This window comes from Marmota flaviventris, chromosome 7 (assembly GCF_047511675.1).
Source record: "Marmota flaviventris isolate mMarFla1 chromosome 7, mMarFla1.hap1, whole genome shotgun sequence".
Lineage (NCBI taxonomy): Eukaryota > Metazoa > Chordata > Mammalia > Rodentia > Sciuridae > Marmota > Marmota flaviventris.
In genome coordinates, this window is record NC_092504.1 from 70,960,383 (window position 1) to 71,104,561 (window position 144,179).

At 37.4% G+C, this 144,179-nt stretch overlaps 1 protein-coding gene across 1 annotated transcript; it reads left to right on the forward strand.

Annotated features, from left to right (window-relative positions):
* Positions 1-18,768: 18,768 nt before the first annotated feature.
* Positions 18,769-116,116, forward strand: Ibsp (integrin binding sialoprotein). The gene is made up of 7 exons (XM_027939859.2): positions 18,769-18,837; positions 108,704-108,771; positions 108,864-108,914; positions 109,006-109,083; positions 112,679-112,744; positions 114,485-114,649; positions 115,208-116,116. Exons 1-7 carry the CDS (start codon positions 18,783-18,785, stop codon positions 115,742-115,744), a joined length of 1,020 nt encoding a protein of 339 aa, XP_027795660.2. The 5' UTR covers positions 18,769-18,782; the 3' UTR covers positions 115,745-116,116.
* The last annotated feature ends 28,063 nt before the right edge of the window (positions 116,117-144,179 follow it).

Consider the following 144,179-nt stretch of genomic DNA (forward strand, 5'->3'; position numbering starts at 1 on the left):
ACCAAAAATATTATCTCACAGTCCCATGAGTCAGGAACCCGGGCATAGTTTAGCTGGGTCCTCTGTTTTAGGGGCGTGTGTAGGCTGCATTCAGTTTGTCTGTTGGGATTATGGTCATCTCAAGTCTTAGCTGGGGAAAGATCTGCTTTGGAGATCACTCATGTGGTTGTTGGTGGAAATTAGTACCTGCTGGCTGGAGGCCATCTCTGTTCCTTGTCATATTGGTCTCTCCATGAACAAGCAAGAGAGGAAAAGCAAGATGAAAGTCACAGACTTTTGTAATCAAATCTCAGACATGGCATCTCATCTCTTCTGCTGCATTCTGTTTTTTGTAAGGAAGTCTCCAGAGCCAGCTCATACTCAGGGTTACACAAGGTCATGAATATCATAAGGACAGGACTATGGAATATCTTAGAATTCTGCACCATCTGGAGCATATGCAACAAGATAAATAAAATAAAGAATGTTATACTTCTAAGCGGTATTTAAGAAATTATATCCAGCTTCATTTTTCTTACTTCAATATTGATATTTGTTTGTGACTGTGTGAATAGGTTTGTGTGCCTCGGTAGAGAAAAGGGGGTAGTACTCAGTGAGCAGTAGAGGGCATATAACAGCCATCTAAATCTGATGCCCTCTCATTTGTTTCCCTCTTGTATTTCCAACATCACTCTATCAACTCATAGGAGATGACTCTTCCCTCTATTTTGCAAAGAAAATAAAAATATCAGAAAACAAAATCTCCTTATTAATTCAATCCCTGCTTCTACAATCATCTCCACCTGCCTTCATCTTTCTCCTTACTGCCTTCCCCTATGTTAGAACTGCTCAGGGTCTGTATGGGCTGAGCATCTACCTGTGCTCTGGGCTCTTTACTATTCTACCTTCTCAGGGAACACGTGCCATTATTCTTTTCTTTAAAAGATAGGAAACCAACAATTCCTTTGCTCAGAATAATCCTTTGGTTCATGCCTTCTTTCACTCCCTCCATTTCTAGCCAACTTTTCTAGAATAATAACTTATTTTCTTTGACTTGAGTTTTTTCAACTTACATTCAGGCTTCAGCCCACTGCAAACTGATTCGTGTCCCCTCCCCATCTTTAGCATACAATTTCTTTTCCTGCCTCCACTCTTTGGACAGCTAATCTCCCTTTCTTGACTATTCTTGGCAACAAAACTCCTTGCTATTTCAAATCTGTCTTAAACTCAGTTTGCTTAGGGTGTTGCCTCTACCATTGGATTAAATGTTATTGTCAAAGTTACTAATGATGTCAGTTCTCAGCCTGCTTGATTTAATGGCAGGATTTGACAGAGTTGATCATTAGTTCCCCTTTGCTATGGTTTCTCCACCTAATTTCAAAGATTCCACACCCTTGATTTTTCCTTTACCTCTTGGCCACTCACTCAGTGACTTTGCTGATTCTTCCTCTCCTTCCAGATCTCTTAATGTTGGAAGACCCCAGGGTTCAGGACTTAGTTCTCTTCTCTTCGACATTGACACTCACTCCCTTGATGAGATAAGCCTGTCTCATGGCTTGAAAGACCAAGAGTGTGCCCACCATTTCCACAGTTATTTCTGTGACCCAATCTCCCCCCATGAAATCTATATTTACCATCCCCTCCAGGCTGTCTGTTATGGTTTGGATCTGAAACGTCCCCTAAAGGCTTATGTGTTGAAGGTTTAATCACCAATGCAGCAATATTCAGAGGTGGGAAGTGAAGGGATCATGAGAGCTCTGACCTCACCAGTTGATTGACAGGTTGATGAGATCACAGCTAAATGACTATTAGGAGGTGGTGCCAGTTAGAGGAGGTAGGTCACTGGGGAATGGCTTTGAAGGGTTGTTTCCACGCCTTCTCTCTCCCTTTCAGCTCCCTGAATGCCACAAGGTGAGTAACTCTCCTCTACCATCCCCATCCACCATTGTATTTCCATGTCACCATTGGCCTGAAAGGAACAGAGCCAGCCTACCATGCAATGTAACCTCTGAAACCCTGATCTAAAAATAAATCTTCCCTCCTCAAGTTGATTTTCCTCAGGTACTTCATCCAATCAATGGAAAATTGACTAACAAATTATTTAACAGTCTATCAAATTTAATATGAACTGATCTCAACTCCTGTTTTCTGTCCCTCCCAAACTTGTTCTACCCACAGTCTCCCCAACTCAGCCTATGTCATCTTTTTTTCCAGGCTAAAATTATTGACTTCTCTTTCCCTCTCACCTTCTATTGTTCCATCAGAAAATTCTGCTGGCATTATCTTGAAAAAAATATCTAGAAGTCATTCTCTTCTCACCACCTTTGCCACCTGGTGTAATAATCAGTATCTCTTATCTGAAGGATTATTGTCAGGAGCTGCCACATAGGGGTTGAGCACCCTTAGCCTTGAGCAATGGGGGTTGAGACTGGTTTCTGCTGCAGGTGGAGGCAGGTGGATCTCACCTATGCTTGGTAGGGGAGTAATGCTCTGGGAGTGGGCTGCCTTCTTGTTTCTTTGTAAAACTACTCTTTTCCATTTTTGGATGGAATGTTCTATCAAATGGCTCTCTTCAATAAAAACCAGGGTTCAGAGTGTGCGTGCTCTCTCTCGCCAGCCTCCTGTGTTTTTCCCTTGCCCTCCTTGTGGGTGCTTACAACTGGAGGTGAAGGGGCTGTCCTGAAGTGCCCCAAGAAAAAGGTATTTTCTGTGTCCTGTGTGATTTGCTTGTGCCAGTCCAATTCACCTGAGTGACGCTGGTTCTGTAGCCCACGTGGCAGTGGGCTACAGTGGTGCCCATAACAGGTGCACTTGGTGTGAATTTGGTGGGTTTGGCTTAGGTTAAGTACGCTTAGAATTTAGAATATCATGGATTGGTTTGTAAAAGAAAGAAAATTGCAGACAGAAAGTGAGTGGGACACTAATAACATGGGGAATTCTCTGTCTTTGGAGAAAGCACTCTATTTTGCGATTCTAAGGATCATAATAAAAAGTAAAGGGAAAGAAATTAGGAAAGCCCAGCTTACTCAGTTTTTAAAAGTACTCCAGAAGATTAACATTTAACGGGGATGAGAGGTGGGAGGGAAAGGGAGAGAGAAGGGAAATTGCATGGAAATGGAAGGAGACCCTCAGGGTTATACAGTGGAGGGGGTAGAGAGAGAGGAGGGGAGGGGAGAGGTGGGGAGGGGGGAGGGTGGAGGATGGGAAAGGCAGCAGAGCACAACAGACACTAGTATGGCAATATGTAAATCAATGGATGTGTAACTGATGTGATTCTGCAATCTGTGTATGGGGTGAAGGTGGGAGTTCATAACCCACTTGAATCAAAGTGTGGAATATGATATGTCAAGAAATTTGTAATGTTTTGAACAACCAACAATAAAAAATTAAAAAAAAAAAAAAAAGTACTCCAGCATGTCTGTCCGTGGTTTTGTGAGGAAGAATCGGCCGATTTGCATACCTAGGAGAGGCTCAGTAGGAGGCTATTTGAAGGTTGCTTTTCAGCTAACTTGCCTAGAAGTACAATTGAAAATGTTCAGAAAGTTTAGACTGCTCTAGAAATATGTCTTACTCAGATGGAGACAATGACCAGTGGTCATCAGAGAACTTACTTATAGGACTTAGGGATGCAGTTAGGAGACTTGAACCTGGCAGAGGACCCTGCCCAGCTCCTAGATGGATTTCTTTATCTGTGGCTGGACTAAGGGTGGAGTCAAGTCACGCCCAGTCTGTAACTCCTAAACCTCAGACAGAATGCCTCCAGGCAAAACCTAAATCTGACCCAATTTCAGCAGATGGGGCCAAGAAAGTGAGTGGCAAACCCAGGAGCAAAATTTGCTGATTGAGGAAAGTAGCCCAGATCTGATTTCACCAGGAAAAGAATCAGAGATCTAAGGGGAGAAACCCTTTAGATCTCATGCTGGGGGATTCCAAGGAGTCCTATTCAGAGGGAAAAAAAATCTCAGCAATCTACATTTAAGTGATCCATCTTCAGCTATTCGAATACGCCCACTCCCCTCGCTACCAAGAGATTTAGCTTCTGGGTCATGGCTGTTGTGAAACTTTCTCTGCTCCAACATGGTCTCAGGACCATGTTGAGGGAGAGGATATTACAGGTTTCCAGATATTTCCAATTTTTGAGCAGATAGATGAACAAAACCAGTGTGTGTGGGGGTTCATGCTGCAGTTCCTTTTAAAACAATGAAGGAATTAAAATCTGCTTGCTCTATGTATGGCCCACATTCTCCCTTTGTTCAAAGCTTGATTGAATTGGTCTGTAATGAGGATTTGCCACCTCTTGACTGGATCACATTAGCCAAAGCATGTCTGTCTGGAGGTGATTACTTATTGTGGAGATCTAACTAGATAGATTTTTGCACTAAGCAAGCTGAAAGAAAACCGGAGACACAGGATTGATGTTCCAGTAGAAATGATAACAGGGACAGGGCAATTTGCTGACTTGGAGCAACAGTTGAACTGATTTACAGGTTTATAATCAAATTAGTATATGTGCTAGAAGGACACGAGGGAGCTATCTAATAAGGGTGAGAAAATTTTAGATTTCAGTCAAATCCTGCAGGGACCAGAGGAGAAATTCTCAGATTTTGTAGCACGTCTGAACTAGTCACTAGTAGGATGGTTGGTGATTCAAATGCTTTTGAGATGTTGGTTAAACAGCTAGTCTTTGAAAATGCTAATAAAGTCTGCCAAGAAATTATTCGCCCACATCACAAAAAAGAAACTATTTCTGAATTTATTCGCCTTTGCTGAAATGCAAATTTTAACCATAGCTGCAAATTTGAAACAGGCTTTGCAACCGCCATCAAAAAGACGCAACTCTAAGTGACAGTGTTTTAATCGTGGAAAAATTGGATATATGACGAGAGATTGTGAGATGCTGCAGAGTCAGGGAGGCTCACCGGATTCTCGGTGGTGCGGTGCCATTACAGAGACAATCACTGGCATGGGGAGGCCATAACCAAGCATGTGGAATGGCCAGTCTCTACTTATGAGGCCACTTCCGTTTCCCGGGCCAAAGGGAAACTGGAGTTGGGGCCTACCCTGCCCGCCAAACAGTAGGGGCCTTGCAGTATACTCAAGAGAGGAGCCAATGGTTCCCAGTCAGAGGCTCACTCCTGGCCCAACTTCCTTATGCCCTGGCCCATCCAATTCAAACTTATGATCCCTCAGGAATGTTTTTGGCCCAGAGGCAGGAAGCCTGGGGCTCCAACCAGCCATGGAACTGATTTTAACTCCCGAGGTGGGCCCAAAACTTATTTCTACAGGGATTCCCTGGCCACCGCCACCAGGTATGATAGGTTTAGTGCTGGGGTGGAGCAATTTGACTCGGAAAGGAATTCAGGTATTAGAAGGTGCTATTGATGCAAAATTTGAAGGAGAAATTAAAGTTATAGTTCAAACAAATTGCATTACCCAGCTTTCTCCAAAAGGTGTGATTGCTCAGATAATTTTCTTGCCTTGCTACTCTGCAGAAAATAATCTAGCTGATGGTCTGGGCAGAATTCCAACTTCCGGTCCCCTGACCGGATCTATTAGGCTCAATTGCTTAGGCAAGACCGCCCTCCATTGGATTTTAAAATCAACCATAAAATTTTCAGAAGCATTCTAGATACAGGAGCAGATAAATCAGTTATTTCTAGCAGGTGCTGGCCAAAGAAATGGTCTTCATATATCACATCTGTCAGTTTAGAAGGGATTGGTCAAATTTCCCAACCTGCTCACAGTGCTCAATACCTTTGATGGGACGATAAAGTCGGCAGTACAGGACTTTTCAAACTTTATGTCCTGGATACATTGCCAGTAAATTCATGAGGTCGAGATATTCTAAGCAGCCTGGGTGTATTATTAACTCCAAATTCCATGGTGACACCTCAGATACTTAATCAAGGATTTATTTCTCCTAGGGGATTTGAAGGGAATCAACAAGAAGGGTATTTACCTATGATCCAGGCTTCTCAGTGAAAACAAGTTAATTCATCCAATCAAATTTTTTGGCAGGGGCACTGACTTCCTTGCTAACCCAAAGAACAGCAGAAAAAATTAACTGGCTTGCAGAAGAGCCAATTTGGGTTTGTCAGTAGCCCTTAACAAGGGAGAAACTTAAAATAACCAATATTTTAGTCCAGTAACAACTTCATGCTGGCCATATAGAGCCTACTTTTAGTCCATGGAATATACCAAATTTTGTGATTAAGGAAAAAAATCTGGCAAGTGGATATTATTACAAAATCTTAGGGCAATTAATCGCATTATTGACCCCATGGAAGCCCTACAATCAGGGCTTCCTTCTCCTACAGCCATTCCTATTGATTATCTTTTGATGGTAATAGATTTAAAAGATTGTTTTTCTCATTATACCTTACATCCAGATGACTGTTAAAATAATTCCTTTTAGGGTTCCAGCTATAAATTTTAAATAACCAGTTAAGAGATATTGCTGGAAAGTTTTACCTCAAGATATGTGTAATAATCCAACCCTTTGTCAAAACTTTGTAGCAAGGCTATACTCCTGGGAGGGAAAAATTCCCTGATGCATATATTGTCCATTACATGGATGACATACTTTTGGCTCATGCTAGTCCAGATGTACTTTTAAAAGTTTTTGCTCAATTAGAAACTTCACATACTGCAATGGGCTTATGTATAGCATCTGAAAAGGTGCAAAAGACCTATCCTTTTCAATATCTAGGGAACGTAATTGAAGGACATGTAGTCTGACCTCAAAGCCTACAAATAAGAGTTGATGGGTTACATACTCTTAATGACTTTCAAAAGTTACTAGGTGATATTAATTGGCTGAGACTGACTTTAAAACTAACGACTGCAGATTTCAGTCCTCTGTTTCAGATATTATAGGGGGACCCTTCTCCAGCTTCTCCTCGTCAGCTCACAACAGAAGCAAGGATGGCCTTAAGGAAAGTTGATTTTGCTATTAAAAATGCTCAGTTTACTAAAATTAACCCATAGGAGCTTATATATCCGTTACCATTTCCCACTGTTCATACTCCTACAGGAGTGATATGGCAATCGTTGGGAATTATTGAATGGTTCCACTTAGCTCATTCTCCTCAAAATTCATTAACTCCTTTCCATGATTCTATTGTTCAGTTAATTATTAAAGGGAGAACATGAGTTTTTCAGAAGGTTGGATCTGTCAGTGTTGTTCCTTTTTCTACTCAACAGAATGATTGGCTTTTTCAAACTTCTAATACTTGGCAAGTAGCTTTTGCTAATTTCCCTGGTCAGATAGAAAGCCATTAGCCTTGTGATAAACTTATTCAATTTGCTTTAGTAGCTACATTTATTTTCCCCCAAATTGTGCATGCTCAACTAATAGTTGGAGCACTAACAGTATTTATTGATCTTTCAAGCTCAGGTAAAGCAGGTTTTATAGCCATGTTCATATAGACATAATACATACATCATATGCTTCTGCACAATGAGCAGACTTCAAGCTCTCATTTGTGCTTTAAGTCATTTTGCAAATGAGCCAATTAATATTTATTCTGAAAGTTTATATGCAGTTGGAGTTACAAAAAATATTGAAACATTGACTATTGGGTACACACCATCACAAGAGTTATTTAACTTGTTTCCTGCCTTACAAAAGACAATTCAAATGCGTCATCATCTATGTTTCATAGAAATATAACAGGCCCATTCTAACCTCCCAGGGCCCTTAACGTTAGATAATGATAAGATTGATAAACTTGTTGCTGTTTGTCAACAAATGTCTTTGTATAACTATGCACAAGTTTCACATTTGCATCATCAAAATGCTTCTACTTTACATAAAAATTTTAATATTACTAGAGAGTAAGCTCATCAAATTGTACGTCAATGCTCACAATATGTTAGACACATTCCATCTTTACACACTGGGGTTAATCCCCATGGTTTACAACCAAATCATTTATGGCAAATGGATGTAACTCACATCCCTCAATTTGGCAAACAATCTTATGTCATTGTTGACACTTATTCCAGATTTATTTTTGCTACAGCCCGTATAAAAGAAAATACTAAACACATTATTTCTCATTGCTTAGCTGCTTTTGCAACATTAGGATGTCCTTTGCAGATTAAAACTGAGAATGCACCAGCTTATACTAGTTTTTCTTATTAGTAGTTTTGCCATCAGTTTCGTGTTGAACATAAAACAGGTATTCCTTATAACTCTCAAGGTCAAGCCATTGTAGAATTAGCTCATTTATCTATTAATCTCATTTATAAAAACAGAAAGCGTGGTAGTAGGAGCAAATGTGACTCCATTTTGTTTTGTGACTTCATCCTGTAAAACAACCATGCCAAGTAGAAGAGTCATGACTGGAGCAAGATGTTCTTTTCCTTTTGCTATAGAAACCCTTAAGAACACGGAACTACCTAATGGGGCATTGTTTCTGTAACTAGGGTAACGGGGCTCTGTTTCTGTAACTGGGGTGACTGGGCTAACTGTGATTGGTTAGGCTTCCCTCCACTTGACTGCACTGTCCCGCTTCTGTAACCTGGCTTGCTTGCATTGGCTAGACCCCCCCGAACATCCCTTTTGTGGTTTTCAGGCTTATAAGGAGTGCCCTTGCAATTGTTCGGGGCTGATCAGGGGAACAGCTTTATGTTCTGGTCAGCCGCCACCAGTGTGCTTCAATAAAGGCTTGATTCAATTATACATGAGTGGTCTGGAAGTCAGTTTATGAAACCCTGGGACAAAGCTTTAACTATAACAAAAGGAGGAAATAAGATCCCCCCCCCCCACAAATAAACTTAATCAAGCTTTGTTTGTTTTACATTTTCTAAATTGTGACTCTGAAGGTTGCACTGCAGCTGAGTGACATGTTCCTTCCACTGCAACAGGTCCTTTAGGCTGAGTTTGGTGGAAAGATTTATAAACAGCTCAATGGAAAGGACCAGATCCAGTGATTATGTGGGGTAGAGGTCATGCTTGTATTTTTCCAGAAGGTGAATTTTGTCCTACCTGGGTACCTGAACATGCCATTAAACATGGAGGACCTAGAGCCAAGATTCAAATGGCAAAAGATTGATCCAGAGATGTCAGCCCTGACTCCCAGCAAGAAGAGCAAGCTACAAAGGAAGAGGGGGATGAAAAGGGCCCAGAGAGACCACACAGTGAAGCTATCATCATGGAAGCAGTTGAAGAATCTGATGCTGCAGGCTGAATAGATGGTTTGGCAGCAAGAAAGAACTAAGTCTCCAGCTATGATGCTTGTAGCTCTGCTAGCTCTGTTGAGCTGTCAGGTAAATGGGGTACAGGGAGAAACTTATTGGACATATTTTATACACCCAGTGGTGTGAACTGAAGAATCCATCCCAGTATTTACAAATGACTCACATGAGAGGTTTTACAGACACTCATATTATTCCCATCCATGTGACTGAATTTAATTATTCTGACTATAGTGCTCAGTTGCCCATATGTTGGTCCGATAATAAACATGCTTGTGGTCTAAAGGTGTTCTTTGAGGAAAAGACAGCTGTTGGGGAGCCTAGACCAGCCAATCACACTGGCCCCAGGGACTCAAAGCCATATGTTAAGTCTCCAGGTGTTGGAGTAATTTTTAATTTTTATTTTTTTATTGATTTCTAATTTCATTCCATTATGATCTGATACAATTTAGGGTAGTATCTCTACTTTTTTGTGGTATATTATATGGTCTATTTTAGAGAAGGACACATGTACTACTGAGAAGAAAGTGTATTTGCTTGATGAAGAATGAAATATTCTATATATGTCAGTTATTAATTGTATTATTGAGATCTATAGTTTCTTTATTCAATTTTTTTTTTTTATTGTTGGCTGTTCAAAACATTACATAGTTCTTGATATATCATATTTCACAATTTGATTCAAGTGGGTTATGCGCTCCCATTTTTACCCCATATACAGATTGCAGAATCACATCAGTTATACATCCATTGATTTACATATTGCCATACTAGTGTCTGTTGTATTCTGCTGTCTTTCCTATCCTCTACTATCCCCCCTCCCCTCCCCTCCCCTCCCCTCCCCTCCCCTCCCCTCTTCTCTCTCTGCCCCCTTTACTGACATTCGTTTGTCCCCCTTGTATTATTTTTCCCCTTCCCCTCACTTCCTCTTGTATGTACTTTTGTATACCTCTGAGGGTCTCCTTCCATTTCCATGCATTTTCCCTTCTCTCTCCCTTTCCCTCCCACCTCTCATCCCTGTTTAATGTTAATCTTCTTCTCATGCTCTTCGACCCTACTCTGTTCTTAGCTACTCTCCTTATATCAAAGAAGACATTTGACATTTGTTTGTTAGGGATTGGCTAGCTTCACTTAGCATAATCTGCTCTAATGCCATCCATTTCCCTGTAAATTCTATGATTTTGTCATTTTTTAATGCAGAGTAATACTCCATTGTGTATAAATGCCACATTTTTTTTATCCATTCATCCATTGAAGGGCATCTAGGTTGGTTCCACAGTCTAGCTATTGTGAATTGTGCTGCTATGAACATCGATGTAGCAGTGTTCCTGTAGCATGCTCTTTTTAGGTCTTTAGGGAATAGACCGAGAAGGGGAATAGCTGGGTCAAATGGTGGCTCCATTCCCAGCTTTCCAAGAAATCTCCATACTGCTTTCCAAATTGGCTGCACCAATTTGCAGTCCCACCAGCAATGTACAAGTGTACCCTTTTCCCCACATCCTCGCCAGCACTTGTTGTTGTTTGACTTCATAATGGCTGCCAATCTAACTGGAGTGAGATGGTATCTTAGGGTGGTTTTGATTTGCATTTCTCTGACTGCTAGAGATGGTGAGCATTTTTTCATGTAATTGTTGATTGACTGTATGTCCTCCTCTGAGAAGTGTCTGTTCAGGTCCTTGGCCCATTTGTTGATTGGGTTGTTTGTTCTCTTATTGTCTAATTTTTTGAGCTCTTTGTATACTCTGGATATTAGGGCTCTATCTGAAGTGTGAGGAGTAAAGATTTGTTCCCAGGTTGTAGGCTCTCTATTTACCTCTCTTATTGTATCTTTTGCTGAGAAAAAACTTTTTAGTTTGAGTAAGTCCCATTTGTTGATTCTAGTTATTAACTTTTGTGCTATGGGTGTCCTATTGAGGAATTTGGAGCCCGACCCCACCGACTGTAGATCGTAGCCAACTTTTTCTTCTATCAGACGGCGCGTCTCTGATTTGATATCAAGCTCCTTGATCCATTTTGAATTCACTTTTGTGCATGGCGAGAGAAAGGGATTCAGTTTCATTTTGTTGCATATGGATTTCCAGTTTTCCCAGCACCATTTGTTGAAGATGCTATCCTTCCTCCATTGCATGCTTTTAGACCCTTTATCAAATATAAGATAGTTGTAGTTTTGTGGATTGGTTTCTGTGTCCTCTATTCTGTACCATTGGTCCACCCGCCTGTTTTGGTACCAGTACCATGCTGTTTTTGTTACTATTGCTCTGTAATATAGTTTGAAGTCTGGTATCGCTATACCGCCTGATTCACACTTCCTGCTTAGCATTGTTTTTGCTATTCTGGGTCTTTTATTTTTCCATATGAATTTCATGATTGCTTTCTCTATTTCTACAAGAAATGCCGTTGGGATTTTGATTGGCATTGCATTAAACCTATAGAGAACTTTTGGTAATATCGCCATTTTGATGATGTTAGTTCTGCCTATCCATGAACAGGGTATATTTTTCCATCTTCTAAGATCTTCTTCTATTTCTCTCTTTAGGGTTCTGGAGTTTTCATTGTATAAGTCTTTCACCTCTTTTGTTAGGTTGATTCCTAAGTATTTTATTTTTTTTGAAGATATTGTGAATGGAGTGGTTGTCCTCATTTCCATTTCAGAGGATTTGTCGCTGATATACAGGAATGCCTTTGATTTATGCGTGTTGATTTTATATCCTGCCACTTTGCTGAATTCATTTATTAGCTCTAATAGTTTCTTTGTAGACCCTTTTGGGTCTGCTAGGTATAGAATCATGTCATCTGCAAATAGTGATAATTTAAGTTCTTCTTTTCCTATTTTGATGCCTTTAATTTCTTTTGTCTGTCTAATTGCTCTGGCCAGTGTTTCGAGAACTATGTTGAACAGAAGTGGTGAGAGAGGGCATCCCTGTCTTGTTCCAGATTTTAGAGGGAATGCCTTCAATTTTTCTCCATTCAGAATGATGCTAGCCTGAGGCTTAGCATAGATTGCTTTTACAATATTGAGGTATGTTCCTGTTATCCCTAGTTTTTCTAGAGTTTTGAACATAAAGGGATGCTGTACTTTGTCGAATGCTTTTTCCGCATCTATCGAGATGATCATATGGTTCTTATTTTTAAGTCTATTGATGTGGTGAATAACATTTATTGATTTCCTTATATTGAACCAGCCTTGCATCCCAGGGATGAATCCTACTTGATCATGGTGCACAATTTTTTTGATGTGCCTTTGTATCCGAGTGGCCAGAATTTTATTGAGGATTTTTGCATCCAAGTTCATTAGAGATATTGGTCTGTAGTTTTCTTTCTTTGAAGTGTCTTTGTCTGGTTTAGGTATCAGGGTGATGTTGGCCTCGTAGAATGAATTTGGAAGTTCTCCCTCTTTTTCTATTTCCCGAAGTAGCTTGAAAAGTATTGGTATTAGTTCCTCTTTAAAGGTTTTGTAAAACTCTGCTGTATACCCATCCGGTCCTGGGCTTTTCTTAGTTGGTAGTCTTTTGATGGTTTCTTCTATTTCCTCAATTGATATTGGTCTGTTTAGGTTGTCTATATCCTCCTGACTCAATCTGGGCAGATCATATGACTTAAGAAATTTATCTATGCCTTCACTATCTTCTAATTTATTGGAGTATAAGGATTCAAAATAATTTTTGATTATCTTCTGTATTTCTGAAGTGTCTGTTGTGATATTGCCTCTTTCATCCCGTATGTTAGTGATTTGAGTTCTCTCTCTTCTTCTCTTCGCTAGCATGGCTAAGGGTCTGTCGATTTTGTTTATTTTTTCAAAGAACCAACTTTTAGTTTTGTCAATTTTTTCAATTGTTTCTTTTGTTTCGATTTCATTGATTTCAGCTCTGATTTTAATTATTTCTTGCCTTCTACTTCTTTTGCTGTTGTTTTGCTCTTCTTTTTCTAGGATTTTGAGATGAAGTATGAGATCATTTATTTGTTGGTTTTTTCTTTTTTTAAGGAATGAACTCCAAGCAATGAATTTTCCTCTTAGAACTGCTTTCAATGTGTCCCATAGATTCCGATATGTTGTGTCTGTGTTTTCATTAATCTCTAAGAATTTTTTAATTTCCTCCTTGATGTCTTCTATAACCCATTGATCATTCAGTAACCTATTGTTCATTCTCCAAGTGATATATTCTTTTTCCTTCCTTCTTTTATCGTTGATTTTCAGTTCCATTCCATTATGATCAGATAGGATGCATGGTATTATCTCTACTCCTTTGTATTGTCTAAGAGTTTCCCTGTGACATAATATATGATCTATTTTTGAGAAGGATCCATGTGCTGCTGAGAAAAAAGTGTAACTGTTTGATGTTGGGTGGTATATTCTATATATGTCAATTAAGTCTAGGTTATTAATTGTGTTATTGAGTTCTATAGTTTCCTTATTCAACTTTTGTTTGGAAGATCTGTCCAGTGGTGAGAGAGGTGTGTTGAAGTCTCCCATGATTATTGTATGGTGGTCTATTAGACTCTTGAACTTGAGAAGAGTTTGTTTGATGAACATAGCTGCACCATTGTTTGGGGCATATATATTTATGATTGTTATGTCTTGTTGGTGTATGGTTCCCTTGAGCAGTATGTAGTGTCCCTCTTTATCCCTTTTGATTAACTTTGGCTTAAAATCTATTTTATTTGATATGAGTATGGATACTCCTGCTTGTTTCCGAAGTCCATATGAGTGATATGATTTTTCCCAACCTTTCACCTTCAGCCTATGTATGTCTTTTCCTATCAAATGCGTCTCCTGTAGGCAGCATATTGTTGGGTCTTGTTTTGTGATCCATTCTACTAGCCTGTGTCTCTTGATTGGTGAGTTTAAGCCATTAACATTTAGGGTTATTATTGAGATATGGGTTGTTCTTCCAGCCATATTTGTTTATTTATGTTACTAAACATGGTTTGTTTTCCACTTTGATTATTTCCCCCCCCTTTAGTGTCCTACCTCCCACTGTTGGTTTTCATTGTTATTTTCCATTTCCTCTTCCTGTAATGTTTTGCCAAGGATGTTTTGAAGAAATGGTTTTCTAGCTGCAAATTCTTTTAACTTTTGTTTATCGTGGAAGGTTTTAATTTCATCTTCCATCCTGAAGCTTAATTTCGCTGGAAACACAATTCTTGGTTGGAACCCATTTTCTTTCAGTGTTTGAAATATGTTATTCCAGGATCTTCTACCTTTCAGAGTCTGTGTTGAAAGATCAGCTGTTATCCTGATTGGCTTACCCCTAAATGAGATCTGCTTCCTTTCTCTTGTAGCTTTTAAAATTCTCTCCTTGTTCTGTATGTTGGGCATCTTCATTATAATGTGTCTAGGTGTGGGTCTCTTATGATTTTGCACATTCGGCGTCCTGTAGGCTTCTAGGATTTGGGGTTCTGTCTCATTCTTCAAGTCTGGGAAGTTTTCTCGAATTATTTCATTGAATAGATTGCTCATTCCTTTGGTTTGAAACTCTGTTTCTTCCTGTATCCCAATGACTCTTAAATTTGGTCTCTTGATGTTATCCCATATTTCTTGGATGTTCTGCTCATGGTTTCTTAACAGTCTTGCTGAGCTGTCTATGTTCTTTTCAAGTTGAAATACTTTATCTTCATTGTCTGATGTTCTGTCTTCTAAGTGTTCTACTCTGCTGGTAGTATTCTCAATTGAGTTTTTAAGTTGGCTTATTGCTTCCTGCATTTCTAGGATTTCTGTTTGTTTGTTTTTTATAACCTCTATTTCCCTGTATAGTTGATCTTTTGCTTCTTGGATTTGTTTATGTAATTCATTGTTGAAGTGATCTTTCATTGTCTGATTTTGCTGTCTGATGTCTTCCTTGAGACTCCAGATCATCTGAAGCATGTATATCCTGAATTCTTTATCTGACATTCCATCTGCTGCAGCTATTACCTCTTCTAAAGTTGAGTTGACCTGCAATGTTTGTGGTCCTTTCTTTCCTTGTCTCTTCATACTGTTCGCGTTCCTTTCTTCTTGGTGAAACTGTTGTGCTATTGAATTTTCCCCCTATATATTTATATTGGTCTTGTATAGTTGCAAAGTCTCCCTCGCAGGCACGGGCGGCGGCTCTGCCCCTCCGCCAATTGGGGCAATGTGCCTACCACGCCGGCAGGCCGCTGGGCCTGCTCTGCCAGTCGGTAGCAGGTCCGCCGTCCTTGCAGGCGCGGGCGGCGGCTCTGTCCCTCTGCGGGCCGCTAGGCTTGTTCTGTCGGTGGTCGCCGTTCTGCCTACTTTGCAGGCGCAGGCAGCGGCACTGCCCCTCTGCAGGCCTCTGGGGCTGTACTACCAGTGGGTCGCAGGTCCGCCTACTTTGCAGGCGTGGGGGGGGGGCGGCTCTACCCTTCCTCAGGCCACTGGGCCTGTTCTGTCTCTCGGTTGCAGGTCTGACCTGTTCTGATGGTGGTCTCAGTTCCGATTACCTTGCAGGCGCGGGGGGGAAGGGGCGGCTCTGCCTCTCAGCAGGCCGCTGCTCCCCTTCTGCCGGTGGGTCGCAGGCCCGCCTACGTTGCAGGAGTGATTGGAAGCTCTGTCCCGCCGCGGGCCACTGGGCCTTTTCTGTCGGTGGTCACCCTTCCCCTACCTGGCAGGCGAGGGGGGTGGGGGGCGGCTCTGCCCCTCAGCAGGCTGCTGGGCCTGCTCTGTGTTTGGTCCCAGTTCTCTCTACTATGCCGGCGCACGGGGAGGGGGCTGCTCAGCCTCTCAGCAGGCGACTGCTCCTCTTCTGCCGGTGGGTCGCAGGCCCGCCTACCTTGCATGAGTGATTGGAAGCTCTGTCCCGCCCTGGGCCACTGGGCCTTTTCTGTCGGTGGTCACCCTTCCTCTACCTGGCAGGCGAGGGGGGTGGGGGGCGGCTCTGCCCCTCAGCAGGCCGCTGGGCCTGCTCTGTGTTTGGTCCCAGTTCCCTCTAGTATGCCGGTGCAGGGGGAGGGGGCGGCTCAGCCTCTCAGCAGGCGACTGCTCCTCTTCTGCAGGTGGGTCGCAGGCCCGCCTACTTTGCAGGAGTGATTGGAAGCTCTGTCCCGCCCTGGGCCACTGGGCCTTTTCTGTCGGTGGTCACCCTTCCCCTACCTGGCAGGCGAGGGGGGTGGGGGGCGGCTCTGCCCCTCAGCAGGCCGCTGGGCCCGCTCTGTGTTTGGTCCCAGTTCCCTCTACTATGCCGGCGCAGGGGGAGGGGGCGGCTCAGCCTCTCAGCAGGCGACTGCTCCTCTTCTGCAGGTGGGTCGCAGGCCCGCCTACCTTGCAGGAGTCAGTTTTCCTTTTTTTCTTAGGTGAGAATCACCTAGAGAGCTAGTGAAAGTAATTATGACTAGGCTATACTTCAGAGCAACATACGGATAGTAATATACAGGGACTAGGACTCAGGCAGCAATAAAACAGGTTTATCAGGCAATTCCGGTTACAATCTAAGATGACAATGTTCTTTGGCAATTGAATTTAGACACTGTTTAAACTACTAAATTACCTACAGGATTTATTCTTGCCCCAAACCAATAACTTTCCTTGGGCCATTTCAGAACCTGATATAGATGTGGATTAAGTAGAACATTCTTTCACTCCTGATGTGTTAATGAGAAACTATTCCACCTCCAGCAAAATATATGATTAGTGTTTCAGTTCATGCATCCATTAAGAACCAAATGATGGATTCCATCTCTTGGGTCCCCTTCTTCCTCCGGGAAGAAGTCTTTTCTACTGTCCTTTAATAAAGCTTCTACTTTCCACTCTGAGTTTATCGAGTGACTGTGCCAGAGAGTATTCCAAGACATTAGTCAAGACCCAGAATTTGCGAGGTACTGGCCTCCACACCAATTTGATGGGGATCAGGAACCAGATTCAAGTCCCTAAACTCCTTCAACGTCACGGAACTAAAGCGGTGACTCCTCTTTATTCAATTTTTGTTTGGAAGATCTATCTAGTGGTGAGAGAGGTGTGTTAAAATCACCCAAGATTATTGTGTTGTGGTCAATTTGACTTTTGTCAAAGCCATATGTTAAAACATTTATTAAAATGGGACTTTTTCATAACAAGCCAGTCATTTCAGCAGAATGTCCGTCAATACCTCAATGTCCTATTCGTTCTGCAGTAAAATTTAGCACAATCCCTAAATGGATGGATTGTGTAAATACCTTGTCAGTACAGCATAAAGTGTTTAGAAATAGTGGGTATATTTTAGACTGGTCTCCTAGAATTGACAAAAGACAATTATGCAAGGGTGCTTCCATGACCCCTGGAGGGTTTGTTATTAACATTTTGACCTTCAACGAAGGGGGCATCCAGAAAAGATGTTTGGTGCTTGATTGCTACCTCAGAATTTTTACATTTTACTAATAAGACTTTACCTTGTTTTGTAGCCAGAAATTGTAAGAAAGGTTCTTGTTATGGCCTGTGAGCTTGTGTTCAATCTCCTTACATTTTAATTACTGGAGATGTGAGAGTTAAAAGAAAGGATGATAAATATCTTGTAGCCTATAAAACATGTAATTTAACTAATTGTATTACCAGATATAATTGAGGGAAGGGAACACTGATACTTCACCAGCCCTCTTTTGTCTTATTTCCAGCTAATATCTCAGAACCATGGTATGCTGATGCTGCCTTTCAAGTCTTACAGCAAATACATGCGTAGGTGACCAGATCTAAGTGAGCTCTTGGACTCATAATACTTGGAGTGGCTGCCTTAGTTTCATTTATTGCTTCCATGATCACAGCTTCAGTGGCCATATCTCAAAATATTCAGCATGCAGATTTTCTTAATAATGTGGCTCAGAACACTTCCAAATCCCTTCATAATCATAAATATTGATGAAAGGATTGAAACTAAGCTGAACGCTTTAGAAACTACTGTCATAAATATTGGTAATGAGTTTTCCACTCTAAAGTTCAAGGAAAGGCTCAAATGCCATGCTGACTATAAATATGTGTGTGTTACTACTGCCAAGTACAATGCTTCCCAATGGGATTGGGAGAAGGTTAAAAACCATCTATTGGGTATTTGGCAGAACAATAATAATAGTCTGGATCTTTTGGAGTTACATCATCATATTCAAGATATACAAAATGCTAAAATTGATCTTTTGGATTCCACCGCTTTAGCTGATCAAATACTTCAAGAATTAAATGGCTTTAATCCTGGAAACATACTGAAACATTCTGCATGGTATATTATTGGACTGTTATCTTTGCTACTAATTCTCTTTTATGTTGTAACAATAGGATGCCATGCCCTCAGAATAAGAATTCAGGAACTTGAGATAACAATTCATCATTGTATTCTTCCAAAGCAAAAGGGGGAACAAGTCGGAAGCTGCCACAGAAGAGTTAAGCACCCTTTCTCTTGAGCAATGGGGTGTGAGACTGGTTTTTGCTGCATGCAGAGGCAGGTTGATCTCATCTCTGCTTGGCAGAGGAGTGATGCTCTGGGATGGGTGTTACCCAATGGGAGTGGGCTGCCTTCTTGTTTCTTTGTAATACTACCCTTTTTGGATGGAATGTTGTGTCAAACGGCTCTCTTCTATAAAAACCAGGGTTCAGAGTGTGCTTGCTCTTTCTCACCAGCCTCCCATGTTTTTCCTTTGCCCCACTTATGGGAACTTACAACTTGAGGTGGAGGAGCTGTCCTGAAACACCCCAAGAAAGAGGTATTTTCTGTGTCTGTGTGATTTGTTTGTGCCAGTCCAATTCACCAATGACTCTGGTTCCATAGCCTGCATGGGACGTGGGCTATAGATTATGATAACCATCCTTCCTTCTATCCAGGCCCCCATCCCCTCTCTCTTTCTCAATCTCTTTCCTTTTTCTTTTTTTCTGAATCTTGGGATTGAACCCAGAGGCACTTAACTATTGAGCCACATCCCTAACACTTTTTTACTTTTTATTTTGAGACAGTTTTGCTAAGTCACTTAGGGCCTTGCTAAATTGCTGAGGTTGGCCTCCAACTTGCAATCTTCTTGCTTCAGCCCTTTGAGTTGCTGGGATTATGGATGTGTGCCGTGGTGCCAAGGCCCCTTTCTCTTTTCCTCCCATCTCATAGTCTATTCTTACAGCAGCCAGAGTGAACCTTTAAAACAGGGATCAGATCCTGTCAGTCTCCTTCTTAAAACCCTCCAGAGGCCTCAACATTTCACTTAAAGTGAAATCCATGTGCTTCCAAAAGCTGGTAGGTTTTTGGAAGCACGTGGATTGTGTGACCTCATCTGTTGCTTCCTCTGTGTTCACATAACTATAGCCATACTGGCCTCCTGGATATTTCTCCATCATGCCAGACATGTTTGGGGCCTTTCCCTGGGCCTCTTCCTCCACTTGAAATCCCTTCCCTGGATGTACTCATGGCTGCTTCCTCAGTCTCCCTCAAGTGTATGATTGAAGGTCCCCTTGTCCCCAGGTCTTCTTAGACCATCTTCCCCTGTTTCTTTTTCTAGCTGTTCCTACTTTCTTATCCTATTTTTTCATAACACATTTGTTATTTCATTATGATTATGGAATACATTTATTTCTTATTCTCTAGAGTGTAAGTTTCAAGAAGAAAGGGATTTTTCTTCTGTGTTCTTCACAGTTTTATTCCTAACTCCTGTAAGAGTGCCTCAGGGTAGGTCAGGTGTTCATTAAATGTATTTTTAATGTGGCTTATTAAACATGATCAGGAAAAATTAATTTTCAAGGGCAATTGCCCATTTCACTTAAAGGTTTACTGCTTATCATTTAAAGCTGCAGATCTCTCCTTCTTCTATAATATTTCCTCCTCTTCTGCTCCCTGGGAATTGGGTCCTTTCCTGCTGGTCCAGTCCTTGCTGGTTTATTTTATAGGTTCTTATTCCTCTTAAATACAGTGGCATCATGATGTACTTCTTAATTTTATACAGTTTCCTTATCAATCTTATCCACATAACTTTATGATTCAACTATCATTTTATCTCCTTAGCCCCGCTGTCTCTCTGTTGTTGTACAAGACACTTTTTCTGACATTTTATCCTCAATAGGCCCAGTCTGAACTCATTAATTCAGATTTGCTCTTCCTCATTTTCTCTTATGCTGTGAATAGTGTCATCATTCATAGTTGCCCAAACTGGAAGTCTTTCCTCTATTACATTTTTTCTTTACTATTTCCTATGAAATATAATTACTCTCATGATCACTTCAGTCTGATGTTCTAAATACACACCAGGACACTATTGCAATGATGTTCCAGCCATGCAGTGGGGACACCTTCTTTTTCCTCTTCCTCAAATCTGCTACCAGACAGAGCTTCCTAAAAGCCAAATCAAAAGGTGGTGTTTAACATCTTTGAATGGCTCAATTAGCCTGTCAAGTTCCTGTCTTCCTGTCCCTCTTCTTTCCTTAACTGTCCTTGTGTATTCCTATTGCTGAATTACCTGCTGTTGCCTGAATATGCCATGTTTTTTTCAACTGTGTCTCCCCACAGGCTGTCCTCTGTGCTTGAAGCATTGTTTCCTTAATGCTTTTCCATGAACATTCTCCACCTTTTCCTCCAATATCAAATTTTGATCCATCTTTTAGAATTCACCTTAGTCATCTCTTCTATGAAAATTTTCATGAATTTCCTTTTCAAGAAAGTTAAGCACTCTTTTAGTTGACTAGTACAGCATCATAGACAATATTGGAACTGCTTTTTATATATATGTCTCTCCATCTAGCTTTTAGGATAAAAATTATATCTTCTTCATTGTTGTATTCTCAGGGCCCAACACAGTGCTTGGCTTCTAATAGCTGATCAGCTGGTGTTAGGATAAAGAAAGAAGAGAGAAAACATCACATACTTTGGAAACCTATGGTGTCAGTTTAGCCTCTGTTCAAAAAGAACATACATTGGAAATAAATGGAAAAGATATTTGTAACACTTATCTCATTATAAGGATTCTTATGTTAAATCCTAGCTCTTCCTTGGAAACCTTTGTTCTATCTCTTATGATTAGTCAGTTGGTTAGCTAAGTGTCTTGATTGAGCTTCTTCACTTTCATGGATATTATTAAACCTGCATTTCAGCATTTGATTATCCATCAAAGGATATGGTTTTTCTCTAGTAACTTCAAATGTTACTCTCCAAATCATTATATTAGATTATAGAAGCATGAACTTGAATTCTGTGCTGATTCATACCAGTCGATGTGTGTGTCATTATTTTTTTTCTAGGTGTTCTAATTTTACCATCATGCCAAACAAAACTACACATGTCCTGAACTCTGACTGTACCATTTAACCTCCAAAGAATACTTTTACCAAGTGCATTTGGGGGAAATTACAGGGGATAGTTGCATGGCATGGTACTCACTATTGTATTTATTGTGGGGGAATGCTGTGAAGGACCTAATCATACAGGCCCCTTATGGAGATCCTTTGAGAAATTGTTCTCAGTTTTCATTATCAGAAAATGCTTTCATCCAGAGCAACTGGTTTATTTTAAACTAATCCTTTCCATGAATCCTACGTGAATAATGTTTCTCTCTTTTTTCACTTACCAGAAGGTTTAAACACAAGCTGTGACCCAAATTTAATAAGTGCATAATAATCTATGACTTAGATATTTTATGTATTCAAGTGTTCCCTTGGCTTTATTTTATTTTTCTACCCTTATTTCCCCTTCTCTCAGATTGGCTCATCTATTTAATTTCTCCCCATTTGTGTTTTTGTAAGCTGCTTCAAATCCCTTTATAGTTACAAGACAGAACTAAATTAAATTAAATAAAAATACAATTATCTTAATGTGTATTCATAATTCTGTTAAGGGAAAAATAATTCTCTACATATTTCAAGGTGAGTATACAGTCTGTCAGCAGCCTGAAATTTTAAAGCACATGAAGTGGATGTTAATTTACTTGAAATGTCCAGGACCCACATCTTCATAATTAATGGTTATTCCCAGAGTTCTATATTTTATCTCCTAGAAGGATGATGGATGACCTAATAAAACATGTAAAGAACAGCCATATTCTTCACAAGCTCTCTCCCAAGCCATGCTGTATTAGCCAGATTGCCAAGACCATTATGAATGCATTGGCAGTGATTCCCACTCTCCTGTGAGGACAATGTGAATTTCAACTCTAGACATCCCTTTATAGTGTGGTGGAAATTCCCCCATTACTTTGTGAGATGCACTATAAGAACTTGTTCTTCAGTTATCACATTGCTGTGATTTTAAAAGGTAATCCTAAGTGTCATAGTTTGGATGTTTCCAGGCTTTAGATTTGTAGACAAATGCACTTATGCATGTAGTATAATGTAGGTGTTTTATATGTATTTATATTTTTTAAAATTTTATCATCTCAGTAACTCAGTAAGACAGTATTATTTTCTTTATTGAAGATTAGACAATTGAAGTTCGAATGGGAAAAGGAATTCTTGTCTGACCTTAAATATTAACTGACCTTAAATATTAACTCTCAGTTCATTTAACTCTAGATACTATTTGCCTTCTATAACAGCAGATTATTTCTCTTGCTTTTTTCATGTTCCTTCTCTTTTGGGCATAATTCTGGATAATGGTAATATTTGTGTAAGAGTGTGTAGGTGTGTGGGTATGAGTGTATGCATATGCACATGTACCAATGTGGACAACAATCCAGAATCTACTCTATATTTTTGATAGTGATTCAGTCAAGGCCTTAGATGGTAATAGAGAGCTCATTCACTCAAAGAGGTTTAATTTAAAAGAATGAAGTATTGAGAGTGTCTCCACAGGTAAGAACTGGGCTAGGAATCTCACAAGGATAGTGAGGCATCCTAAGTGTAGCACGGTGGGACACCACTATCACTCTGAGGTCTGAAGGCATCAGGGGAGGGAATTTCTTTACCAGAGGCCAGTGAAATGCTAGTATATTCCTTTTGTAATTTACTTGTTCTTTTTGGACTGGTCTCATAAACCACTTTCATGTAATAATAGAATACAAGTCCAACTTTATGATTTATGGAACAGATAACATCCAATACATGACAAGATTAAGCTACATAGTTACTTGGTGTGTCAGGATTAGGCATTCAGCTTTACCTATACTAGTAGCAAATCAGAACCTTCTGTCCAGGGATGCTAGTGCTGCCTTAACAAATCAATGTCTCATGGAAAAAGCATCCTCAGAAGAGCCCTTCAAAAGGGCTAATGAGGCTTGAGGCAGAGCATATTTGCACAATAGGTTCATTCCAATATTCTCCCATTCTTAAGTCTCTGACTCCATCTTCTACAGTATGCCAGAGAAGTTGCTAGCATCTTAGCCATATTGGCTATAGGCTACTGCTGAATCAAGGTTTCATTTAACAATCCAGCATTCTAATTAGAATAAGATTTAGTCCATGCTTGTATAAAGATACCAAAATAGATTCTACTGTCATGTATGACTAAAAAGAAGCAATAAAAAAAGAAAGAAAAAAACCCAACCCAGCAATTTTTTGACACCAACGGCAAGAGCTTGAAATTACACGTCAAATTACCAATTCCAGGAATGTGCACCCATATTGATGAATTTGGTTCATTTAAACAGTATATTTCATTCTTCTTGCTCTAACACCCTTGGGATCCACTTCCATGCAAGGCCTCTAGCATTGTCACTATAAATTAATAGGACCCTATCATTGCTTCTGTGTTCATAGCATCCCTTCCTGGGGGAGCAGACCTTCTCTATCTGGACTATGCTGGAATCTATTATGGATTTGGAAGGAAGAGGGAATGGTAGTGTAGATCCCAAGAGAATTAGCACCTTGTTCTGAAGGAATATATAAAGTCTTTGAAATTTTTGTATGCAGGAGAAATCATAAATGGTAGTGAGGCACTAGGTTTGTGCAAGAAGAGGAAGTGTCGATAAAAGAGAATAGTGATAATACCAAGCTTAGAAAGAGGTTGAGCTATGGAAAACAGGCTGCCTGTCAGGGTCTGCCAAAACTACAACAGCCAAGGGGGAAATGGGGTCATGAATGCCCTGCATTTTGCTCTCTCCTTCCACCTATGATCTCCTGATATGCTGCTTCCTTTGACTTAAAACTAGATGTAAGTGAACAAGGATGATGGAGAGAATTTCCTTACAGGACAGTATGGATGCCTCAAGTATTTTCTTAAGGCAATAGCTTCCATTGTATATGTTTTATATCTCTAACATGTTAGTGTGGCATTTATATATTTAATACATCCTCAAATTAATAAATTTGCTTATATTTTCAACAAAGTCTATTAAATTTTGGGTTAAAATTCAACAATATTTATAGATACATACAACCTAGAATGATGGCACGGAAAGGAGAGGTAGGAGGAGGGAAATACCTATTCTAAAGTGCTAGGAAAAATATTTTTCAAAATGATCTTTGATCAAATTAAGATTCTGAATTACATGGTCTGACTACAATTTTTAGTTTAACATCCTATAAGAGAAAAATCTCAGGAGAATGTTTGTATATAAAAATTGCTTAAAGATAATGTTTTGATAAAAAGCATAAATGAATATGAAACAATTAGAGAGGTTTTCCATGGTGCTTAAAATGGTCAGGGGTTTAAGGCAGTTAAGAAATATGTGTTGGTGAGGAGCATATTTGAATTTGGTGCATGTTCAGAGGCTCAAGTTCTTCGGCGTTAGTAATATTCCTCATTACAAAATAGTACATTTTGACATTAATATAGACATTCCATTCTAGTTTTCCTAGGATTGATGTTTTCACATGGTTAATTTTTCTTTCTGTCCTTTAACTTCAAAACTATCTGGGTCTTTATATTTGAAGAGTATAAACTTTCTCTCGAAAGTAGAATATGGTTGGGTCTTACCTCTCTGTCTTTTGATTGGTTTTAATACCTTTATATTTAACATAATTATTGATATGGTGAGGTTTAAGTCTACCTTCTTACTATTTGTTTTCTAATTAGTCCATCTTTTTTTTCAATCTTGCCTTGTTTTTATTTAAACAAGTGTTTCTTATATTATACTTTCCTTCCTCTTTTGACTTACCATGGTTCTATTTCTTTGGTGATTTTATTTATTTTATTTCTTTGGTGATTTCTATAGGGATTAGATTCTTAACCTGTCATAGTACACTATTTTATATGTAATATAAAAACTATACATATAATATAAAATGATACATCCATTTATCCTCTCCTCTCCTTTGTGCCATTTGTCAATATATTTTACTTATACACATTGGAAATTCTGCAGCACATTTTGTTAGTCATGCTTTGAGTAGTGAACTGCTTTTTAAGGAAATTAAGAGAGCAGAACAATTCACAATGCTTTTTTTAATTCATATAAATTGTTTCACCCAGTAAAATTTCCCTTCCACCTGAATAAATTTATTCAACATTTTCTGTAATGACAGGTCATCACTTTTGTAATACAGAAATTATTTGCCTCAATTTTGAAGAAACATTTTCTTGATTTAGAAAGCCAATTTAATAGCTTACATCTTAGTATTTAAAAACTGCCATTTCACTCGTTTCTGGCTTGTATTGTTTCGGATGAGAATCCAGTAGTTATTCTGTTGTTAATTTTCTTTATGCAATATGTCTTTGTGTTCTGAATGTTTTGTTGTTTTTATTTTTAATTTGCTTTAAAACAATTATAAAGATATGCTTAGATGTGGTTTCCTTTGGGCTTGTGCTCTTTGTGGTTCATTTCTTCATCATCGCTACAATCAGAGATCAGGATTTTCAAAATAAGCTTTTAAGTGTTCACATCTTGCTGAGGAAATGAATGAATGTCCCCAGAGACTTAAGTTTATTTTGTGTTGGACAATATTCTCCGTGGGTTGTCATTTTTCATTCTATTTGGGGACTTTTTGTACTATTATGTCTTTCAATATTTTTCCACTACCAAAGCTCTTTTTTTCCTCTGGAGCTTTTATCCCACATGTCTTAGAAATATTTTTAATATTCCACAGTTCACCAATATCTGTTCAGTTTTTTTATTAATTATTTGTCAGTTTCTTTTTCTTTCTGTGCTTCAGTTTGCATAGTTTCTATTTACTTTTTTCAAAATCTTTTCTTGCACAATATCCATACTGCTATTAAACCCAGATTAGCAATTTTTAAAATTTCAGATGTTATAGTTTTTAATTCTACAATTTTCATTTGCACCCCTCTCTCTTTTAGTTTTGATTATTTGTTAAGATTCCCCATCTGTACACTACTTCCTCATCTTTGTTTCTAAATTTCTGAGTATATATCTGCCTGAAGTCTTTGTCTACTAATTTCACCATGAGTGTTATTTGTTTCTATAGCTTTTCCTTCGTATCCAATTGATATATATCAAATATATATATTTGATTCCTTATATCCATAATATTTTTTAAAAAATTTTATGCTTGACAATAAAAACCTATATTGTTGAGATTATGGAATTATTTGTCTTCCTATAAAGAGTGTTGGCTTTTATTCTTGAAGAGAATTAATTTGTTGTTAGCTTGCTTGATTCTATTGAGGCTTGATGTCTAGCTTTAAGGGTAAGTCTAGAATATTCCTTATACCCAGGCTAGAATAGTACTACTCCTAAATAATTACTTTTCTGGAACCTCAATTTTGGCTTGTTCTCATTCTGTTGTATCCAAGCACTATGTATTCTCTGATCTTTCTATTTAGGTCACATTTCCAAAAAAGGTGCTCATTACTAATCCTCTCTGAATTTTACATATGCATGCACAAGTATTCAAAGACTCCAAAGGACACCTATGTAGATTGTATGGGTTCCTTTTCTGTCTAGTTTCTTTATTTCTGGTAACCTGCAATATAAATTCCAGATGCTGCAGGAGTCCCAAATGTTGCTATTTCTTATGTCTAGAAAGACAGCTGTTCTCTGTTTAGGTTCCCTGGCCATAATTTTGAAAATTACTCTAAGAAAGTAAAGTACGGTAATATGGTATTCTCTTGTGTTTCATGCCTCTCGAGGATCATGGTTCTGAGCTGTGTGTTGACCAAGTTTTTTTTTTTTTCATATATTTTGTCCAGTGTCATAGTTGTTAAGAGTGGAAAAATCAGTCTAACACCTAGTTCTTCCATCATAGCCAGAACCAGAAGTCAGGATTTTCAGAACTTATATAATTTCTCAATTAGTAAATGATTGAATGTCCTTCAAGACATTACTTTTTTGGTGACTGAACAATGTCTTCCACTCAAAAAAAATATATCTTGATTGAGTAGCTTCTTGTGCCAGGCTTTATACTCAATACTTTATAGAGATTTTCCCATTTAATATTGTAAGCAAATCAATGAAGTATAGATATTTCTATTAATTCCATTTTGGAAATGAAAAAAAAAAAGAAACTTAAAATATAATCAAGCTTGCTCAAGAACCTATATCTAAAAGTCGACCAAATCTCCATCATGTTGGCTTAGGAACCAAATTATTTAACAAGAGTCCTAAAGCACAAGAAGTAAATCAAGACTCAGTAAATTGGGATGGTATCATACTGAAAAGCTTATCAGCAAAGGAAACAATAATGTGAAGAGAGAACCTACAGAATGGGAGGAAATCTTTGCCACCTGCACTTGAGATAGAGTATTCATCTCCAGGATATACAAAGAATTCAAAAACTGAACACCAAAAAAACCAAATAACCCTATCAATAAATGGGCAAAGGAATTGAACAGCCACTTCACAGAAGAAGTACCATCAGTCAACAAATATATGAAACAATGTTCAATATTTCTAGAAATTAGAGAAATACAAATTAAAACTACAATGAGATTTCATCTTACTTCAGTCAGAATGGCAATTATCAAGAATACAAGCAACAATAATGTTGGCAAGGATGTGAGGAAAAAGATACACACATACATTGCTGGTGGGACTGCAAATTGGCACAACCAATATGGAAAGTAGTTTGGAGATTCCTCAGAAAACTTGTAATGGAACCACCATTTGACCCAGTTATCCCATTCCTTGGCATAAGACTTAAAATCAGCATACTATAATGACAAGGCCACATCAATGTTTATAGCAGCTCCATTCACAATAGCTAACTGTGGAACCAACCTAGATGCCCTTCAATAGATGAATGGATAAAGAAAATGTGGTACATATACACAACAGAATATTACTCAGCCATAGAGAAGAATGAAATTATGGCATTTACCAGTAAATGGATGGAATTGGAGACTATCATGCTAAGTGAAATAAGCCAATCTCCTAAAAACAAAGGCTGAATATTCTTATATGTGGATGCTAACACACAATAAGAGGTGGAGGGACGAATAGAAGTTCATTGGCTTAGACAAATGGGAATGAAGGGAAGGGAGAGGAGATGGGAATAAGAAAGACATTAGAGTGAATTAGACATAACTTTCCTTTGTTCATATATGAATACATAAACAGTGTAACTCCATATCATATCCAACCACAAGAATGAGAAGTTCTACTCTATGTACGTATAATATGCCAAAATACACTCTACTGTCGTGTCATATATAACTAAAAAGAACAAATAAAAAATTTAAAAAATGTATATCTGATAAATGATAGAACTAAAATTGAATTTAGATAAGAAATTCCAGAGTCAACTCTTAAAAATTATTCTAGTTTGATTATTTTATTTCTGAAAAAACTGCTTATATAATTAAAGTTGTTTTTCCAATGAAAATGATTTGTATACTTTACTTAATGGAAAATACAGCAATATGCATAAACCTGCTGGATATGATGGTTTCAAATTTGCTCTGTTTTCCCTCCTGTTTTGTCTGCAGCCCAGTTATGCTAGGAAATAGGTATAAATTGCTGAGACATAAAAGAAAAATACTTAAAGCTGGCATAGGAGGAATAGGCTTTTTTGAGAAATGCTCACAGGGAAGGTCCAGTGGTGATAGGTTAAGAGATAGCACCATTATCTCTCATGGCATTTTGTCCAGAGGCAGTGACTGGACAAATGACAAGCATTCTTTCTAAAGTTCTCTGAGTTCTACCAATTGCCACTGAGGGAGTGGCTTTAAATGTTAGGCTGCAGAGGCAGTGATGACATCGGCATTAGCTTGCTAAGTTTGCTTAGTTCTTGTTTGATCAGTAGTCCAAGAATCAATTGTCCTGGTTTGTGTGCAAAAAGCAGCTTTCTATGGATCACATTAACTTGCCCCAATTTCCAGCATTCATGAAAGAAATTCAGTGTTATTCAAGATAATATGCACCTGGACATCCTGGCTCAGTGTTGCTCTCATTTTCTCCCTAACTTGACTAGGTTATTGAGAACAGAAAAGGGGGCTCTCAGGGATATGGTATTCTACTGTTCCCCTTTATTTTACAAAAGATACGGCTACACATGCTCAAGGATGAGAACACTGCATCTGATGTTTTAAAGAAAAAATAAATTGATTTCTTTAAACTGGAAAAGGAAGAAAGGTGATCATTGCAGGTTATTCCATAGGAAAAAAGAGAGTTATACAACACTGTGTATCTTTAAATTAACAGAGCTTATATTTAGAGCAGTTTTAGATTCATAGCAAAAATTGAATATAAAAACAATTTCCACATACCCCTCCCCACAAAATGCATAGCCTCCCCCACCAATATTACAGCACCAGGGTCACTGAGCCAACATCTGCACATCATTACTAACCAAAGTCCAATGTTTATATTAGGGCTCACTCTTCGTGTTGTACAGCCTGTGGGTTTTGACAAATGTGTAATGACATGTATCTGCCATTATAATATTATAATTGTAAAAACTAAACTAGTAGGTAAGTGCCTAAGCACATAGAAGAAAAATTTTTACCTTACATTGAGAGCATTATTCGATTGAAATTATATAACCAGTGGAAATGACAGCAATTTTTGATGGAGGCTATCAGAAAACTGAAGAATTTTGATGGGAATACATTAAATATAGAATGGGTTGTCAGTGACAGAAGCTGTTATTAATATAGCGTGCTCTGGCTTCCAGCAACTGTTTTCATTAGTGAAAAAGAGGAAACTAGCAGAAAATAGGCTTTCTTCCCTGCTGAGCCCTGTGTTCCTCATTTTGACATGTTACTTTGTGTATTCGCTATTATTTTCCTTCCCAATAAACATGACTGACATTAGCCTCAGTCACCCTTGTTAAAATATTAGAAATACATTTTTTCTCCCCACTTTTCACCTTCAACATAATTGATTGCCAAGACCTGAAGACATGGTCTTCAATTCAGCTATCTTTCCCCCTCATCTATTCCTGCCTTAATTCAGGCTAGGAACTGTTATTATGGCTCTAAAAGACAATTTTCCCTACCATCAATCTCTTCCCATTCCAGTTTCTTTTCCAGAACAGTGTTAGTGAAAAACTGCTTATCTGACCAGGACATAAAAACTGTTCCAGAAGACAAAGGCTTATTTCTGTTCTTTATCAATTCTCTTCCTGTATAGGAATTCCCCTCTGTCAAGTTGCTAGAGGTCTGAAATCCTTGTGTCTTGTGGATAAATCAACCCTTGGATTGTCTCATGTGCATCATATGAGAGGGCTTATTACCTTGTCCTAACTCTATAATTTGTGGAAAAGGGGAGAACTAAAGAGAAGAGAGCACCATTTGCTTTTAAAGGCACGAGTCACAAGCAACACATTGTACTCTATTAATTCCAGAGCTTAATCTGTAGTGGGGGCTGGGAAATAAATATTTGATTCTGCATGACGGTGGTCCTAGCTAACACTCAGGTAAAAGAAAAAAGTATTAATGAAAAAAAAAAAAAGAACAGAAGAGATAGAAAAACAAACAGTATCTCATTATAACACTCTTGCCATGGATGGGTACAAAACCTTAGACTATAAACTAATGTGCACATGGCCATTTATTTATTCATTTATCTCAGTCTGGGAGAAAAATTAATTTTAGACTGGGAAAGCAATCCCCTTTTTTTTTCTCTCTTTCTTTCATTCTTTTGTGTGTGTGTGTGTGTGTGCGCACGCTCACGCCAGGAATTGAACCCAGCAGCACTTTAACCATTCAGCCATATAGCCCTAGCCCTTTTTATTTTTTTTATTTTGAGATAGGGTCTCTCTAAGTTGCTTAGGGCCTCACTAAGTTGTTGAGGCTTGCCTCAAACTTGAGATCCTCCTGCCTCAGCCTCCCAAGTTGCTGAGATTATAGGTGTGAACCACTACATCCAGCTCTAAAAATGCTTTATAAATAAAAAATTAAGGGAATAAAAATAAAAAACTTCTGTACATACATGTGTTTACATTCACAAAAGATGAAGACAATAAATACTACCTATTTTTATAACTTTATTATCTTCTATTTGTAAATTCATTTTTTAGATAATAAATCATGTTTGTTGCACTATGCTGATGACTAGGTTCTGTTTAGGTTAAATGAAACCAGAATTCAAAATTGAAAGTTTTTAAATCAGAAGATACAATTAGGAAATCAAAACAATCACTCTAACTAGACTGCTCTATCTTTTCTGATATGACTTTTATTCTTCCAAAAATTATGTTTTAAAAATGTACATTATATATGACCTTCTTCCTCTCTTTTGGAGTGGGATGTAAGTTGAGAGATTACCATACAAATGCAAGAAGAGCTTGCAAACAGGCATTTCTTCACCTGGGCCTTTACTCTTAGCTCCCTAAAGCAAGTCCACTTTAAGAACCAGAGGTGGTGAGACTGAGAGCTGTTTCCTTTTGCAGAGTTATATTTATATGTTTTCACAAACAGAACAGGTTGGGAAGTTACAGACGGAGAAAAATATAATAAAAGGCCCAAGATTCATTTTCTGTTTGGTTTTACTATAGTCATTTTCTTTTTCCACTTTCAACATGACCAAAAGATTTACTTTAAGCAGTGCCACAGGAATGTGGTTTCAAGGAGGAAAAATGTTCAAATCTCCACCTCTCTGTTTCTCACTTAAAAAAAGTCTAATTTACTATAATATATATTGAAAGACTTTTGAAACATTTCCTTCTTTTTGCTGTTATTTGTGTTCTTTCTTATGTAAGCAAATAAGCTTAAAATATTTTGAAATTTCAATACTCTTCAGAAAAAATATTCTTTTGATGCATTTAAAAACAACAGTACCACTTAATTTTGTTATAAAAATAGTTAAAATATATCGTATCTCTATATCTATAAATCTTTTTTTTGACCAATCCAGTATTTTAATTTTTCAATATGATTTATCCTGAGATGCTTATTGAATTTTTCTGGGACCCTCATGAAGCTTTATTAATAGCTAATTGGAAAATAGGGGACACCTAACTCCAAGCTTTCACTTTGGGGGGTAGCTGGGGTATCACAACACTTCAGTCAGTACTTAAGAAGGCAACAGACTGGGGAAAAGAGAGATGAAGACCTGACATAGATGTATGCCTTCTATTCAATTTTTTATGAGATTGATAGGGCCCCCATTACCTCTCTCCTTCGCTGTATCTCTGAAAAGTTATGCATAGACTGTTGAACTAGATTTGGTTTCAAACACAAGACTTCAGGTGGCCATATGCTTACTCAGATTTTGTACAAGAGACAAAATTTTTGTCCTTCTTGCTCTAATTTATGAGATGGCATCTGTATAACCTGCCCAGCTTTGTTAAACTCCTTCCCCAGGGAGCTTCTACCTCCACTGACAAGGGTCCTGATAAAATTTGTAGTCCATATCTGCAGGCCTGCTGCATGGATTCTTCTGTACCCTGGCCTTCTTGCTGGATTGGAGTCCCTGGTGTACGGGCCTGCTGGAATCTGACTGAGATGGCCCCACCTTTTGGATTTCACTGTGAGGCAAGTCTCTGGGTCTAACTGCCTTTTTGTTGCCCCTATTCAGGCTTTCACTCTATTCTATTTGAATAAGGTCCAGTCACATTTTGTTCCAAGGGAACTTCTGTTAAAACACTCAGAGATCAGTCCCAGTCATTTCATTAACAAAATGCAATTTTGTTAAGATTAAGTGTAGTAATTCTTATCAAGTCCTTAGCACAGTTCCTAGTATATAATAAGCATTCAATAAATTCATTTGCTTCTGTAAGTTTTGTTACCATCTCTTCTTTCTCCCCCCTCTCTTCCTTCTCCTCTTTCCCCTTTCCTTCTTCTCCATCTTCTCCTGCTTCTTCTTGTCCTCTTTCTCCTCCTCTTCTTCTTCTCCTTCTTTCTTTCTTCTTCTCCTTCTCTTCCTTCTTCCTCTTCCTCCTTTCACTTCTATTAGGATCTCCATGTTAATTTAAGAAAGACTTCTGATACACTCAGAAACAGGTTTCAACAAGTCTCAGAGATCTTTCGGCCATCAGAGGACTAGGGATATATACCTAACAGGTGCTCAAATTGAAACCATAGTGAATAACAATGATGGTTGTCATTTACCAAGCTCTTTCTCTGAAGAATTTTCCACATATTATCTTGTTCAATCTCAGTCACAACCCAGTGAGGTGGGAATTGGGTGGCAGGATTGGAAAATTGAAAGCCTAACACAAACAATGAAAAGTCAAACTGAAATCAAATCCATTTCTTTCTTACTCAAAAATCCCTTCTTCTGATCCTGCATCTATTTTTCTATCTACACACAACCATATCCTGGAAGCAGAATGTACTTTCTGGGATTCCAGCTAAGTGGGTTTTACCTTGTGGCCTCATTTGCTACTTAGTTTTCCATTAGGTAATTTCTGAAGCCTTTCTTTTATAAAGGACCCCTCACCCCACCCCCAGGCACTGGGGATTGAACCCAGGAGTGCTTCACCACTGAACGACAACCCCAGCACTTTTCATTTTTTTTATTTTGAGACAGGGTTTCACTAAATTGCCCAGGCTGACTCAAACTTGCTATCCTCCTGCCTCAGTCTCCCAAGTCACTGTAATTACAGGCATGCACCACTGCACCTGATCTTTGCCTTCTATTCTTCTAATCTGTACACTACTCTTAGTTCTGGTTGCTCTTAGCCACTCTGTTACTATTTGCATAATTATCCTTACATGTCAAAACCCTCCACTTAGCCTTCTTAGACTTTTCCAGCCCTCACTGAAGTTCTTTTTATTTATCAATTCCCTCCTCCAAATTCTTTTATTTTCCAATTATTTGGCATTCAGTGCAACACAGTTTTTCTTACGATTATTATTGTGAATTATTCTCTAAATGGTTCAAGTGCTCATTCATTCATTCAACTACTGTATGTTTGAATACATATTAAAAGTCAGACACTCAGTCAATGTGTATGGAGATACATAGATAAGAAAACTATTTAAAGCAACTTAAAGTATTCTTAGTAGGGCAAATAAAAATCCACAAATATTTATGATACTGTGTTGAAAGAAAAGCACCATGAGAAACAGAGTTAAAAGAATTCAGACAAAGGAAGAATTCCTTCTACCTAGAAGAGGAATGAGAAGAGATAGGGTCCATTTAGGCTTTTGTAGTAAGTGTTGAGAGAAGGAGCTTCGGTACTGCCAAGCACTGGAGCTTGTTAGGCTATCAAGGCATAATGAGTGGCTGTGGTGTGACTGGACATTAGAATATTTCAAAGAGATTTGTGGGTCTCCATGGCAGAGGCCCTTAAATACAGAGGGGCCCTGTCACTAGGTGAAGGGGGTGGATCATTAGGGGTCATTGAAATTATAAGGTCTCAACCATTTTGCGTCCCTCCCCCTAATTAACAATAATTCTGTTAAAGTTTAAAGTTATGTTTTCATATTTCTTTAACATTTCCAATTTCGCCTAAATGCAGATACAAAGAAGCATTTCATAAATAGCCAAATGACTGATAAGAAGCAAATTAAATATGATAGCTCTATGGTATATTTTGCTACTTATTAACTTTCTTTTTTATTGGCATTAGATTTTTTAGAGTCTAATTAGGTTGCATGGTCATTAAAAAAATAACTCTTTGTTTCTGAATCAGTCAATAGGACTAAAGATAATATTAGAGGTATTAATTTCATTTTCAAAAATTTATTATAAGGGAAGCTTTAGATAAAACATTAAAATACAACATGTATTCTTTATATTAACCTCACCTTTTTCTGTTATGGAATTTTAAAATTCAGATTTTCAGAATATTTTTCTTCATATTTTTATTAAGTATCTTGAAAATATTTTCTTAAAAAAACTTTTCTTTTTCTTCTAAAAGTGTAGCTTGATGATTCTATGTATTCACTTTAATGTTAAGAAAGGTATTATCTGTTGGACAGACTATTTGCACAAAGCCAGATCAATGGAGCTGGTGGTTTGGACAGGGACAGAAAGACCAGGAAAACTAACGGCTCACACTCTGAACTGGCATGACTGGCTGGAGAAGCATTCAGGCTATCCAAAGTCCATGAAAACAAATGAAAAAGCCACTTCTGTTTCCTCTGAGGATTCCCTCTTTGGAACTGCACACATCTTCCCAAGGCCAAGAATGAGGAACCGAAACAAAAGATTTTGTTACAGGTTCCCACAAACCAATTTCTCTGTAGATGACATTGTTATTTGGGAAGAATCCTTTCACTGCATATTCTATTGAGAAGTGAACAGTGCAGAGGGCATTTATTTGATCTGTGATCCTGGGTGCATCAAGTCCAAGCCTGGGTCAGCATAGAGGACCTGGACTAATCCCTGATTGAGAGGTCAAATTCTTGGCCAGTTGCTCTTCACATTGCAGAAGGAGCTGGTGTGTTTAGTTTATCCTGCCAAAAATAAAAAAAAATGTCCCTTCTCAGATTAAACTCCTAATTACTGGTCAGTTGTAAAATATGCTTCAGGTAAAATGAATTTCTATCCAGAGAATACTTTTGGAGTAACGAGTAATTATAGAGATGTTTGAAACATTCACTTATAACTGGGGAAACTTTCTTTATAAAAACTTGACATCCCTTGGGAGAGGAAGATGGAATGTTGGGTTCCACCTTATTTGCCAGCAAGATTTAGCAGGTTGTGCTATTTGCAAATATATTCTTTTTTAGGGTGGAACTATGTGTTTATTTCTAAAATATCATCAATATTTCTTGCTTCTTCTCATTTGTCAAACTCTCCTTGTTGCTAGAACAGGAGAGTACATTGTTTGGAGAGTTTTCTATACTTGAGAAATTGGTCTGCTCTTCTGGAAAAATAATTACACAGTGTCCAATACAGATATTAACATTGGCGACATCTAGTCCTGTAGCAATGCAGGGTCAGAGATTTGTTTGAATTGCTCACTGCATGAAAGACAAACTCAGGAAGGACTGTAGTTGCAAAGTGAGTCAACATCCTGTAGCATCCCACAGTGTATCGGGCTGAGACGCTATATTTTTTTCTTGTATGTGGACTGTCTATAGTGTCTCCCCTCTTTCTAAATCTGTTCTTCCCAGACGGACTTGGTCTAGAAGTTGTTTGTACTGAGTGGTTTTGAGGGGGGATTAAGAATAGCAAGCCTAAGTACATTATTATTATTTTCAGCCTTCTCTTCAAAAACTGCCATGCACTGTATGCATTTACTTTTATGAAGTAAAAATGGCAATTTCTGGTATAACTATGCTGTGGAGGATGGGAAACAGATGCTTTGGTCAGACTCAGGAACTGACTGTGACACACCATGGAAACACAAAGCAATAAGAAAGCTATTGTATAATATCCTGACTTTGTGAGCTCTCTGACACAGATGGCATGTGCGCACCTTGTCTTGACAACATGTTGCTGACAAAAGGCTGGCTGACCTCCTCCTGCTCTCAGGAGTTGGAGAAAATATTTTCATGCAATTCGTTTATTCTGCCTACCTGTTTTGATTCTACACCTTGGTGGGAACTGTGTGACATGCACCATGGAGAGACACTCCTTCATTAAGATAGAGAAAGGCAAAGACTGAAGGAATGATTAAATAATAACCAAATGGCTAGATCGTGGATTTGTTTTAACCATACAGAAATCTCTTTAAAGTTTTTGTGGCATTGAGATGAGATGGGTCTTAGGATACTTCCCGAGAAGCGGAGCTTGAGAAAAGGATTTGTTTGCAAATAGTCTATTGAAAGGTAATTCCAGGAAGCAGAGATATAAGATGGAACATTTAAGAAGGGGAAAGGAGAGGATCATAGGGGCATATAATTGAGCTCAGTGTTGATGCAGTTAACTGGAGTTCAGAACCTCTGAAGAAATATGGGAAACTGTGAAGAATGGGCTCAAGTTCCCTAACTCAAGGAACAAAGAAACTAGGGGGTCTATCTATGAGCTCCTATTTCATTGGCTGAGAACTGCCCATGGTGACATTAACACCTCAAGACTTCCTGCTTGACCTAACCAGGGCAGAATATACTCCTAGAGCACAAAGAAACCCCAGGGAAAGGAGAGAGTTGCACTGCCTTTGAACTGTAGGGAAATTAAAGGAGTTATTGGTTTTACAAGGAGACAATACTTGTACAGAATGCTAATGAGGTACTTACCCAAAGAAGATTAAAAAACAAATACTGATACAAAGGAATGAATGAACAAATTGAAAAAAAATTCTGAGATATGGACATGGTTTCAACTTGCATTTTTGCAAAAAAACCTAATCATATAAAGGAAAATTAAGTCACTTGATAATGCAAAAGGCTTGCACATCACCTCTTAATCAAGTGATCAAAACTGATAGAACCAATCATGAAACAAATAAGGTAACTTAATACATGCCATTTGAACATAGAACCAATTCTATCTAAGATGTTGCTGCCAAAAAAAGCATGATGTGACTCTAATCCTGAAGAACCAGCTGACAGGCTGAACTTGAAGGTAACTAGATCTGTAACCTTTAAAGGTGTCAAGATCATTAAAAGAGAAAACCTGTTTTTCTTTTTCTCACAACACTTCTGACAGAAAATGTCTGGGAATTTTTCACACACCAATAAATTCTTCCAAATCAGTGGACACCAATGGTGTGTCCTGCAACCTCATTCATTTTTGACATTGCTTGGAGTAAGCACAGATCCCACAAGTTAAAGCTTCAGTCCCACAACACTGCCCCCCAAATCAGATGTCAATCACAAATAGCGGAATCCCAAACTACTCACAAATTCTGATCGACTTGTCAATAAATTGAGGGTTCTCACAGTCCTCTCCTCAGTTTTGATAATTTGCTGGAGCATCTCACAGAACCCAGGGAATGGTTTATCTGCTATTACTGATTGATTACTGAGGATATTGTAAAGGCTGAATTAACATCCATACATGTTATGGGAGCATCCTGACCACAGTAGCTTCTCTACTTCTTGAGTTTGAAGTGTTTCACCCTCCTGGAATGTGGCTATGTTCTTGTTCACTAACCTGAATGCTCTCTGAACCCCACTGTTTAAGGTTTTAATGAAGATTATATTAGGTAGGCATGACTGATTACATCAGTGGGTGTTGGACTCAATCTCCAACATCTCTTCCCCTTCCTGGAGGCTGGGATATGGGACTGAAATTTCCAACCCTCTAATCAGGTTCTCAAGGTAACATGTGATCTGGACCCTGTCCCCCTTTCCTAAAAAGGATATTTTTGGGACAATAGGAAAACCTAAATGGAGTCTGGGTACTAGCTGTAGTGATATATCAAAGTTAACTCCCTAATACTGATGCTGTATTTGGGCATTCAGTATGGTGTACTTGTTAGCAGGGCTTACACTCTCTAGCACTTAGGGGTGATGGGGCATTTTGGCAAATCACCATCAAATGGCTCAGGGTAAAAAACTCTTGTAGCATTCATGTAACTTTCTTGAAAGTTTGAAATCTAGATTAGGCAGAATCAAGATTAAAGAATCAAGGCATAATAATGTAACTTTATCTACTCTTTTATCTTTCTAAAGAGTCTCTCCTGATGTGGGCAGTCCCATACAGAGCATCACTGAACCACTAGGGAAGGACCGCAGAGCCAAACCAAGCAATAGATACTAGCACTGTAGCTGAATTCTGATCTGATTAAACACCATGTTCACTTTGAATGGTTATAAGGCAATTGCCTGATGTTGAGAATGAATCCTCTTCTCAAGTGTTATGTTTATAGCAGTTGAGGAATGTCCTGGCTATTCTTTTATCATTATTATTATTCTTTTTAGTTATATACAATGTTAGGACACACCCTGACATAATGACAAAATCATAGAACACAGCGTGCTCCAATTTAGTCCCTAGCACTTCCCCTTCACCTCCCTCAACTCCACTGATCCTAATGTTGGAGGAAGGGAAGGTAGGGATTGTGAAGAACATTATAGAAGATTCCTTAATCATAGGAGTAAGAATTTTTGTCAACATCTTTTATTAATAAACAGCAGCTGTCCTTTTAAACAAAGACTGCCAGTATGTAAAGAAGGAAGTATAGAGTTTACAATATCTAGAATTCTCCTAAAATTTTTTAACATTTTTTTTAGTTGTAGATGGACACAGTACCTTTGTTTATTTATTTTTATGTGGTGCTGAGGATCGAACCCAGTGCCTTGCACGTGTGAGGCAAGTGCTCTACCACTGAGCCACAATCCCAGCCCCTCTCCTAATTTTTCTTAAAGAAACAGTAATATGCAGGGGATTATGATTCTCCTTTACATAGCTATATGAAGACTGAACCAGATAGAGCTGGAAAAAAACAAGTTCCTTAGCTCATTGAATGTGTTAAGCCATACCCTCAATGTACTTCCATATGTTGGAGTAATATTCAGATCAATAGTTTATATCAATGGATGTGTAACTGATGTGATTCTGCAATCTGTATACGGGGTAAAAATGGGAGTTCATAACCCACTTGAATCAAAGTGTGAAATATGATATATCAAGAACTATGTAATGTATTGAACAACCAACAATAAAAATTTAAAAAAAAATAGTTTATGAGAATGAAATTCTGAGCATTTCTTTTAAGGTCTTTCATATTTCTGCTAATTAAGAGGGATTTTTGAGTACATCTAATTGGAGTGGTTTAAAATGAATTCCTCCTGCTGATTTGATAGAGACCTCTATTAATTTTTTTATGGTTTAACTATGTGCTTCTGAATTATCATATCTGCTTGTTACCATGATTTTAAATACACGGCAAGAAGCTATTCCATTGAGTAGACCAGAAAAATTTATTCTCAGGAAGGATATTGAAAGACTGGGTGGTGAAATTTCTCTATGCAGGTAGAACTTGAGGCAGGTAGAACCATTGGAGGATGCCAGTTTTAATTAGAAGAAACAATGAATTAATTTCAGTACAAAATTCATCAAAAATCCTACCATTACTCTTGTCTTCTTTGAATTTAGCTCAGTGGGAGACATGGATTCATGCAAACTTAATACAGTAGGATAAAGGCCACTAGTGGTTTGTGAAGGAGATCCCAGGGAAATGTGTTGGGCGAAGCTTTCAGGGGTAAATGATGAGAACATTCCAAGCCAAAGTGACAGTGAGAACAAAGGTGCAGAGATTTTGAAAATGTCTTATGTGTTTAAGAGTCCTGTGAACTCCGTGGCAATGGTGGCAGGGGATGGTGAGGGAAGGGATGCACCCAGAAAGCTAAGTTGGATATTGAATGACATTACCTTCCATGTTTTGAACCTAGGATAACATTTGGAAATAAAACAAAACAACCTTAGGTAAATGGATGAAAGGAGAACATCATGCGAAGTGAAATAAACCAGACTCAGAAAGGCAAGGGTGGAATGTTTTCTCTCATATGTGGAAGCTAGACTAAAATAAGGATAAAAAGGAGAGGGAATCCCTTGAAAATACAGTGGGGATCAGTGGAGCAGAGGAGGGGGATTGAGAGTGAGGGAATAAGAATGGGAAAAGGGAGGTCCAGTGGAATAAAATTGACCAAATTATGCTCTGTACATATATGAATATAATTTAGTGAATTTCACTTTTATCTATAAGGAACTAATTGGAAAAATGACAAATAGAAGGAGGATCAGTAGAATAGAGGAAGGGGAGTAGGGAGAGGGAGGAGAGTAGGGAAAGAGAAGGTTCTGGGGACCAAAATGGAGCAAATTATAATCCATGCATGTGTAATTACACCAAAATGAACATAATATTATCATGTATAACTATAATGCACTAATAAAAACATGAAAATAGAAAAAGACTCTAGGAATGACCCTACTTCAATGAATTGGTAATAATATTTTAATTAGCCTGATAATTTTAAAAGATTGAATATTTCTAAGATATTTAAGATTAGCAGACTGTCTTATATTTCTAATATTTTCCTTGTCAGTTATATTATTAGTGTCCTTGGATACTCTATGTTAGTCCACAGATTATGTATTATCAAGACTAATCATCAAATATTATTCCAAATTATCAGAAGGCTCTGAAGATGATCATTACTTCTTTTTTCTTATCTTATTGGAAATTTAAAATTTGTCATGTCATTGTCTACAGCAGCGTTTCTGAAGATTATGTTTGATATAAAAAGAAAAATGTGGTCAAAATAAATTTGAGAAACAATAGGATAAACAAAATTAACTGGTTTTTTATTGTGGGGTTTTCAGGGCATTTAATAGGTAGATATTCATTGTAAAACTCCAAAAGTGGACACAGTAATTTGCATTTAAAAAAATTAAGTGACAATTATTTGCTAAAAGGACTACCTAGTAACATATTGAGCAAAACAAGCTTATGTGGAACACTGGATTGGAAAACTGTTTGGAACATCCTGGTATCATATGGCTCAGGTCAAAGGGCAGTGGCAGCCCTTGGCCTATGGTAGCCATGGGCAAGCCAAATGGTGGCAATGAATTCCTTTCACTGGAAACCCGCCTTTAGGGTGGCTTGTAGAACAATAATTAATTTTATTATAGCTTGGATTCTTCCTTTAAACCATTATTTTTTCAATAAAATAATTACAGCCTACAGGTGCTTATTTTTATAATAACCATCTCTTTTGTTTACAAGTGTTGCTTAGCTTGGCAATTATGTGTTTTCCTTAGCCACAAAGGTTCGTGACTACTAGGAAAACAGAGGGTACTTTCCATCTTCAGCCATGTGTGCCCAAGTTCAAGGACTTCATTGAGCCTTATTTTTTTCTGTAAGAAAAATATGTCAAGTGTGCAATTTGAGATTGTAAGGAGTGACGGTGTTAAGAACACATTTCCAAAGCTGGTGGAATGTCAGATTTGGAAGCTTTTAAAAATACTGAGCCATGAACCTAATGAAAGACCTCTTGAATCAAAATACTGTACAGGAGAGAGCACGGGGTATTTGTCCCTAACACACTTCCGCTGGGATTAAGCTGCAGTTGGCTGGTGGATGAATAAACAGTTCACAACCTCCTTGAGATTCAATTTGTTATATTTAAACCATCTTCACTTTGAATGTTTTAAATTGTTTTCTTTTGAAAATAATGATATTCCAAAAGTATGTCAGATTATTCTTTCTCTGTGAGTTTCTCTAATTTGACCATATATCAAACATTGAAGGTTTCTTATATTCTGGTGAATTTCATTGAAGGTTTTTATATTCTGGTGAATTACATTTTTCACACTATGTACTCTTTTAGGAAATCTCATCTAGTGTCATGGTTTCAAAGACCACTTTTATGCAGACAAGCTCTTTTCCAAACTTCTGATTTCTATATCCACCTTCCACTGGCCTGCTCTATCATGGACACATCAAGTGAAGCTGCTCCCTGTTCTGTGTTTTCTCTCTCAATTGGTAATATTAGTATGCATCTAGTTATGCAAATCTGAATCCTGTAAGTCATTATTTTATTCTTCCACAATGGTCACCTCCATATTCTAATCAATATCAAGCTCTGTTGCCTTGTACAAATTTATCGTATCTTTATGTTGATTCTTCACTGCTTGGTCCCCAGTTCCAGGACTGGGAATTTAGATAAGTAATCATATAGGAATCCTCTTATTGTACAGTGTCTGAACATTACTTTCTAATAAGATTACATTTATGAAAATAACTGCTGAGATGGAGAAACATTTGGTTTACAACCAAGCTTTTGAATCACCCCTCATTTGTAGATTAACGACTGACTGCACTAATAATCTGAAAAATCAGTATTTTGAAAATTTTATTGGACTTAAAGTTTTTTAGGAAAATGATTATAATTAAAATATAACAAAGAGACTCTTCTATGGTTATTCTGAAGGTAACTTCTAGACTTTTCCAGGAGCTTTAGAGGTTAATGAGTCTGCATAATGCATCATTTCATTAAAAGATTTGTTTCCCTTGGTGTTTTTATAAGCCTTATTTTCAGTGTATTTTATGTCAGGTGGATTAAATGGCTGGTTTCTTTTTTTTGTGGTGGTAGTCAAACGGAGTTGTAGTTACTGCATGCTAAAACTCACTTTTATGTTTATTTAAAATTTTACTCATCAAATATTCATTACCTGCTATATGATGGGGGTGGTAGTGGTGTGGTGGTTAGAAAATTGTCTGCAAAGGGGCTTGATGGAATTTTCTATTGCATCTAGATAGTGGTGATGATTCCTGAACTATGTATTTGTCAGAACTGATTCAACTGTACTTCATAACATATAAGTTATTCCTTAATAAACTCAACATTTTCAAAAGTTTCCAGTGGGGTAAATTGGCTGTTATGGGTGGGTCCCTTACTTGGATAATACTGATGGCTAGGAGAAAAAAAAATTCTAGATTTGGGGCACTTTAAATGTATTATACAACAGGTTCATCTGTTAATGAGGCAAGACTGAGAATAAATGGACTACCTAGCAGGATGCAAAGTCAAGATTACAGACTGGGAAGCAGCTTTTAATTCTTAAAAAATAAAGATGGGGTTGGAAGGGAAGAACCCTCAAGAAGGAGAGGAAGAAAACAAATCAGGGTTGTACATTTCTGTTCTTTTTCCTTCTCCTCTCTCCTAACATAGATGTCCACTCCATCCCCAAACCATTTTATGTATTTTTGTTTGCCAAGTTTATATATAGTTTCAGGCATTTTTCTGTAATCCAGAAGCACAAAGATGGCAGGAGACAATAAGCCCTTGACATTCAATTTGCTTTTTCCTTGATGATGCATTTACTTACTTATTGAAAAAAATTAGTGATTGCTTCAGAGGAACTAAGTGCCGATCTAGGGGCTCAGAGTGCATAAGTGAAGAACTACACATTCCTTCCCCAAAGGAGCTTACCTTCTGGTTAGGGGTTAAAACCAGGAAACAGAAAACTATTACAACAAGCAAAGAATGAATTATTTAGTTCACTAGAAGATGAAAGGAACTGTTATATGTTGAATTGTGTACCTTCAAAATTCATAAGTTAAAGTCCTAACCTCTAGTACTTCAGAATACTACATTTGGATATAAGCTCATTGCAGATGTAATGAGTTAAGTGAGGTCATTCAGGTGGGGCCTAATCCAACATGACTGGTTTCCTTTTAGAAAAGAGAAATTTGAACACAGAGACATAAACACACCATGCAAACGCAAGGGTAAATACTGGGGGGAAGTACCTACAATCCCCCAAAATACTAAAAGTGACCAGCAACCACCAGAGGCTTGGGTCAGAGTCTTTCTGTTCTGCTCCTTTATAAGACCCAAACCTTCTGACACCTTGATCTGGGACTTACAACATCTAGAATTATGAAACAATAAACTTCTGCGACTTAAGCCACCCAGTTTGTGGTATTTTGCTACAACAGCCATAGGAAACAAATACTGGGTCTATGAAAATCTAACAGAAAAGAAATCTATCAGAATTGTTAATAAAAGCCTAGCTCACATCAGTCATTTTTCATATAGGAAAACTGAAAGATGTAACCATTCCCCCGCCCTTGCTAGGAAAACTTAATTACTGGTTCTTTCTTCACTGCAGCACTTCACAGACATCTCCATAACAGCTCCCTCTGAATTATATGGAATGATTTATTTCTGGTACCCACCAGAGCAGAAACATTTCAAGGGCAAGGACCATCTTGTTTTCCTTTCTGTCTTAATCTCTAGCACAACGCTTGTGCTAGAGAAGTGCTCAGTGGATTCAATGAGAATTTAGTGTATGCAGGTTTTCTATGTTCTGATGCTTAATATAGATTAATGTAGATTAAGTCCATAAGTCATTCTAAAACAGGGTGTCAGCAGCTACCTTTCTACGTTCACCATGAGATACAGTTTTCTGAGGTTGTGAGGGATGGTGGGGAAGGACACAGTCTTTGAGCTTTTGGTTTGTTGTGTGAGGCTTGTGCCTATTTCTTGTCTGAAAACCAGAGGGATAATGACACTGCCTACATCACAGGATTGTTGTGAAATTAAATGAGCTAACACATATAATAAAGTCTTCAGATAGTGTCTGACATTGGGTAATCCTTCAAAGAGTACCTACTGTATTGTTGTTATTCAGTAAAGACTCATATGGGTGTTCATTAAGACTCAGAATCGACTCATAAAACCATTCAGTAACTAATTGAATGTATACTGTGTGTCTAGGTAGATCAAATGGGAGTACAGAATTGTTCTCAGTATTCTTTGGATTGACTGTCCAATAGGAAAAGCAGAGAATAAGTAAGATAGTGCAGTTTTGATCATATGAAGTTGAAACACCTGATATTTTGAAATCACTAGTTCTGGATATAACAGGTTGACAAAGTCAGTGATGAGGAATTGAGATTTCTTTTGTAAGAATTGTCTACCCAATAAGAGAACAAACAACCCAATCAACAAATGGGCCAAGGACCTGAACAGACACTTCTCAGAGGAGGACATACAGTCAATAAACAAGTACATGAAAAAATGCTCACCATCTCTAGCTGTCAGAGAAATGCAAATCAAAACCACCCTAAGATACCATCTCACTCCAGTAAGATTGGCAGCCATTATGAAGTCAAACAACAACAAGTGCTGGCGAGGATGTGGGGAAAAGGGTACACTTGTACATTGCTGGTGGGACTGCAGATTGGTGCAGCCAATTTGGAAAGCAGTATGGAGATTTCTTGGAAAGCTGGGAATGGAGCCACCATTTGACCCAGCTATTCCCCTTCTTGGTCTATTCCCTAAAGACCTAAAAAGAGCATGCTACAGGGACACTGCTACATCGATGTTCACAGCAGCACAATTCACAATAGCAAGGCTGTGCAACCAACCTAGATACCCTTCAATAGACGAATGGATAAAAAAATGTGGCATTTATACACAATGGAATATTACTCTGCATTAAAAAATGACAAAATCATAGAATTTGCAGGGAAATGGATGGCATTAGAGCAGATTATGCTAAGTGAAGCTAGCCAATCCCTAAAAAACAAATGCCAAATGTCTTCTTTGATATAAGGAGAGTAACTAAGATCAGAGTAGGGACGAAGAGCAGGAGAAGAAGATTAACATTTAACAGGGATGAGAGGTGGGAGGGAAAGGGAGAGAGAAGGGAAATTGCATGGAAATGGAAGGAGACCCTCAGGGTTATACAGTGGAGGGGGTAGAGAGAGAGGAGGGGAGGGGAGGGGAGAGGTGGGGAGGGGGGATGGTGGAGGATGGGAAAGGCAGCAGAGCACAACAGACACTAGTATGGCAATATGTAAATCAATGGATGTGTAACTGATGTGATTCTGCAATCTGTGTATGGGGTGAAGGTGGGAGTTCATAACCCACTTGAATCAAAGTGTGGAATATGATATGTCAAGAAATTTGTAATGTTTTGAACAACCAACAATAAAAAAAAAAAAAAAGAATTGTCTACCAAAGAGGTGAACAGTGCTCCAGGTAGAAAGAGTGGATGTCCATTAACTCCATAGGCCACAAAAGCTTTGCTTGTTTAAGGAAGGGAAAGGAGACCAGTGTGGCAAGTAAGAAGTTCAAGGTGAGATTTTGTGCAAACACAGCAGCCAGATCACAGAGAACTTTATCACCCTGTCAGTCACTTAGCACAATGGTTCTGTGTGAGATGTTGGGAGGGAGTTATGGGGAGCAACAGGCTCAGGGTTGCATTATAGAAAATGATGAAGGGGGCTCATGAGAAGGTGCACTGGGCTTTAGTGGATATATAGAAGTGAAATGATGGAATGAAGATAGGTGGAGACACTGAGAGGATTATCAAGGGCCGGGGCCAGCCTACTGGCCTGTGTCATAGCTAGAAATGGTCTCATTCATGGAGGCAGACCACTCTGAGGAAAGTGGATTTTGGGTTTATGGAGTATAAGGTGCCTTTGAGACAGCCAAGAGAAATGTCCAATAGTCAGTTGGGCAGCATGTGGGGTCATGATGAGTCATATAAACATGAAGCATTCAGCATCTGTTGTCTGAGGAAAAGATGTAAGGGAATGGGTATTTTGTGGTCTGACAATACCCTCACCCCGTGAAGGAATGCAGAGCTAGTCCTTGGGAAAGAGATGGGTGAACTGGTCTAATGCGTCATACTGTCTTCATTTTGACAATTTCTATTTTGAGCCTCAATCTACTGTGTGGCCCAAACTTAACCACAGTCAGTCAGAGACTTAGAAATTTCTCCAGAGCTATGTCTATATGATGAGGAGGGGGTCAAGGAATGCTAAGTCCTTTGGTGGGGAAGCATAAGATCTTCAGTGTTATCTGACTGCACAATTTTCTAGTTCAATTTTGAGTCTGTACAAACTACAATGTGATGTCCTTTGCCCTATCCATGTGACCCCCTTCAGGAATAGCAACTATTTTTGTTTCTTCGTCATCACACCTGAAAGACAAGAATTATTTTGCTTCTGTTGTGGTATGAAAGCACAAGAGTATAAACCTTTCTTTTGTTCCATGGACCTGGACTCAAGATGTTGCTCTTTCCTCTCGCTACCACATCAGAACTGTACTATAGGAAGAAGGTAGCATAATACCCTCTGCTCCCAGGCACCTCCAATTTCTGGAATCTTCTCACCTCACCAGGGCTCTAAACTAGGAAGTAGGAAACAGGGTTTCTCATTCAGTCTGTCCAACAGTTCTTGAGGATCCCATCATCTCTAGGGACTCTAACCCATGGAATGTGTGGCAACAAGGCTCTTCTGATTCCCACCACAATTTCACTCTCCTTGATCTGACTCCAGCCCTCTTCCCTCCACATAGCTGGTTGAATAGCCTTCTAATCTGCTTTGTCTGCACCAGGGTTATTCTTTTTTCCCCAGGGCTTTGGCTTTTGAAAACTAAACTAAGGAACATTCCTGTTTTTTTCTTCTACCTCAGTGTGTTACCTTCTTCAAGGAGACAATTTCTGAGGAGCTTAGCCTCAGACAGAAGTAAAAGGAAATTTGAAAGAGAGGATCAATATTATAAGCATCTTCACGCCATCGTCGAGAGAGAAAGAGAGTTCCCTTTTACCTCTTTTAGATGATTTTACAGTCTGATTAAATTGTGTAGGTTAAAATGGAAAATAGGTAGCATAATTAATCTTGTGGACACAAAGAGACTGTTTTATGTATCCTTGTTAACTCTTTTACTATTTGCATAATTCTAATGGATAAGATGGTCCATTGTATATGTTATTTTCCTTCTAATTCCTTCTTAGCTAAATTTAATTGGAGTCCTGTGAGATGAAACTAACTGAAACTACAAAATTCCCTGAAATTAGTGAGATTAAAATCATTCTTCTTCCTTGCTCAGCAAAGCTCACAAAATACTCTTATTCCAGCAATATTTTATAATACAGTGTTTCAGTTTCCAGAAGCCACCAGGAGCTATTTGTTGGTTTTCAGCAAACTCATAAGAGAGATGAGATTTAACAAAATACAGTATAATAAAAATACAATAGGATTAAAAGCATCACCACACATTTGTTTCATAGTTTGAAGGAAAAAATTCCTGACATGGTGGAGGAGAAATTACTAGATTAAATTTTCATGATGCCAATAAAGACCCTTCATTCTATCTAACCTAGTGAAAAATAAATGATAAGAGTTTTACATTTAATGATATATTATAGATTTCTCCAGGTATAAAAGAGAAAACCAAATCAGTAGTGTTTAGATTGTTAGAAATTGTCGTTAAAGCACGTCGGTTTAGGGAAGTGTTCTTTGTGAGGTACAGTTTAGAGCTTAGGATATGAATGGCTGTTAAAAATATAAAAAGAGATTATAGGAGTTATAATTTATTACATTTGTATGACATAAGTAAAATAGTCCTCAGGAACTGTCAAGAGAATAATATACGTATTAGAATAAAGCTTAGTCAGGAGCCAGTGATGCATGCTTGTCATCCCAAAGACTCAGGAGGCTGAGGCAGAAGGATCAATTTAGGAGGCCAGCCTAGGAATTTAGAAAGACCCTCAGCAACTTAACAAGATCCTGTCTCAAAATTAAACAGGACTGGGAAGTTGGTACTCAGTGGTAAGATGCCCCTGGGTTCAATATCTAGGATAGGGCTGGGGGAGAGAATAGAGAGAATAAAGCCCAATTTGCAATGCTCATTATTCAAAGCTCTATGTGGTTCTCTGATTTTACAATGTTGCCATATGCTAGTAAAATGAAAATGATTTTGCATTATGAAAAAAGGGCATGAAAAGTACACAAGAATTTTTATGTTATTATTTTCTTTCTAAAATAAGTAATAGCAAATAAGAATAAATATTCTAGTATTCTATAAATTCTTACAACCATTTAGAGGCTCTATATAGCATATCTTTTTAGTTATCTAACTTTGTGAAAGAACTCAATACAAGAGCAGAAAAACTTACAAAATCCCTTTAACAGTTAATTGAAAAAAAAATATTCTGATTCTTTATTAATTTAGAATTTATATCTTCACTTTATTTAGTACATATACATTCTTTTTTCAAATATCTTTGATTTTTCTAATATTCTGCCTAATATCCAAATATCTTTTGAAATATGACTACTGGCCTTATCTATAGTCAATGTAGTCTTTGGTTTGTTTGATATGAGGAAGGAGTATGATGCCATAAACACAATTAAACTCCAGCTAAATTTCAATGCCAACCATGGAAAAGAGAAGATATTTAATGTTGATTAAGATCACAGACATGGTGAGCTCTTGATTTCAAGGCTTGTTACCTTTTCCTCTTATTAAGTCAATTATATATTTTTATCCAATTAGAAATAACATGTTTTAATTTTTTAAGTCAGAAATAAGTGCATGTAAAAAAAAAGATAACATTAACTTTGTGGCATGCCATGAATTGAAATTGTGGGTGACTCAAACCTCTTCAACCTCTGACCAGCCACAAAACCACCTGGCAGATGGATAGAAAATACATTTCCCAGCTTGCCAAATAAGGACTGATGCTGTCTGGTGTTTTAAAGGCCACTTGTGTCTCTATTTCTAGATTAAAGACAAAGGCAGAAACCAGTCTAACCTGAGCATACAGGCTGTCACATTCAAAGATGTGGTTGGCATGTTCTTTTCTTCATTGAATTTACTGTAACTGTTAACTCTTTTATTTAAGTCTTCTTTTAATTATTTGTTTTTAGGAAAAGTATTTATTTATTTGTTCTAATTAGTTATACATGACAGCAGAATGCATTTTGATTTATAGTACACAAATGGAGCCCTAATTATTCTTTCTCTAAGTAGAATATAAATTCCATTGGCAAATGTCTGTTTAGCTCAATGCTTTTTTCCCTAGCATTATCAGGATAGCTGGCATGTGACAAATAGACCCCTTAACTACACTTAACTTTTATCTTTATCTTATTGGATTTCCATTTATATAGAGTGCTTCTTGAATTACGGTTTAAGAAGTTTAAATTTTGTATATGTGATATCAGATCAGTATTTTCACTTACCTGCAAAACCAAGCAAAACAAAAACTCAAATCACAAAACTAACCAAAAACAATAAGGTAAATGGAAAACACTACCATGAGGGAACATGTTAAGAGAAAATGGCTTAGTGAGGAAACCAGTTGATGATAGGATCCAATTGCTATAGGTATTAGAAACAAGCTGAAAATTTTATACTTAGCAAATTTTATATGCATACTTTGAAGAACAAAAACAATATCTTTTGTTTCAAGAATACAGGAGAAGTATAGCTGGAAGCTAGAGGCCCTGTCTACTTTACTTGATCACAGAAACAGAGCAAGCTACGTCTTCAGGGAGCAGTGCTACTCTATGGCTAGGGAAGAAAGCAAGATCAGAATTGTTGGCCTGTGTGGGAAAATACCACCCATGTCAACTGTTTGGGAAATAATGAAGACTACGTAAACTTTCTCATAAATCACTAGAGCATAAGAGCCTGGATGCTTTTCCATAAATTTCCTTCAAAGAACTGTGCAGAAAATTAGCAAACAAAGCCTTTAACATTGAAAAAGACCAGTACAAAAACTATACAGACATTAAAAAAATGTTAAGAAGGTAGTAAATGAAGAAGACTAGAAAAACACTCATCAGAAACCAAAATTGGCATGAAGTCATGAAACAGATAATATTGTGAACAAGTAATTTATAATGAACTTAAACAAATAAAATGAGGTAGTGAGATACTATATATATATGTACATTTATGTTTATATATAATTTATATGTCAAATCTATAGAAGAAATGTGGAGATGGCATAAGGACATGAAACATTGGTTAGCAACAATACAAGGAAAAAGTAAAAAAAGATAATCAAAATAATTAAGAAAAAAATGAATCAACCTTAAAAGATCAAAATACTGTAGAAAATAAAGTGACATAGAAAATAAAAATTACTAAAACTAGGCAATTTGTACCAGAATTCAAAAGTTTCAAAAGATTGTAGAGATTATAATAGAGATAGAAAGTAGGTGATAGAGCCTCAAAGTTTACATAATCATGGGAATCATGAAGGAAACAAAGTATGGAACAGAAAAAAAACATTAAAATATTTTGCAATGTCAAAGGAAACTGAATTTAAGTTTTTAAAAAGATACCTCATGAATCATAAAAAGTCGATAAAAATGATTGCTTGAACAATATTAACTGTATAGGACTTCAAAAATAAAGAATATTTCAGACATGCAGGAAAAAAGAGTAACAAACTTATAAAAGAAAAAAATATCAGGCTCCTGTCAGTCTTCTTGACAATAAAAGTACATATTAGAAAATAATGTAGTGATAGAGAAAAAAATGAACCAAAGAGTTCATATATAGAAAACTTGCAACTCATGTATAAATAAAACAGATAAACTGTCTTAAAAACACAATAATGTGAGAAAGACACATTCATCAAGAAGTTATTTAAGATCTTCTAAAAAAATTCACATCAAAAATTGTAACCAATATAAAGATGACTGGGTACACAAAAAGATTGTTGATATGCACTGACTAAATTAATAAATTCATTTTAATGCATATATGAATATGCCATAATAAAATATACCATATATAAACAATTTGAAACAATAAAAAGTGTTAAAAAGAGTGAATCAAAATTAAAACCTGGAGGCTAGAAAGCAGTTTGGAATGCAAATACTGTATATTCTGATAATGTAGAAATAAATAAAAAACTTGGAGGAAAGAAAAGGTAAATGATTTGTAGTAGAATAAGCATTCTAACTACAACATCTATAGTATTTGGAAATGGAACAATAGCATTTAAACTAAAATATTCAAGTAGCAGAAGCAACAGAGATAAGAAACACCTTTGTCAGGCTCACCAGTAGACTTGACATAGCTGAAGAAAGAAGGAGTGAATTTAAAGAGAGGTCAATTAAAATTTCCCAGACACAAAAAGTAAGAGTGATAAAACAGAACAGAGTATTCAAGAGTGATAGAAAGAGTAACACTCAAGTAATTAAAATCCCAGAAGTGACAATGGGGCAGAATAAATGTTTGAAAAGAGGATGGCCAAGAATTTTTCAATAATAATAAAAGTAAAAAAAAAAAATTACCAAACCACAAGTTCAAAAAGTTTAGAGTACATGAAGCAGGATAAATAATAAACAAAAACACACCTAGATACACCAAATTCATTCCCTTGAAATCAAAGAATAAGAAAAAATCTTAAAAGCAGGAAGAGGTGAAACAGACATGTTACACACGTAGGAGCAAAGATAAAAATCATAGCACCCTTCTCATCATAAATCATGCAAGCCAAAAGACAATGGAGTAGCATCTTAAAGTACTGAAAGAAAAAAACATAACCCAGAATTATTTAACCAATTAAAAAATCTTTCAAAATAAAGTACAAATAGATACATTTTAAAACTAAAAACAAAAACTGGAAAGATTCATTTCCAAAAGATGTGCATTACAAATATTATAGTAAGTTCTTCAGGAAAAGGAAAATGATACTAGGAAGAATTTTGAATCCATATAAAGAAATGAAGAATGCTCGAAATGGCATCCAATTGGTGGGGCTGGAGAGATGAGCTGGGTTCAAAGGAGCTGGCTGTATCAATAACTAAGAAAATGGGAAAGAAACCATGTAGTACACAAACATGAGTTTCTAAGAACAAGAGCAAGACAGCTTGGTGACCCCAAGGGTCAGCTCCACCCTGGGCAGTGCTGAAAATAGCAAGAGAGCAAGCACACCTGAAACCCCACTATTTATTGGAGAGAAGATATTTGATAGAATATTCCACCCAAATAAGACAAGTGGTAGGATTTTGAAAGGCGGAATCTGGCTTGGTGATGTCTTATGGCAAGCAGATTGATTGACATCTTGGCAAGTCACACCCATCTCAGGTGTTGTGTGGGATCACAGGCAGAGTGAGAGGAAAGGCACATTTGTGTCACACAGCCTAATCAGCATGCACCAGCAGATCAGTCCCCGCATATACTCAAATGCGCAAAGCTCACACACATAGCCTATGAATGGCTCATGACTTATTATATTCTTTTGTTTTTCTTTGCATACTGGAGATTGAACTCAGGGGCACTTGACCACTGAGCCACATCCCCAGCCCTATTTTGTATTTTATTTAGAGACAGGGTCTCAATGAGTTCTTAGCAACTCACTTTTTCCTGAGGTTGGCCTTGAACTCATGATCCTCCTGTCTCAGCCTCCCAAGTAGCTGGGATTACAGGCATGTGCCACCATGCCCAGCTATTTTTAGGTGCTCAACCATAGCAGACTGTCTCAAAAAAGAAGAGTAGTGATGTATTGAGTTTATAGCATATGTGAAGATAAATGTATAATTAAAAATAGCACAAAGAATGGGAGAAAGGAATTGAAACAAAATATTAAACAAAATATAATAATAATCTCACTCCAGTTAGAATGGCAGCTATTATGAAGACAAACAACAATAAGTTGTTGGCGAGGATGTGGGGAAAAATGGTAAACTCATACATTTCTGGTGGGACTGCAAATTGGTGCAGCTAATGTGGAAAGCAGTATGGAGATTTCTTGGAAATCTGGGACTAGAACCACCATTTGACCCAGCTATCCCTCTCCTCGGACTATATCTAAAGGACTTAAAAACAGCATACTATAGGGACACAGCCACATCAATGTTTATAGCAGCACAATTCACAATAGCTAAACTGTGCAGCCAACCTATATGCCCTTCAGTGGATGAATGGATAAAAAAATGGCATATATACAGAATGGAATTTTACTTAGCATTAAGAGAGAATAAAATCATGGCATTTGCAGGTAAATGGATGGTGTTGGAGAAGATAATTCTAAGTGAAGTTAGCCAATCCCAAAAAAACAAATGCCGAATGTTTTCTCTAATATAAGGAGACTGACTCATAGAGGGGTAGGGACAGGGAGAATGGGAGGATTAGATGAATTCTAGATAGGGCAGAGGGGTTGGAGGGAAAGGGAGGGGGCAGGGGATTAGCAAGGATGGTGGAATGTGATTGACATCACTATCCAAAGTACATATATGAAGACATGAATTGGGTGTCAACATACTTTATATACAAACAGAAAAATTGTTGTGTATATGTGTAATAAGAATTGTAATGCAAAAAAACCACGAAGTACATGTATAAAGGCAAGAACTGGAGTGAACCTACTTTATATACAAGAATAAAAGTAAGGACTTAGAGCATTTGAACATTGTGATTGATGAACTTGGACCAATTTATAAAAAACAAAGCAAGCAATAACTCCAAAAGAGACAATCTTATCAAGATCAGATATATAAGCTGGGCATGGTTGTACACATCTGTGATCTCAGCAATTTGGGAGGCTGAGGCAGGAGGATGGCAAGTTGAAGCTCAACTTCACCAACTACTTAGTGAGACCCTGTCTCAACTAAAGAAGGGGGAAAAAAAGCTTCGTGGATAATTTATGAGAGTTAAACAAATGCAGGCCATAAAACAATTCTTAAAAATTTCAAAGGATTGAATCAGAGTATGATTTCTGATCATGGTTGGAATAAGGTAAAAATTAAAATGGCAAATAACATTGAAAACTTCCATAAGAATATTAAGTAATAAACTTCTAAATAATCAATTTCTTAGAAGAAAAAATCAGATAAAGTTGTAAATTGAAAATGATGAAAATTTTAATTTTCAAGACTTACACAATCTGTTTCTAGACAGAAATTTATAGCCTTAAATAATATGGTTAAAAAAAAAAGGTTGAAAGTTAATGATCTAATCACCTATCTCAAGAAAGTATAAAATGAATATAAAAGTGAATCTTCAGAAAGTATATTGATGGGCTGGGGATGTGGCTCAAGCGGTAGTGCGCTCGCCTGGCATGCGTGCGGCCCGGGTTCGATCCTCAGCACCACATACAAACAAAGATGTTGTGTCCGCTGAAAAACTAAAAAATAAATATTAAAAATTCAAAAAAAAAAAAAAAAAGAAAGAAAGTATATTGATAAGCAGAATGCAGTCCATCTACATGAGAGGCTGAAGCAGGAAGATTGCAAATTTTAGCCTGAGTCTGGCCTAGGCAAACAAGTGAGACTCTATCTCATACACACTCACATACACATACACACTCACAAAAAAAGTATAAGAGGGCTGGGGATGTGGCTCAAGTGGTAGCGCGCTCACCTGGCGTGCGTGCGTGGGTGTGTGTGTGTGTGTGTGTGTGTGTGTATGTGTTGCTGGGATATGAACCCAGGACTTTGTTCCTGCTAGGCAAGTACTCTACCACTGAGCCACATTCACATCCCTAGCTCAAGTATCTTTTTTGTGGGGGGGTGGGAAGTACCAGGGATTGAATTCAGGGGCACTCACTCCTGAGCCACATCCCAGCCCTATTTTGTATTTTATTTAGATACAGGGTCTCACTGAGTTCCTTACCACCTCACTGCTGCTGAGGCTGGCTTTGAACTTTGTGATCCTCAGCCCCCCAAGCCGCTGAGATCAAGTAACTTAAGCTTTGCAAGTCCTATACTTACAATGCCAAATATTCTGCTCCCTTAATTCAAAATGTGAGAAATTCAGATTTTTATTTATCTTCATCATTTTTATATTTAATATTAAAAACTTAACATGTTAATTCAAAATATGCATATTCAGTATTATGTTTATTACATAAACAATTATGTAACCCCCGAAGTTTTTATGTTTCTTTTTTGTTTTTCCTATGAAAAAATTTTGAGGCTTCTTCTTCAGCATTTTTTTTTAATGTGCTAGCAATATTACATTACTATTAGATCTTGTTCAAGACTGATCGAACATGTGAACTGTTTCACAGTGGCCCTGCCAATGCCTCCAAGCATAAAGTTGGTTATACTACCTATTACCGTAAATCATTTAAAATTTTTATTCTTAATTTTCAAATAAAAGTACAGTCAGAAACCGTCATTTGCTGACTACATACTCAGTTGAAGTTTAAGTGAATTTTCTTTGGCTCTGAAGATATCTAACTGTCATAGCGAGTGCGGTGGTGCACACCTGTAATCCCAGCAACTCAGGAGGCCGAGGCCCAAGGATCACAAATTCAAAGTCAGCTTCAGCAATTTAGTGAGGCCCTAAGCAACTTATTGAGGCTCTGTCTCAAAATAAAAAAAATATAAAGAGCTGGGTATGTGGCTCAGTGGTAAAATGCTTCTGGGTTCATTACCCAGAACCAAAAAAAAAAAAAAAAAAGAAAAAGTAAAAGAAAAAATATATGTAGATAAATCTAAATATAGAGATTGATCTATCTATCTAAACTGTCTTCTGTCTTCCCATCACCTTGCTGAAGACTTGAATTATTTCTCTTGTTGGAGCCCACAAATGTTATTCATATTAGAACAGCAAAAAAATAAAAAAGGAAAAGAAAAAAGAAAAAGATCTGCAAGTCTCAAGATGATATCTGAATCTTCACAGCATATGGCTTCTGGTAATTTGTTCAACAACAGGAATTCAAATGCATCATGGGCAATTTGTGTGTCAAAACTGCCTTTTATCCTTTTGTAACTTGCTATATTTCCATCATGTCATGACCCTAACATTTTTAGCCCTTGCTCTTCTAAGACAACAAAGACTGCAAAATATGAAACCATCGGGTGGCCTCCTGAGTGCTGACCTCAGAGCTTGTCCCAGAAGTTGGGTGTCTACACTGTGAAAAAAATAAACACACCCCATCACTGTTGACACTAATTGTGTCCTTCATTTGTGTCTTCTCAGAAGAAAAGCCAAGAATGAAATTGCTATGAAGGACAAGCTCCTTCCCATCACTGGGGGTGGCCTCTATTGCAGAGGGTTGAAGTCCAGTTCCAGTGTGGTGTGGGATAGTGCACATGGCCAATGCCTGTGCTATTAATAGTGTGTGGATGAGGATGGCAAGAACTCTCCTGGGATGTCAAGTATCTGTGACTCAGCAGTAGATTTGCAAAAGTTAAGAGAAAGTAGAATATGAACAAACCTAGGCAAAAGGACAGCCAAAAACATTACTCAGAATTTTCCTTCATTATTCATAGTTATCATGAAATGTCATTTAACATATTATTATGTATAATCATATTTGTAAATTAACTTTTTAAGCACTCTATGTAGTCCAAGTTGGATTGTAACTTAGTAAAAATGTGGGTTAGCCACCAATAGAGTAAGTCTGACTTACAGTTAGCAGGTCCATTCCACCCTCACATATTCTGATCTGTCAACTTCATTGGTAACAAAATTGATATTTAGACATCTGAATTCAGGGCTGACTTCATGGGCTTATGATTTATTCAGTCACATAGGGTACATACTTTAAAAATTCCTGGATTTGGCTTCATGCTCTGTTGTCATTGTGTTAAAATCTATAATGGTTATTTAAAAATAGGGTTCAATTTTCATTTCACACCGGGCCTTGCAATGATAGAGGCAGTTTTGCAGTTGCTGTTCACTAGCATTTATTACTCAGCTTGTTCTACTTAGATGGGGAAGAGAAATGCTATTTGTCAAATAATGCCTCAAAATTCCAATACCTTAAATCTTGTGAAGGATGGCATTAATTATAAAAGACACAGTTCATGAAACTCGGGAAGAAGATGTGTATCATAAATTATCTCATACTATATGATATAGAAACAAGGAAAATTTGGTAAAAATATTATTATAGTGGGCTTCAATGTACTTCTCTTAGAACTGGACAGTTAAAACTAACCAAAAAACATTAATCAAAGACAGAGTAGCTGAGTATCCCTCCAGTACAAATACACATTTTTCTATAAGTCTATGGAATATTAACAAAAACCAGTTGTATGTTTCATTACAAGTAAAATTTTAAAAACTGAAAGGCTTAGGGTATTTATAACTTACATTTGGTTAGTATAATCCAATAAAATTAAAAATAAATAATGAAGGAGGCTCCCACCAAAACTTTAATTATGTGAATATGAAGAAGCCTGCCCAACCTGGGTGCCATGGCACATGCCTGTAATCCCAGCAACTTGGGAGGCAGGAGGATCATGATTACAAAGCCAGCCTCAGCAACTGTGAGGCACTAAACAACTCAGTGAGACCCTGTCTCTAAATAAAATACAAAAAACTAGGGCTGGGATGTGGCTCAGTGGTCGAGTGCCCCAGAGTTCAATCCCCAGAGCCAAATAATAATAATAATAATAATAATAATAATAATAATAATAATAATAATAATAGAATAGAAACATGCCCAAGAAAAATTATTGAAACAAAGATGTAATCAAATTGGAAATCAACATTGAATAATCAATAGAGGTGACCACCCTAATTTTAAAAAACAAAGTGAATCAGAAGAAAATTTATAGCTGTGATTGACCAAAGAAAAAGTGATCAAAAAAAAAAAAAAAAGAAACAAATTTTTCAAGAAGTAAGATGCATAAAATTATACAGAGTTGTTTGGCAGGTAGAATTTATAAAAATAAAAAGAGGCAAATAATGAAACAGAATAAAACACTACAGAGGATCAATAAGTACACATGTAGTTTTTCTAAAGGACAGTGAGATAGCTCACCCATTATCAGGCTAGCATAATTAAGCATGAGTGAGGGGCAAAAATAAAGCATATTACAACTTAGACATTATCCATAGCCAAAAATAAAGAAGAGGTTACATCTAGTCACATCAATTTTCCTCTGGTTAAATATAAGTTACCCAAACTTACCCAAGAATAAATGGAAAACCTAAAATTATTAATTACTAGAGAGTCATTAGAATTTAATATGCGTCATTGAAAAGGCAGCAAGTTTAGAGAGGCTCAGAGCTGAATTTTAGCTGTCAAAGAATAGAAAGTCCAATTTTATTTAAAATATACCAAGACATAGAAATAGCCTCCCATAATACCAAAACCTTAAAATTTATTTTAAAAAGAAATATGACAAGAATATGACATAATTGCTAAAAACTTTGGAAAAGAAGGCTTTAAGAAAACCATTTCATCCAGGGTTTGGTTTTATACCTAGAAAAATCTATAATCTGTAGGAAAGAATTAAAATTAATAAGAAAAAGATTCCCTTTTTTCGCTCTAATAATAAACAACTTGGAATGGAAATGGGAAAATTATTTCATTCTCAATAGTATTAAAAGTTACAAGAAAGCCAGGTATAGTGGCACTTTCCTGTAATTCCAGTGACTGAGAAGGCTAAGACAGGAGGATCCCAAGTTCGAGGTCAGACTTAGCAACTAATGATTCCTTAAGCAAATTAGTCAGTCCTTATCTCCAAATAAGAAGTAAAAAGGGCTGGGGATGTGGCTCAGTGGTTAAGCACCCTGGGTTCATTCCCCAGTATTCCCCTCTCCCCAAAACAACAACCACCACCACCAAGCTACAAGAACCCCAGAAATAAATATAACAATATTGGCATAGAATTCTATGAATAAAGTTTTAAAATCATATTTAAATAACATAAAAAATATATAAACAAATGGAAAAAAAGCAATATTCTTGGCTACAAAGAGGAAATTTCGTAAAATAAGTCATCTGAATATTTATACATAGATTTTATGCAATTTTTGTTAGAATGAAAATGAATTTGTAGATTGTGTTTATGTGTGACGGTGATAATTAAGATGGTCTTACATTTCTGTTGAGGCAATCAATGGTTATTTGAGGATAGTCAATAAAGCCTTCACAGAAAAAGTGAGGAAGTATTGATCTAACCAGGTACTAGGATATACTATAAAATTATAATAATCAGGTTTGTGGAATAAATATTTCAGATACAGATTTCAGTATATATACACACACAGTATACACACACACACACACACAACATTTAAAATTAGTGTCTGCCAAAATGGTCATTTAATTCTGTAGAAAAGGTACAATTTAAATAAATGGTTCTGGAACAAGCAATCACATATCTTTAAAAAAGTAAAATTAGATAGTTATCTAATATCAAGTTTAAAAATTGAGGAGAATTGAAGAATTAAATAAAGAAAAAGAATAATATAAATTTTGTGGGAAAATCTAGGAGACCCAACACTAATCTGCAATTGATCTGATGGAGTGCTAATTTAATGGGATCTGAAAATAAAACACCATTTTAATAAAGTTGAACCAGCAATGAATTTGGAGAAAATTATAACACATCAAGATAGAGTATTGGTAGCTATAATACAAATGTGGCAGTAAAAGGGCATAAATAGAAAAACAGGGCAAGAAATACTTACATTAACCAAGAGTAAACCCAGGTAGCTCACAAAGATGAAATGTTGCTCAAATTTACTAAATTTGTGAAATACTTATCATGTTAGCAAAGATGAAATACAAAGAGATCTCCCAGAACTGCTGTGGATATGTGCATTGCAACTGGTTTTCTGAAAAAAAAATTAAAACATCTGTTGAAATAAAAGAATTACTGTGCATTTTTTCATTTAACATCACTCCTGGAAATTAACCCCACATAAAACAAGTCTATAGTACATAATGACATGGATATAAAGAAGTTTATTACAGATTAAATAAATAAACGGAAACATAAAGAATGACATCAGTTGGAGAATTACAGTATAAATCATGCCATCCTCACATTATATGACATTTATTAAAAAGAATAAATTAGAACTAAATAGTTGATTTGAAGTGATATCCAAGAGATATTTATTGTTGAGAAAAATATATGAGATGGGTGGTTACATAGGTGCACATTTTGTAATAATTTTTATAAAAGAAAAATATGCATTCTATGGAAGATAAATGTTTATATATGGTTTTGTGAATCTACAGAAATGAAGTGGAAGGATACATGCTAAGTTGTTATTAATGAGAGAATATATGTATTAGGTTAGCAGGTTATGAATGTAAGGGGAGGAGAAAGAAAAAATAAAAAATTCAAAAAAGGCTGTGCTTAAAATAAATAAATACTTTATACACTATTGAAAAGTTGTTCCTGTATATAACAAATAAAAATTAAGTAAAAAATTGGAAGACCAGAACTTACTACCCATACGTGTATCTTCAAAGAACTATTACAGTCAAAGGTAGAATATGGTACCATGTCCCACCTGGGAATAATTCCAGTTACTGGGCCAGGTCTCAGGCTGACTCCTGCCTCATTTCGTTTTTTTCTGACTATTTTGGCTCCACCATAGCCTAGTTTGAATTTCCATAGATGGGTAAGAGATGGGAGCACATCCAGGAAGGGAGAATTAGAATAAATGTAAAAAAAGACATGAAGCATTTAAGGCCTGCTGAGTTTCCTTTTGGGACAATGAAAGCGTTTTGAAACTGCACAGAAGTGATGGCCTACAACATTGTGAATGTACTAAATGTCACGGGACTGTTCACTTTTAAAAGGTTATTTTATATAAAGTAGATTTTACCTCAATTTAAAAGGCCTGAAGAATGTTACAGACCGTGGAGTACCATTTTTTGGACTTCACTCATAAGTCACAGTCACTTGAAAGCTTGTACTAAGCATATATAGAGAGGTTTGTGTATTAATCCATTTCTGTTGCTAAAAACACAACACTACAGCTTGGGTAAGCCAAGAGGAAAAGAGATTTATTTTGGCTTTGGGTTATGGTCCAAGGTCGAGGGGTCACATATGGTAATGGTCTTCTTGGCTAGCAGAATCCTGAGGTGGCTTACGGCATTATGCAGAAAGAAACAGGAGTACATGAATGGATATCCTTTGTTCTTCTAACTCTTCTTATAAAATCATCATTATTCACTCAAACAGGTTCTACCAAGATGACTTCAATTAATCCTAATCACCTCCCACAGATCCTACCTCCACAGACTAAGTTTTTCCCTCTTAATAGCTCACAATGGTGATCACATTTCAACGTGTTTCTGGAGGAGATAAACAATATTTAATCCATAACAGTGTGATCAGCTATTTTAATTTTATTCCTAGTTTACTTTTGAAATCCAGTTCTTGAATTTTCTAAATATATAAGCACATTGTCATTGGCATGAACTGTAGGCCATGAAGCAAAATATACATAATCATCTCTTTAATATTAATGAACTCAGGGGACAGATCTTCAATATTCCAGAGTATTGTATCCCATATTTCTTCTGGGATATAAATTTCTCACTGATTTCCTTCTGAAAGTTCATACCTTAGCACAATTTCCCTAAACCCAGATCATTTGGATCTGACATAGTGTCAACTTTCCCGATGCTGTTTCATTTAGATTGACAGCCACCTTTGAAAATCCTCATGTATTAGTGAAAGCAGAGATGTCTCTCTCTGGCTTAAAACTGATCTGTTTTTGGCTCTATCCTGATATTTTCCAAAATATATCATCTGGGAAAATGAGACCATAACTTAATTAGAAATTAACTTAGGAAACACTGTATACCAAGGACTAAGAATCCTGCAATAGCAACATTATCAACCTCTAGAAGAAACACTGGCTCCAGGCCTAAAAATATCAGCTAGCATATAACCTGCTGAATGAATGTTTGGCTTATTAGTGTCCAAAATATCTAGAGTGCTGGGTTAAATAATTAACCTGTCTGATGCAGTTTGTCACCAGAAATCATTGCTAATCTTCAGCAATTTCTCCTCAGCAGCAACAGTACAGGGTCCTTACATCAAGGTCCTGGTCTTGTTCTCTAATTTACTTCATCTGTGGAGACACAGACACAGACATCATCACCAGGCTCCTTTACCTTAGATATAGCCTCTTCCACCAGCTGTCAATGTACCCAGAGCCAGTCTTCAAGTTCAAAAATTTTGCATTGGCACTCCTGGTGATTGGCTATCCTGAGAGACCTATATGAGGAAGTACAGACATCAGAGGAGTGTTTTTGTGACAGAGAAAGCACTCATATACATAGCCATGGATGCTTGCTCAAAATGAGTATGTTGTCTTATTCTTATTCTTATTATTGTCTTATTATTATGCTAAGAAGCATATTCCCCATAGCAGCTACAGAAACTTATGCTCAGTCCATATAGACTCCTCAGGTGTCTTATGTTAGGTCAGAGATGATGCTTTTATTCACACATTGTTTTCTATCTGTTAGACTAAAGTTCAATGTCCTTAACTGACCATTTTAAAACCAATAACCAATTGAAATGGACAATTGCCTCTCAGAATAATACATTCAGCACCATGTGCCTACTGGATAAGCCAACTGGATATTGTTTCTTCCTACCTATCAATTAACTTAAAATAAATTCATCTACTCTTACACAAACATTACAATTGCCATCATGATACTCCCACCCACCATGTCCCTAATGCAGATGATTCTCTTGGGCAATTCTTTGTTACACATAAATTTAGTTAAGTAACTCTTTCCAGCAAGAAAAAAGTAGGTTTTGTAAACTAATTATAAGGGGAAACTAGTTACATGAAAAATAAAATCTAATTTGATTGAACTAATTGAACTAATATCTCCAATCAGGTTCCTGGATTTTCCTTTTTCCTAATGTTTTTATCCCTTGGTGCTTCCTAATGCAGTTTTGATCCCAGTAGTTTAAATCCTTCCTTTTTATACTTGTCATAACCTTGTTTCTGTGGGCTGGGGATATAGTTTAGTTGGTAGAGTGCTTGCCTTACATGTACAAGGCCCGGGGTTCAATCTCCAGCACCACACACACACACACACACACACACACACACACACAAACAACAACAACAACAACAAAAAAAACCAAAAAACAACCAAACAAACAAACAAACAAAACCCAGGAAAAAACATATCCTTGCTTCTACCATAACTCCAAATCTTTTTAATCCTACATCCAATTTTACTCTGGCTTCTCCATTCCTATATCTGGGTATGGGGTTGATTCTGGAAAGAGTAGTACAAAGCACATATTGGTGCCATTGGAATTCATAAGTCTATTTTGGGTACATTTCCAGTATTAGATTGAAGTTAGGATCTTGGTAAACAAATAAACAAGCCAAAAGAAAAAAAAAGGTGCATCCACAATGAGTGTAAGGAAGAGCAGAAATCAAAAACCTTATAAGGAAGATACTTTGCTTAGAATAGAACAAACAAGATCAGTGATATCACATGGAAAGAGAGAAAGAGACTGCCTCGGACATTCCACTTTCATTGTATTTTCTAGTCAAGTTTCCTTTTCTTCAGGTAGCTTAAGAAGATTTTTCTTTTTTTTTCTTTCTCTCTCTCTTTTTTTTCTCTCTCTCTCTTTGAAAAGCAATGATTTCTCATTAAATATGGCTAGGTTACTCTTTCAGATAGTTTGGTTTCCACACCTACCAGACTAGCCATGCCTAAGGTCACCCTTCTGGACAACACAGTTTTCATTGGCCACCATGTTCTCCACTCACTTATGCATTTGCATCATGATGTAACTTTTTAAATGTGAGTATTTTAAATGTGTATTTACTTACTAGATTTCAAGTTTCAGAGAGTATCCTTTATATCATGAAGCCCAGAACTCTGTGACCATATTCATAGTAAGTGATCACTTCATATTATTTAATGAATTAAAAAAAATGAATGTTTCATTCTTTATTAGTCTTCAGAAAGATGATAATAGCAACAAGATCTGAAGTTTTGAGGGCCCTCACAAAAGAATAAGCAATAGATGAGGAAGCCTAAATGAGAGAAATACTGTGGTATTTCCTCTTTAAGGAAAACCAGGAGACTGGGCCAACAGAGTGAGCCACTCCTGGGGTCAGCACCGTGGCATGCAGGAGTGGTCCTCCAGCTCTTCAGAGCCCTCTTGCAATCTCCCCTTCTGACCTCACATTGACATTCAGAGGGTACCAAAATAAAAGCAAGCAGAAATGTCTAATTATATTTGCATTTTAAAGATGGGGGGAAATATATTTGTAGAGTCAAACATTGTTTTACCAGTAACCTTACTACCTGCAATCTAAAAGACATCATATTAGTTTATTTCGTTTTTGTTTGCCTTGCTTATTTCTGGAACTGTGGTTGCTCTTTAGAATTGCTCCAGGGTGGACACATGTGAATATTCCTGAGTTATTAAAATAACCACCACAGTCTTCACATTCAAGGGTGGTAAATATAAAAGGTGACTTCTATTTCACCAAGCTATGAAAATAATATTTGGGGGAAGAAAATAAGAGGAAAGAAGCCTCAATACACTTGCAAGGAATGGCTAAAAGTGGTCCAACCCCTTCACTCTTAAAAATTTGGGCAATTTAAAGAGAAACATATGAGGCCACACATTCATTGGTTAAATATATGGTTTTAGGACAGTAAGCTACTCATTTACAGGTTTCTGCTTAAATTTTGGACCACTTTTTAAGCACAAAACTTCGTGGTTCATAAGCTAACAAGACGTCACCAAAGAAAATATTGCTCCACAGGGTGTTCCTCTTGAAATGCTTGGAAACATCAGATTGTAGTGATCACGTGTCTCTGGCCCCTCCAAAGTGACCCTTTGGGTTTGAAAGGCACTGGTTTGCTAATGGTTGGTTTCAGGCTGCTGTGTTCCACAAACTGTTTTGTTCTTTTTCTATGGTCTGTGAATGATATGTCTCATGAAATGGTGGCTGATAGTTTTTTCATGGTTCTCCCTAATTTTCTCACTAAAATGTTTAATTAGTGAAAAGGCAACATATTTATAGATATAATAAAACAGTGGAGGATAAAATGTTTTAAATATATACATGACAAGTTATATTTATATATATACACACATATACATACCCACATATACTTAAAAGATACTTTAAATTTGCATATTTATGTTTCAGAAAACTGTACAGTTTTGTTTTCCTAAGGCAGGATGAAAGTAAACTGACACGCGAACACAAATTCTTGAAGATGTTCCAAGATAAAAGGATGTATGTGTGCAAACATTGTGAAAATACTATTTCATGTTACATTTAAGAAATTTAGATAGTAGAGGGAACTGGGACCAAAGACAGAGCAGGCCCAGCGGCCTGCTGAGGGGCAGAGCCGCCCCCCACCCCCCTCGCCTGCCAGGTAGGGGAAGGGTGACCACCGACAGAAAAGGCCCAGTGGCCCAGGGCGGGACAGAGCTTCCAATCACTCCTGCAAGGTAGGCGGGCCTGCGACCCACCGGCAGAAGAGGAGCAGTCGCCTGCTGAGAGGCTGAGCCGCCCACTCCCCCTGCGCCGGCAGAGTAGAGGGAACTGGGACCAAAGACAGAGCAGGCCCAGCGGCCTGCTGAGGGGCAGAGCCGCCCCCCACCCCCCTCGCCTGCCAGGTAGGGGAAGGGTGACCACCGACAGAAAAGGCCCAGTGGCCCAGGGCGGGACAGAGCTTCCAATCACTCCTGCAAGGTAGGTGGGCCTGCGACCCACCACCGGCAGAAGAGGAGCAGTCGCCTGCTGAGAGGCTGAGCCGCCCCCTCCCCCTGCGCCGGCATAGTAGAGGGAACTGGGACCAAAGACAGAGCAGGCCCAGCGGCCTGCTGAGGGGCAGAGCCGCCCCCCACCCCCCTCGCCTGCCAGGTAGGGGAAGGGTGACCACCGACAGAAAAGGCCCAGTGGCCCAGGGCGGGACAGAGCTTCCAATCACTCCTGCAAGGTAGGCGGGCCTGCGACCCACCAGCAGAAGAGGAGCAGTCGCCTGCTGAGAGGTTGAGCCGCCCCCTCCCCCTGCGCCGGCATAGTAGAGGGAACTGGGACCAAACACAGAGCAGGCCCAGCGGCCTGCTGAGGGGCAGAGCCGCCCCCCACCCCCCTCGCCTGCCAGGTAGGGGAAGGGTGACCACCGACAGAAAAGGCCCAGTGGCCCGCGGCGGGACAGAGCTTCCAATCACTCCTGCAAGGTAGGCGGGCCTGCGACCCACTGGCAGAAGAGGAGCAGCCGCCTGCTGAGAGGCTGAGCCGCCCCCTCCCCCTGCGCCGGCATAGTAGAGGGAACTGGGACCAAAGACAGAGCAGGCCCAGCGGCCTGCTGAGGGGCAGAGCCGCCCCCCACCCCCCTCGCCTGCCAGGTAGGGGAAGGGTGACCACCGACAGAAAAGGCCCAGTGGCCCAGGGCGGGACAGAGCTTCCAATCACTCCTGCAAGGTAGGCGGGCCTGCGACCCACCGGCAGAAGAGGAGCAGTCGCCTGCTGAGAGGTTGAGCCGCCCCCTCCCCCTGCGCCGGCATAGTAGAGGGAACTCGGACCAAAGACAGAGCAGGCCCAGCGGCCTGCTGAGGGGCAGAGCCGCCCCCCACCCCCTGCCAGGTAGGGGAAGGGTGACCACCGACAGAAAAGGCCCAGTGGCCCAGGGCAGGACAGAGCTTCCAATCACTCCTGCAAGGTAGGCGGGCCTGCGACCCACTGGCAGAAGAGGAGCAGCCGCCTGCTGAGAGGCTGAGCCGCCCCCTCCCCCTGCGCCGGCATAGTAGAGGGAACTGGGACCAAAGACAGAGCAGGCCCAGCGGCCTGCTGAGGGGCAGAGCCGCCCCCCACCCCCCTCGCCTGCCAGGTAGGGGAAGGGTGACCACCGACAGAAAAGGCCCAGTGGCCCGCGGCGGGACAGAGCTTCCAATCACTCCTGCAAGGTAGGCGGGCCTGCGACCCACCGGCAGAAGAGGAGCAGCGGCCTGCTGGGAGGCAGAGCCGCCCCCTCCCCCCCGCGCCTGCAAGGTAGTCGGAACTGAGACCACCATCAGAACAGGTCAGACCTGCAACCGAGAGACAGAACAGGCCCAGTGGCCTGAGGAAGGGTAGAGCCGCCCCCCCCCACACGCCTGCAAAGTAGGCGGACCTGCGACCCACTGGCAGTACAGCCCCAGAGGCCTGCAGAGGGGCAGTGCCGCTGCCTGCGCCTGCAAAGTAGGCAGAACTGCGACCACCGACAGAACAAGCCTAGCGGCCCGCAGAGGGACAGAGCCGCCGCCCGCGCCTGCAAGGACGGCGGACCTGCTACCGACTGGCAGAGCAGGCCCAGCGGCCTGCCGGCGTGGTAGGCACATTGCCCCAATTGGCGGAGGGGCAGAGCCGCCGCCCGTGCCTGCGAGGGAGACTTTGCAACTATACAAGACCAATATAAATATATAGGGGGAAAATTCAATAGCACAACAGTCTCACCAAGAAGAAAGGAACGCGAACAGTATGAAGAGACAAGGAAAGAAAGGACCACAAGCATTGCAGGTCAACTCAACTTTAGAAGAGGTAATAGCTGCAGCTGATGGAATGTCAGATAAAGAATTCAGGATATACATGCTTCAGATGATCTGGAGTCTCAAGGAAGACATCAGACAGCAAAATCAGACAATGAAAGATCACTTCAACAATGAATTACATAAACAAATCCAAGAAGCAAAAGATCAACTATACAGGGAAATAGAGGTTATAAAAAACAAACAAACAGAAATCCTAGAAATGCAGGAGGCAATAAGCCAACTTAAAAACTCAATTGAGAATACTACCAGCAGAGTAGAACACTTAGAAGACAGAACATCAGACAATGAAGATAAAGTATATCAACTTGAAAAGAACATAGACAGCTCAGCAAGACTGTTAAGAAACCATGAGCAGAACATCCAAGAAATATGGGATAACATCAAGAGACCAAATTTAAGAGTCATTGGGATACAGGAAGGAACAGAGTTTCAAACCAAAGGAATGAGCAATCTATTCAATGAAATAATTCGAGAAAACTTCCCAGATTTGAAGAATGAGACAGAACCCCAAATCCTAGAAGCCTACAGGACGCCGAATGTGCAAAATCATAAGAGACCCACACCTAGACACATTATAATGAAGATGCCCAACATACAGAACAAGGAGAGAATTTTAAAAGCTACAAGAGAAAGGAAGCAGATCACATTTAGGGGTAAGCCAATCAGGATAACAGCTGATCTTTCAACACAGACTCTGAAAGCTAGAAGATCCTGGAATAACATATTTCAAACACTGAAAGAAAATGGGTTCCAACCAAGAATTGTGTTTCCAGCGAAATTAAGCTTCAGGATGGAAGATGAAATTAAAACCTTCCACGATAAACAAAAGTTAAAAGAATTTGCAGCTAGAAAACCATCTCTTCAAAACATCCTTGGCAAAACATTACAGGAAGAGGAAATGGAAAATAACAATGAAAACCAACAGTGGGAGGTAGGACACTAAAGGGGGGAAAATAATCAAAGTGGAAAACAAACCATGTTTAGTAACATAAATAAACAAATATGGCTGGAAGAACAACCCATATCTCAATAATAACCCTAAATGTTAATGGCTTAAACTCACCAATTAAGAGACACAGGCTAGTAGAATGGATCACAAAACAAGACCCAACAATATGCTGCCTACAGGAGACGCATTTGATAGGAAAAGACATACATAGGCTGAAGGTGAAAGGTTGGGAAAAATCATATCACTCATATGGACTTCGGAAACAAGCAGGAGTATCCATACTCATATCAAAAAAAAAAATAGATTTTAAGCCAAAGTTAATCAAAAGGGATAAAGAGGGACACTACATACTGCTCAAGGGAACCATACACCAACAAGACATAACAATCATAAATATATATGCCCCAAACAATGGTGCAGCTATGTTCATCAAACAAACTCTTCTCAAGTTCAAGAGTCTAATAGACCACCATACAATAATCATGGGAGACTTCAACACACCTCTCTCACCACTGGACAGATCTTCCAAACAAAAGTTGAATAAGGAAACTATAGAACTCAATAACACAATTAATAACCTAGATTTAATTGACATATATAGAATATACCACCCAACATCAAGCAGTTACACTTTTTTCTCAGCAGCACATGGACCCTTCTCAAAAATAGATCATATATTATGTCACAGGGAAACTCTTAGACAATACAAAGGAGTAGAGATAATACCATGCATCCTATCTGATCATAATGGAATGGAACTGAAAATCAACGATAAAAGAAGGAAGGAAAAAGAATATATCACTTGGAGAATGAACAATAGGTTACTGAATGATCAATGGGTTATAGAAGACATCAAGGAGGAAATTAAAAAATTCTTAGAGATTAATGAAAACACAGACACAACATATCGGAATCTATGGGACACATTGAAAGCAGTTCTAAGAGGAAAATTCATTGCTTGGAGTTCATTCCTTAAAAAAAGAAAAAACCAACAAATAAATGATCTCATACTTCATCTCAAAATCCTAGAAAAAGAAGAGCAAAACAACAGCAAAAGAAGTAGAAGGCAAGAAATAATTAAAATCAGAGCTGAAATCAATGAAATCGAAACAAAAGAAACAATTGAAAAAAGTGACAAAACTAAAAGTTGGTTCTTTGAAAAAATAAACAAAATCGACAGACCCTTAGCCATGCTAGCGAAGAGAAGAAGAGAGAGAACTCAAATCACTAACATACGGGATGAAAGAGGCAATATCACAACAGACACTTCAGAAATACAGAAGATAATCAAAAATTATTTTGAATCCTTATACTCCAATAAATTAGAAGATAGTGAAGGCATAGATAAATTTCTTAAGTCATATGATCTGCCCAGATTGAGTCAGGAGGATATAGACAACCTCAACAGACCAATATCAATTGAGGAAATAGAAGAAACCATCAAAAGACTACCAACTAAGAAAAGCCCAGGACCGGATGGGTATACAGCAGAGTTTTACAAAACCTTTAAAGAGGAACTAATACCAATACTTTTCAAGCTACTTCGGGAAATAGAAAAAGAGGGAGAACTTCCAAATTCATTCTACGAGGCCAACATCACCCTGATACCTAAACCAGACAAAGACACTTCAAAGAAAGAAAACTACAGACCAATATCTCTAATGAACCTAGATGCAAAAATCCTCAATAAAATTCTGGCCACTCGGATACAAAGGCACATCAAAAAAATTGTGCACCATGATCAAGTAGGATTCATCCCTGGGATGCAAGGCTGGTTCAATATAAGGAAATCAATAAATGTTATTCACCACATCAATAGACTTAAAAATAAGAACCATATGATCATCTCGATAGATGCGGAAAAAGCATTCGACAAAGTACAGCATCCCTTTATGTTCAAAACTCTAGAAAAACTAGGGATAACAGGAACATACCTCAATATTGTAAAAGCAATCTATGCTAAGCCTCAGGCTAGCATCATTCTGAATGGAGAAAAATTGAAGGCATTCCCTCTAAAATCTGGAACAAGACAGGGATGCCCTCTCTCACCACTTCTGTTCAACATAGTTCTCGAAACACTGGCCAGAGCAATTAGACAGACGAAAGAAATTAAAGGCATCAAAATAGGAAAAGAAGAACTTAAATTATCACTATTTGCAGATGACATGATTCTATACCTAGCAGACCCAAAAGGGTCTACAAAGAAACTATTAGAGCTAATAAATGAATTCAGCAAAGTGGCAGGATATAAAATCAACACGCATAAATCAAAGGCATTCCTGTATATCAGCAACAAATCCTCTGAAATGGAAATGAGGACAACCACTCCATTCACAATATCTTCAAAAAAAATAAAATACTTGGGAATCAACCTAACAAAAGAGGTGAAAGACTTATACAATGAAAACTACAGAACCCTAAAGAGAGAAATAGAAGAAGATCTTAGAAGATGGAAAAATATACCCTGTTCATGGATAGGTAGAACTAACATCATCAAAATGGCGATATTACCAAAAGTTCTCTATAGGTTTAATGCAATGCCAATCAAAATCCCAACGGCATTTCTTGTAGAAATAGAGAAAGCAATCATGAAATTCATATGGAAAAATAAAAGACCCAGAATAGCAAAAACAATGCTAAGCAGGAAGTGTGAATCAGGCGGTATAGCGATACCAGACTTCAAACTATATAACAGAGCAATAGTAACAAAAACAGCATGGTACTGGTACCAAAACAGGCGGGTGGACCAATGGTACAGAATAGAGGACACAGAAACCAATCCACAAAACTACAACTATCTTATATTTGATAAAGGGGCTAAAAGCATGCAATGGAGGAAGGATAGCATCTTCAACAAATGGTACTGGGAAAACTGGAAATCCATATGCAACAAAATGAAACTGAATCCCTTTCTCTCGCCATGCACAAAAGTTAATTCAAAATGGATCAAGGAGCTTGATATCAAATCAGAGACGCGCCGTCTGATAGAAGAGAAAGTTGGCTACGATCTACATACTGTGGGGTCGGGCTCCAAATTCCTCAATAGGACACCCATAGCACAAAAGTTAATAACTAGAATCAACAAATGGGACTTACTCAAACTAAAAAGTTTTTTCTCAGCAAAAGATACAATAAGAGAGGTAAATAGAGAGCCTACATCCTGGGAACAAATCTTTACTCCTCACACCTCAGATAGAGCCCTAATATCCAGAGTATACAAAGAGCTCAAAAAATTAGACAATAAGAGAACAAACAACCCAATCAACAAATGGGCCAAGGACCTGAACAGACACTTCTCAGAGGAGGACATACAGTCAATCAACAAGTACATGAAAAAATGCTCACCATCTCTAGCAGTCAGAGAAATGCAAATCAAAACCACCCTAAGATACCATCTCACTCCAGTTAGATTGGCAGCCATTATGAAGTCAAACAACAACAAGTGCTGGCGAGGATGTGGGGAAAAGGGTACACTTGTACATTGCTGGTGGGACTGCAAATTGGTGCAGCCAATTTGGAAAGCAGTATGGAGATTTCTTGGAAAGCTGGGAATGGAGCCACCATTTGACCCAGCTATTCCCCTTCTCGGTCTATTCCCTAAAGACCTAAAAAGAGCATGCTACAGGGACACTGCTACATCGATGTTCATAGCAGCACAATTCACAATAGCTAGACTGTGGAACCAACCTAGATGCCCTTCAATGGATGAATGGATAAAAAAAATGTGGCATTTATACACAATGGAGTATTACTCTGCATTAAAAAATGACAAAATCATAGAATTTACAGGGAAATGGATGGCATTAGAGCAGATTATGCTAAGTGAAGCTAGCCAATCCCTAAAAAACAAATGTCTAATGTCTTCTTTGATATAAGGAGAGTAGCTAAGAACAGAGTAGGGTCGAAGAGCATGAGAAGAAGATTAACATTAAACAGGGATGAGAGGTGGGAGGGAAAGGGAGAGAGAAGGGAAAATGCATGGAAATGGAAGGAGACCCTCAGAGGTATACAAAAGTACATACAAGAGGAAGTGAGGGGAAGGGGAAAAATAATACAAGGGGGACAAATGAATGCCAGTAAAGGGGGCAGAGAGAGAAGAGGGGAGGGGAGGGGAGGGGAGGGGAGGGGGGATAGTAGAGGATAGGAAAGACAGCAGAATACAACAGACACTAGTATGGCAATATGTAAATCAATGGATGTGTAACTGACGTGATTCTGCAATCTGTATATGGGGTAAAAATGGGAGCTCATAACCCACTTGAATCAAATTGTGAAATATGATATATCAAGAACTATGTAATGTTTTGAACAGCCAACAATAAAAAAAAAATACAAAAAAAAAAAAAGAAATTTAAAATCTGAGAAGTAAAAAATAATTTCTTCAATTGTCAAAATAGATTATATATATATATATATATATATATATATATATATATATATATATATATATCCTCTTTCCTATTTCTTACTTTCCTATTTCTTATTAAGACCTTAAAATAGGATTCACCATCACCATTTTACTAATGTGGAAACTGAGGCTTAAAGAAGTTAAAATAAATTTTCATTCAAATAAAGGATATAATAGGGGACGAGGTTATAGCTCAGTTGGTAGAGTGCTTGCCTCACGTGCACCAGGCCCTAGGTTCAATCCCCAGCACCACAAAAACAAAACAAAACAAAACAAAAGATGTATGAGTAATTGTGTGAACAATTTCTAAATTTTGGTTTTTTTTGCATAATTTACTAATATAATAAAAAATAGTAATAAAATATTTTAAATGACAAAATTGACAATCTTTAGTCCATTTTGGCTGCCAAAAGTTTCAATAAAATTTTCCAAACCAGAAGGTAGTGAAAATTAAAAGAAAGGGGCTGGAATCAAAAAGACACAGGAAAAGGTAATATACTCTAAAGAACTGCAGAACTATGGAAATTAACTATTACAATTAACATGTAGGAAGCATGTTTTATAGAGTTATTTGGTAAATTGTGTGGTAGATAAAATAAGTACAAAGCTATTATAAATCTACTCTGGTATTGTATTTTACTACAATTAATGCAAGATTACAATTAGATGCTATTAGTAAGAGTTGTCCAACTAAATAAAGGAAAATGTAAGTTACTGAGGGTAACCAAGCTATTTTTCTGGGTTCCATTTGGAATACTTTATACCTTTCCCATGTTTTGAAAGTTAAAACAAGAAGCAAGACCTCCATTCTCACACAATTTTGCAGCAAATATATTTTCCAAGCAGCACAATTCCAGCAGTGTTTTCAAACCACAATGAAAGTATAAAGGAAAATTTCATATTTAAAAATTTATTTAATATGCAAAACCAATTTACTTAATTAATATGATTGAGGAGTTTTCATCCAACCCCCAATAGCAATGATTAATTTGCAATGGAATATCTTGCCCAAAGGCAAATATGTAAAAAAGAATCTAATTGAATTCTATAATTGCCTTCTAAGTGATAAATATATTCAAATAAAATCACAGGCTCATGGACTGATATTAGTATTTGGAAAGTGTTATTTGTGCAAAAATATTTTCACAGGTATATGTAAAAATCTCATTTCATTAAAACGTATCTTCGCAATCAATTTTGATGATAAAAAACATTAACTTTGAATAGTTTATAATATTTAAGGGAAAGATGTATAATTTATATTTTAGAAAAATATCCCAATTTAATTGTCATTGATTTGGTGATTAATAGACAAGTTATCGAAAATGAAATCTATGTTCTTTAAAGTGTTTAATCCATTAATAAATTATGTAATTACTAATACATTGGGTTTATAACTATCCTTGTTCTGTTTTTGATTTGTCCTAATTGTTGTACCTTTCCGTCTATCTCTTGGGGTCTCTTGGATCTATCTAGTAATTTTTATGAACCTGTTTTTTCTCATTTGTAAGTTTGTTGGATATATATATATATATATATATATATATATATATATATATATATATATATTAAGTTTTTGGTAGTGTTAAGGATTGAACTCAGCACCTTGTGTATGTTAGGCAAGAATGCTACCAATGAGCTATACTCCCAGCCCTGTATTTTTTAAGTGGTCACATGTTTAAAACATATCTCCTCATTAAAATTTGCTACTTTTGTCCCTTCCTAGACAACATTTGAAACTTATAACACTTTGCATTCATTTATTCCTTGTTTATCTTTTGTATTATTATCCCATACATTTCAATTTTAAACATATTTTGAATCCCATAAGAAAGATATGTTATTATTGTTGTTATTTATGGTCAATATTAATTTTTATACATTTTCATGTTTTATCTTTTTCATTCTTTATCATTACTCTCTGCTTTTCTATGTGTCCATCTGGGTTAATAGTTCTTGCCAAAGAAACCCTCCTTTTTAGAGTAGATCCGATGGTGACAAGTTGTGTCACTCTTTGTGCTTTTGGAATGTATGTATTTCATCTTCAGTTTGGAAGAATACTTTCATTTCATACAAAATTTGAAATTAGCAGTTATTTTCTTTCAGTTTTTTGAAGATGACATTTTATTGTTTCTGTACTCCATCATTCCTGTTAGGAAATCTTTTGTTAATCTTACTGTTGTTCCTTTGAGAATAATCTATGTTTTTATACACTCACTGATTTTTAAGATTGTATCTTATGTTTAATTTTCATGGTTTTACTATGATGTTCCTGATAAGATTTTATTTTTATTCACTCTAACTTGGGGTTTGTAGATTTCTTTTCTGTTTTTTTAATTAACACATAAAATTATACATACTTATGGAACACTATATATTTTGGTACATGTATACATAGCATAATTCTGTTCAAATAAAGGCATACATATCTTTCTCTCTACTTATTAATGCTCTGTGGTAACAACATTAAAAATCCCTTTTTTCTCGCTTTTTCAGTTATAGAGTAAGTAATAGTTACCTACAGTCATTTTGCTGTGCAATAGAACACCAGAACTTCTTTCTTCTAACTGTAACCAACCATTGACCAACCTCTCCTCATCTCTCCTTCTCCTCTACTCTCCTCAGACTCAGGTAATCACTATTCCACTTTCAAGTTCTAATGAGATTTTTTTTTTTTAGATTCCACATATGAGTAAGATCATGTGGTACTTGTTTTTCTGTGCCTGGATTTTTTTACTTACTGTAATACCCTCCAGTTCCATCCATGCTGTTGCAAAAATATAGTTACTGCCTGCCTCAGCCTCCCAAGTAGCTGGAATTACAAGCATGCACCACAGCACCTGTCTCATTTCTTGGATATTTTAATAGTGCCTGAATAAAAATGGAAGTGCGATGGATTGCCTCTTTTACATATTTATTTCATTTCCTGTAGATTTCTTGGATCTGCGGTTTTATGTCTTTTGTCAGATTTAAAATTTGTCAGTCATTTTCAAATATTGCTTCTGTTTTATTCTCTCTCAAGACTTGAGCTACATACATGTAAGACATTTTTTTTTCCATTTCATATATTCCTTTTTTTCTTTTCTGTGGTCTATCCCTTTTCTTATTATGTTTCCATCTAGGTACTTACTGATCTTTCTTTCTTTTTTTTTTTTTTTGGTACCAGGGATTGAACTCAGGGGCATCCAACCACTGAGCCACATCCCAGCTCTATCTGTATTATATTTAGAGACAGGGTCTCACTGAGTTGCTTAGTGCTTCGCTTTCTGCTGAGACTGGCTTTGAACTCGTGATCCTCCTGCCTCAGCCTCCTGAGCCGCTGGGATTACAGGCGTATGCCACCGTGCTCAGCTGATCTTTATTTCATTTGACCAATATTCTCTTTAGCTATTCTGTTAAACTCATTTATTGAGATTCTAATTTTAATTATTTTATTTTTAGTCCCTGAGTTTCCATTTTGTTCTTTTTAACAGATTCTTGTCCTCTGGAAAATTCTTTATATTTTATTGAATATATTAATAATAGTTGGCTTAAGTCCATATCTAGTAATGGCACTATCTGGCTCACTTTAATTTTTCTCTTGGTCCTCTTTCTTGGCATGACTGGTAAATTTGTTTAGATATTACATTGCTTAGAAAAAATTGTAGGAGCTCTAAATGCTGTTATATTCCCCCAGAGAGAAAGCAAATGAAGTAGTCAGATTGCCCAAGTGAGGAGCATTATTCTGGAGGTAATTGTTATAATGTACTTCATTTCTATGCTAAACTGCCATTTTTTTTTGAGAAGCGTGTTAGTGTCTGATTTCAAAAATCTTAAATAATGTAAAATTCTGCTCTTCTTTTCTTTCAGTGCACACACGAACTCCCCTTTCCAAACCCACATTCTCTTAAGAGAAGTGTTCATGTGTAGAGGGTGCTCTGACAGTAGACACTCAGATTCTTTAGGGTTCAGGTGCTGATTTACTTGGTTTTCTGGAGTGCTGATACCGATAACTTAGAGCTGAGTCCCTCTGTAGGCATTCCTGAAGGAAGTCATCTCACCCCAAATTACCCTCACTACCCAAGACAGCCCACTTCCAAAGGTTGGTCAACAAAGAGTAGGAGTCCAAAAACTTAAGTGCCTTGCCTTTTTCCAAGTTGTAAGCCTCAAGGACCATTGCTGTTTCAGGGCTCTCCATGGAATTGGTTGAGGCCTCTGTTGCAAACTGGGTCAGGTTCAACTTCTTTTTCTGACCCTCCTATACTTGCAGGTATTGCTCCTGAAAGTGTTCCTTACATAACCCCCACATGTAAGTCTCCTTTGGGGTTGGGGGGCAGTCTGGTGGTCCTGAAAGTTTTCTTTAATTATTGCCATGAATCATACATGGCCCTGGTCTTTACATGCCTCAAGATTTCCTTCAGAGCAAATGTTATCAACTGTTGTTTCCTTTCTGTTCTCTATTCAGATCAATCCTCCATGACTTTAGTCCTCTAGGAGTTCCTTAGAATTTCTGATCCACTGATGACATGTTTTTCATAGCACCATTATTACTCATTCTCTCTCTCTCTTTTAAATTGCTTACATTTCAGAGAAATTTGGGGAAGAAATAAGGAAGTCAAATGTGTTCAGTCTACCATGAGAGATAAATGTCATCAGGCTATCATTTTGCACATAATCTCCCTTTTCTGTGTATTTTTTTCCTCTAACTTTGGGATTTTGTAGCAAAACTAAGAGGCCCAAAGGAATCTCAGGCAAAGGCCTCACTGTAATTTTTTAAGGTATCATTTTTTAAAAATTTCGCTTGACTAATATTTTGAACTGTTTTATGGAAAATTAACAATAAAATAGTTTGTATATTTAGCTGTACTTTTTTCTTCTTTTAGAGTGTCAAAGTAAATATAATACAATGATTTCTGGTAAAAAATAGCTATTAATAAGTTGGATGAGAAACTATTCTGTACACATTCATATTTTTGTATGTGATTTTTTACAGAGGATTTTGGGGCTTGTATAAATAATGTCATTTATTGTACTATTTTAGTCAGCCTTTTCACTGCTGTAACCAAAAGACTTGACAAAAACAATTTTATTTATTTATTTATTTATTTTTGGTTGTTCCCCAACTATGTTTAATCAATGCTCTTCCAGAAACCCCTGCCCCAAACAAACAGCTCTGTTTCTTTTAACTTAAGTGAGTCAAACCTCTAGACATACAAGTTTCCTTTTCTTTCTTCTCACCCAAATTTCAATTTTTATTTTTTAAATTTTTTTAAATTTATTTTAATTAGTTACACATGACAGTACAATGATCTTGACATATCATACATTTGAATCAGATGGGGTATAATGTCTCATTTTTCTGAGTGTACAGGTTGCAGAATCACATTGGTCATGCAGTCACGTATATACATACAGCAATAATAAAGTCTATTTTATTCTGCTGTTCTTCCTTCCCCCCCATCACTTCTCTCTACCCAATCTAATGTGACACACTTCTTTTTTTTTCTTTTCCCTCACTTCATCATACATGTATTCTGTATAACAATGAGGGTTTCCTTCCATCTTCCGTGCAATTCCCCTTCTCCCTACCTTTCCCTCCCCCTCTCTTCCTTATTTAGAGGTAATTTTCTTCTTATGCTCTTCCTCCCTACCCCATTTTGAGTCACCCCCCTTATATTAGGGAAGACATTCAGAATTTGTTTTTTAGGGATTGGCTAACTTCACTTAGCATAATCTGCTCTAATGCCATCCATTTCCCTGCAAATGCCATGATCTTGTTATTTTTTAGTGCGGAGTAATATTCCATTGTGTATATATGCCACATTTCTTTTTTTTTTTTTATCCATTCATCCATTGAAGGGCATCTGGGTTGGTTCCATAGTCTGGTTATTGTGAATTGTGCTGTTATAAACATTGATGTGGCTGTGTCCCTGTAGTGTGCTGTTTTTAGGTCTTTTGGGTATTGACCGAGAAGAGGAATAGCTGGGTCAAATGGTGGTTCCATTTCCAGCTTTCCAAGGAACACAAAAACAATTTTGGAGGAGGAAAAGTTTATTTGGTGCTCGTGGTTTCAGAAGTCTCAGTCTATAAACAGTCAATTCTATTACTCTAGGACTGAGGTGATGCAGAAGATCAAGGCAGAAGGGTGTGAGTTACCCCCCTTCTGTCTTGAAGAAAGCAGATTAGAGCATGACAATCAGCAAACAGAGAGATGTCTCTTGCTCATCATGGACACAATATATACCCCAAAGGCAAACTTCCTGTACCAACCTCCTCCAGTTACACTCTACCTGCCTCCAGTTGACCACCCAGTTGGATTAATGCACTGATTGGCTTAAGGCTCTCATAACCCAACCATTTCACCTCTAAACTTCTTTGCATTGTCTCACACTTGAGCTTTTGTGGAGACACCTCATATCTAATTCATAATTATTCTTAAGAAGTGGAAGGACTTAAAATAAGCCTTTTATCAGGAAACAAACTCCAATGGTGCTACTAAGGGTTCGAGAGTTTGAAAAGTAATTTGTTAATCAAACTTGAGAACTTAAAAATGTTATAACTTCTAATGCAGTAATTTCATTTCTAGTATCTTTACTGAAGAAATCATCCAAAATTATTCAAGAATGTAAACATGAAAGAGTTGGAAGTAACAATGAAATGTTTTTAAAAATTAAACCTTCAACAATAGGAATAAAATATTATGATATGTAGATATGGAAGTACATTATGTAGTAACACAAGATAGGATTTAAAATAATTTTTAATAATGTAAAGAAGTACTAGAGATATTTTAATACATTATATGATTGTGCTGAGATACAGGCTAGAAGGGAAACAAGATTCAGAAAGGTTCAGAGGATATTTCCACTACATCTGTTAGCTAAAAGATTAGAGAAGCACAGGCCAAAGTATTAACATAGGTTAGTGGATAATAAATTTAAGAATAATTTAAACTTTCTTTCTTGCACTTCATTGTGGTTTCCATTCTTCCTTCTAAAATTAACAAGCATTTGTACAGTCAAAAGAAAATCAAGTTACTTTAAAAATGTTACATTGAGGGCATAATATCAAGTTTCAGTTGTTTTCAGTATAACAGTTCTGTGGAAACAATGAATTCCTGGGATGTAACTTGAAATATGGATAAACCTAACATTGTCTACAAGTGAATAATTATCTTTCAAAGATTTTCTCCTGGGTATTAATGGTGTCAGCAGGACATTTATGTAGAGCTACATAATGTAGAGCTACATGACAGCACCTAAGTCATGACTGAATGTAGTAGATCCATCTAATGGTAGTTAATGTATTTGTTGTAGAATATAATAACATCTATTAGCAAGTTTGATGAGAGAGTGTTCTCAAAAGATGAACATGATGCAAAAGATGATGCAAAAAACAATGGCTTCCTGTAAAAGACCAAGAATCTGACTTCTCTGGCCAGGAGATTCTAATTACTTATATTTGTCAGTCACTGGGGTCTCCTTAGATTGCGTCAAGATTTTACTCAAGCGGGAGCCTTGGATTTGTATGGATGAACAACTACTTTTAAGAAATTCATAAAATGTGAAAGAGATGATCACTGACCAATGCCAACCTTTAATGTAAAAGAAAATCCCAAAGGAATGTTTAATTTCCAGGAGGACAGAATCATAGTGGGTTCAACTGGATGTAAAATAAAACCCCAAATGACCATTTAAATTGAATCTTTGAGATTAATATCATCTAGCTAGATACTCAAGCAAGTTTGACAAATATATGTATTTAGATTTTGCATCATGGATATGTAAAAGTTTATCTGATGAAAATTGGCTCAGAGGTTCAGTTATTTCTATGTCACTTCTGGATTGGAATATTTAGAAATATGTCACCAGCAAAGAAGAGGGCTTTCTGAAGTATTTTTCCTCTGATTGTCGCATTGACATTAAAAGATAGTCAAAATCTCTTCATTTTATGTTAAATGTCAGTAAGGATTTGAACTGTTAATATTTTAAATATACTTTATATAAACCTAAAACTTCTCTAAGAGTTTAAAGTTTGTTTACCCTTATAAAATGGTTGGCTTGTCATTGCTAATATCGCTGCTGTCCCTCAAAGAGGTATAATCAATGGTAGATTTACCCAACAGCTATGATAACCCCAGCCCCTGGCCACTAACAGAGGCCTTCTTAGCCTTACTCTTAACTTTCGGCTTAGTAATGTGATTTCATTTTAATTCTAATGCCTTCCTAACACTAGGTCTATTAACAAAGATTCTAACAACATACCAGTGATGATGAGATATAGTACATTGAAGGAACATTTCAAGGTCATCATACAGCAATCGTCCAAAAAGGACTACAATATGGCATAATTTTATCTACTGTCTCAGAGCTATTTTTCTTCACCAGCTTCTTCTGAGCATTCTATCATTCAAGCCTAACCCCCACTCCAGAGTTAGGTAACTGCTGACCTCCTTTAGGCATAAACCCACTTAACCCTTTAGAAGTTCCACTCCTTAATACCTCTGTCCTTCTAGCCTCAGGAGTAACAATTACCTAAGTTCATCATAGTCTAATAGAAGGAAATCTTAAACATATAATCCAAGCACTATCCATTAAAATTGCATTAGAATTATATTTCACCCTATTACAAGCTTAAGAATACTTGGACACATCATTTCCCATTTCAGATGGCATTTATGGTTGAACATTCTTTATTGCTACAGGATTTCATGGACTTCATGTCATCATTGGATCCACTTTCCTTTTAGTACGCCTAATACGTCAACTAAATATCACTTTTCATCCGATCATCACTTCAGATTTGAAGCTGCCGATATATTTAACAGCATAAGCAAAGTGAAGACACCAAAATATTTTTTTCTGAAAGGATATACTATTTCAAACTTTAAAAAAATGCATGGAAATAAATATCATGGAAAACATCAGTTTGTTGAACTGTTTTACAATTATTTATTATAAAATAAAAATAATTAAAAATAAAGGTTTAAATTTTAAAATTTCATATGGGACACCTTAATCTGTTCAATGAATCTATTGCAGACTTCTTTCCTTTGGTTGCCATGAAACACAGAGTTAATCTGAGTAGTTTCTCTTAATATGTGTTATAGAAAGTTTTTCACTTTCTTGTATGATATCAAAATTATGATGTATGTTTTTTCAAAGAGTATCCTGGGAATTCACATGTGATGAGGGAGCAATTCAGAGACTAGACTAATGGGATATATGTGGAATGCAGAACAAAGTTCTTGAGAAAAAGAGATTTGGGAATCCTTACACATAAGTGATTATTAAGAAAAGGAGAAGGAAATGAACATTTGTTGAATGTTTGCTATATGACAGATATTGCCAATGGATTGTCAAAGCTGTTTGCTGGCTCTGGGCTGCTTTCCCTTCTTGAGTGGGCACGGAGCCCCAGCATGCTGGTTCAATAAATCCCCCCTTCTGCCAATTGCATGAGTGGTCACTTGGTGGTCTCTTTCTCCGACGTTTCGCGGGACCCTTACATTTGGTGCGTTGGCCGGGAAAAGCGCATCGCCGGACAAGGAGACCTCCAATGGACTCCTTTAGGGGGTAAGTAAGGCGCCTCTTCCTCTTCCTCCTTTTCTTCTCCTCCTTGTTCTCCTTCTTGTTTTTCCTTTGCGATCGCTTAGAGCTTTTTGGTTTTTGGCTCGGTGGAGAGCGTATACAAGTCTATAAGGTAGAAGCTTCAAAAGAACATTATATCAAGCTGGTGTTCTAAAGTTGTATGGTAATTTTAGGCTTAAAAAAAAACATGTTGGAGATTTATTCATATCATTTGTGTTCTACAACTGGACTTGTTATCAATAAGATATGTACAGTTCCATGTTACTTTCTACTCTGAGATACAATTTATGTATTTTTAAGTTAATGAGAGCCTAATCTGTGTGAAGGTTTTATTGCAAAACACAAAAGTACATTACTACTTTTCTACAAGAGGTTAAAAGCTTTCAGCCTTTAATTCATGTTTTAGGTGTGATATTATGTTGTGTTAGCTAATGTTCATGTAAACTTGAACAACAATTTATGTAAACTTTGTAAAATGATCAGCTTCAGAACTATAGTACTTGAGATTTATAAAGAGCCCTGCCTTACTTGAGATAAGGCTCTGTCCCATCTCACTACATGTGAAAGTGGCTATGAAAGAAGTAAGCCAGATTTCAGTACAGTTAAAGTTGTGTCCAAAAGTAGGTTTTTGCCAAGATTACTAGGATCTCAAACAGGGAATTATGATGTATAACCCTGCCAGAATTCAAGGTAGCTATTATATAAGCTAAATATGTTTTTACCCTAGTTAGTTTTGTTTTGTAGTTTGCTTATAGATGGTTTAAGGATTGCCTGTTAATGTTTTAAAGAGGTATTGCTTTAAGAACACAACCTGGGTCAACATAAGATAAGGAGTTATCACCTACAGGATAGAGAGATAGACATTAAAGCCCAGTGCTCTTAATATAAGGCTGTTAACTTATTTGCTGGATGTTTAAGATCAAGTTTTTAAAATTAGTTAAATTAAAAGGGCCAAGAAAACCAATATTCGGCTCTTGCCCTCTGAGTCAGTCTGAATCAGGGAATAGGGGACTTCTCCAAAGGGCTCTGCAACTCTAGGCCACATAACCTCCTGAGCAGGGAGATTAATGAGACCAGTGGAGGACAGAAAGCCAATCGGTGCATTTGCTGTAAAGAGGAGGGTCATTAGAAAGGGGAGACATCCCTGATGCTTCCGAGGGAAGCCACATGGTCAAGCAAGGCCTGGACCCATCCTAGCGCAATGGCACTAGCAGAACTGAGAAACTGCTGTGAAGTTCCCCGAGGACTCCCAGGGAAGCTCAGCTGACTGTTAACAATAGATAAAAACAAAAGTCAGGTTGACTTGCTTTATCTTAAACACTTAGCAAAGACAGTCAAAGCCAAAACACAGCTATCCCTGGGCATTTTAAATAATAATAATAGTTAAATGTAACTTCCAAAAATAAGTAAACTAGAGGCTACAAAAGAGATTCACAGACAGGAATGCCTGATAACTATTAAAAGGAACTGCCAGAGTAGTTTTTAGTTTAAGGCCCACAGATATTCCTAACCTACACAGGTAGGCTTGGTGTTTGCTAGTATGGTTATCCAGCCCTAAGTAGCAAAATTAAAGGTTTCTCTATTAGACATAGGTCATACTAGTAAAAAGGACATCTGTAAACCTAAATGTTAGTTGTTGTGTTTACATCCCTGACATTTCTGGCAAGGTGACAAATATCCTTAAAGATTTACATGCTTAGATAGAACCCATGTCCTCAGCAACTTTGTCATGGAAACAATATCTTAGCTCCTAGTTCTTGGTACTTCCTGATGGAAAACATTGTTAGTCTTTGTCTTTGCCATCATACTCATTGGCATATTCCTGTGCTATGGCATTTATTGCTGCATCAATATGGTTCCAGTACTAATGAATTCTTGTTTCTCTTATAGACCATCCATCACTCAAATGGCCCTCCAGACTATTACTTCTCAATCAGACTTCTATCATGGACCACTCGATAGACCCGATTTTTAAAGGGGGACTCCAAACTGCTTGCCCCACACCGTCCCTTTTCAGCCTGAAGAAGCCAGAAAGATCTTATTCGCCCCCTTTCCTTATAGCAGTAAGGAGTTCCCAAATTAGAGGGGGGAATGAAGCCAGATTTTAAGTTAGGTAGTCAGTGTAGTTAGATAAATCAGGGTCTAATACCGAGTGAAATCTAAAATGGAGGCCATGCTGAAAATGATTCCAGGGAACGCAAAACAACTCATGAAATGTAAAACCCTTCAATAATCGTGATGCATTACTTTTAAGATTAAAAGTAGTCAGAAAAAGAAGTGGGGAATGTAAGGGTAAAAGAAATGGAAGTTAAAGCGTAAAAGTTAAAGGGTAAAAGACCAGGTGTTGTAAAAGTTTCTAAGCTGCAAGGTCTGAGTTAGCTGTTAAGACAATGCTTAGAACCGCCCAGTAAACATTTCCCCTGATTGTCTGGTTGTTTAATAACTGAAGGGGTCTGTGTGGTTGCACGCAGGCATTGCAGGGCCTGGACCAATCAGTTTAAATGTAACCCCCTCCTTAGGAATGACCTATCACTCCAGCCTGACCTGTTCCCGCCAATGAATGAACTAATCAGGTTTAGGAGTTGTTGTTCAATTTTCCCGCGCCTAATGATGATTTGTTCTGATGTATACAAAGCCCTCCGCCCTCCCCAAAAAGTGTACTTAAGCAGTGCTCAGCCCCTGCTCGGGGCTCTGGGCTGCTTTCCCTTCTTGAGTGGGCACGGAGCCCCAGCATGCTGGTTCAATAAATCCCCCCTTCTGCCAATTGCAAAAAAAAAAAAAAAAAAAAAAAAGCTGTTTGCTTTTCTTCCTTTTTCTGACAGTGGCACATTTCCCAGCTTCCCTCACCCTCAGGTGTTGCTAAGTGATTGAACTATAGCTGTGGTAAACAGAAGAGAAGTGACATACATCACATATCATTCTAGCCCTTCCCCAAGCAAAGTCTCCCCTAGCATGATCCTGTCTCATTTTCCCATCTGATAGTTTGAATGCTTAAGGCTGGTGTAAGATGGAAGTCATATGTTGAAGACATCAGAGCTCCATCCTTCTGACTATAGGGTAGTCTGCCCACTTGGACTATAGGATGACCAGCTCCCAATCCTACCGCCAGGAAGAAAAACCTAGATTGGAATTTTATTTATTAACCCACCACCATTAGGGTTTTATCTAATCACAGTTTAATATTCTGCATTGATATTCCTTATGTGGACTCAACCACAGAACTTCTTACTTAAAAAATGTTTTTTTTTAATTTAAATCATCTCAGTAATTATAGAAAATGAACTAGGATTCTGTGTTAGTTGGCTTTTCTTTGTTGTGACAAAAAAAAAAAAGCTGACAAGAAAAACTTAGAGAAGGTTTCGGAGAATCAGCCCATGGTTGGCTGATTCCATAGCTCTGGACCCAGGTGAGGCAGAATATTGTGGCAGAAAAGCAGTGGTGAAGGAAAGCTGCTTAGTTCACAATAACCAGGAAGGTGGGTAGGAGGGAGAGCTAAAGGGAGAAGGAGAAAGAGAGGGCATGGGGAGGGAGGGAGGGAGGGAGAGAGAGAGAGAGAACGTGCACCGTGCCAGGGAAAAAACAGAAACCCCAAAGACACACCTCCAGTGACCAACTTCCTTCAACCATACCCTATCTTCATATAATTGCCACCCAATTGATCCAGTAGTGGATTAATTAACCAAATGGGTTACACTTTTCATAATTGAACATTTCACCTCTGAATATTCTTGCATTATCTCTCACATGAACTTCTCATTCCAAATTAACAAATTTATGATGCATATCAAGGACATTGAAAAAGAACAAATCAATTCACAAACCAGATTGAAGGAAACAAGACCAGAAGTGAAATAGCTGCAATTGAGAATAAAAAACTACAAATAAAACAAAGAGTTGTGTTTTTGAAAACATAAACAAGATTGATAAACCCTTAGCCAAATAAATCAAAAGAAAAAGAGAGAAGGCCCAAATTAGTAAAATTAGAGATGAAAAAAGGAGAAAGCACCAGAGACATCACAGAAATCCAGAGGATTATTAGGGACTATTTTGAAAACTTATAGTCCAATGAATCGGAAAGCTTTGAAGAAATGGATACATTCCCAGACATATATGATCTGCCAAAATTGAAACAAGAGGACATAGAAAACCTAAACAGATCAAAAAATAGCAATGAGATAGATGGAGTAATAAAAAGCTTTCCAACAAAGAAAAGCCTGAACCATATGGATTCTCAGCTGATTTCAATCAGAACCTTTTAAGAAGAACTAACTCCAATATTCCTCAAATTATTTCATGAAAAAGGAAGTCTAGGACACTTTTAAATACATTCTATGAAGCCATTATCACACTCATACCTACCAGATAAGAATATATCAAGGAAAGGAAACTACAGACTAATATCCCTAATAAATTTAGATGCAAAAATACTTACTAAAATATTAGTAAATTATGTTCAATAACATATTAAGAAGAATGTACACCATGAACAAGTTGGTCGTATCTCAGAGGGATGCAAGGATGGTTTTATATACACAAATCAATAAATATAATTCTAACACATTAATAGAATTATGGACAAAATTCACTAAGTCATCTCAATGGACACAGAGATGGCCTTTGAAAAAATTCAGCATTCACTCATGATAAAAATCACTGAAGAAACTAGGGATAGAAGGAACCTACTTCAAAATAATAAAGGCTGTATATGAAAAGCCCAAAGACAACTTCATAGTAAATGGAGAAAAGTGGAAAGTATTTACTTTAAAGTCTGGAAGAATATAAGGATCTCCACTCTCACCACTCCTACTTAACAAGAAATTCTAGTCAGAGCAATTAGGCAAAAGAAGGAAATACAAGGGATAAAAATAGGAAAGGAATAAGTCAAATTATCACTATTTGAAGATGATTTGATCCTATAGTTAGAAGACCCAAGAAACTCCACCAAAAACTTCTAGGGCTAATAAACAAATTCAGTAAAGTAACAGGTCAGAAAATTAATGTACAAAAATCAACAAGTCTCCTACATACCAACAATGAACTTGCTGATAAAGAAATCAGGAATACAATTCCATTCACAATAGCTTAAAAATACCTAGGAATGATTCTAACTCAGGAGATGAAGGATCTCTACAATCAAAGCTATTGAACACTGAAGAAAAAAATAGAAGAATATGGAAAGAACTTGCATGTTCATGGATAGGCAGAATTAATATTGTTAAAAATGACCATACTATAAAAATCAATATAGAGATTCAATGCAATCTCCATTAAAATACTAATGGAATTTTTCACAGAGCTAGAAGCAACAGTCCTAAAATTTATCTGGAAGAATAAAAGAAACAGAATAGCTGAAGAAAATGTAAACCAAAAAAGCAATGCTGGGGGCATCACTGTAGTTGACTTCAAATTATAGTACAGAGTTATAATAACAAAAACTGCATGTTAATGGCATGAGAACAGTCTGTGTCAGTGGTACAGAATAGAAGTCACAGAGACAAACCTGCACAGATACAGTAATCTGATCCTTGACAAAGATACCAAAAACATACATTGGAGAAAAGACAGTCTCTTAATTAAATGGTGCTAGGAAAACTTGTTATCCATACGTTGAACAATGAGACTAGATCCTTATCCTTCACCCTGCATAAAAGTCAATACAAAATGAATAAAAAAACTTAGAAATTAGAAACTATGCAACTCCTAGAAGAAAGTGTAGGTTGAACACTCCAACACAAAGAAGCAGGCAACAGCTTTCTCAATTGGATCCTTAAAGCTCAGGATATAATGCCAAGAACATATGGGATGACATTAAGTTAAAAACCTGCACAGCAAAGCAAATAATAATGTGAAGAGAGAACCTATAACAGAGAAGAAAAATCTTTGCTAACTACTGTTCTGCCAGAATATCTAGAAGTAGAAAGAATTTAAAAAATGTAAAACCAAAGAAACAAATAACACAATTGATCAATGAGCAAATAAATTAGACATTTCCCAAAGAAATACAAATGACCAAAAAACCACAGAAAACAATGTTCAACACCATCAGCAATTAGAAAAATGCAAATCAAAGCTACACTGAGATTTCATTTCATTCCAATCAGAATGACAGTCATCAAGAATAAAAACAATAATAAATGGAGAAGATGTGGAGAGAGGAACATTTTCACCGTTGGTGGGATTATAAATTAGTACTATGGAAAAGAGTATGAAGGTTTCTCAAAATACTAGGAATGGAACCACCATATAACCCAGATATACCATTTCTTGGCTTTTATCCTAAAAAATTGAGGTCATCATACTATGGTGATACATACCTACCCATGTTTATAGTAGCCCAATTCATAATAGCCAAACTATGGAACCAGTTTAGATGTTCAGCAAAAGATGAATGAATAAATAAATTGTGCTACACACACATACACACACACATACACACATTCACACACACAGCCATAAAGAAAAATAAAATTATGTAATTTGCAGGAAAATAGAACTAGAGAGTATTAAATAAAATAAACCAAACTCAGAAGGTCAAGGCTTTCATGGTTTCTCTCATATGGTGAAGCTAAGAAAAGAAAGGTGGGGTGGTCTCATGAAAAGTAAAGGAGATCAGTAGAGCAGACGAAAAGGGCCAGGGAGGGAGAAGGGAAGATGAAGGAGAAACACTAGGGAATGATTTGGCCAAATTATGTTATATTGTGACCATATGTAAATATGTAACAACTAATCCCACTACTATGCACAACTATAATGTACCAATAAAAAGTGTTCAAAAAGAAAACAACCACCACCACAACAACAAAACCTTAGACCAGCACCACCCAAGGTAGGCAGCAGATGTTTTCAAGGGAAAAAGACAAACATTTAGTTTCCCTTTCTCATTTCAGACTTCTTTACTTAGTTTTACCTACAGAAAAATGCTGAAAATTATAACAAAATCACCACATCATTTAAAATTTATTTCTCATTATTTGACTTTATTCCTAGGAGCCCTGTGTGTTATTGCAGTGTCAAAGTAGAAAACATTATTGTTACTGTTTAAAGGTTAAAAATACTACTGTCTCAGACCAATGTATCAACATGATAACCTAATTTAAGTTGAGGAATTTATATATTTGAATGCAAACCCCTGCTATTTCCTTCTAACATTAATAAATAGTCACAGCTATTAACTTCATTTGTGTAGAAGAAGCAACTAAATACCAGAAACACCATTTAGTATAACTCTTAAAATTCTTAGGGTTTGGGAATTTTTATCCAATACTCCTTTCTGCCCAGAGTTTTCATGCTGGTCACAATAATTAGAGATATCTTTAAAATTTGGGAAAAAGTAAAAGAAATGCACAGTAAATTGTTATGTAGAAAATGAAAGTTATTGTTTTGCTTTAGTCGTAGAATATCATTATACATTATGCTTTGGGAAAAAGCACCTTTCATTTTTCTCAAGCTTTCACTAAAAACTGTATTGGTCTGAAAACTAAATGTACCATGTACAACAATTTTGATTTCTTTTCCTGTTCTGTTAAGAGTGAGAAACAGTTTTGTGAGTAATGAACTACTTTATCCACTTGGAGTTGATACCTTCACCAACTGGATAGATATATAAATGAAGGTTTTATAATGCATGTCAGGTCTTTACATAATGATCAAGGTATTTGTATACTTTTTCTGCTATGGGTTTTACAAAGAATAAATTATTAGTTATGGACATACAGAGATTATTTCATAAGTGTTTAAAATGTCCTTTTCGGGGCTGGGGATGTGGCTCAAGGGGTAGCGCACTCGCCTGGCATATGTGCGGCCCGGGTTCGATCCTCAGCACCACATACAAAACAAAGATGTTGTTGTCGCGACCCCTCGCCGGCAAGGGAAAACACGACACAGGATTCTTCTTTCAGCAGTTTATTCAGGCCTTGATTCAAGTATCATCTTCTAGCGACCCCCCGCCGAGCGCCCAAGCACAGCCTAATAAAGCCTCCCGCATACCAATCCCAAGCTGCCACGTGGATCTTTCTCATAGGGTGGTAAGGGATTGCGCGCCAATTCTCCATAAAAGGAGTTGTTTATCACAGGCCACAGTGGAAGCCGGCGCCATCTTCTAATGGCGGCCACGGTCTATAGGAACGGCTCACCACATGTTGTGTTCGCCGAAAACTGAAAAAAATAAATAAAATAAATAAATAAAAAAAATAAAATGTCCTTTTCATTTATTGTAAAGTGAATGATAAGTGAGCTCAATAGTAAACCCAGTTATAAATTAAATAAAATAGGTAAGTAAATGGGAAACTGGAACGATGAAAAGGTGGCAATGAAATAGTATTTGTTAGCAAGGATATGTTCTGAATCATTTTAATCTTTCTTTAAATTTTGGAACAAATGGATATTGTGTTAACCACACTCATCTTTCTTCAAGTACAAATTTTATTTAGAAAATGAATAAATTTTTCCCCTCTTACTAGTGTCACAGAAGAGTGTTATCAATTTCTGTATTTTGCTGTGTCTTTCTTATGATTAGGCACAGTAAGGTATCTAGTTTCTCTATTAAATCCATCTTTTTCTGCCACCATCTTTGTTCCCACCCTTGTTGCCCCAGCTGTTACTGGTATTGTACTTGTTCTCCAATGGCTCCCAAACTGGATTATGGTTCCCTTATAATCTAATGCCTCATTTGATATGTTCTGATCTGTTCTTTGCTGATTTTTCTCAAATAATTTATTTTATTTTATTTTTTTGAGGATCTTCCCTGGTCTTGAGTAGTATCTACTTCCAATTTTAAAACCTCCAAATCCATAGGAAACTTCTCTCTCATGGTGGCCAACACTCCTTCCACCACAAAGACCAATTCTGGCCTCTCAAGGGTTGCGGCTTCTCACTGTTTGATACAGGAGAACCAACAGAAGCAAGGACTCTGCCAGTTTACCTTAATAAAGTCTGAACTTGAATATGGAGCAGAGCCTTTGAGCTATTACAGGAAAACATAATTACAAGGAGGACTTGGCTCTGGTTTTGAATCAGCCTGAAATTGTAGACAAATTCCTTGACCCCCACCCTGGATGGAAAGCCACAAGACCAAAGGAGGACATCATACCCTGATGCCAACTCATCAGATTTAAAGAAAATAGGAGTTCTGTTTTAAAATGTCTTCTAACTTTGTAGAATTAGATGAAATAATCTTGACATTTTAATGGCCTCTCCAGTCTACCATGACATAGTTGTATTTATTTAATATCACTTTTTTTCTGTGGAATGCTGAATCTGGTCTAAATGGACTATTGAATTCAATTTTATATTTCTATCAAGGAATTACTATGTAAATTACTATGTAAGCTTTTAAACTTTACATATTTCTATATGAAAAGAAAATATACATTTTTCAAATGTAGATTATTATTCTACAAAGATTTTACCAGATATCAGGTGAAAATAGGCATTTCAACATTTTTGATGGTATTGGTGTTGATAGTGACAAGGTTCCTATTATCCAGAGTTGTTGAATTACTTGCTGGATCTGATTTCTCTTATTTCTGATATTGGCCTATCATTTAACTAGTCATCACTTTATTCCACTGGACTTTACTACAAACTGTCTGAATTTTTTTTTGCATTTTGAAAATTGAGAGAAAGCATGCCATTTCATCCTTTGCACAGAACATGACCATTCCCCAAGTCTACAAAGGCATAGCTAATCATAAAATAAAACTTCCTAAGGAATGTATTTTTAGGCATTTAGAATTTTAAAATCTAAATAGTTGATATATTAATTTTTACAGGGGTTTAAGAATAAGAAAAGGACAGAATTTTGGTCCCTCCCTCAGATTCTGGGGTACTAAGAAGACCTTGTCTTTGACAACGAAAGTTAGATACTTCTACAAGAAATAAATCATTCACAGTCAGGCAACAAAATTATTTCTATATGTGCAGTACTGTGACAGCAATACAGTTATCTCAGAACAGAGAAAACTGACTAGAAAATACCCTAAAGCTGGAAATTTTTAGAATAGAGGGTCTATGTGAAAGACCAGATAGGGAAAAAAATCACGTGAGAAAATGAAACTTATATAGTGAGACTACACTTCCAAAAGTAGAAACTTGCTTGGAATGACTAGCCCAGGGTATCCCTAAGAATTCACATTGGACACATTCAAACAGAAAATACCAATGCAATTCCCAATAAATGTTCACTAAGTGACCATCTGGTCTCGAATGTACAAGTAGTGTTGTAATCTTTATTGTTGATGCAATAGAATGAGCCATATCATATAAAATTGCAACAAGACCATAAGTAAAGACTGACTGTGATTGTTTTTTTTGTGGGATCATAAACTATTATTATTGTGGATCATTGCAGAAGGTCCGAGGTAGTGGGAAACATAAGTAATACCAAAAATATAACCCAGCTAGTAACTAAAAGACTATATTTGACAATTGTGGAATCCTTGAAATGATTATTTCTGAGAACAGATTTCTCAGTCCTTCACCAAAGAATGTGCTGATCTGTTAAAAACATTATGCATTTCAACAAAACATGAACACTCTTGGAACAACAGCTTATTCACAAGGTAACTGAATAATCAGATAATATCCTGACATTCAGGAAAATCCACAGAGTTAAAGAAAATTGTTACAAGAAGAATAGATCACAATTATCCTTCAGTTTGAAAAAGTTATATGTGAATGTTTAACTATGGCTGCGTAGAACAGGGTTGGAATCCATGTTTTCTGGAAGGTTGCCTAAGTGTACCAATAAACTTTACTATTTGTTGCTTGTGCTATGTCCTTGAATAAGTGGCAATCTCCATTTTTCTCAATAAGAAGATTACCATAAAAGTTACTTGGTTAACTTGAATGTAGAAATTTGCAAGAATATACTTTTTTTCTTATTTTTTGTTCAATGCTTAAGAATAATCATTAAGATTAATCATTGTTCACAACCTAAAATATACTAGTAGAAAGACAAATTATTTTCTATTACGAGGAAGAATATTGAAACAAAAGTTCAAGAAATCACACAGTTTTACCAAAATTTAGCAAAAGGCTAATGCAGATTAATTTTAACACCCTCCTCTATCATTTCATATATTTTCCTTATTACCCAATCACACTATATGCTGCATATAGTTGTGTTTATTGTATTTATAACAGTCTGTCTCACCATCAAAATACATGGAGAACATTTCCATTACTATTATATTCCCAGAGCCAAGAGCAAAGCATCTTGGTAGACACTCAATAAGTACATATTGAATGAATAAATGAATGAGAATTAGATCATGAAATTATCTATTCTGGAAGCACTACATCTTTAGCTTAATGGTTAGTGAAGAAATTTGATGAAAATATTGAAAGATTTGAGAATTGCCACCTCTAATTATTGTCAAAAAATATTCCTAAGAAAAATAATTTCAAATGACACACTTGTTAATGGCAAAATCACAGACATATTTGACTAGCCTTTGGTCTTCAGAATTTGAGATATACAAACAACCACCAATCAAACCATTTACTAAAGAGTGAAAAACAGCAAATATTACCTCTTAGACCTGTACAGGATTTGAAAAAGATAAAGTAAAGGATAAGAATCCAGAGGTTTTGTTTAAGCTGTTAAGTTGTAAGATAGGAAGTCAGAAAGTGTACTATAATATGTGAGAGAATTTGCAATTCAGATTCCTCTTCCTTGAAGACAAATTTTTAGAGAGAAACCTCTTAACACATTCATATGTATATTGCACATTATAAAATGGCATTTCTGTTTTCCAAAGGGGCCATTTATTCTAACATTTTTGTTAGGCTCATTTTAAATCAAATGAGAGTAATGCCTTTGCTGTAGACTGAAGGTTTGTTTCTCTTCAAAATTCATATGCTGAAACTCTCATCCTCAATGTGACAATATTTGAAAGTGAAATATTTGGGAAGCAACTAGGATAATTGAGTAAGTCACAAGGGTAAGACCTTTATGATGGGATTGATGATCACTTTGTAAAAATAGGAAGATACACAAGTTCTATCTCCACCAAGTGCGGATCTGTAAACCAAAGGAGGAATCCTACGAGACCATGACTTCCTAGACACCTTGATTTCAAACATCCAACCTCCAGAACTCTGAGAAATAAAGGTTTGTTGTTTCAGTATTCTTCTATGGCAGCCCAACTGACCGAGGCATGCCTGAAAATAAATCTGGCAGGTAAGGGAGGCATAAAAATATTTTAAAATGTCTTTAGTTTGTTGGCCACCAGTATAATACCTACGCTGAAGAAATTCTGAGAAGTGTAAAACAGTAGATTCATTATAACATCTTCAGTTTACAAATATATTAGTCTATTTATCCTTGGGAATATGCTCCAACACTCCAGTAGATATGTCAAACCGTGAACCATACAAGACCCTATATATACTATATTTTTCCTACATAAATGTATCTATGATAAAGTTTAATTTGTTAATTAGATGCTGTAAGAAAATAACAACAATAACTAATAATAAGACAATTATAACAATATAGTGTAGTAAGTTTTGTGAACATTCTGTCTTTCCTTCAAAATATCTTTTTTCTTAGAAGAATAATAATTCATTTAAGAAAATAAATAGTTTAATATTATTAAAACCTTCATTTTCATCTTCTTTGGCGCTAATTTTTGATCCTGAAGCACTATTTCCACTTATTTTTTAAAGAATTCCATTTTTAAAAAATTATATACACTTATAACAGTGGTACACATTGATGGATTTCACTGTGGCATTTCCACACATTCATATTTTATGCTTTGATTATATTCACTCTCCCTAATGCCACTCCCCTCTCTCACTCCTACCCCTGTTCTCCTCTCCCTTCCCTAATAGTACATCTTCTATTTTTAGGCCATCTTTTTTTGGTGTTGTTGTTGTTGTTCATTCTTGTTTTATTTCTTTGCATGTTTATTTCCATTTATTAGAGAAAACATATGATACTTATTTTTCTGTGTCTGGCTAATTACACTTAACATGATAACCTTCAATTCCATTCATTTTCCTACAAATAACATAATTTCTTTGTTCTTTTATTTGTTCTTTTTAATTATACATGACAGTAGAATAATTTTGACATATTATACATACATGGAGTATAGCTTCCCATTCTTGAGGTTGTACATGATGTGGAGTTATACTGGTGGTGTATTCATATATGAAAATAGGAAAGTTATGTCCAATTCATTCTATTGTCTTTTCTATTCCCATTCCTCTTCCCTTCCCTTCATTCCCCTTTGTCTGATTCAATGAACTTGTATCCCTGCCCCCCATTGTGTGTTAGCATCTGCATATCAGAGAGAACATTTGTCTTTGGGTTTTGGGGATTGGCTTATTTCATTTAGTATGATAGTCTCATCTTTCCTCCATTTACCAGCAAATGCCACAATTTCATTCTTCCTTATGGCTGAGTAATATTCCATTATGTATATATACACCATATTTTCTTTATCCATTCATCTGTTGAAGGGCACCTAGGTTGGTTCCATAGCTTTGCTATTGTGAATTGAACTGCTAAAAACATTGACGTGGCTGTGAAATGACATGATTTCAGTTTTATTTATGGATGAATAAAACTCTATTATGTGTATAAATCATATATATGATATGTTGATGGGCATCTAGGCTGATTCCATATCTTGGCCATTATAAAGAGTGCCACCGTAAACATGGGCACACAGCCATCTCTTTTGTGTGCTGACTTAATTTCCTTCAGGCATATATATAGAAGAGATACAGCTGGATCACATGGGAATTCTATTTCAGTTTTTAAAGGAACTTACATACTGTTTTCCATAGTGGCTGTACTAATTTATATTACCAACAATAGTGTATAAGGTTTCCTCTTTCTCTACCTCCTGACCAGATTTCTTTTGTTTCTGTTTGTTTTTATAATAGCCATTCTGTCTGAGGTGAGATGGAATTTCAGTGAAGTATTTATGTCCTGGTGGCTAAAGTTGTTGAGCATTTTTTTCATATATTTATTTTCATTTATACTTCTTCTCTTGAGAAGTACCTGTTCAGATCATTTGCCCATTTTTTAATTGGATTGCTTTTTCTTTTGTTGTTAATTTTTTGAGTTCTTTTTATATTTTGGATATCAATCTGTCATATGAATACCCAGTAAAGATTTTTCCCATCCTGTATGTTGTTTCTTTACTCTATTGATTGTTTCCTTTACTATGCAAAAACTTTTTTATTTAGTGTAAATTTGTCCATTTTTATTGTTTCCTGAATGACTGGGGTCCTATACAGGAAATTGTTGTCCATGCCAGTAAATTAAAGTTTTTCACTTGTTTTTTCCTCTAGTAGTTTCAGGTCTTATATTAATTTCTTTGATCTGTTTTGTTAAACTACCTTACTAAGTGAAATAAGCCAATCCCTCCTTCTTGTGATAGGAGATGATGAAATACCTATATGATGAGATGAAGTCACATGAATGACAGGCATTGTGACTTGCATTAGGCCATTGTGTAAGGCTTACTTGAACTCAAGCACTCCCATGGTATGATATCCTATCTGTCAGTAAAGATGCTATTAATTGACTACTCGGCAGGTAGCATATACAGTGTGCATTCACTGGATAAAGGGGTAATTTATATCCTGAGTGTTAAATTTCATCATGTAACTCAGAATGGTATACAATTTAAAACTTATGATTTTTTTCCTGGAATTTTCCATTTAATATTTTCAGAATATGGTTGACTGTAACTGAAACCATAAAAAGGAAAACTGCATATGGTGTTTGTAGGCTAATATAAAATTATTATTCAATTTCTTGTAGAAAAAGTTAATACCAATAAACCATGAATCCTCAAAGAGAACAATATTGTTCCATTGGGCAAAAATCCTGATTCTTGGTAGATAATCTTAGATATTACCATGGTCTATGGCCCTCCAAAATTCTATCCTATGTAACATGATCTTATTCCTTAATGTTTAATTTCTGTCCTTATGAATACTTTAAATTAAATTAAATTTTACTTCATATCAGAATGGTAATGAAAAAATAAAGACTAAGAAAACACTGATACTCTTTCATTTACTCATTGTTAGTTGGGCATTATTTCAAGAATATTTACTGAGCACATGTCCTATATCAGACAGTGTGCTTAGTGGCTTTAGATTTAACAATAAATAAGATCTTGTCCTATCACAACACTCCATTTATCCAGAGGGCATCAATTAAGCAACCATCCCCTTTAGATCAGTACTATCATAGGGGTGCTATGGAAATATGTAGGAGAGTTAGTCTACCTAGCCTAGGTTGGGGAAGGAATCAGGCAGGCTTTCTGCAGGAAAGGATTTCAGAACTGAGTCTTGAATGACAGTTCAGAGTTGGACAAATGTAGCATGTGCAAAGACTCTGAGGGAAAAGACATGGGGTACAGAGGTGAATGACTGAGCTTACTGGGAAGAATGAATGGGGTGGTATTTTAGGAAGTTTACTTTTGCTACAGGGTAAAAAACAGATTGGAGGGAAGATAGTAAAGAGATTATCATATGTAATCCAGGTGAAGCAAAAGTGCACAGTAAGGTAACAGTGTCGTAGGAAGTGTAGAAGTTAGGTCTGAGGGGCATAGGATTGACAGGATTTGATGGCACTGCATTAAGGTGGGAGGTGGGAAGTCCAGTCAGGTGATAATAAAGATGACATCCATGTTTCTAGTAGAGCAATGGGACAAAGAACACAGGAGGAAAAGCAGTTGAAATTTTGAGGTAATTAGAACTTCCAAATGGAGATTTCCATGATAAGTCTGACAAATGACCCTGAAGCAAAGGAAAATCTGTATTAAAATAAAGATACGTAATTGAAGCCACGGAATGAAGGACATCACCAAAGAGATGCAGAGCAAAAAGAAGAGATGAAGCTGCACACTCTGAAAATTCAGACATCCAAAAGGTGGGTAGAAGAAGAGAAGTACCGAGGGCAACTGAGGAAGAGAAAGCAGGGAGCTAAGAGGAAAACCTGACAGGGCAGTACTGTGGGTGTGGTAGAAACAGAGCTTTTGAAAGAACAGAACATAGTGGCATTGACTGCTATAAAAAACCATGTAAGAAACTACATAAAAAGTATTCATTCCAATTTGCAAACTGGAACTCATTGGTTAATAGGAAAGAAGTTATTATTAGTAACCTTTGAGAGTTGTGGAAGCAAAAGTCATCTTGCAGTAGGTTGAAAAGTGAGTAGAGAGGTAAATAAATTGAGCCATCAGATATTGGCAACTTTTAAGAAATTTGGCGGGGAAGAGGAAGAGATATATGAATAGCTAGGTAGGAATACGTATGGGTAAGAGAGGATTTTTCTTTCTTTTATGGAAAAGTCTTGAAAATTAAATGGTAATGAAAAAGAGACAATAGGGAAAAATTTGTGATATACTCGGAGGAGAAAGCTATTTGGGAAAGCTGTAGATAGATCCAAGAGTTAACTTTCATTTACTCATACATAATCTTGAATAATGAAGATTTAGGAGAGACAAATTCAGAAGTTTTCCCTTGGAGACAGGGGCCACATCAAAGAGAACAGTCTACCAGTCCTTGAATCTACCATTGCAAATAGCATTTATGCCAACCTCAACTTTTTTTTTTTTTTTTTTTTTAAGGAAGGGCAAGGAATCAATTGACACATCTCAATAATGTTCACCTGATGTCAAATTCTATGAGAACTTCCAATCTTATATAAATAGCCATAGATGTGGTTTCCCTGACTCCACATAAAACAATTTAAATAAAGGCAGTCCTTGCCCTCTAGACCATTACAATAAAAAACAGATGACATGGACACACACATCCACCACCACCACTACCACACAAGGACACAGTATCATAGTAAGAGAACATGATGATCTTAAGAATTTATATTAAATAGAAATTTGGTACTGTTATTTCTGGCATATGGGATACATGAAAGTTTTGCTGAGAAATTGGGTGGGATTAGGAAAAACATTATTTACCCTCAGATAAACAGGGGAAGCCAGGGAGGAAAGAGGGGGCTAGAGATTTGTTTGCAGTGTACATTCTGAGAATAAAACCTGTCTCCCGTATGCTCCACCACTCAGGCTTCCAAGAGCTCAACGAGCAACAGTCATTGACTAATTTTATAAAGTCCTGGATCCAGAGACTTACTGATAAGGAAATTAAGCAAAGGCTGAAGAGATAAGCCTAGTTGGAAGGAAGAATGCAGGCTGGGAGTCAGAGGTCAAGCGATGTGAAACTAGGGCGGGGGTTGTGGCTCAGAAGTAGAGTGCTTACCTAGCAAGTGTGGGGCACTAGGTTTGATCCTCAGCACCACATAAAAATAAAATAAAGATATTGTATCCACCTATAACTAAAAAATATATTTAAAAAAGAGATGTGAAATATTAGACTTTCCACAAAGGCTAGTGAGGGAGTATTGAAAAGTAATAGGATGACCCAGGGGCAGCTCAAAAAAATACTATAACGGTGCAGGTTGTTCCCCTTTGGTTTGAGAGAAAATGAACTGAATGTGGAGGTTACAAGAGGATAGTAGAGGGTTAAGAAATAAATGTAATATTGGGATAGTCAAGATTTTAGCACTTTTATAAAGCAAAGGAAGAAAGTTTATCATTAATTCTAGAAAATGCAAATTTATTGATTTTTAAAGAGTTGCAAAGACACTTTACATGAAAAAAAAGTGCTATTATTATTTGTTTGGGGGGAGGTGTACTGGGGATTGAACTTGCAGACCACTGAGACACATACTCAGCTCTATTTTGTATTTTATTTAGAGATAAGGTCTCACCGAGTTGCTTAGTGCCTCACTTTTGCTAAGATTGGCTTTGAACTTGCAATCCTCCTGCCTTAGCCTCCTGAGCTGCTGGGATTACAGGCATGTGCCACTGAGCCAGCGGGGAAAAAATGTTTTAAAGTATTTATCTACTTTTTTATTCTTGGCTATTCCCAAGTCTTATAAAAAACTTGAAATATATTCTAGTGGGTAAGAAGGAGTATATGAGATTGGAAAGAGAAGTGATAGAATTCCTAGGCTGAAAGAGTTTTGTTTAAAGTCAAAAGATAACAAGAAAGTAGCTGAAAGAATGAGAAAAATATTTATAATCCATGTATCTTTTAGAAGGTTTATTTTTACAATATGTAAGAAACTTTTACAAATATAAATCAAAAGCAAAACAACCAGAAAAACTAACAAAAATGAGCTACATTTTTGAATAGGCATTTCCCAAAGAAAATACAAATAGCTAACAAGTATATCAAAAGATGCTCAATGTCACAAGTTATCAGGAAAATACTAATTAAAGCCACAATTAATTAGTGCCTCACACTTGTTAGGAAAAACATTGGACAAAAATATGAAAGTTGGCAAAGATTTGGAGAGAATGGGATCCTTGAACATTGTTGTTGGGACTGTAAAATGTTGCAACCACTACAGAAAACAGCATGAAGCCTCCTGAAAAAATTAAAAATAGAACTGTATGATCCAGCAATCCTACTTCTGGGAATTATCCAAAGGCATTGAAATCAGGATCCTGAGGAGATATTAGCATTCCCATGTTCATTGCAGCACTGATCACAATAACCACATGTGGAAACAACCTAAATGCCCATGAATGAATGAATGGATAATGAAAAAGTAATATACAGTAGAATATTATTCAGCCTCAATAAAGGAAATTCTCTAATATGTGGAATGTGGATGAAACTTGAGGATATTACTATAAATGAAACAAGCCAGTTATGGAACAAATACAATGTGATTCTACTCACATGAGATTTCCCAAATAGTCTCACTCATAGAAGCAGGGAATGGAATGGAGAGAGGGGCTGGGGAGAAATGCAGGGCTGCTAATCAAATGGTATAGCTTTCATTTATGCAAAAAATGAATAAATTCTAGAGATCTGGTGTATAACAGTGCAGGTGTAGTTAAAAATACTGTGTGAGGCTTAAGGTAGATCTCATGCTAAGTGTTCTTACCATAAAATATATATATATATATATATATATATATATATATATATATATATTTTTTTTTTTTTTTTTTTTTAAAAAGAAAGCTGGTAAGAGACAGCATAAAGTCTTAACCCCAATATTAGATCCAAAATCCTTGTGGACATAGAGTTGATATTGGAAGTAATAAAGGTGACCAGGATTAGAATATCACTACTGTAGCCTGACAAACAAGTAGCGATGGGGATTTGAACACAGACAAAACAATAGCAAAGAGGGAGAACACTGGACACTGAAGATGAGGTGACCTAACAGGATTCGAGGACTGAGAACATGCAGCAGGTAAGAAAGAGGGTACATCACGGTGAGTGTGGGCATTTCCCAGAAATGACTCAGCCACGGTGTAGCTGGCCATGGCCAAGAAGTGAGACGAGCCTGTGTTCATATGCCATCTCAACAAACCAGTTCACACCGATCTGCTTCATGAGGAAGAGTATCATGTTAATGAGCACTGCAGTAACAAAGTGATGCTGGGAATGTCCTGATTATAGAAGAAGCAAAATTAGTACTATTTCTTAGAAAGAATGTTCCAATTAGTAAACATGTATAAATCTTATCAACTTGGTAGTTACAGAGTATTTCTAGCTAAATAAGGCATCAAAAACAGAGTATAACAAAATGCTAGGAATTGAAAAGGTCTTAAGAGATTGCCTAAGTTAATCATTTCCTTTAAAAACATGTTTTTAGGCTATTTGAAACATACAAAAGTGGAGAGCAGTATCATGAATCCTCATTAATCTATTGCCAATTCTACAATTTTTGACCAATCTTGTTTCATCATTGTCTCCACTTCAGATAACTGTTTCATCTCTAAAAGATAAGAATTCTTTTTAAAAACAAATAATAATAATATCATCACACCTAGAAAATTAACAGCAGATGCATAATGTCATAAAATAACTGATCATCAGCATTCAACATTTCTTCCAATTGCTTCTTAATTTCTTGCACTTGTCTCTGAAATCATACCCACACACATACACACATGTACTGGGAATTGAACCGAAGGATTCTCTTCCACTGAGCTACACCCTCAGCCCTTTGTTATCATTATTATTTTTTAAAATTTTGAGGCAGGGTCTCACTAAGTTGCCCATACTTTCCATCCCCCTGTTTTAGTCTCCCAAGTTACTGGGATTACAGGTTTGCACAATCACTTCCATCTTTGAAGTCTTTTACAATTTATAGTTTCCCTTTCCATCTATTTTATTTTTCCTGTTATTTTATTGAAAAAAAAAAAAAAAAAAAACAGGCAGTGTGTCTAACAATTTCCTATATTCTGGGTTTTTCTGAATGCATCCCAATGGTGTCATTTTACTTGTTTTTTAATATCTGTATTTCTTATGATCTGGAAGATATAAAGGCTTGATCAAATTTAAGCTCAATTATTTGGCCAAAACGCTCTATGGGTGATGGAGGCATATAATGCCTGGTCACAATGGCAGCTGTGGCAATTTTTTGAATTTTGGTTAAAACATTCTCATTTTTAAAAGATGAGTTAAAATTCAAGTTTCTAATTGGTTAAGTGGTAGAAACAAGTTAGTGGGAGAGTCAAGAATAAAACTCTAGTCTTTTGATTCTCAGTCTCTACTCCTTTTGTTATATCACTATATCACTGTCATCAATAGCTGGCTGAGTGACTATACCATAGCGGGTACTCTAGTAGGCATTTCATAAGATTCAGTCCCACCAATCACAACATAATCCAAACCAGAAATCCACAAGTCATCCTAGGCTTCTCCACGTCTCCTAATTCTGTCAAGTCCTACTGATTTTATTTATATAATCTCTTTCTTATTTGTTTCCTCTTCTCCATGCCAGCACAACTGACTGAGTTCAAACCTTTATCACTGCTTCCCTGGACCAGTACATAGCCTTTTCAACTCTGACATAGCCTCTCCTGTGTAACATGCTTGCTTTCTTCAACCCCCTTTGCCTTATCATCAAAAGATTTTGGAAACTGCAAATATGAATATGTAATTTTCTGCTTTAACCCTTTGGTGTTTCAATTTCCAGGATGGAGGCCATCCTACTCAGTATAACCTACAGTTCTCTCTATCATCTGACTTTGCCTATCTAACCAATCTTGTGTCACTACTTCCACTCACTATGTTTCAGCCTTATTGTATTACTGAAATTATCTGAATGTGTCAGCAAGGATATGTAGTGATTGTACATATCCTTAGAAAGACTTAGCATTAATCTTTGGGTTACCCCATTCACTAGCAGTGCAATCCAAGGTATACTTACCATCACTTGGCCTCACTTACCTCACCTATATAATGGGAATAATCTCATAGAATTGTTTTCTTTGGGTGAGGAATAAGTGAAAGAGTGCAAGGGAAGACCTAGCATATAAGCACTAGATAACCACGAAATGGTGGTATTACATGTTCATATCCTTTGAGTCCTCCCCACGAACCCCTCCTCTTCCCTTTTGATAACCTAATATATTCCCATTCTCATTTAAGGACTGTGCCCAATTACTCTACAGTCAGAATTAAACTCCTGTACTTAGTACCCCTGAGCCTTGTAGATATTTTAGTTCTGAATCTTATGTATGTTTTTCTCCCTACAAAACTGTAAAAATTTTTAAAGATAAGGACCAGTTTTTTTTTTTTTTTTAATTTGACTTGCTATATCCTATGACACAGGCTGGATCAATGGAAAGCGCAATAATTCCAGGACTGGTCAATTGAACTAAATTTATGGGGTTGAGTTGAATTGAAATGGCCTATCTGACTTTTGTTTTTAGGGCTCTATACTTTCCAAATAACTTTGCTGAAATACTTTCTTTGGATAAGCCATCCAAAGAATACAACGGGGTGAATGGCATAAATTTAATGATAACATTAATTAATTTTTGTTTTCTCTAATATTATGAAGTAGACTAAATAAAACTTCCAGTTGTGGATGTAGGAGAAATAAATGATTAATTAAATAGAACATGCAAACTACTAAGCTAGTTTTTCTTTTGCAAACTTAAAAAAAATGTACTTTGATCTATCAAGCCATTTATTGTGAATTCAGTTTTCATAAACAATTTCAATAACAACAAATCACTCCATACTGATAGGAAAAGACATTAAATATGAATATGAGCAGAAAAAGATATATAAAGCCCCAGAAAATAAAATGAGGTGACTTAATTTGCACGACAGGAAGTGGCTACCTAAAAGGATGATTTAAAAAAGTTTATTTACAAAAGATTAAAATGAGGGCTGGGGATGTGGCTCAAGTGGTAGCGCGCTTGCCTGGCATGCATGAGGCCAGGGTTCGATCCTCAGCACCACATACAAACAAAGATGTTGTGTCCGCCGAAAACTAAAAAATAAATATTAAAATTCTCTCTCTCTCTCTCTCTCTCTCTCTCTCTCTCTCTCTCTCTCTCTCTCTCCCTCTCTCCCTCTCTCTTAAAAAAAAAAGATTAAAATGATCCTCAAAAGTTCTCACTTTATACTCAGCATTGTGTTTTAGCAAAGCCACTGTATCTTATAAAGTCTGACTGATTTAATTGCATCAATTTTAATTTATGAGTCACTGAAGTATATTCCAGGAAGAAATATAAAATAATTCATATTAAAATATTATTGTCCATTAAATCCTTTCCCTTGTTCTTTTTTGGTTACTTTTCTTTTTTAGCTAATGCAGGATTGCATGTGTTGTTAGTAAGTTTTCCTTTATTTCAACATAGTGAAAACTTGTGTCATCATGAAATCTTTAAATGGTTAAAAGCTTGTGCTATTTATTTTAATTCAAATCCAGTGTATTATTATATATATTCGGAACTCAAGCTATTCATCTTCATCTTAACCTTCAATTAAATTCCACAATGCAAACCTCTTGGCACTAGACCCACGTTTCATGTTTATTCAACTGAGCCTGTGTCTTAAAAATGTGTTGAAGTTTCGGGGTTTTCTGGTGAGAATCCACATTCTGACATCACCTTGGCTGTGACAGTGATTGGCTGTTAAAAGGCAAAGAAGGGTTTATAGCCAGCAGGAGCAAGAGAATAAGTGAGTGAGAGAACAGAGGGAACCCTCAATCTGTGCCACTCACTCTCCTCACTCCAGGACTGCCAAAGGGTAAGATTTAATATGACACTTTAATTATCTTACAATCAGACACTCCATAGTTACAGCTGTGGACTTGGCTTTGAATTCTTATTTAACTTGGATCCTATTGCATTGTGTAGAATGGCTGTGTGATTTACTAATATTGTTTACTATTAAACAAGGATCTCCAATTTTAGATTCTTTCCAAAAGGCTAAGCTTGCTACACTGAGTAAGTATATAATAAGCTCTTAATATTATGAATATGAACTAGAAAATTATGCTTCTTACTATATCTGCACATCATAGATAACTGTTTTCTCATTTTGATGTATTCTAATTCAAATACTATTTGCAAATATGCCTAGATACATGCAGATTTTTTTTCATGAATTATATACTTGGTCAGTACTGTAATTATACATAATACATTTTCAATATGTTATATATTAGTTTTCAAAGAGTTAACATCCTATAGCACTATGGAAAATATTTAGTACTAGAAAATAAATAATTTGAGTAATTTATGCTCTTCCCAATAAAAACTTATAATTAAATTCTCAAAACTCTCTTTTAATAACATTTGAGTTGCTGAGTTAGTAGTTATCCCTATAAAGCTCTTTGCTTTCAATGAATCACAAAGTAAATCAAATGAGATTTATGTAGGCAGCCAATTGCTGACTACATGAATCATTTGGTTCTTTTTAAAGTATTATTATCCTTGCCATGTTTTTTTTTTTTTCTGGTTATTTTATATGTTGCTATGAGAAGTTGATGTACTCACAACTCTTTCTAAGTTCAGTGTATTTAAGCTTTCAGTTTCTTAAAATATGACAGTGATTTTCACAGAGCTGCAAAACAACAATCTTGTTTGCTGGTTGGCTCCACCATGGGCCACAAAAATCAAAGCATTATTCTAAACATTGTAGTAGCCACAAAAGTTTCTTGATCAGGTGGGCTGTAAAGAAGAGTATAGGCATTGAATTCGAAAGTCCACTCTGCCTCAGAGTGTGAGTTAGCATCCACAGCAGCTTCTCCAGGCCTCAAACCTTACTCTGTGTAATGTTTATTGTAATGTCAGATAATCAATATGGTGGCAATGAATTTTGAGTGATAAGGACAAAATAAGAAATTGATCTGCAGGGTTTTGTACATTTTAAATGTTACTTGAATTCCAAAGTGTGTTTACAGGGAAATTGCCATGATCACTACATATTGTTTCTAAAATGTTGCCAAATTGTCACTATGGATGAGACAGCTCTATCACTTAAATATATATATATATATATATATATATATATATATATATATATATGAAAATACAAATTAGCAGGTGTTAGTAGACTTTACGCTGTTTATTCAACCTCTAAATGATAGAATTTTCAAATAGAATGTAATTAAAATAGGATAAGATTTCACTATCTCCTTATATATATGAGGAATCATTGAGGGACTGGGGATCTTTGCATACCTTCAATATCCAGGTCTGCTCAGGAACTATTTCCATTTGAAGAGTTGCATCTAATTTGTTTCATGGAATTAAAACCTTACCCCTGCCCATCAGCCATGACCTGGAGAAACCCTGATCCATTCTATTTGCAGTCTCCCATACTAGCACATGAAAACTTAAAAGGAACCAGAGAACAATCTAATTAGAGGAAAATGGCCCCTGATATTCCAAGATGAGACTCTGAAGAACTTTTCTCAGAGATTTATCTTTAGGCATGGCTTGTTGGGTGCTGCATGCTGTGGGATTAGTATTTCATATATTATGGATAATTTTTTTTCTGTCCTACATGTACACACACACACACACACACACACTACATTTCTGCATTATTTTTTGCAGTGTTGGGGATCAAACCCAGGGGGTGAGTATGCTAGGCAAGCACCTTATTGCTGAGCTACATCCCTAAGTTTCTAGAAACTCGGGTTTAATTTTTCCAATTGATAATCATACAGAAATGAGAGAAAATCAATACTTCATCTTTGAGTATGAGTAAAAAAGTTATGCAGTTAGTGTTGATGTTTATTAACCACATTGCTTCATTAATTCCAGAAGTAATTGCCAAAATGAAGACTGCTTTAATTTTACTCAGCATTTTGGGAATGGCCTGTGCTTTATCAGTAAGTTATTTATTAAAAACGTGTATCTTTTTCAAGTTTGTCTTTTCATGTATAATAAAGGGAATGTAATAATTAAATGTTCTTTTAAACAGATGAAAAATTTGCATCGAAGGATCAAATTAGAAGATTCTGAAGAAAATGGGGTAATTAACTTAAATATACATCCTCAATCTACACTTACTTTAGATTTATTGCACACTAAATGTAAATATAATATTTATTTTGTTTGTGCAGGTCTTTAAGTTCAGGCCACGATATTACCTTTACAAACACGCCTACTTTTATCCCCCTCTAAAACGATTTCCAGTTCAGGTAAGTATATGAGTTAATTTTCATTTTCATCCCTTGTAATTTAAAGGGGATCAAATTTAATATTGTAACACCTCAATTCGACTCTCAATGAAAGTAAGCCATTTACTACAGAAAGTTTGTTTTTTAACATAATAAAGCTTATCTCCAAGCCTTCTTTTGAAGTGTAGATACGCACACACAGAGTAAAGTCATTTGGGCCCATTTAAGATTGGCACAATAAAACAAACACCTTGGCACATTGAATTAAGGCATTTTGTCTAACATGCTGACAAAAATGGATAATTTTATCAATCATTGACCATTAAGCCAGTGGTAAGTTCACTAATTGTCATTATAGTTGATTCAATATGCGATATAATTGCTTTATAGCTCATAATTGAGTCAATTGGTAGAGAAAAACTTGACTTGATGAACAGCAAAGGCCTTAAAAAATATCTTGATAATCATTGGTAATTGCTGCAGACTTTCTGAATGTTTAACCTGTGGAGGTGACCAGGATCATATATGGTACTTTGGAGCATGATTATAATGGAAGCGTTTGCCTAAGAACTGCAGAGGAAAGAGAGAAATTCATGAAGTGCAGTAAAAACCTTGTGAAAAAAACAAAATATCCCTAAAATTTGTAAACAAAAATGAAAAATAAATAAAACTAAAAATAAGGGTTTCCATTTTAGCTGGGTTACCTGTGAAAGGGCCTTTGAAAACTGGTGGGTGTGGTGTTGATTTTAAATATGCAACAAACCACAATTGCACTATTTTTATTACTATGAAGTTTGGGTTCAGAGCACCAATTTTGTGCCATTTAACCCAAGACTCCTGGGACACTAAGAGCAGTTAGGATGCTAAAACGATGGGTCAGCACAGTGGCTTGGCATTGCATCTTACCATGTGTTGGGTTAACCCATCTCCAACTCATACAATGGCAGGAAATGATCATCTTAAAGTATTTCTAGCACCATCATAATTATGTGGAATTTGTGTGGCCACAGAAATATGAACATAAATGATACAAGAGTTGTGGGTTTTCAGAATTGTCTTCCATTCTTTGGTTCACCTCAGGCCCAGAAACAAACAGTGCCCATTTGGAAGTTTATTCTCTTTCTGAAACTAAATAAAAACAATAAATTCAAGTTTCTGACTAGTTCCTCAACTTTTCTGAAGTATGTGATAGTTAGATATATGTGTTCTTACCTGGATATTTTTATAGATATAGTTGTGTGGTCCAACTCAAATGTCCATAGTGAAATGATATTGGAGAAAGTTACAGTTTTCATTCTTGATAGACCCCAAACTATAGATCTTAACATATAAATTTTTCTCAAATTATATGCAGATAGGTCTGGCTCATCTATTGTAGAACTGTAAGATAGCTGCTTCAAAATAAACAATATATTTCTCACTCTGTCTGACCTAGTATTTATGACTTATTCTACTATATATAGTTTGTTTTCATTTAAGTATATTAAGGTAGGTAGGCATTTAATGTACAAAATTGTTACCCTAGAATGCACTAACCTGTATCGGCTTTGAAATTCAGGTTTATTCAAATAAATATGTGTTGATATGCAATCATTTCTAAAATACCAACTTACATGAAATATATCATTTAGATTACAAAACCATCCGCAGTGTATTATAGCTTACATAATTGTCAGGCTATATTTATAGAAGTATAAATAAGCTTCCTATCCTAAGCTGCTTCAATTGAAAAAAATATTTTTATGATTCAAATGGTATTTGATTAATGTGTGAACTTTTAGGTGGCAAGAAGTTCATTTCATTTTTATCCGATTTAGCTAAGATGGAAGTATTGTAGGTTTTCAGAATTCTTTCATTAAAGATGACTTTCATATACCTGTATATCCTTCACATATCTATGTAAATACATGAAATACTTCTGAAAGAATCAGTAGGACCTAGTGACAAATTAGAAATGAGGCATAAATGAAAGAAAAGGAAAAAAGCAAATGTCAAAGCTTCAAGGCACTCCAAATAGCTTTTAAGTTGTTCTCACTGCAGAGACTAATTGAAGAGTGATTGATGTTAAGGTAGGGAAAAAGCTAGAGGCAAGAAAGCCTGTAAAATGGCTGAAACACTCCAACTGAGAAAAACAGCTCTTATTGTGTAAATATACTGTCCTCTATATTTAATTTAACTAAATAGAAATAGTTTAAATATAATAATAAACTGTATTCACTATCTGGGCTGGGAAAGGCACGACCTTTAAGGTCATGGCAGTGGAAGGGCAGGTCTAATTATTCTCTTATCCACCTGAAGTTATTCTTGTCTCAGAGGGACAAGCATTTCCTTTCCTTGGATGGATGAATGGATGTCTGAAGAATGAGGTCAGCAGGAACAGCCCTAAGTGGGACAAAGGCATGAGTGTTTTCTGTCATCTGATTTCTAACCAGACGTTAGAGGTCCTTCTGCCTTCATATTCTAAGTTCAGGATATTTAACTGAGTCATCAGAATCAAAGATAAAATTTTCAGGGCAGGAAATGACAGAATCTGAATCCAGGTATTTTTGTGATACCTGGTGCCAGTAAAGGTAGCTATAGAAAAGGAAGAAAATTCAGTTGGGGTTATCTTTGGTTGAAAGGTGGAAAATATCCTCTACTATTTTGAAGGTTCTGACAACAAACATTTAGATTTAGATTTCCTCTCAAAAGATAGTCAAGTTTGGGATTGGATATGTTTCAGTGTTTGAATAACTGGGTAAGGCCCCTGAGTTGGTCCCCAACATCACACATAATACACACTGAAGTGAAACTCATTTAACTTGTATTTTTATATATAGAATCCTTGGTTTAATTTAACCTCATTTAATACTAAGGTTATCAGAGGGATGATACTCAATGAGTAAACGAATACATTTTTCTCTTATACTTTTATCTCCCATATATAACTTTATTTTAAAAAATTAAAAATTAGCTTTAATTAAATTGTGTAGATTTAATATTTAAAATCAAACTATAATTTAAATTCACCAAGAGAGCTCATCATTTAAGAGAATCATTTAATAACAACTTATATTTTATAAAAGCTGAATTATCATTTCATTTATATTTTTTAAAAAATTACAATCTGTCTTAGTCCAAAATCTTCCTTAATAGATTGGGGGAAGTTATAGATTTTGGGGGCTTCTGACTCTTTCTTTATAAAGTTTTAAAAATTGGGACTAATAATTCCTTAATTCTTTCAGAATTAAACAATTCAATGATTTGTTGTTACAGTTTTTATATACAACATATTTTGACATATTGTCAATGCTTTGAGGACTGAAAATGGGGTATTCCACATCTTTTTTTTATTTCACATCTTGATCATTATAAATACCTCTTTGTTTTACCTTTTATAATACCTCTTTGTTTTTAGCCTTATTTTATTTCTAATCCAATGTCCTAATATCTTTCTCACAAGCACATGAAACCTGTTCTAAGTAAATAAACCAATCAGGCTGGTAATACTAATCAGTTTACGTAACTATTTATGTGTGTTTTATTTTATTTCAATCAGCAGAAAATTTTAATTGTTGTGAATATATTTGTAAACACATTATATATATGTAATATGTATATAATCTATACATTTTAGGGAAGTAGTGACTCTTCTGAAGAAAATGGAGATGGTGATAGTTCAGATGAGGAGGAGGAAGAGGAGGTAAGAAACTTTTCAATCTTTTCACAAAACATCAGGCAACACACACACACACACACACACACACACACACACAAACAAATAGGAAACTGGTTTACTGTAATTCAGACTTAGCAAATAGCCATCACCACTTTACCAACTGCCCACATCTCCTATTTTGGACAAGTGAAATGTTATTTAATTAGCACCAACTAAAATAACCTGTTTAAAACACTGTTGCAGTTTGGGGTTAAAGCTACCTGTAAGTGGTACACAAAAACAAAATTGTCTCCATTTTCAGTGGAAAAAGTATAAAATCTGTTAAAAAGAAACAGAAATTAGTATTTACATTCAGGTGAATAAAGCATGATGGTTCAAGACAAGAAAATAATTCTACACTCAGTGCAATGTTTGTTTTAAGGAATAAACTTCAGAAATTCAGTTTCCTAGGTGTGTGGCATGTAAAAGCCAATTCTTTAAGAGTGGTATTGTGACTCATCTGCCTTTCATAATGTACAGAATAGGACTTTTTTTTAAGTGTAATTTCACATTTTTTCCCTAGTAACAAAATTCATGTTCTTATGGAAATGAAAATAATCAAGATGAACAAATATCTTCCTATATAGTTCTATGAATTAGTATAGACCATGGCTAAAATTCATCTACATGCCTCGGAAATTGTGGCATCATATTTATAACAGAAACTAAGGAAACATACAAATTAGGCTGCACTTTCCTGGATAGTCAATTATAGTTGTCCAGGAGTTTGGGAACCTTCTAAATTCAGGGATTCTTAGGTGGCTTTTATGAATAGACAATGACTGTCAAAAATGGATCTTGTATAAGTGCCGAAGACAAAATGGTGTGGGAACTTGAAAAGGGGCAAATCATTAGTTTGGTTTTAGTTTTTTAAGTAACATTCCCTGTACCATAATTACACTAATAGCTTGAAAGTAGAGTTTACAGGAATGCCAAAGCAGTACCAGGAAAATACCACCTACTAAATCCCACAAAATTTTGCCTTGAGTTCCATAAGCAATCTTTATAAGAACTGAGCTAGCGTTATGCATTTAACTTCATTTACTTGATGTTCAGTGATTGTAAAACTACCTTTACACTAGACTTCTCAGATTGCACACATTTTAGCAGTGATTCTTCATTTGTTGTGCTGATGGTTGAGGACAGAGAAAGAAAGATTAGGTGTCCTTTGGAGATCTGATGAACCCATGCACAGTCAACATTTTGTCAACCACCTCTGAATATTTGTGATCCTTCCAGATCTTATCCACCAAACCATCTTGACTCGGTGGCCCTTAGACTAGAATAAGGCTTGGGTGAAGACCTATGCTATGCCTTCTTTTGTATCTCCTCATACTACCATAGTTTCATAAATATATGGTGCCCAATAAATATTTGATAGTTTAGATTTGAAACTTAAGAGGAATAAGTGCTCCGAAGATCATTCTTTAAAAATAATAATGGAAAAGTGTGTGAATAAATATAACTGGGAATCTTCCATCCTGAAGAGAATGGAAAATGCTTTTTTGCTCATTTCTTACCTCAAATTTCATCAGCAATTTAGATTAAATATAGCCCCCAGGAATTATATTCACACGAGAAAAGAGGAAAGTACTTGGGCACATGTTCTCTCACATGAGAGAGAGGCGGGTGGAGAGGGAGAGAGACAGGGAAGAAGAGAGAGAGGGAGCGCAAGCGCTATCTTCCAGCTACAATAATTATTCTAACTATGTATATTTTCACTAGGAGACTTCCAATGAAGAAGAAAATAATGAAGATTCTAATGGAAATGAAGATGAGGAATCTGAGGCTGAGAACACCACACTTTCTGCTACAACACCTGGCTATGGGGAAGAGGTTACACCTGGAACAGGGAACATGGGCTTAGCTGCAATCCAGCTTCCAAAGAAGGTAATAATTCTTCCCAATTGTTAAGTCTGCTATTATGTTTTTGCTGCAATCTAAGGTTAGCCTAACACTACACACACAATGTTTTATGCTATCTTTGTTCACTCACTGAAGAATCAAGGACAAATAAAATTTCCTTTTGTACAAATAAGGAAAGATCTTCTCCCAGGCAAATTCTGCTGGTGTTATTACACTGCTCCTTTTACATTATAAAGAAAGATTAAGGATAAGCATCAAAAAATGGATAAAAATCCTGAGAGGTGCCATTGAATTCCAGAGGAGGGTATTCCAAGACAGAAAGTGAATAGCAAAGCTTTTGGAAATATCTCCCCAAGAGAAGGCCTGTGAGGAACATTTTGTCCTTACGAAACCATCACAAAGCTACTTATTTTGAATTTTTAAAGTCCTCTCCAATTCGTTTGTAAGTTAAATTGGGCCTCAATTAAAAAATGTCATCTGTTCCAAGACTGTCAGAACAGAATATTGTGTTGGATGAAGGCATGGACTTACCTTTAAAATTTTTACAGCTATATTTGGATTCTTTCAAACCTTTCCTTTCAGGTTGGGGATATAGGAAACAAAGCTACAAAGAAGAAGGAAAGTGATGAAGAAGAGGAGGAAGAAGAAGAAAATGAAGAAAACGAAGCAGAAGTGGATGAAAATGAGCAGGGCATAAATGGAACCAGCACCAACAGCACAGAGGTAGAAAATGGCAACGGCAGCAGTGGGGGAGACAACAGGGAAGAAGAAGGTGGGCAAGAAAGTGTCACCAGAGCCAATGCCAGAGGAACCACACAGCAGAACAATGGCGGCTACAAGACAACAACACCTCAAAATGGTGGGTTTCAACCCACAACCCCACCACCGGAGGTCTATGGGACCACCTCCCCGCCATTTGGAAGAACCACCACTGTTGAATATGAGGGGGAGTATGAGCAAATGGGCACCAATGAATATGGCAGTGACTATGAAGTCTATGACAATGAGAATGGTGAGCCTCGTGGGGACAACTACAGAGCCTACGAGGATGAGTACAGCTACTATAAGGGGCAGGGTTATGGTGGCTATGATAGTCAGAATTACTATTACCATCAGTAAAGGCTCAGCCTGGGATGAATTCATCCATTTTCACTCTGCATCTGGCTGCCATTTTTAAAGTTCAACTCAGGACGGTGCTATGTAACAAATGTGCATCTTACAATGTGGAATGGTAATACAGTTCCCAAGTGATTTTCTGTAATTGCTTCTGTGAGGAATGGGTTTCTCGTTGCTTTTCTCTGATGTTACTGAAAGGTTGTTATAAATCAAAGCCATTTATCAAGCAGTACACCAATCCATGAGATGGAATTAGATGGAATGTTTTGAGGATGTAGCCCTATACATACTGTTTGTAACCTGTTTGCACTATTGCTAACTGCCTAAATATATTCTTTGTACAAGAAGTAGCTTCTAAGAAGGGATCCATTGAGATTAACGGCACTGTATTCAATAAATGTGTAGTTCTTAATCACACTACCTAACACTCTATATTAACTTCAAATATCATTCTCATGTACTTTTTATGTGATCTATATGTATATTCTATGAGTTTTATCACAAATAAAATGCAATCCTTAAAGTATGTTGTAATGCAGAAGAAAAATGAGGGATTCAGAATGCATAAAGATTAAATAAGGAACAATTCAGCTAAAGGAGGAAAGTTTATTTCCAATATGGTTTAAAACTAGAAGGAACTTTAAACATTTAAATAAATTGGCATAACTAAAATTTCACCATGCTTGTGGGCAGGGTCAGCGATAGGCATTAGGTTAATGAATGACTTTTCTTAGGGTTGCCAGATTTAACAAATATAAATATAGAATGTCTAGTTAAATTTGAACAATAAATAGATAAACAATGAATAATTTTTAGTATGAGTATGTCCTACAAATATTTAGCCTCTGTGAAATATTTGGGATATACTTAAACTAAATAAATGATTCACTATCGAATATTCAACTTTGGTTATCATGTGTTTTTTTCTGGCAACCTTAACCTTGCACTATTTGATTTTATCTGGGATAGGAGGTGGATAGGGGAAAATTTTTAAACACATGGACACAGACACACACACACACACACACACACACACAGCTGATGTACAAAGGCTTAGCAGTAATTTACACCTTTAACATAAGCCTGAAAGCAAATTTCAAATGTGTGTAGTAAAAAAAAGAAATAGTCTGAAGAAGTAAAAAGAACAATAATTAACTCACCTTTAATTTATTCAATACAAGATGTAAGGACTTCTATAGAGTCCAGACAGTGTTTAGACATTGAAACACACACACACACACACACACACACACATAAATAAAGAACTTTATCCTCAGAGTGACTTCAGTTTGATAGCTACCAGTGTTAATGTGTTACATGCATCACCTACTCATTTCCTCTAACATTTTGAGAAATATGAGGCATTTGGAAAAGTTGGAAGAATAGTCAGTACATAAGCATCATTATTCTACCTTTCACTTAGACTACGAGTGGTTAATGCTTTGTCACCTCTGTGTTCTGCATTCTTTGTACCTCATTGTGTGTAGTTTATGTGTACACATCTTTGCCAAACCATCAAAGAAGGGGTTGCAGATGTTATGATGCTTTATCCCTAAATACTTCAGAATTTGGTGTAAGAACAAAGAATTCTCCAACATAGCCACAATACCATTTTCATTCTCATTCTCAAGAAACTTAACCTAGACACATATATGTACTATAAATTTAGTTAGACATTCAAATTTAACTAGACATTCTATATTTATTATATTTGTTATTGTATATATACACACACATATATGGAGATTTATACTATATAAATCCAAATTTAACTAGATAGCCTGTATTTATATTTGTTAAATCTGGCAACTCTGAAAATATATATTCATATATAAAATATATATACTTAAGAACACACATATATGATACTATATATTATACTTATATAATTATATATTATAATATAATACATTATGGCAATTATAAAATATATCATAATTACATATGATTTTTTTTAAAGAGAGAGAGAGAATTTTTTTTAATATTTATTTTTTAGTTTTCAGTGGACACAACATCTTTATTTATTTTTTTATTTTTATGTGGTGCTGAGGATCGAACCCAGTGCCCCGTGCATGCCAGGGGAGTACGCTACCGCTTGAGCCACATCCCCAGCCCATGATATATTTTATTATATATCAGTATATATGACAATTATATATGATATCACTATATTATGTATTATATATTATACAATAATATATGAATATAATATAATCATTTAACCAAATATAATATTTACATAAAATTATATATAATAATATTTTAGATTATATTATTATGTCATCTTATTATATACCACAATTATATTATATATTTTATAATAATTATAATATATATTTTATATTATTATATGTAATATATCATAATGATATCTGATGCCGTATATCATATACTATTACATAATATGTACTATATAAACATCATATAGTATGTTATAATATGTAATATTATATATTAGATTATATTCATGCATTTTTTTGATGCTAGGGATTGAACTCAGGGTCACCTCACCACTGAGCTACATCCCCAGTCATTTTTAATTTTTATTTTCAGACAGGGCCTCTCTAAATTGCTGAAAGTCTTGCTAAGTTGCTGAGACTAACCTCGACTTGCAGTCTTCTTGCATCAGTATCGTGAGTTTCTGGGATTATAGGTGTGCACCACCACAACTGGCAATACTTTAAAATATGCACTGCATATTCAAAATTTTCCAATTACCCCAATACTGCCTCCTATTATAAACTCATTTAATTTTCACAAAAGTCTATCAGGTAGGTATTATTATCATAATCAATTTTACTGATGAAAAGACTGGGACACAAAGAGATCACATATAGTCAAGCTAGGGTTAAACAGGCGCAGACTGGCTTGGCACCTCCTGTGTTCTGTACCACCATGCAATGCACATTTGTATGCATTCATCAGCAATGGATGAGCAGGAAATCACTAATGATGAGAACATTACTGGAAAATGGGCTTTGTCTTACATCACAATTTTCTCAAAAATCAACCATATTTTATGACATGAATCCTAAAGGACATTTTCATATCTAGGATCTTCTCCAATTTTTGGTGTATCTTTCTGTACAGGAAGCTTGTTATAGTGCACCTGCTCTGGAATCAGATGGGCTTGAATAATGGTCTTATCAACAGAAAATGAATTTCCTTCTCTAGTCTTTATTCCCTCATCTCCTATGTGAGGATGGTCTTCAGTGGACCGCTCTTCAGGGTCTGACCTGTCATGAGGAACTCAGCATCAGCACACAGGTCCTTTTTTCCCCCTCTCCCTTTCCTTGCTCCCTCTTAACAGTTAAGTATATTGTAATAAAATCATCCAGGAATTAAAAGAGTGGTTTTGGAAATTGAAGAACTCTTTTTTCTTGCCCTAGTATATCTTTTTAGAGTGAAAGATTGTTATTAGATTGAGGGCTTGGGACCAGTGTGATCAATACTATTTGTTAGATTACATATCTTATCATCTCTAGCTATCTCAATATATCATGGAATCATCAAGTCAGGTTGTGAAAGATCTTTAAACTTTATGAAGTGTATTTACTTTTTAATATTCAGAAGTTATTCATTTTACATTGTAAAAGCTGTCAAGTTCTTTGTTTCTTTTGTAGCTTTTGGCCTATGGAATGTGGGTTTGCTCTCTTTACTATACCACCTAAAGGATTTGAGCAAGCTCATTTCTGTCCTCAAGTGCAGAATGCTTCCCTCTGAGACTTCAAGATTCTAGATTATAGTGTATAGGCTATGTAGATTATAGTCTCCAATAATCTGGTAGGTTTTTTGAGGAAAACTGGTAAATTACACACTTGGAATAACCAACAGTAGCAGAGGAGCTTTCCATGCCTTCACCAGACATCAGTACCAGTTGGCAGTCAGTGAGGCCCATGGATACTAGTCACTCAGGGCATAGATGAAGGCAATATAAAGTTCCTAAGGAAGAAAGGGATGGGCTATCGAGGGCTGTAATGTGATCCACCTTCATGGATTCCAGCTTTGACCTTTTTGTTGGTTTTCTCAGCCAAATTACAGAATACCTGCAGTATGGCAGCCCTGCTCCCGTTGAAATATTTTTTCCTACCTAGGACCCTAGGTTTCAATTTCAACCTCCTGCTGCTTTCCTAGCTAACTAGCCTCCTGGCCTCATCCCCTTTGACCTTCTCTCACAATAGCTCTATTTCCTGTATTCTCTGACAATATTTCTTGATGGTCCAGCTGGGAGAAACCAGATGAGAATTCCAATTATTAGAGGAGAAAGAAAAATGATTGTATTCTGCCGAGGGAATGATACTTCTTCCTTTGAGAATGAATCAAATGATTCCTTTAAATGGAGAAAAGATAAATTGAAACAAGCCATGCTCATATTTGGAGGGAACATGAAATCCAATATTTGTACCCTGCTATTCATAGAAAATTCTTTTGCGATTGTTCAAACAGAAGCCATTCTGCAGCTGTGGCAGAGTCCTAGATACATATAAATATCCATTCTCCATTCTTCCTCTCTCATAGGTAATAGAATATTCCCTGTCTTTTAAAGAGCTGGGCATGTGGCTTTCACTTTCCTGGATCATTAGATATAAATAATTTTATTTAAGCTTTGTGCATATATACTTGTGAGGCATGCATGTATACATGTTAGCCTCGCTGACTGCCCACTTGTACTGGTGTAATGAAAATTTTCTCTGCTACTGTTGGTTACTTCAACTGCATGCATTACCAGTTTTCTCCTAAAAACCTACCAGATTATGGGTTGTGTCTCTAAAAAGAAAGACTATTCCCCTTTCCCTCACCCCAATTTCCCTATCCTACTGGCTGGAATTCAACCATGATGGAGAGCCACCTCTGATGGTGTACATGAAGGCAGTAGTTTAGGATAGCAGGTGACAAGCTGGAGAATAGTCTGACTCCAAGGAGTGCCACATCTGTCCTGTATACCAATGTATAAAAACAAACTTCTATCTTCTTTAAGTCACTGTTGTCATAGGTCTCTGTTAGTTATAAACAACTTGTGTTCTAACTCACAAGTGCCCTAGTTGCAGTCCTCAGATCAGCAGCATTGGCATCATCTGAAAACTTGTTAGAAATGCAAATTCTGGAGCTCCAGTCAAGACCCAGAGGTGGCCAGTAGTTCCAATGCCCTTCCAGGTGATGACCACTGTTTTTACTGATGTAATAGCTACTGCTTATTATACCCTTACCACATGTGTTTGCTATTTCTAGCATTTTACATATGTTGCCTCATTCACAGCTCTATTATTACTGAAAGTCGACTGTTTTCCAGGCAAGGGAAGGAAATAACAGAGATATTCCATTTTCTTTAAATGATCCAGTTGGAAAGTGGAAGAGAAGAGACTGACCCAGGATTCACACTCTGGAAACACCTCAGAGTTTCTTTATACAGAAAGGTCAGCCTGTTAAAACAAGTGAACTTACCTGGGAACCAGAGGAGGAAATTTCATATAAGAACACACAGAAAAACCTAAAGATGTTGAACTTCTTTGTCTTTTGGAATTAATAAGATGTCATCTTACAGGTTTCACACCATGCTCTGGTGTTCTCAGAGGAGTCAGAACAGATTGCTAGCAAATGAGGAAAGCATCCTTCCATGCCATTGTCAAAAAAGAGCAACAGTGTATAAGTGGGAATTCGATTACACCTTTCAACAAAAAGCACTGTATTCTAATGTAGGTCTTTAGGTGATGAACTGCAAAAATTAACTACATCAAGGCAGGGACCTCTTTGGCTCCCAGGGTTATGATGAAGGTGTTAATACTGGACAGAAACTCTGACTTATGTGTAGGGCAAGAGGTTCCCTGCCTCTGATGCCAATTTTCAAGCCTATGCATCTCAGGTATTTTCACCTCAACATTTACGTTTCAGCCCCCACTCTCAACTTTTGGTCTGTCGTGTACCTTGGCATAGGCTGACCCATTTAGCATTAGGTGAGACATGTTAAAATCTGGCTTTCATTTTGCACCAAGGATCCTCTAACTGGGTCCTGGGCATGATGTTCTATTGGTTGTTCTAGAACTTTATAGCTCAAAGACTACTATCCATCCCTGATAACTACTGATACTATTCCACCTGTATCTATTCATGGTGCCTGCAAGAGGATCTTCCTGTGACCTTGGTCTCCTCTACTAGAACCTCTACTTTGCCATCTATGCTGATGTCCTTGATTACATTGATCACCCATTTATTCAGATACACGTTCTGGTCTAAAATATTCCATTAATAATTACGTGTATACCTGAAAATGAATGGGTAAGGGCTTCTCAGATATTAAAATTGAGTCTCTAAAAAGTCTCTTTTGCATTTTTAGTGCTCCTTTAAACAAGTTTACTACCCATTCTTCTCTAGAATTTCTACTGGTAGCAGAATCTATCATTACTTTACCTATATAATCCTCTACAAATCCTAGAGTGCAGGTTAGGAGTCTCCATAATCTCCTGCACCTCTCAGCCCAAGAACATGAGAATATAACACTTTAAGAGTAATCCTTAACCAATAAGAAATAGGGATTGGTGGATATATTCTAGCCTCTTACTCCTCAGGGGGATGGCTGAATGTGTCAGTGTGTTACAGAGCCTTTAGACATGCTAAAAGAGTCCCTATTGTTCAGAGTGGTGATCAGCTTCTTGTTAACTTCCTTCCCTTCCTGCCTGCCTCACTGCTCCATGCCCTGGAATCACTCATCACATCAATCCCTTAGGTACAGCTACTGAGTTTCAAGCTGAAATTGAAAAATTCTCTCTCTCTCTCTCTCTCTCTCTCTCTCTCTCTCGTGTGTGTGTGTGTGTGTGTGTGTGTGTGTGTGTATGTGTGTAAGAGAAGAGATCGTGTCCTTACAACATGGTTATATACTCAAAGTGGGAATGTCTGCACTTGTTTATTCTGGCCGTATTTATCCACTTACATAAACACATAAAGTACCTTCCTGCCCTTCCAGTAGTACTCCCCACCAGAAAAAAAGGTAGATGCTCAGATTTAGACTTCCAAAATTTCAAAACCAATAATAACTTATTTTAAAAATTGAGGTAAATATAGTTTGAATTTATGTCTTTTGCATAGATTTTTTTTTGCAGATGTCATCAATTTTATTTTTTATTTATTTATTTATTTATTTATTTTTAATTTTTTATTGTTGGTTGTTCAAAACATTACAAATTTCTTGACATATCATATTCCACACTTTGATTCAAGTGGGTTATGAACTCCCACCTTCACCCCATACACAGATTGCAGAATCACATCAGTTACACATCCATTGATTTACATATTGCCATACTAGTGTCTGTTGTGCTCTGCTGCCTTTCCCATCCTCCACCATCCCCCCTCCCCACCTCTCCCCTCCCCTCCCCACCTCTCCCCTCCCCTCCCCTCCTCTCTCTCTACCCCCTCCACTGTATAACCCTGAGGGTCTCCTTCCATTTCCATGCAATTTCCCTTCTCTCTCCCTTTCCCTCCCACCTCTCATCCCTGTTAAATGTTAATCTTCTTCTCCTGCTCTTCGTCCCTACTCTGATCTTAGTTACTCTCCTTATATCAAAGAAGACATTTGGCATTTGTTTTTTAGGGATTGGCTAGCTTCACTTAGCATAATCTGCTCTAATGCCATCCATTTCCCTGCAAATTCTGTGATTTTTGTCATTTTTTAATGCAGAGTAATACTCCATTGTGTATAAATGCCACATTTTTTTTTATCCATTCGTCTATTGAAGGGCATCTAGGCTGGTTCCACAGTCTTGCTATTGTGAATTGTGCTGCTATGAACATCTATGTAGCAGTGTCCCTGCAGCATGCTCTTTTTAGGTCTTTAGGGAATAGACCAAGAAGGGGAATAGCTGGGTCAAATGGTGGCTTCATTCCCAGCTTTCCAAGAAATCTCCATACTGCTTTCCAAATTGGCTGCACCAATCTGCAGTCCCACCACCAATGTACAAGTGTACCCTTTTCCCCACATCCTCGCCAGCACTTGTTGTTGTTTGACTTCATAATGGCTGCCAATCTTACTGGAGTGAGATGGTATCTTAGGGTGGTTTTGATTTGCATTTCTCTGACAGCTAGAGATGGTGAGCATTTTTTCATGTACTTGTTGATTGACTGTATGTCCTCCTCTGAGAAGTGCCTGTTCAGGTCCTTGGCCCATTTGTTGATTGGGTTGTTTGCTCTCTTATTGTCTAATTTTTTGAGTTCTTTGTATACTCTGGATATTAGGGCTCTATCTGAAGTGTGAGGAGTAAAGATTTGTTCCCAGGGTGTAGGCTCCCTATTTACCTCTCTTATTGTTTCTTTTGCTGAGAAAAAACTTTTTAGTTTGAGTAAGTCCCATTTGTTGATTCTAGTTATTAACTTTTGTGCTATGGGTGTCCTATTGAGGAATTTGGAGCCCGACCCCACCGAATGTAGAACATAGCCAACTTTTTCTTCTATCAGACGGCGTGTCTCTGATTTGATATCAAGCTCCTTGATCCATTTTGAATTCACTTTTGTGCATGGCGAGAGAAAGGGATTCAGTTTCATTTTGTTGCATATAGATTTCCAGTTTTCCCAGCACCATTTGTTGAAGATGCTATCCTTCCTCCATTGCATGCTTTTAGACCCTTTATCAAATATAAGATAGTTGTAGTTTTGTGGATTGGTTTCTGTGTCCTCTATTCTGTACCATTGGTCCACCCGCCTGTTTTGGTACCAGTACCATGCTGTTTTTGTTACTATTGCTCTGTAGTATAGTTTGAAGTCTGGTATCGCTATACCGCCTGATTCACACTTCCTGCTTAGCATTGTTTTTGCTATTCTGGGTCTTTTATTTTTCCATATGAATTTCATGATTGCTTTCTCTATTTCTACAAGAAATGCCGTTGGGATTTTGATTGGCATTGCATTAAACCTATAGAGAACTTTTGGTAATATCGCCATTTTGATGATGTTAGTTCTGCCTATCCATGAACAGGGTATATTTTTCCATCTTCTAAGATCTTCTTCTATTTCTCTCTTTAGGGTTCTGTAGTTTTCATTGTATAAGTCTTTCACCTCTTTTGTTAGGTTGATTCCCAAGTATTTTATTTTTTTTTGAAGATATTGTGAATGGAGTGGTTGTCCTCATTTCCATTTCAGAGGATTTGTCGCTGATATACAGGAATGCCTTTGATTTATGCGTGTTGATTTTATATCCTGCCACTTTGCTGAATTCATTTATTAGCTCTAATAGTTTCTTTGTAGACCCTTTTGGGTCTGCTAGGTATAGAATCATATCATCTGCAAATAGTGATAATTTAAGTTCTTCTTTTCCTATTTTGATGCCTTTAATTTCTTTTGTCTGTCTAATTGCTCTGGCCAGTGTTTCGAGAACTATGTTGAACAGAAGTGGAGAGAGAGGGCATCCCTGTCTTGTTCCAGATTTTAGAGGGAATGCCTTCAGTTTTTCTCCATTCAGAATGATGCTAGCCTGAGGCTTAGCATAGATTGCTTTTACAATATTGAGGTATGTTCCTGTTATCCCTAGTTTTTCTAGAGTTTTGAACATAAAGGGATGCTGTACTTTGTCGAATGCTTTTTCCGCATCTATCGAGATGATCATATGGTTCTTATTTTTAAGTCTATTGATGTGGTGAATAACATTTATTGATTTCCGTATATTGAACCAGCCTTGCATCCCAGGGATGAATCCTACTTGATCATGGTGCACAATTTTTTTGATATGTTTTTGTATCCGATTCGCCAGAATTTTATTGAGGATTTTTGCATCTAGGTTCATTAGAGATATTGGTCTGTAGTTTTCTTTCTTTGAAGTGTCTTTGTCTGGTTTAGGTATCAGGGTGATGTTGGCCTCATAGAATGAATTTGGAAGTTCTCCCTCTTTTTCTATTTCCTGAAGTAGCTTGAAAAGTATTGGAATTGGAGAAGGAAGATGGCGGCGAGGGGAGTGCATTGGCCCCGTGTGCTGCTTCACTGTGTGGGAGTATGACAAGTCAGGACGGCTAAGGATATCTTGTTAGGAATTTCCAGCAATAGTGGGGTGCTCCGGAACCTGGAGGAAGGATTTCCATCGCACGAGGATCAGCTACGGGGACTCAAACGCGAGAGGTTTGTCGCACGGAGGGTAACACTGCTTATTCAGCAAATCGCCCCGCGGCTAGAGTCTGCAGCGCGCGCTGGGATAGAGACGCAGGGTTACAGCGCTGCAGTTTCTGCCAGCCACGCAAGCACCGTACTCAGGGCTGAATTCTGGGTTCGAGACGGGGGAAGGAAGCGGTCCATCTCGGTTCTCCACACCGGTCAGACCACAGAGGAGGCCAGCAGCCACCATGTTGTTAAACTGACGTCACCACCCCTGTTTTCGACTGACCGCAGCTCATTCAGCCATAGAACAGGTAATTTCAGGCTGCAATTCGCCTGCGGCTTGCAGACAGATTGCTAGGGTTCAGCGCCTGGGTGCTTCTTAGAACCTGATCTTATCGGAGCGAACACTGAGCGCGGGGCGGCCAAGTTCCGGCTCCCGGAACCGTCCCAGAACCGCCCTGGCCCAGGGCTGCTGAGCCTGCGGAGGCTGCTTCTTGGACCCTGCTCCTATCAGAGCATACAACAAGCACTAAGCAGCCGAATTCCGGCTCCCGGAACTGAGCCCGCAGGGACTGCTTCTTGGAGCTTACACTTATAGGAGCTTACACCGAGCACGGAGCGGCCGAGTTCCAGTTCCTGGAACTTCCCTGGCCCGGGGCTAGGAGCCCGCGGAAACTGCTTCTCGGTCCGGGTCCTGCTGAGGGCCAGTCAGGACTCACCCGGTGCTTTGGTTGCCCGGCAAAGGGAACGAAATGCTGCCATTCGCATAGGATACCAACATGGCAGAGATCTGATGTCTGCAGAAAGCGGCAGAGGAGAGAACTTCATCAAAACCAGCGGTGACATAAGCAGTTGGTCTCCTGGTAGGGGGGGTGAGGCACAGTCACCCGAGTCTCCTCAATTTGTTGTCGAGGCAGAGGGGAGGAGCCGGGCCTCCGCCAGCGCCCGGAGCAGGCCCAGCGGCTCACCAGCGTGGTGACCGCGTGACCTCAATTGGAGAGGGGGCGGAGCGGAGCCGCCACCCGCACCAGCAAGGTGGGCAGACCCTCAACCCAGTGGTACATGGGCGTGGTAGGAGGGGCAGGGCAGAGCCGCCGCCCACGCTTGCAAGGTAAACAGACCTATGACAGCCTGGCGGGTCAGGCCCAGTGGCCTGCCAGTGTGGTACACACGTCACCCCAACTGGAGTAGGGGCAGAGCAGATCCTTCTCCCACGCCCGGATCAGGCCCTGCCGGTGTGGTGGTCACGTGACCCCAATTGGAGTGGGGGCGGAGCGGAACCACCACCCGTGCCCGCAGGGTGAGCAGACCAGTGATCAACCTGCAGATCAGGCCCAGGGGTCCGCAGGCGTGGTAGGAGGGGCAGGGCAGATCCGACGCCCGCGCCTCCAAGGTAGGCAGACCTACAACAGACCGGCGGATCAGGCCCAGGAGCCTGCCGGTGTGGTACACTCGTCACCCCAATTGGAGTAGGGGCAGAACAGAGCTGCTGCCAGCTCCCAGAACAGGCCCAGTGACCTGCCGGCGTGGTAGCCACGACACCCCAATTGGAATAAGGAGAGAGCAGAGCCGCCGCCCGCACCTGCAGGAAAGATACGCAAGCAGTATGAAAAGACAAGGAAAGAAAGGACCACAAGCAATGCAGGTCAACGCAACTTTAGAAGAGGTAACAGCTGCAGCAGATGGAATGTCAGATAAAGAATTCAGGATATACATGCTTCAGATGATCTGGAGTATCAAGGAAGACATTAAACAGCAAAATCAGACAATGAAAGATCACTTCGACAACGAATTACGCAAACAAATCCAGGAAGCAAAGGATCAACTATACAGGGAGATAGAGGTTATAAAAAACAAACAAACAGAAATCCTAGAAATGCAGGAAGCAATAAACCAACTTAAAAACTCAATGGAGAATACTACCAGCAGAGTAGAACACTTAGAAGATAGAACATCAGACAATGAAGACAAAGTATTTCAACTGGAAAAGAACATAGACAGCTCAGCAAGACTGTTAAGAAACCATGAGCAGAACATCCAAGAAATATGGGATAACATTAAGAGACCAAACTTAAGAGTCATTGGGATACAGGAAGGTACAGAGCTCCAAACCAAAGGAATGAGAAGTCTATTCAATGAAATAATACAAGAAAACTTCCCAGACTTGAAGAATGAGACAGAATCCCAAATCCTAGAAGCCTACAGGATGCCGAATGTGCAAAATCATAAGAGTTCCACACCTAGACACATTATAATGAAGATGCCCAACATACAGAATAAGGAGAGAATTTTAAAAGCTACAAGAGAAAGGAAGCAGATTACATTTAGGGGTAAGCCAATCAGGATAACAGCTGATCTTTCAACACAGACTCTGAAAGCTAGATGATCCTGGAATAACATATTTCAAACACTGAAAGAAAATGGGTTCCAACCAAGAATTGTGTATCCAGTGAAATTAAGCTTCAGGATGGAGGATGAAATTAAAACCTTCCACGATAAACAAAAGTTTAAAGAATTCGCAGCTAGAAAACCATCTCTTCAAAACATCCTCGCCAAAGCATTACAGGAAGAGGAAATGGAAAATAACAATGAAAACCAACAGTGGGGGGTAGGACAGTAAAGGGGGGGGGATAATCAAAGAGGAAAACAAACCATGTTTAGTAACAGAAATAAACAAATATGGCTGGAAGAACAACCCATATCTCAATAATAACCCTAAATGTTAATGGCTTAAACTCACCAATTAAGAGACACAGGCTAGTAGAATGGATCACAAAACAACACCCAACAATATGCTGCCTACAGGAGACGCATTTGATAGGAAAAGACATACATAGGCTGAAGGTGAAAGGTTGGGAAAAATCATATCACTCATATGGACTTCGGAAACAAGCAGGAGTGTCCATACTCATATCAAATAAAATAGATTTCAAGCCAAAGTTAATCAAAAGGGATAAAGAAGGACACTACATACTGCTTAAGGGAACCATACACCAACAAGACATAACAATCATAAATATTTATGCCCCAAACAATGGTGCAGCTATGTTCGTCAAACAAACTCTTCTCAAGTTCAAGACTCTAATAGATCACCATACCATAATCATGGGAGACTTCAACACACCTCTCTCGCCACTGGACAGATCTTCCAAACAAAAGTTGAATAAGGAAACTATAGAACTCAATAACACTATTAAAAACCTAGACCTAATTGACATATATAGAGTATACCACCCAACATCAAGCAGTTACACTTTTTTCTCAGCAGCACATGGACCCTTCTCAAAAACAGATCATATATTATGTCACAGGGCAACTCTTAGACAATATAAAGGAGTAGAGATAATACCATGCATCTTATCTGATCATAATGGAATGAAACTGAAAATCAACGATAAAAGAAGGAAGGAAAAAGCATACATCACTTGGAGAATGAACAATAGGTTATTGAATGATCAATGGGTTATAGAAGACATCAAGAAGGAAATTAAAAAATTCTTAGAGATAAATGAAAACACAGACACAACATATCGAAATCTATGGGAGACATTGAAAGCAGTTCTAAGAGGAAAATTCATTGCTTGGAGTTCATTCCTTAAAAAAAGAAAAAACCAAGAAATAAATGATCTCATACTTCATCTCAAAATCCTTGAAAAAGAAGAGCAAAACAACAGCAAAAGAAGTAGAAGGCAAGAAATAATTAAAATCAGAGCTGAAATTAATGAAATCGAAACAAAAGAAACAATTGAAAAAATTGACAAAACTAAAAGTTGGTTCTTTGAAAAAATAAAGAAAATCGACAGACCCTTAGCGATGCTAGCGAAGAGAAGAAGAGAGAGAACTCAAATTACTAGCATACGGGATGAAAAAGGCCATATCACAACAGACACTTCAGAAATACAGAAGATTATCAAAAACTATTTTGAATCCTTATACTCCAACAAATTAGAAGATAGTGAAGGCATAGATAAATTTCTTAAGTCATATGATCTGCCCAGATTGAATCAGGAGGATATAGACAACCTCAACAGACCAATATCAATTGAGGAAATAGAAGAAACCATAAAAAGGCTACCAACTAAGAAAAGCCCAGGTCCGGATGGGTATACAGCAGAATTTTACAAAACCTTTAAAGAAGAACTAATACCAATACTTTTCAAGCTACTTCAGGAAATAGAAAAGGAGGGAGAACTTCCAAATTCATTCTATGAGGCCAACATCACCCTGATACCTAAACCAGACAAAGACACTTCAAAGAAAGAAAACTACAGACCAATATCTCTAATGAACCTAGATGCAAAAATCCTCAATAAAATTCTGGCGAATAGGATACAAAAGCATATCAAAAAAATTGTGCACCATGATCAAGTAGAATTATCCCTGGGATGCAAGGCTGGTTCAATATACGGAAATCAATAAATGTTATTCACCACATCAATAGACTTAAAAATAAGAACCATATGATCATCTCGATAGATGCGGAAAAAGCATTCGACAAAGTACAGCATCCCTTTATGTTCAAAACTCTAGAAAAACTAGGGATAACAGGAACATACCTCAATATTGTAAAAGCAATCTATGCTAAGCCTCAGGCTAGCATCATTCTGAATGGAGAAAAACTGAAGGCATTCCCTCTAAAATCTGGAACAAGACAGGGATGCCCTCTCTCTCCACTTCTGTTCAACATAGTTCTCGAAACACTGGCCAGAGCAATTAGACGAAAGAAATTAAAGGCATCAAAATAGGAAAAGAAGAACTTAAATTATCACTATTTGCAGATGATATGATTCTATACCTAGCAGACCCAAAAGGGTCTACAAAGAAACTATTAGAGCTAATAAATGAATTCAGCAAAGTGGCAGGATATAAAATCAACACGCATAAATCAAAGGCATTCCTGTATATCAGCGACAAATCCTCTGAAATGGAAATGAGGACAACCACTCCATTCACAATATCTTCAAAAAAAAATAAAATACTTGGGAATCAACCTAACAAAAGAGGTGAAAGACTTATACAATGAAAACTACAGAACCCTAAAGAGAGAAATAGAAGAAGATCTTAGAAGATGGAAAAATATACCCTGTTCATGGATAGGCAGAACTAACATCATCAAAATGGCGATATTACCAAAAGTTCTCTATAGGTTTAATGCAATGCCAATCAAAATCCCAACGGCATTTCTTGTAGAAATAGAGAAAGCAATCATGAAATTCATATGGAAAAATAAAAGACCCAGAATAGCAAAAACAATGCTAAGCAGGAAGTGTGAATCAGGCGGTATAGCGATACCAGACTTCAAACTATACTACAGAGCAATAGTAACAAAAACAGCATGGTACTGGTACCAAAACAGAACTCAAAAAATTAGACAATAAGAGAGCAAACAACCCAATCAACAAATGGGCCAAGGACCTGAACAGGCACTTCTCAGAGGAGGACATACAGTCAATCAACAAGTACATGAAAAAATGCTCACCATCTCTAGCTGTCAGAGAAATGCAAATCAAAACCACCCTAAGATACCATCTCACTCCAGTAAGATTGGCAGCCATTATGAAGTCAAACAACAACAAGTGCTGGCGAGGATGTGGGGAAAAGGGTACACTCGTACATTGGTGGTGGGACTGCAGATTGGTGCAGCCAATTTGGAAAGCAGTATGGAGATTTCTTGGAAAGCTGGGAATGGAGCCACCATTTGACCCAGCTATTCCCCTTCTTGGTCTATTCCCTAAAGACCTAAAAAGAGCATGCTACAGGGACACTGCTACATCGATGTTCATAGCAGCACAGTTCACAATAGCAAGACTGTGGAACCAACCTAGATGCCCTTCAATAGACGAATGGATAAAAAAAAATGTGGCATTTATACACAATGGAGTATTACTCTGCATTAAAAAATGACAAAATCATAGAATTTACAAGGAAATGGATGGCATTAGAGCAGATTATGCTAAGTGAAGCTAGCCAATCCCTAAAAAACAAATGCCAAATGTCTTCTTTGACATAAGGAGAGTAACTACGAACAGTGTAGGGACGAAGGGCAGGAGAAGAAGATTAACATTTAACAGGGATGAGAGGTGGGAGGGAAAGGGAGATAGAAGGGAAATTGCATGGAAATGGAAGGAGACCCTCAGGGTTATACAGTTGAGGAGGTAGAGAGAGAGGAGGGGAGGGGAGGGGAGAGGTGGGGAGGGGGGAGGGTGGAGGATGGGAAAGGCAGCGGAGCACAACAGACACTAGTATGGCAATTTGTAAATCAATGGATGTGTAACTGATGTGATTCTGCAATCTGTGCATGGGGTGAAGGTGGGAGTTCATAACCCACTTGAATCAAAGTGTGGAATATGATATGTCAAGAAATTTGTAATGTTTTGAACAACCCACAATAAAAAATTAAAAAATAAAAAAAAAAGAAAAGTATTGGTATAAGTTCTTCTTTAAAGGTTTTGTAAAATTCTGCTGTATACCCATCCGGTCCTGGGCTTTTCTTAGTTGGTAGTCTTTTTATGGTTTCTTCTATTTCCTCAATTGATATTGGTCTGTTGAGGTTGTCTACATCCTCCTGACTCAATCTGGGCAGATCATATGACTTAAGGAATTTATCTATGCCTTCACTATCTTCTAATTTATTGGAGTATAAGGATTCAAAATAGTTTTTGATTATCTTCTGTATTTCTGAAGTGTCTGTTGTGATATGGCCTTTTTCATCCTGTATGCTAGTAATTTGAGTTCTCTCTCTTCTTCTCTTCGCTAGCATCGCTAAGGGTCTGTCGATTTTGTTTATTTTTTCAAAGAACCAACTTTTAGTTTTGTCAATTTTTTCAATTTTTTTTTTGTTTCGATTTCATTAATTTCAGCTCTGATTTTAATTATTTCTTGCCTTCTACTTCTTTTGCTGTTGTTTTGCTCTTCTTTTTCAAGGATTTTGAGATGAAGTATGAGATCATTTATTTGTTGGTTTTTTCTTTTTTTAAGGAATGAACTCCAAGCAATGAATTTTCCTCTTAGAACTGCTTTCAATGTGTCCCATAGATTTCGATATGTTGTGTCTGTGTTTTCATTTATCTCTAAGAATTTTTTAATTTCCTCCTTGATGTCTTCTATAACCCATTGATCATTCAATAACCTATTGTTCATTCTCCAAGTGATGTATGCTTTTTCTTTCCTTCTTTTATCGTTGATTTTCAGTTTCATTCCATTATGATCAGATAAGATGCATGGTATTATCTCTACTCCTTTATATTGTCTAAGAGTTGCCCTGTGACATAATATATGATCTATTTTTGAGAAGGATCCATGTGCTGCTGAGAAAAAAGTGTAACTGCTTGATGTTGGGTGGTATACTCTATATATGTCAATTAGGTCTAGGTTATTAATAGTGTTATTGAGTTCTATAGTTTCCTTATTCAACTTTTGTTTGGAAGATCTGTCCAGTGGCGAGAGAGGTGTGTTGAAGTCTCCCATGATTATGGTATGGTGATCTATTAGACTCTTGAACTTGAGAAGAGTTTGTTTGACGAACATAGCTGCACCATTGTTTGGGGCATAAGTATTTATGATTGTTATGTCTTGTTGGTGTATGTTTCCCTTAAGCAGTATGTAGTGTCCCTCTTTATCTCTTTTGATTAACTTTGGCTTGAAATCTATTTTATTTGATATGAGTATGGACACTCCTGCTTGTTTCCGAAGTCCATATGAGTGATATGATTTTTCCCAACCTTTCACCTTCAGCCTATGTATGTCTTTTCCTATCAAATGCGTCTCCTGTAGGCAGCATATTGTTGGGTGTTGTTTTGTGATCCATTCTACTAGCCTGTGTCTCTTAATTGGTGAGTTTAAGCCATTAACATTTAGGGTTATTATTGAGATATGGGTTGTTCTTCCAGCCATATTTGTTTATTTCTGTTACTAAACATGGTTTGTTTTCCTCTTTGATTATCCCCCCCCCCCCTTTACTGTCCTACCTCCCACTGTTGGTTTTCATTGTTATTTTCCATTTCCTCTTCCTGTAATGCTTTGGCGAGGATGTTTTGAAGAGATGGTTTTCTAGCTGCGAATTCTTTAAACTTTTGTTTATCGTGGAAGGTTTTAATTTCGTCTTCCATCCTGAAGCTTAATTTCACTGGATACACAATTCTTGGTTGGAACCCATTTTCTTTCAGTGTTTGAAATATGTTATTCCAGGATCTTCTAGCTTTCAGAGTCTGTGTTGAAAGATCAGCTGTTATCCTGATTGGCTTACCCCTAAATGTAATCTGCTTCCTTTCTCTTGTAGCTTTTAAAATTCTCTCCTTATTCTGTATGTTGGGCATCTTCATTATAATGTGTCTAGGTGTGGATCTCTTATGATTTTGCACATTCGGCGTCCTGTAGGCTTCTAGGATTTGGGATTCTGTCTCATTCTTCAAGTCTGGGAAGTTTTCTTGTATTATTTCATTGAATAGACTTCTCATTCCTTTGGTTTGGAGCTCTGTACCTTCCTGTATCCCAATGACTCTTAAGTTTGGTCTCTTAATGTTATCCCATATTTCTTGGATGTTCTGCTCATGGTTTCTTAACAGTCTTGCTGAGCTGTCTATGTTCTTTTCCAGTTGAAATACTTTGTCTTCATTGTCTGATGTTCTATCTTCTAAGTGTTCTACTCTGCTGGTAGTATTCTCCATTGAGTTTTTAAGTTGGTTTATTGCTTCCTGCATTTCTAGGATTTCTGTTTGTTTGTTTTTTATAACCTCTATCTCCCTGTATAGTTGATCTTTTGCTTCCTGGATTTGTTTGCGTAATTCGTTGTCGAAGTGATCTTTCATTGTCTGATTTTGCTGTTTAATGTCTTCCTTGATACTCCAGATCATCTGAAGCATGTATATCCTGAATTCTTTATCTGACATTCCATCTGCTGCAGCTGTTACCTCTTCTAAAGTTGCGTTGACCTGCATTGCTTGTGGTCCTTTCTTTCCTTGTCTTTTCATACTGCTTGCGTATCTTTCCTGCAGGTGCGGGCGGCGGCTCTGCTCTCTCCTTATTCCAATTGGGGTGTCGTGGCTACCACGCCGGCAGGTCACTGGGCCTGTTCTGGGAGCTGGCGGCGGCTCTGTTCTGCCCCTACTCCAATTGGGGTGACGAGTGTAACACGCCGGCAGGCCACCGGGCCTGATCCGCCGGTCGGTTGCAGGTTTGCCTACCCTGCAGGCACGGGCGGCGGCTCTACTCTGCCCCTACTCCAAATGGGGTGACGTGTCTGTCGTACCGGCAGGCCACTGGGCCTGTCCCGCTGGTCGGTCGCAGATCTGCCCACCTTTCGGGCACGGGTGGAGGCTCTGCTCTGCCCCTACTCCAATTGGGGTGTCGTGACTACCCCGCCTGCAGGACGCTGGGCCTGTTCCTGGCACGGGCGGCGACTCTGCTCTGCCACTACTCCAATTAGGGTGGTGCTTGTACCACACCGGCAGGCTCCTGGGCCTGATCCGCCGGTCTGTTGTAGGTCTGCCTACCTTGGAGGCGCGGGCGTCGGATCTGCCCTGCCCCTCCTACCACGCCTGCGGACCCCTGGGCCTGATCTGCAGGTTGATCACTGGTCTGCTCACCCTGCGGGCACGGGTGGTGGTTCCGCTCCGCCCCCACTCCAATTGGGGTCACGTGACCACCACACCGGCAGGGCCTGATCCGGGCGTGGGAGAAGGATCTGCTCTGCCCCTACTCCAGTTGGGGTGACGTGTGTACCACACTGGCAGGCCACTGGGCCTGACCTGCCAGGCTGTCACAGGTCTGTTTACCTTGCAAGCGTGGGCGGCGGCTCTGCCCTGCCCCTCCTACCACGCCCGTGTACCACTGGGTCGCGGGTCTGCCCACTTTGCGGGCACGGGTGGCGGCTCCGCTCCGGCCCCTCTCCAATTGGGGTCATGCGGTCACCACGCTGGCGAGCCGCTGGGCCTGTTCCGGGCGCTGGCGGCGGCCCGGCTCCTCCCCTCTGGCTCGACGACAAATTGAGGAGACTCGGGTGTCTGTGCCTCACCCCCCCTACCAGGAGACCAACTGTTTCTGTCGCCACTGGTATTGATGAAGTTCTCTCCTCTGCCGCTTTCTGATGACATCAGATCTCTGCCATGTTGGTATCCTATGCGAATGGTAGCATTTCGTTCCCCTTGCCGGGCAACCAAAGCAACGGGTGAGTCCTGACCGGCCCTCAGCAGGACCCGGACCGAGAAGCAGTTTCCGCGGGCTCCTAGCCCTGGGCCAGGGCAGTTCCGGGAGCCGGAACTCGGCCGCTTAGTGCTTGGTGTATGCTCTGATAGGAGCAGGGTCCAAGAAGCAGCCTCCGCAGGCTCCCCAGCCCTGGGCCAGGGCGGTTCCGGGAGCCGGAACTCGGCCGCCCCGCGCTCGGTGTTCGCTCCGATAAGAGCAGGTTCTAAGAAGCACCCAGGCACTGAGCCCGAGCAATCTGTCTGCAAGCCGCAGGCGAATGGCAGCCTGAAATTACCTGTTCTATGGCTGAATGAGCTGCGGTCAGTCGAAAACAGGGATGGTGACGTCAGCTTTCCAACATGGTGGCCGCTGGCCTCCTCTGTGGTCTGACCGGTGTGGAGAACCGAGATGGACCGCTTCCTTCCCCCGTCTCGAACCCAGAATTCAGCCCTGAGTACAGTGCTTACATGGCTGGCAGAAACTGCAGCGCTGTATCCCTGCGTCGCTATCTTTTGCATAGATTTTTGAAACTAGATTAAGAAAAGAAGATGTATAAAAATATTTTTGTTCCATTATTGTCATTGTTGTTTTGTGGAAATGAAAGTTCTGAAATATACTTTGGTTTTTTCATTTTTAATTTTTTGAAACACACTCTATTTTTTATTATTCTTAATTAACACATACAAATGGCACATGGGGTAGAGTGTGATAGTTCAACACCTGCATACTGTATGTACTGATCAAATAGGGTATTTGGAATTTCCACCTTATTATTTCTGTGGAGCCTTCTTTCAAGCTCCTTTGTTCTAGTTCTTCATAAAATATATAACAGGCTATTGTGAACTATAGTTACCCCACCATGCCATGGAACACTAGAACTGCTACTGTGTTTTGGTAATCATTATCCAATCTCCTTCCATTTTCTCTTCCCTTCATCCCTGTTTTAGTGAGCTTTTTTTGCTACTGCAACTAAAAGATCTGACCAGAACAATTGTAGAGGAGAACAGGTTTATTCAGGGGCTCACAGTTTTAGAGGTCTTAGTCCATAGAATGACAGCTCCATTCCTCAGGGCTCAAGGTGAAGCAGAACATCATGGTGGAAGAGTGTGGCAGAGGGAATCAGTTCACACGTTGATCAGAAAGCAGAGAGACAGACTCCACTCGCCAGATACAAAATATGTACTCCATAGCCATGCCTCCAAAGAACCACTTCCTCCAGCCACACCACACCTGCTGCCAGTTACCACTCAGTTAATCACATCAGGGATCAATCCACTGATTAAATTAAGGCTATAGCCCAATCATTTCTCCTCCAAACCTTCTTGCATTGTCTTACACATGAGCTTTTGGGGGACACCACATCTAAACCATAACAACTCTCCTGAGAATCTAGTAATCAGTTCTATATTCAGATCAACTTTTTTCAGCTTCCACATGAGAGAACATGCAGTGTTTGTCTTTCTTTTGGGGGCTTATTTCATTAAATATTATATTCTCCAATTACATTTTGATGTGAATGACAGGATTTCATTGTTTATGACTGAATAATATTTCATTGTGTTTATATATCACATTTTCTTTATCCATTTATCCCTCAATGGACACCTAGACTGATTCCATATCCTAGGTATTATGAATAGTGCTACAACAAACATGAGAGTGTAAATATCTCTTTGATATGTTGATTTCATTTCCTTTGGATATTTACACCAAAGTGGAAAGTTGGATCAAACAATAGATCTATTTTTTTGAGGAAACTTCATATTGTTCTCTATAATGGTTGTTTTAATTTACATTTCCGCCAGTGATGCATAAGAGTTCCCTTTTCTTCACCAGACTTCTTATTGTCTTTTCCATAATAGTCATTCTGAGGTGAGATGATCTCTCATTGTGCTTTTGATTCACTTTTCCCTGATATGTAATAATTATGAGCATTGTTTTCACGTTTGTTGGTCATTTGTATTTCTTCTTGGAAGAAATATTTCTTTTCAGATCATGTGCCTATTTTTTTAATTGGACTATTCATTATTATTGAGTTTTTTGAGTTCATTATATATTCTAGATGTTAATCCTGTTTCAGATGAATAGTTTGCAAGGATTTTCTTGCATTCTGAAATTCTCTTTTTGCTCTGTTGATTGTTTCCTTTGTTGTGCAGAAGACTCTCTGTTTGATGTAGTCTCATTTCCCTACTTTTGATTTTGTTGCCTGTAGTTTTGGAACACTTAAAAAAAATCCTAACATGACTGCCTGAACTTCTAATGGTTGTACCTTCTGATTTCTATCCCAAAGGGAACTGGAGACTCACAGTCTCACAGGGGATGCTCATGCAAAGGGAAAGAGAGGTAACATGACAGGACAATCCTTTAGGAAGTGACCCACTTGGAGAGATGAAAGACCCCTGAGCATCATTATGCTGTAGAGGCATTTCACACATACAAAAAAGTCAGAACAAGACCACTGACTACAGCAACCACCAATGGCCAACTCAGTACTTACCCAATGCCTAACAAGTAAGCCCAGATAGCACCTGCCATTACCAACCCTCAATTTTAATGTGGGCCAAATAGTGAGTTTTGACTTTAAAAACCTCAACTCTTTTTCTTCCCAGAGTCTTACCTTCCAAAGCCTGCCCTCCCTGCTGAAAAGAATTTCTTTCATAGCAGGAGAACTTCTACTCATCACTCAGTTCTTAGGCTGGTTTTGTTTATATATTTACTTTACATTTTTAAATTTGTTCTAATTAGTTATACATGACAGCAGAATGCATTTTTAAATTAGCAGGAAGCCTGATCACCTGACTCTGCAAGATTTTCAGTATAACTCTGTTAGTTTGGGGGTAACTTGTATATTTAGGGTTGATTTCATAATTCTCCACCTCTACTTGAGTGTGAACTAAAAGGCCTTTCCCCTCATACCTTGTCAAGCAATCAAGAGGTCCTTGAGCAGCAGTGTGGTTGAGGACAGAGCCATGACATGCGACTGCAGTTATTAGATTCACACACCACACTTCCATAAATTCCTCCAGTAGGGAGACAATGAGTCAAAAAGAGTTGGAATTTATTACTCATGCAGAGCACAGGCAGGATCAGCACGTTGTCATTTCCCTGCATCCCTAGTCCCACAGGTGACACTGAATCAGAGGGGACAGATAATAAATGACGCAGTTGGTAGGTCGCTCTATTCTAACACATTGTCAAATGAATGGACTTGCACAGAAGGCTGTAGTTTAACTCTAAGAGGGCAAGATCAAAAGTCCTGTGTTCAACTGAAACTGAAGAGGTGAATGAGAAATGGCCTTGTGGTGATCTCCCATATGATAGGCAGGTAGAGGAGAAACCACTGTGGTGTGTCTTTGCCAGGCTGCTTGTTGCTTCTTGAAGAACTGCAGGGCATCTTGACAAGACTCAGGTTGCACTACAGTCAAATCCTGCCCCATGTGCAATCCATGTAGATGTGGTCTGTAGAGAGTCAGGCCAGATTGTCAGGAAGCTGCAGCAGAGCTGCTCCCCTATACATCTCTTTCAGCTCCCCAAATTTGGGAAGTTTTGATTATCCTGGACATTAAAGGATACTGGCCACATAGGGGAGTGCAGACAGGCTAAGAAAAATCTTTAATCGTGAGAGAATGTAAATTTCACAATATGACCCATGACATTTTCAGGACATCCTCAGGCCAACTTATGATGCTAAATATTCCACACTGTGGGAAAGGATGGTCACAGGGTAACTGCTTCTCAAAGATGATTCTACCCCTCTCCCTGTAGTCTCCCTATATCCTGCCCCTTCATTTCAAGTCCCTCTTATCTCCTTCAACATAATGCCTCAATCAATATCCTCCCCAGATGGCAGCCTGGATGATCCAGATTTAATATGTGGGGATCATGAATGTCCCTCCTACTTTTTGGATCATACATCTATTATGCTGACTATGTTGATTTTTTGGCCATTCTTCCTTCTCTTAACAAAGGTTTACTCTTGGAAAACTAGAGCATTGGCTTTCAAAATTATTGCTTCTGATGTGGGCTTCGAGAATATTCCAGCAGTAAAGAAACAAATGTTGACTTTCTTTCCATTTATACTCTTTCTATTAAACAACAAAACAAAACAAAACAAAAAAACACCCTATCCTTCTTCAAGCAAAGTGAATTTCTGACTGAAGAAGAGAAAAAACCATGGTAGTATGAAAAAGGAAAGTGAACACATTCTCTTTTGTAAAGGAAAATCTGAAGTCAAGAAATATGAGTCTCACTTTAAAAAAAAAACAGCTTTAATTAAAAGTAAACAGTGAAACAATCATGTAGATTTTTTGTTTATCCAAGTGCAATGCTGTATATTTTTACCCTTATATCTTTAAAATGCTCATTAACTTGATTTGTTGTTTGGAGAATAAAAGTTCCTATGTAAATTAAATTTTATTATTTTCTTTTCTTTCTCAAGAGGCTTCTCTCCTTAATTTTATGACTCCCAAGATCCAAGAAGATAAGATCTTCATCAACATGTATAGAATTTGCATTATCCCATTTTAAAATACAAATTCAAACCTCAATATTTTATTTGAGGGTCAACAAACTTTCTCTGTAAAAAAAAATTTGACAAACTTTTTTGTAAAGGACCAGATAGTAAATATTGTTGATTTTGCAGGCTATAGGCTATCTGTTCTCTGTCAAAATTACTCAGCTCTGTCACTGTACTGAAAGCATCCATAGACAATGAGCAGATTGGGCACAACTGTATTCTAATAAAACTTTATTTGCAAAAACAGGTGATTTGGCCCACTGGCTATAGTTTATTGACCCTCCTTTTTTAGATGATTGCATAAAACCAGTCATAAACTATAAAGAATTGATTATTCAAAAAATAACTCTTGTTAATCACTTAGAATGTAAATAAATTGGACAAATGCATTTTCTTCTTCTTTCTTTCTTTTTAACTTGAGGCTTTGTTCATTGTTCTTCGTTGTTTTAGAACTCAGTACAATTTCTGGTGTTTTTAATAGAAATCTGTGGATTATCTTCTTTCTATAGTTGTTTTATTCAATGCTTTGACATTTCCTGGACCTAAACACAGCAAGATATATTATCTTTGATGAATAATATTCAAATAAATATACATATATTTATTTAAAACTGAGAGTGGGAGAGGAGAGAGAGGGAGGGAGGGGAGCTCTGTCACAACTATACTTTGAAATTCTGTAATAAGATTATTAGGTATATCTCACTACTTACTCAGCTGAAGAAAAGCTTGCGCTTGATACTAGCTATGGGAGAGTCATGTAAAATCAACAACACAACAAGAATAATTATTCATGTTATAGAATGAACTCTCATCAGACACAGCATACAAAACATTGTTAAGAATAGTTTACAGTGAATGCTCAGTACCTGTGTTGCTCCTAGGAATGTGTTGGGCACACTCTATTCTGCAAAAGTTGCTGCAGCATTATCTTCCATTCTACAAGCTATTGTGCAATGTGATTTTTTCACTTTCCATCAGGGTGTGGAGCCCATTTCTGTACCTTTTTCATTCTGACTGCTTTGGCCAACATTCTGAGAGTGTCCTCCACAGCAGATGGAGCCCACAGAAATGTCCTGGCAATCTCTGCTTTCTGCTTTTGAGACCTAGGACTCACAAAGTAGAAGGAGAGAATTTCCTAATAAAGAACAGAATAATGAAAAGTAATTAGTATGGAATATAAATCCAGCTAATGAGTTTTCAGTCCATTGAATATTTTATGTCCTGAGCCATTATGTAGGAAGTCCAGCCATTCTGCTGGAGAGAGCAGTCATATGCAAAAACACAGAGGCGCCATCTTGGATATACAGCTGGGTCAAGTTTTCAGATGACTCCTCACCATACCTCTCTGAGAGATCCCAACGGAGAATTTCATAGAGGAGCCATGTCAATTCATATAACCTGGAGAGAAAATAACAATTTGGTGTTTCTAACTACTAAATTTTGAGGTGATATGCTAAATAGCAATAAGTAACTGATTAGAACAGGAACTGACAAGCATAGAGAAAACCTGAGTTCATGAGAATCAAGAAAGTAATGAAAGGAAATATAAAATAAAATGGCAGAATACAGCTAAATATGAAGTAAAAAGTTAAAAATTGAGGAGACTAGATATGCCCTAATTTAGTAAGAAAGTATTAATATGTGTCCAATACAATGAATAACTCACTGGTAAATGTGTTCTGTCTCCTGTGGAGAAGATTCTGGTCCTGAAAAAGAAAACGCAACCTCTGAAAAATACTATTTTGAGAATGAGAGATATTTTCCCCTTGAGGTCACACAACAAAGTCTTGCAGTCACTTCCAGCAATGTCACCATGTTCTGAAGGAAAAGGCTGGTATCATTATAATTACATTTTAACTACATCCTCTAAATTACATTTTAAGGTGTAATAAAACTTCTTTCTAATATAAAAATAAAGGCAAATTATGTTGACATGTCCTCTCTGCTAGTAATAGCCAATGGGTAAACAAGTAGCCTTAGAGTTTCCTGCTGTCCTGTGACCCTCCACAGTTCTGGATCTAGTTGAAATTTTTATGTATTTCTCAGAGAAAAAAGTAATAACTAAAAATAAAAATAATTTTGGGGTAAATGAGAAAGTTGGTAGTAGGTGATGTTTTAGAAAAAGTGACCTTTTTCTATCACATGAATGAATATATTTAAAACATGATGTGAGATTAGATAAAATTGTTTTGTTGTTTTTACATAACTCTGGTCTTTACCTTTGGTTGTTGGATTGCAAAACTCTTCATTACACAAAATCATTTAGTACATTTTTTTTTTTGAGTTTTACAGTTTGAACTTAACAAGGGGAAAGTTTCAAGGGGCCAAAAGCTAAATCTTTATTTCACAGAAATTTAGCAAATGATTGCTCTTCTAACTTTTTTCTGCAGTGTCTTCTCTGCAAACTTCTAGACAAAATAGGGTCTTGCCTTTTTTTTTGCCTTCGTCAATTATAGGTTCTAAATTTAAGCCTCAAGTTTAATTCTTTTTAGCTTTGAATTCATTTTAGCCTTAAGAGCATGTATATTTAGCTCCTGCCTGTATATTACTTGGTAGGACTAGAAGCTAAGTCAGTTTTTCTTCTCTCTTAAAATTCTATGAAATTTTCTCTTCCTGGAACACATGTTTTTCTAGATCAGAATTAGATATTTCCCATCACTTAAGTGAAGGGGAAATATTTCCCCCACACTCATACTCAAATTTTTTTGAAAGAAAGGGAAACACATTTGAGATATATCTGAAAACAGCTTTAATATTCTAGCAATGAAAAACCCATAAATATTTTAGAAGGCTATATCAGATATGAAGCAAAAGCCAGGTGGCTACTCTTTACCCCGGATCATTCAAAATATACAATTAATGTTACAAAAATGAAAAAGATTAAAACAACATGATCTGTCAATTGTTTTAGAGATTGCTAAATTATTCACTGGTCTTACGGAATACTTGAAATTCAAGATGAATATTCTTGTGCTTTCACATCTGTCTACTGTTTATATGACTATATTTCTGTTCAGTCTCAAAGTTGACTGAACATTCTCATTCGTTGTGTTTCTTTCCTTGGCTTTGATTTTCTTGTTAGCTTTTTCCCTTATCACCTGAATCTTTAGCACTTTGGTGAAATTATAGGCACAAATATTTATTATGTCTAGAGAAATAGACCACCCCACCATGTTCTCTTATACATCAGCCATATTATTTCTCTCAATATTTTACTGACTTTACTCTTACATAAAGTACTTTATGGAAGAAGACATGTAATCAACAGAGGACAGAAAGGAGATATGGAAGACATATCCATCACCTGAATACCCGATTATTATTAATGATGGGAAGAGTGGGTGGGATGCGTAGTTATCTATCCTTTAATTATACAAGTAGGCACTGGGCTAACTAAGCACCTTGTAGAGCTGGTTAATTTAATGTTTATGCTGTATAGTACGATGGTTTTAAAGCTTTGTTTTGGCATCAAATTGTCTGGTTGCAATTTCTGTCTTTTCTTCTTTATGAGTATGTGACCCTAAGAAAGTCTCTTAAGAGAATTTTGTCTCATTGCTAAAGTAAGTATAATAACAATAATACCTACATCACAAAGTTGTTATGAGGGTAAAATGAATTAATGTAAAAACACAGAGAACAATGCTTGCATCATAGTAATAATGAAAATTT

Bases quoted from the DNA above. Each gene is read 5' to 3' on its own strand.
- Ibsp (XM_027939859.2), top strand. From the start codon at position 18,783: ATGGGAACTTACAACTTGAGGTGGAGGAGCTGTCCTGAAACACCCCAA. The intron at 109,084-112,678 runs GTAAGTATATGA...TATACATTTTAG, and splicing joins TAAAACGATTTCCAGTTCAG to GGAAGTAGTGACTCTTCTGA. The intron at 112,745-114,484 runs GTAAGAAACTTT...TATTTTCACTAG, and splicing joins ATGAGGAGGAGGAAGAGGAG to GAGACTTCCAATGAAGAAGA.